This window comes from Bidens hawaiensis, unplaced genomic scaffold, assembly GCF_021521415.1.
Source record: "Bidens hawaiensis isolate Kalapana, Puna unplaced genomic scaffold, B.hawaiensis_p1.1 tig00020885_1, whole genome shotgun sequence".
NCBI classification, from domain to species: domain Eukaryota; kingdom Viridiplantae; phylum Streptophyta; class Magnoliopsida; order Asterales; family Asteraceae; genus Bidens; species Bidens hawaiensis.
Genome location: NW_027493212.1, coordinates 352,173 through 483,884, shown reverse-complemented (window position 1 = coordinate 483,884; position 131,712 = coordinate 352,173). Strand labels below are relative to the sequence as shown.

General features: G+C 36.2%; 7 protein-coding genes, 2 non-coding genes and 4 pseudogenes across 10 annotated transcripts; 7 read left to right on the top strand and 6 right to left on the bottom strand.

Annotated features, from left to right (window-relative positions):
• Positions 1-582: 582 nt before the first annotated feature.
• Positions 583-4,942, top strand: LOC143561897 (ACT domain-containing protein ACR9-like). The gene is made up of 6 exons (XM_077049864.1): positions 583-1,068; positions 2,262-2,480; positions 2,573-2,678; positions 2,946-3,267; positions 3,792-4,076; positions 4,469-4,942. Exons 1-6 carry the CDS (start codon positions 915-917, stop codon positions 4,613-4,615), a joined length of 1,233 nt encoding a protein of 410 aa, XP_076905979.1. The 5' UTR covers positions 583-914; the 3' UTR covers positions 4,616-4,942.
• A 675-nt stretch (positions 4,943-5,617) lies between these two features.
• LOC143561896 (uncharacterized) lies at positions 5,618-7,882 on the bottom strand. Its single transcript, XM_077049863.1, has 2 exons — positions 7,814-7,882; positions 5,618-6,288 (listed from the first exon to the last, which is right to left on the bottom strand). Exon 2 carries the CDS (start codon positions 6,286-6,288, stop codon positions 5,749-5,751), a length of 540 nt encoding a protein of 179 aa, XP_076905978.1. The 5' UTR covers positions 7,814-7,882; the 3' UTR covers positions 5,618-5,748.
• Positions 7,883-22,206: 14,324 nt separating this feature from the next.
• Positions 22,207-32,466, top strand: LOC143561914 (uncharacterized). The gene is made up of 17 exons (XM_077049876.1): positions 22,207-22,407; positions 24,288-24,367; positions 24,913-24,963; positions 25,136-25,648; positions 25,973-26,230; positions 26,338-26,403; positions 26,777-26,953; positions 27,069-27,120; positions 27,198-27,458; positions 27,550-27,660; positions 27,866-28,048; positions 28,142-28,417; positions 29,119-29,733; positions 30,666-31,168; positions 31,832-31,892; positions 31,977-32,045; positions 32,141-32,466. The coding sequence occupies exons 1-17, from the start codon at positions 22,207-22,209 to the stop codon at positions 32,222-32,224; spliced, it is 3,561 nt and encodes a 1,186-aa protein (XP_076905991.1). The 3' UTR covers positions 32,225-32,466.
• Positions 32,467-34,080: 1,614 nt separating this feature from the next.
• On the top strand, positions 34,081-34,152 carry TRNAC-GCA (transfer RNA cysteine (anticodon GCA)). The gene has a single exon. It is a non-coding gene; the product is annotated as a tRNA-Cys (tRNA).
• A 7,743-nt stretch (positions 34,153-41,895) lies between these two features.
• Positions 41,896-42,974, bottom strand: LOC143561895 (zinc finger protein ZAT11 pseudogene; annotated as a pseudogene).
• Positions 42,975-47,717: 4,743 nt separating this feature from the next.
• LOC143561900 (pentatricopeptide repeat-containing protein At4g20740 pseudogene) lies at positions 47,718-50,052 on the top strand (annotated as a pseudogene).
• Positions 50,053-51,344: 1,292 nt separating this feature from the next.
• Positions 51,345-85,936, bottom strand: LOC143561899 (receptor-like protein EIX2; annotated as a pseudogene).
• Positions 53,215-55,858, top strand: LOC143561911 (heat shock cognate 70 kDa protein 2-like; annotated as a pseudogene). Its single transcript, XR_013140390.1, has 2 exons — positions 53,215-53,455; positions 53,958-55,858. The product of XR_013140390.1 is annotated as a heat shock cognate 70 kDa protein 2-like (transcript).
• Positions 56,228-58,637, bottom strand: LOC143561912 (uncharacterized). The gene is made up of 2 exons (XM_077049874.1): positions 58,525-58,637; positions 56,228-58,043 (listed from the first exon to the last, which is right to left on the bottom strand). The coding sequence occupies exon 2, from the start codon at positions 58,002-58,004 to the stop codon at positions 56,436-56,438; it is 1,569 nt and encodes a 522-aa protein (XP_076905989.1). The 5' UTR covers positions 58,005-58,043; positions 58,525-58,637; the 3' UTR covers positions 56,228-56,435.
• LOC143561913 (receptor-like protein EIX2) lies at positions 79,737-80,538 on the bottom strand. Its single transcript, XM_077049875.1, has one exon. The coding sequence runs from the start codon at positions 80,395-80,397 to the stop codon at positions 79,786-79,788; it is 612 nt and encodes a 203-aa protein (XP_076905990.1). The 5' UTR covers positions 80,398-80,538; the 3' UTR covers positions 79,737-79,785.
• A 17,753-nt stretch (positions 85,937-103,689) lies between the features above and the next one.
• LOC143561894 (very-long-chain enoyl-CoA reductase-like) lies at positions 103,690-106,038 on the top strand. The gene is made up of 4 exons (XM_077049861.1): positions 103,690-103,893; positions 103,975-104,014; positions 104,915-105,669; positions 105,776-106,038. The coding sequence occupies exons 1-4, from the start codon at positions 103,819-103,821 to the stop codon at positions 105,842-105,844; spliced, it is 939 nt and encodes a 312-aa protein (XP_076905976.1). The 5' UTR covers positions 103,690-103,818; the 3' UTR covers positions 105,845-106,038.
• Positions 106,039-107,348: 1,310 nt separating this feature from the next.
• Positions 107,349-107,421, top strand: TRNAK-CUU (transfer RNA lysine (anticodon CUU)). The gene has a single exon. It is a non-coding gene; the product is annotated as a tRNA-Lys (tRNA).
• Positions 107,422-113,857: 6,436 nt separating this feature from the next.
• Positions 113,858-114,803, bottom strand: LOC143561893 (uncharacterized). The gene has a single exon (XM_077049860.1). The coding sequence runs from the start codon at positions 114,593-114,595 to the stop codon at positions 113,969-113,971; it is 627 nt and encodes a 208-aa protein (XP_076905975.1). The 5' UTR covers positions 114,596-114,803; the 3' UTR covers positions 113,858-113,968.
• Between the last annotated feature and the right edge of the window lie 16,909 nt (positions 114,804-131,712).

Sequence of the window (131,712 nt, the reverse complement as noted above, 5' to 3'; positions counted from 1 at the left end):
GAATGTGACGAAAACTGATCGAATACACATAGATTCAACGCCTCAACGTCCAAAATTGACAATGGTCAGGTTTTATCGACCGACGTCACTCCATTGATCCACCTCAATTTTTATATTTTTTTTGTTTTAGTTCCGATACAATAATACATGAAACCGAAACCGACCGAATTCTCTTAGACTACCGCCTTAATGCCTGGGACCGATAACGCTTGGGTTTTACCCCTGCCCGGCGCAACGCGCTGGGTAACACTAGTTTATAATGCTAGTAAAAGTATAAAACACGTATTCTCAAATTTTCAAAGGCTGGATGCTACAGTTCGTTATTAACGACACTAGATTAAAAATATAGACTCAACTTTACATGAAATTCATCCTATAGTATACTAATAATGAATTTAATACTAAACTAATGCTTGACTATTTACGACAATTCAGTTAAACTGATAATTGCACGGAATAACGAATAATAACACACTTTAAACTATTCATAGAATCTATATATCATGATATTTTAATGAGGTTAATACATCATAAATTATAAAATAATATTTCATATCGTAAATTGTAACTTGATATTTTTTTAGTTAATTTTAACGTAATTGTAAAAAGAATCCAACGTAGGCTTCCTTAACGACACAGCTACACACAGCTTTTCAGGTCTACACCACTTATCGTTTACAGAGCCCTGACACGTGTCACATGTCGGAGAGCTGACGTGGGTCCACCACACCGCCACACTACAAATGTACACCGAACCCATTCGTTTTTTTCTCCCGATTCTCACCGATAAATGAGACCCAATGAACTGAATTATTAATAATTTGCATAAACAATAACAATAATAATATTATAAGCTCACCAGAATATAATATTGTTTCCGGCTATATTCACCGGAATATAGTCGCCGGAGGAGGATGAGGATGTCGTGGGAAGACGTGGTATTGATTGAGGAAGGTAAAACTTCTGGCGACCCCACGGTGGTGACGGTGAACTGCCCTGATAAGGCCGGGCTCGGTTGTGACTTGTTAAGGATTGTACTCGAATTCGGGCTTTATGTTACCCGTGGAGGTCAGGTTTTTCTCAAGTTATCTTATCTGTCTCTTTATTGTAATTTGATTATTTTTATTTTTAACTCGAGTTATCGAAAGTTAGTTTTGTTAACAATGTTTTCAGAATCAGAACGAGTTGAACCGAAGTACTATGACTAGATTTTAATGTAACCGGTTAATATTTAAAATTTTCTTTTTACTTTTTAAGATGATGAATTGACCATGCATTGCATGTCATTTGGTGCAACAGATTTCTACCTGGCGCAGCAGACCAACCAGGATAAATTTCAGATTTATTTATGGAAAAACATCCGTATAGCATGTTAATATTTAAAGCATCCTTTTAACTTTTAAAAAAAGTTAAAATTACTGGTCAATCATTCGGTGCATCTCATATGGTGCGCCAGATTTCGATCTGTCAATATTTAAAACATCCTTTTAACTTTTCTAAAAAGTTAAAATTACTGATCAATCATTCGGTGCATGTCATTTGGTGCGTCGCCAGATTTCGATATGTCAATATTTAAAACATCCTTTTAACTTTTTAAAAAAGTTAAAAATACTGATCAATCATTCGGTGCATGTCATTTGGTGCGTCACACCAGACCAACCAGTTTAAAAGACGAACATGACTAAAATTCAAAATTATATATGAAAAATCATACATATAGCCTATCAGAATTCTAAATATCCTTTAATTTATAAAATTACCGATCAACCATGCGATGCATGTCGTTTGATGTAGATTTCAATTTGGCACAACAGATCAACTGGTTTTAAAGGAGAATCTAACTAAACTTTTATTTATGGAGAATATAATTTAAAATATCTTGTAATTTTTAAAATTATTGATCAACCATGCGTTGCATGTTATTCAACACGTAAGATTTTAATCTGGCACACCAACCAATTTGAAAGAACCAGACTAAATCAATTTCTTTATCTATGTAACCGGTCAATGTAATGTACATCCTTCTAACTTTCAAAATTACCGATCAACCAAGTATTGCGCAAGATTTCAATTTGGCGCAACATATCCGATTATTTTAACATGACAAATTTTACATGTGGCCACATATTTCTATGTAGAATGGTTCTTAGTTAGTCATGATTTGTCAAAATATTTGATACTTTTCCCTTAATATATCCACATCTAGCTATAATTCTATAAACAAGTACTAGTTCGATGATTAGTGTCGTTGTTGTCATCAGACTTCTCAACCGATGGAAAATGGTGCTACATAGTGTTGTGGGTAGTCCCGTGCCCAATTTCACTCAGAGTTGATTGGGAGAACTTGAACAAGCGACTTTTATCTTGTTGTCCTTCATTTTTGCCGACGTTTTATCTTAATCAGCTTACCATTGGTTCCAAACCACCTTCATTGTACCTACTAACAGTCTTCTCCCTGGATCGAAAAGGGTTGATACATGGTATGTAATAAGTAATAACCATCCTTTGGTTTTTGATTATATATATTTAAGTGGTATCATGTTATGATACACGGTAATGACTCGCTTTATAGATGTTACCGAAGTTCTTTGTGAGCTAGATCTATCAATTCAAAGAGTTAAGGTGACAACAACTCCAGATGGAAAGGTTTTGGACTTGTTCTTTATTACAGATGCCATGTAAGTCTTTCTAACCACACAACTTCCAGCATCGATATCTTATTGATCTTAGCTTTGTTTTGGACGCAATTTAGTTCGTTGCAAAACTATCACACGGTAGAAGCAGACCCAAAAATTGTTACTTATAAAAACATAAAAGAATATAATTATTTGAGTCTAAAGTTAGTGAAAAATATTTTTCACTAAAGTTTTGCAACATTTTTTTTTACTCCATGATATGAAGTATGAACTACTGACTAATGTGAAACGTTGCTCAATTAATAATAGGGACCAGCTTCACACAAAGATTAGATGCGAGGAAACACGTGAGCACCTTAGGGTCATATTAGGAGAGTGTTGTATCAGCTGTAAACTTCAGTTAGCAGGCCCTGAATACGACTCTCAACAAGGGCATTCTTGTATTTCTGAAGACGTTGCAGAAGAATTGTTCAGCAGTGTAGTTGTTGGAAAGGAAGAACAGCCGAACAAGGCTAGTATAACAGTTGATAACCAACTGAGTCCAACGCATACCTTGCTTCAAATAAAATGTCTTGATCAAAAGGGTCTCATTTATGACGCCTTAAAGATTTTTAAGGACTGTGATCTGCGGGTACATTTTATGACCATCTTATTTTGTATATTACACATTTATAGTTCTAAAAGTTGCGGGCTTACTTTTTATATTATAATAAAACCATGCCCTAACATTATTATCATTTATAACAAACTTTTTAGGGATAAAATGAAATTTAAAAAGAAAAAACAGTTTTTTCGGGGGCAAAACAATCCATGCATCACTGGCCATTCATACGGGTCATATACATTTTTGCCAAATCATACAGATTGTGTCATTGTGACCCTGTATGCATGTATGATGTGGTGAAAATGTTCGTATGGGCCCAAGTTTGTTTTATACGCGGCTTGTATGATGTGACAAATGTAACAGCTCTGTTGTTTGCAAAAGTCGTATGAGCCGTGTAACCTCATACGGTCCGTATGATGTGGCAAACATGCTTGCATGTTGATTTGGGGGTGGTGTGTGTATAGCATCACCCCGTTTTTAAGGCCTGCGGATGGTCATTGTCATTGAATTGATAAGAATTGAATTGACTTGAATTGTTTGATTACTTTCAGGTTCTGCATGGAAGATTTTATGTTAGTGTTAATGGATACCGAAATTTGGACCTGTTTATCCAAATGGAAGATGGAAAAGAGATTGCAGACAAGGATTCACAAGTTGCTTTATGTTCCCGACTAAAGGAAGAGATGCTGCATCCATTGAGAGTCATTATAACCAATCGAGGCCCCGATACAGAACTCCTGGTTGCTAATCGCGTTGAGCTATCTGGGAAGGGAAGGCCTCGCGTTTTTTATGACGTCACACTCGCGTTAAAGAGGCTCAGGATATGTGTCTTTTCGGTGAGTAGTTTCAACAATAAAGTGAACCCTTCAATATGAATTCAATTTCAAACAAAAAAAACCCAAATTTTAACATCGAGTGGCCATCTGTTTGGATTTCATGTTTCTAGGTTTGGTTTTGTAACGGTTAAATGTTTGATGAGCTTTACAGATAGAAAATTCAAAGCCCATAGCTCTAGATATGTAATTTGGGTACATTAGTTTTAACCTAACAGACTTTTCTAGAACCAGAAACCGGTTATCTAATTCGGTTCGGTCTAAACCAAATATAAAACTCAGTTTGGTTTAACACAGTTTCAGTTTAGTTTTTGTTCTAACCGGTTTGAAACCAAATATTGAACACTCAATACAGAAACTGAAACTTAGCAAAATGAGCCATTTGAATTTTGTAGGCTGAGATAGGAAGACACTCGGCATCAAATCACGAATGGGAGGTGTACAGGTTCCTTTTGAATGAAACTGGAGGACTCCTATCAACAAGCAATACAGCTAAACACGATATTGTTTACGAAGTGAGTCGAACACTGATGGGCTGGTAAGCAAAGGTTTCATACATCCAATATCCATAAAGGTCATCAAACACATGAATGAGAAGATTCTGAAAAGGCTGTCAAGACCAGTGAGGATTTATGGTGTAAAGATGGAAAAAAAATGTTGAAAAGTACTTGTACGTGTGATTGCAATTCTGGTACATGCTTGTTATGTTTTGTAACAGTAGTGTGTATTCTGATTAGGAACAACAACCGACGGACTAACCCGGGCACAAGTTTAAGTTTTGAGTAACCAAACTTAAACAAGCTATACAAGTAGTAAAATGAGACATTAAAATCGAATAGCCAAAAAGAACTGATAAGTGATTGAAAAACTGGTTTTTTATTACTAATTTTTGAAATTGGTTAGGTTAATTGGTTATAGATGTGTAAGTAATTAAATTAGTTGAACCCAACTCACATAACACATTTAGATCAACTTATAATCTTAACATATACAAAAGTATGTAGAAAAATGTTTTCCAATTACTTTTACTTATTTTTTTAATAATATTTATAAAAATATAGCATAAGAAAGATTTTTCTGTTATGTTTTTATTAGTCCTTTATTCTCTTCTATAAATTTAAGTATAATTGGTAATATTATTTGGCAGAAGATACAACTGAGTTTTTGTTGATTGCAATTAGCTTGCTAACTGGTTATAACTGTTAATTGCAATCAACAAAATTAATTGTTTATGAACAACATCAAGTACATGTTTAGTTATTGGTCAAAAATGTTCTGTTGTGACATTTTTTATAGATAAAGGACTGTCGTTTGTACTCTTCAATAAATTAATAGGTTTACAAAAACCAGAACAGCACTTTTGTGGATTTTATTTTAGCCATTAATCAAACCTTCAAATTTAAGAAGAGATTATGGTGGTTTTTACTTTCTAGCACCACCACAGTTTTGACCATTCTCTAGAATGCATGTGCCCATAAACTGAGGAATACAATCTACTTCAATAACTTCAAAACAGGAAACTAACGGTTTGACAAATTCAAACATCTCTCAAAATTCAGGCGTTTCAAATGCTAAATATTAAATAATTTGACAAAGTAGTACACGAATGAGTTCTGGAGTCCACAATAAAAATGCTAAATAGTTCATATCATAAGCTAAAAACCAGCAATAGGTTTCAGTAAAGGGGAGCACCTCCACCCGAAAACTCAACCTCGGGTGCAGGAGACAAAGACGAAACCCAATCAGATGCGTGAGTTGGAAGAAGACCAAGTGTGTTCAACTTCCAGACACCAAGCAACATACCCCCCAAATTCAAGGCAATATATACTAATTTAGGTGCAAGAAGGTCCACTTTATTATCTTTGTAAGGCTCAAAAACCTTACCAACACCTTGAAGGGCACTTAATGGCTGCCAAAGAGCTGAAAATGTAATGCCAATGCTGAACAAATGGACGGTGCTACCAGCCATCCACATCATGAACCCCATCATCATTAGATTCTTGAACGGTGCTTGTGCTACTTCCCACGCTTTCTGAGACTTCCAGTTTGCCTCTGCGTCTTTCTTTTGGCGGGCTAGAGATGAGTCATCTTGATCGAGTGACGCACGGGTGAAGCCGGGTGGGTCAGGAATGTTACGGGTGGACGGTGCGGTCGAGTTGTCGGTGAAATCAACGGCCCATTTTTGGCTTCCAATTACTCCTTTCCCCTTGTCCATCTATAGAAAGTTGAATTGAGATTAGCACGTGAGTTATTGTATTTATCACCTCCATTACAACAAACATATTGAGATGTAGGTTAAAACATATTGAGATGTAGGTTATATTTTACCTACGTATAATGGGCCAGATGGTCAAATGGCTTAAGTAAACAGAGTGACTGACTATCCACAATAAGTAGACCTAACTGTGCCTAGTTATCTGTCACATCATAAAAATACTCAATTTTAAGAGCACCCAAAACCCACCCACTAAGAAAACCTAAAAGCATTGCCACATCATCACCACCTTTATACCAATAGAAAATGGTGGCCGCCACCAACTTGTATTTGGTAGTTCTTGGCAAAGAACTAGATGCTAGGACCGGCCATCAAAACCAACCACCACAATAACAAATACAGATGGTGTGGCGTATTTGGGGCTAAAACCAAGCCGTTGGTGATGCTCTAACTAAAAAAGATACTGGTCAAATGGGTCGAATGGACAGCAACTCATCTGAAGTGTATTCAGTAATAATATGCCCAAAGTCATATTATTTAACATAAGTTAAATTATCCATGTTGTAATAATCTAGTTTTAGACTTTCTGTAACAACATTAACGTATAAATTATATATAAAACGCGAGAAATGGATGTAATAGTGGTTGGGGATTGACACAGCCTGACCCAACCCATTTTGACCCACAACAATTTAATTCCCATTTTAGCCTGACCTCCCAAGTCCCATCACAGCCATAAACTTTCTCTAGAACACGGAAAAACAGGCTGAACACGTTACTTGTGAAATATTCCGTTCATGCTATTAGCAATTAAATTTCGGTGCTCTAAGCTGATAAATCAATAGTCAATCACCTAAATAAGCAACTTGAAGAACAAGGAACTAGAGAATGGTTCTTAAGGCTTGCGAATCACACACTCAGCACACCATTAACAAGAGTTAGAGAAAGTAGAAGTAGGAGTAGTCGCCTTTCAATCTGGATGATATTATCTGTATTTATACCTCAACACTTACTTAATTGACTAACTTACATAGACACACAACAACTAACAGCAGAATCATGCTTCTTATCAGTATACATGCCCATAAATTAAACCCTAAATTTGACTAACATCTTATAACTGAACTAGTTAAATTCAACTTCGGACTCCTCCGATCCCGATCCCAGTGTTCGATATCATCTCTTATAAACACTTAATAATCAACTGCTTCACAAATCTAATTCAATTCAAACACTAAATCACACTTAAATAAATCCATAATTCTCAATAAACAACATACTCGTCTCAATTCATCGAATTAGATCCAGAATCGGCTTCTAAACGCCGTGAATCAGATAAAACAATACGATCCTAATTCCTATAGATTAAAAATTCAGTACTCAATACAGCAATAAACTGAATTCAATTGACGATCGAAAGCAATAGAATCCAAATTAGTTCTGAATTACAAATAATTAGATGTATTATTATAAAGCGAGGTTGAGATTAATCGAGAGAGAAAGAAAGAGGCATACCTTACCTTACCTTTAATAATTGGAGAGAGAGAGAGAGAAAGATATACGATCGGTTTAGGAAGAAAACGAGTGGTCGAGATCTATTCACTTCAAAAACCCAGCAATAACAACTTTTCAGCTAATCACAAAACTTTTTATAAATTTGTCCCCCCATACTTGTTGGTTTTTATATTCACCACTAAACTTATACAGTTATTGCATTTTCTCGTTTCATTATTTAAAGTTACATCAGAGCATTCACAATAAGGCGTTTTTAAAGTTTGTTTTTTAGATTTTTACACATCATACGTTTTTTCTCTATTTCGCGAGTTATTTTTAGGTAATGTTTTTCAATGAAGTTCTTTACCAATAATTATAAAAAGTGAGTTTGAATGGGCTCTTTTACATATGATGGGGTTAGGTAGTGGATAAAAATATAATGATAATTTTGTTAAATGTAAAAGATGTTGATGATATGACAATGTTTTTAAGTGTTTTTATGATTTTTAATTGGGTGAGGTTTTAGTGTTTTAAAGAATTGTGTTTTTATGACATGGAATTTGACTATGTATGTATTTTATTTTTATTTTTTTTTGTGTTTTTTCACCTCCTTATTGTGAATGCTCTTACATAGGGAGGGGTTATCCTAAAAAGATTGGTTTGTCTAAAAAGTGTAGGAAGCAATCTGAATGGTTAGATCTTGATGGTCAATGGTCAAGATTGAAAGATGGATTCAGATAAGGAGTGTTTTATTTTGAAGTGTTAATTTGGTGTGTTAAAGGGTAGTTTAGTCATATTATGTATGATAACTTACTTGTTGTCAAATGAATATGTTTAGAATGTGTTATTTTTAAGCAATATTTTCTCAGGTGCTGTTTGTTTTTGCAGACATAAACTGTCTGCAAGCTGATTTCATCTGTTTTCATGTCTGCAACTGAAGATGTGGTCTGAAGATCTGCAAGCTGAAAATATAAGACTGTTTGTTTTTATAAGCTGATACTGTCTGCATAACTGTCAAACTTATCTCACAAGATAGAAGTCATTTATTCAAGTTACATCTAGTTTTTAGTCTTTGCTTGCCATGCCGATTTGGTTTTGGTGGGTGGTGGAAGGTGGTGGTGGTGGATGGTGGTAGTGGCGGCGGACGGTGGGTAGTGGCGGTGGATGGTGGTGGTGGACAATGGGTGGTGGTGATGGATGGTTTTGGTTGGTGGTGGACGGTGGTGGTGATGGATGGTGGTGGTGGTGGGTGATGGATGGTGGTGGTGGCGGTGATGGATGGTGGTGGTGGTGATGGATGGTGGTGGTGATGGATGGTGGGTGGTGGACGGTGGTGGTGATGGATGGTGGTGGTGGTGGCGGACGGTGGTGGTGATGGATGGTGGGTGGTGGACGGTGGTGGTGATGGATGGTGGGTGGTGGACGGTGGTGGTGGCGGTGATGGATGGTGGTGGTGGTGGCGGTGATGGATGGTGGTGGTGGTGGGTGATGGATGGTGGTGGTGGCGGTGATGGATGGTGGTGGTGGTGGCGGACGGTGGTGGTGATGGATGGTGGGTGGTGGACGGTGGTGGTGATGGATGGTGGGTGGTGGACGGTGGTGGTGGCGGTGGATGGTGGTGGACGGTGGCGGCGGGGTACGGGGGTGGTGGTGGCGGCGTACGGTGGGTGGTGGTGTTGGCGGACGGTGGTAGGAGCAGTGGATGAGAGGGTGGCTGCAAAGGGAGAAGAGTAGGGTTTTTTTGTGAAGATGTTTTAAGCAAGATTTCCTTGCTTTTCTTTTAAAATGAAAGAAGATAACTTCAGATCTGTTTTAAGAAAAAAAACAAACAGTCTTCAAGGGTAATGTCTGCGCGCCTGCAGACATTAGCTCCCTTGAAGATGTTTGAAGAAAAAACAAACACCCCCTCAATCTACCAAAATATGATTAATAATATAATATATATTTTTTGAATCTCAATCTTCTCATTATTTTCCACTGTCACTTTATTATTAGAATTTTCCGTCACTTTATTATTAGAATTTTCCACCATCACTTTTTCTTTGAAGATTCCACACAACTTGTGTCAAAATAAATAATCAGATTTTTTTTTTGGGTTAACTATCGAAGTTTTATATAATTTACTATAAAACGATTACAATAAAGTGGCAGGCAAACGGGCAACAAGTTGCGCCGCAACCCCCTTTTGAACAGCAAAGCCAATCCTGCTAAAAACGAAGCTTTGGGACCTAGAAGCTGAAGAGGTTCCGTGTACGACGCGCTGAACCCTACTCAAAAATTTCACAGCCTCTGGAGCCAGAAAACCAAATGTATCAAAGGCAAATGGTAGAAAGACATGTTGATTATCTAAACAAGCTTTCTCGTGTTTAACAACTTTGCCCGATTCAGCCTTCAACGTAGCCTGACCCACAACAAACCCACGGTCCCTGAGCCCAACAAGAGGAGACACTCCTGTAAGATCCACACAGGCGTGTTTCCCCCCTGCCCACCCGAACACAAGAATATCAGCCGGTCGTAAGTAGACCTCCCTTCAATAGGATCCGTGAGAAAGTTAACAGGGGCCTCCTTTTTAGCAGAAATCCCTGCCCGTTTAAGAACATCACACAGAACATCCCTAACCAGATCATGTCTGTATTTAAAGCCAGGCAATTCTTTGCAATGCACCGCATGGTCACCAAAAGAATCCAAACAGACCTTACGACAAATTGGGCAAGGTTCATCCGTCGGGAACATAGGGATCATTAACCGGTACTTAAGGATAGCCCGATACTCCAAACCCGACATACGTTGGCCTAATCCTTCAATGGGGATGGCCGTTAGAAAATCCTGAGCCCGAATGCATTCAAACACCGCCTTTTGGCGAGGGGATAGATCAAACTTCACTTCTAAACTCTTAACGATTCCACTAAATAAGGCACTCGCCACAACATGTTGGGCTTTAGGGGGGCAGTGTCCTTATTAGAGAACCCGCTAAGATCAAAATCTGGAAGTGAAGTACGTAAACGATCCATCGCACACCCATAATCAGAGTCCAACCCATAAATATCACAACCCCGAAGAATATGGTCTTGCAAACACATGTGAGATTAAATAGAAATTTATTATGCACCCATGTGAGAGAAAACAATTGCATATCATAACACACTCAACTGCAAAAATCACCATCACCGTGAACCACCATCAGCAACCATCATTCTTCCTTCCTCCGGCCATCGCCTTGTTCTCCGGTAATATTTACTGATTTCTCGGCCTTGTGGGTATTTAAAAAAAAAACACTCTGCTCGTAAACCCATCAGATCTGAAAACTTGTTCAAAGCTCGCTACCACAAAATTGTATGAAGGATAGTGCATATCTTGATGATATTCAACCATGTGGGGATGTTATTGTTAAGGAAGGTGAGTTATTGGCTTCAATTTATTAAAAAATGGGTTGCAATTTGATAACCCTAAAATCAATTTGGGGCAACCATTGTCAAGCAAATTGAATGAGTGGCGGTGTTTGCCGGCAACTGTGGTGGCGGGTTTGGAGGCGTTAACTGGAAAACGGAACAGGGGAGTGTTGGCGAGAGATTGATGGTGGATTACAAATTGTTTTAGATTCAATTAAGATCACTGTGTTATATTTAATATTTAGTGTAGTGTGTTATTGGTATTTATTATGTAAGTGTTAACATAAACACAGTAATCAATTGAATGGTGTGTTGTTTCTAAGTTGAAAGTGATCTTGGTAATTTGATTAAAGTTATTTATTATTTTTTCATTTATGGTTGATTGAAAAAAATAATTGATCTTGGTAGTGTGTTTTTGGGTTTGATTAACAGAAACACTAAGCTTTGTATTGTGTGTTGTGTTATTGTTCAAATAGAATGCTTTTATTGGTTTTCGGTCCATTGATAAAAATAAACATAGTATAGTTAATCATGAATGATATTATAAAATTGGAAGTAGTTTAAATGATCAGGTAAGATCGGTGTTTTTTTTTTTAATTTGATTAATTTAAGCATAAAAATAGGAATTTCATTTAATGTGAATTTTAATACCATAATTATAATATTTGGTTGTTTACCATCATACCCCTATCAGTTTTATTTAATCTAATGGTTTAGATTTCTTCCTGCACTTTTTATGAAAGTTTATCTTTTTATTTTAATCTTCCTCTTATATATATATATATATATATATATATATAGATAAAGGATCCAATACAATAATCCCTAATCGTACATTACGTACGCGACTCGCATCCCCGTCGATTTCGAATAACACGCAGTGTCAATATTGTAATTTTCATCAAATCGTTGCTCCCGTCGATTTCGTCCACCTTCAACATGACCGTTCAGCAATCCGTCACCATCCAACGATCCTATCCACCGTCCACCATCCAATGATTCCGTCCACCGTACACCATCTTCCTCCGTCACGACCTGTTGATAAAAGTGACCAGTTGAAATTGAAATTGTTGAACTAACTGATCAATTAAACTTTGAAATTGGTCCCATTAATCATCAATTTGACGTAAACATTTAAAGTTTCAAGCGCCATTTGCGGAAACCCAGTTGTAGACGTTCATATTTTGTTCATATGATCGAATCGATGATCAAATTGATGGTCGATTGATAATTGTTTGATGATTACGAGATTATATGGAGTGAATTGAGTGTTCAATTTCATGTTACAAATGTTTAATTTTTTTTGTTAGTTTAGAAGTTCTGATAAAGTTTAAAAGTTCTGTTTAGATGTTCAGAACTTCTAAACTTTTTTGAACACCCAGAACTTCTTAGAACTTCTAAACTTTATTAGAACTTCTAAACTTTTTTTAACAACCTGAACTTCTTAGAAAGTATTAGAACGTTTAAAGATGTTCATTGTTTTTTGAACTCCCAGAACTTCATTGAACGTATTAGAACATTTAAATATACTCTTTTTGGTCAGAACGTTTAAAGGTCTACAGTTTTGTTTCATAACGTTTAAACATAATATTTTGAACCCTCTTTATCAAAACTTCTAAACTCTTTTTAACAACCTGAACTTCTTAGAAAGTATTAGAACGTTTAAAGATGTTCATTGTTTTTTGAACACCCAGAATTTCATTGAACGTATTAGACGTTTAAAGATACTCTTTTTTGGTCAAAACGTTTAAAGGTCTTCGGTTTTGTTCATAACGTTTAAACGTAATATTTTGAACCCTCTTTATCAGAACTTCTAAACTTTTTTTAACAACCTGAACTTCTTAGAAAGTATTAGAACGTTTAAAGATGTTTATTGTTTTTTGAACACCCAGAACTTCATTGAACGTATTAGAACGTTTAAAGATGCTCTTTTTTGGTCAGAACGTTTAAAGGTCTTCAGTTTTGTTTCAGAACGTTTAAACATAATATTTTGAACCCTAATCAAGCTCGATTGAGTGCGTTATTTCTGCAATTCCATAATCGATTGATGATTCTAAAGCCTCTTACACATCAATTCGATTGATTAAATCATCAATTATGGTGTTGATTTTGGTCAGAACGTTTAAACTTTAAGCAGAACGTTTAAACATGAACCCTAATCATAGCTCAATTAAGTGTATTAATTTGTATTTTCGTAATCGATTGATGATTCTAAAGCCACTTACACATCAATTCGATTGATTAAATCATCAATTGTTGATCAATTTGAAGATTTTTAATGTTCAGGGACGTTCTATTTCAATTTTGGTTTTTGACTTTAGAAATTTCATACTTTAAGTTGTGATTATAGTTTAGAAATTGGATTAGATTGAGCGACAAGTTCCGAATTTGGATAAGAGTTGATTTGTAATCGACGAATTTTGATCGCGAACTATTATTGGGTTATTTACGAAATTGCCACCGCACGTTTTTAATCAAACGCTCTGGAATGTCGCGTACCTAACGTATGATAAGCCCTTATTGTACGTTAACCCACCCCTATATATATATATATATGGGAGGGTTATTTTGAGAACCATGGTGAGTTTTAAGAACTTTAAGAACTCAATTTTGAACCACACATTTAATTAAATGATATGAAATATGTGGCTGAGATTAAATTCAATTAAAAAATGAAGTAGGAGAGAGAATAAGTATTTTTGTTAATTACACAAATTTAAACGTTAGTTACACACACATGTGTAAAAAGTCGATTCGGTGTGTAAAAAAATACCGTAATTTTTTGTACATCAATTACACTTACGTATTACACATGTGTAAAAAAAATTCGAAAAAAAATTTGTTACGTTGAGTTCTTTCGAGTTCTTAAAACTCAAAGTGGTTCTCAAAAGAAATCAATCATATATATATATATATATATATATATATATATATTGCAAGCAATTAACTTTTCTATTAAATACTTGTATTGCAAGAGATTAAAAAAAATTGTTAAAATATAAGATCAAGCAATGCAAAGGATGAGTAACTTCACATACAAGTTTTAAGTTTTATCGTATATCACGTTAATCACATGGTCAATTATCTAAATCGACAAAGATGTATAAAGCATTAACACTCTTTTGTTCCTTGGTGAGAGTTTTACCTTGCTACTTAAAACCCTACCTCACACAAATTTAGTGAAGATTTAAGCGGATACATGGAATGAATTTTAACAATTAAGGAATATAGTTTAAAATGAACAACAAACACATGATTATGTGTGTTTTCTTATCTGTGTATATCCAATTTAATTTGTTAAGAAAAACGCATGACTGTGTAAATATAAGTAACCAAACAAAACTAAATTTACGAACGAAACTAAGTTTCCTTGGTTCATTGAGACTTAAATACAAGCACAATGTAGCATATTTGTATATTTTTCATAAAACCTCTTTATGTATGTTTAATTTCAGGAAATTATTTGATCATAACCAGCTAATTGTATTGAATCATGGGGTAAAGTTAAAATACAAAGGACAACAAAAATGAGAGGGGTGAGAAGGAATCTAGTCCATTGATCTTGTATTTGAATGACTGAGATTAATTTAATAAATAAAATTTGATGGAAAAGGCATGAAGGTAATAACACACATTTGTTGACTTTCTCTCTCCACATGCAAGGCACATGCCAATTCCCCCATCATTTTAAAATGTCCACAACTTTTTCATACGACATTATTTTTTAAAAAAAAAATCACCATAATAATAAGCATTTTTTTATCTTTAATATGAGTATCATATTGTTATATAAAATAAAAAAATAATAGGTTTTTTAATTGTGTTTTTTTGTTGTTCATTGTGTCATTGTGTAATATGTTGTTTCCATTGTGTTTTACGTTTCAAGTCATTATATTCACCATCGTGTCTTACGTTTTAGGCCATTGTGTTATACGTATTCACCATTGTGTCTTACGTTTTAGGTCATTGCGTTATACGTATTCATCATTGTTTTTTACGTTTTAGGTCATTGTGTTATATGTATTCACCATTGTGTTTTACGTTTCAAGTTAAAGACATAATGGTGTGCGAAAAGACACAGTGACGAAAAAAGACATAATGATAAGCGAAAAGACACAATGGTGTGCGAAAAGACACAATGGCGAAAAAAGACACAATGATAAGCGAAAAGACACAACGGTGTGCGAAAAAACACAATGACGAAAAAAGACACAATGGTGTGCGAAAAGACACAATGACGAAAAAAGACACAATGATAAACGAAAAGACACAATGGTGTGCGGAAAGACACAATGGTTTGCGAAAAGACACAATGGCGAAAAAAGACACAATGATAAGCAAAAAGACACAATTGTGTGTGAAAAGACACAATGATAAGTGAAAAGACACAATGGTGTGCGAAAAAACACAATGACGAAAAAAGACACAATGATAAGCGAAAAGACACAATGGTGTGCGAAAAAACACAATGACGAAAAAAGACACAATGATAAACGAAAAGACACAATGGTGTGCGGAAAGACACAATGGTGTGCGAAAAGACACAATGGCGAAAAAAGACACAATGATAAGCGAAAAGACACAATGGTGTGCGAAAAGACACGATGACGAAAAAAGACACAATGGTGTGCGAAAAGACACAATGACGAAAAAAGACACAATTATAAGCGAAAAGACACAATGGTGTGCGAAAAGACACAATGACGAAAAAAGACACAATGATAAGCGAAAAGACAATGATAAGCTAAAAGACACAATGATGAAAAAAGACACAATGACGTGATTTTTGTTTTAAATTTTGTATAACAAAAATCATACTCATATTAAAGATAAAAAAACACTTGTTATTATGATAAACTTTTTTAAAAAAAAAAATATTATACGAAAAATTTATAAACGTTCTAAAATGATAGGGGTATTAACATGTGTCTTGCATGTGGAGAGAGAAAATGTGTACAATTACCTCTATACCCTTTTTCTTTTGGTCCCCACTTGACACATGTCAATTATTTATGGTTTCTTACACTTCTCATTTTTGTTACCCTTTGTAGAATAACTTAACCCTTGAATCATGTCTAGTGTTACAAAAGTATCAATGCACACACTAAGAATCAAGGTTGTGAAAGTGACCAGCTTGCTAGTTAGGTACACATGCTACTTTAATGCAACGTTTAAGGCTCTCTTTCTTTTTTTTCTTTTTTTAGTTGATTTTACGTATAGTTATTTGTTCAGATCGAGTTTGTTCTTAGTGAATGATAAACCCGATGCCTTGCCTAATCTACAAGGGATGATAAATATGTGGAACTTGACAACAGCATGGCATGCGTTAGTGTTGTAACAATTTATAGTGCAATTTAATGTTCTGAAACACGTGAACTTTATATATTGTTTTCGGCGTTCAATATAACAACTTGCTTTTGGGTTTGTAGTGAACAGCTCACTAATATAAAATGATAGATCAAGTTATATACCTTAAATTTGCATGGGTGGTGACAAGTTTGTAGTTATCGTTAGTGTCGAAGCTTGGACGAAAATGTCGTGGGGGGACTCAAATTGTATGAAATTTTTTGGTCGAAAACGGTTAAATTTACACTATGTATACAAATTTTATGGCGAAAAATGGGTTAATTTACACTACTACACAAAAAAACGGGGGGCGCCCCTCAATAAGATTCGCCCTTGGTTATCGTATTTTTCAATAATCATTGATAACTTTCTGAATCGTGTATAAATTCCTTATCATATTAAAGTATTTCATAAGGTTTTGTAAGAACGTTAATCTATTTTATTTGAAAATATAAGTTTTTATGTCGTGTATTAAACATACCAAAGATTTCCCTTTAACAAGTAGGGAGCTATCACAAATGTCATATTTAAATATTACAACATTTCACAAAATAGTATAACATTTGGCGACTTCAATGTCGGCAGTTGGGCGGTTATAGTAATGAAAATCTTAAATGAGATATATGTTATCATTGCTGATGATCATTATTGTTTACAATCACTAACACGTGTAGTTAATATCGCTTGCATTTACTGTCACGTGTGGTTACCAATTGAGAAAACTCCTACGAATACGGATGTTTATGAAAAGTCATTATTGTTTGTTAATAACCATCAACCAAAATCTCATAATCCTATCGTCATCAGATCTTGACAACCACAATCCTTAATGTTTAAAACTAACTCGACTACATGTGCTATGCAGAACCAACTGAAACGAGTGTCCAAACCAACATAACTCTTGAATCAAACCACACCATTGCCAAAAACACTTTATGGTTATCTTTTTACAAGTTGTATGTATTGTAATTAACTAGGTTAGCTACCAGTGTAGCACACATGTTAGAATAAAAAAATTAAAAATAATAACACAATGTGAAATACAAAAAATACGTGCAAGAGATATAAATATATATTACATGGTAGAATAAATTATACATTACACAATATGAAAATAAAAAGTTGTTCCAAAATTCATATATCTCTAATATTTATTTGTACACAATATTTGTATCTTTATTTATAACTTTGCTTTCTATATCAAAACCTAGAAGGTTTTACGTTGTTTATGCTTGAGTTAATGCAAATTGTCTCAACAACAAACAACCATCTATAATGATTGACTTTTTCTTTTATTAATATACATTGCAAAACAAAAATAAAGTGAAATTTCATTATTTGAAATTATCATTTTATCTAAAGGTATAGGATTTTTTTGTTATATTTTTTTCATGAATAAAAGTGTGAGTTCCAATATTACTTTTGGATATGATTTCGGCTTCTATAACACAGTTATCGTATTATATTCTCACATATAGTTTACTTTCATTACATAGACCAATTTTCTAGTTAATATTATAAACATCACTTTAACATCGGCTTTTAGGACTAACCTATGACTTAACAACCTTAGATTTTAAGACCATTTAAAACACCAGGAAACTAATATATATATATATATTTTTTTAATGCATCATTTTATGTCTAATAGATACCATATGAAGAATGATAATATTTTTCATCTCCCAAAAACTTGGATAACAAACGTTTGCTAATTTCTTGAACAAACTCATTTTTGGCGCAAGTATAATTCGCTCACAAAAGAAATCTATATTTTTGAAATCTTTAATTATAGAAGGATATACAAAGTCAATTTATCATATGATTAATAGTGTGCTAATGTCTAACATTTATATAGTTTTATATTTTTATGGATTTTTAAGATGACGAACTTAACATAGCTGAATGGTTGATTAAATAGTTAATTAAAAAAAGAAGTTGTAAAACCACTTTTTAAAACCAACATGTGGACCGAAACTCATTATAATCATAAACTGTTTTGACCCGAACAGTGTTTGATACTTTAACCGATTAAAAAACCCGCTCGTTTAAGTTAGCAAAAAAAATTAAAAATACATCATGTCACACCCTCACTTAGGGTCTAGACGTGTGACCAATAGTTGGTACCTGTTTTGAAATTTTATCAGAGTTTTAGCGGAAGTCTTTAGTTTATGATAAAATATTAATTTATGTTTTGAAACATTAGTTTATTTGTAAAATATAACAAAATATTTAATTTAATATAAAGCTTCTTGAATAATAAATATTCAAGAGTTTGATTTTCAAACATTTGTTTTATTTATAAAACTTTGTTTAAATATTGTTTGCAATATTTTAATAATTTAAAATATTGAGCCATCTCTACCTTGCGAGCATCTATCTCCATGAGTTGGCTATAATCTTGGTTTTAAAAAGCGAGAGGCGAACAAAAGCGATGGGGTCTAAAACTGAAGCGCAAAGCGCAAAAAGCGAAAGCTTTTCGTATATAAGACGTAAGGTTTTTATATAATTTTTTTAAATATATATCTTATGTTTTTAGCATCCCAACTCTAAATGTAGCAATAAATAGATGTTATATATGATTCAATATATAAATTATCTACATGTATAACCTAAAAAACATGTTTTACAACATTTTGATGCATAAAAACGACATCTGTACGAAAGGCGCTCGCTTCGGGTTCGCCTCGGCTTCACCTCAGGCCGCTTTTTGCCTAAAAATAGCGCCTCACTCTCGCCTTTTGAACATTGCTCGCCTTGAGTAGGCAAAAGCGATGAAGCTCTCGCCTTAGGTCGCCTCTCGCCTCGGCTCGCCTCAGGCGCGCTTTTTTAAACCAAGGCTATAATTCCATGCTACCTGTGCTAACTTTATTTCCTGTAATATTTGGGGGGGAAATACATCAACGATATGCTGGTGAATCTTTGACTCTAAAAATATTTTATAAATCTTTCTTTGACTGACAAGATAGTTTTCATGAAACAATCTCAGCAGAAACGTCTATTATTTCTGTGATTTGTACCACTGTCATACACACACAATTACGGTTCTCCGGGAGTTGACACCCATTGGAGAACTTTTACTATGACCTCTAGTCTGCGGCCACGTAGCCTTGACTGATAGACTAGATTGATTATGTTTGGATCCAGACACATGTGTACTCGGTCTAAGTTGTTTTTATTTTCTATCTTGTATTTTAATAAGGAACACGTAATCCCGTAAATCTTTATTTGACTGTCTTTGTTTAAGATAAGCAACCCATTTATCTTGACTGAAAAAGGTTTAACGTATTCACCTGTGATTGTCTGTTCTGAATGATGTGGTGATCTCGTTTGAAAACCTTTGTGAATGGAATGAATGATTGACTGATTGTATGATTGACCTATAATAAAATAGGTTTATGTAAATACCCGGATCGTCTCTTAATCCGGCTACGGACCTTTAGTCTAGTTTTGACAGCTTAAACCTTGATTGATCTTTTGTTTGAATAAAATATATTTGATATGAATTCCTTCTCTTTATTTGCTAACCATGTGCTACGTTTCTTCTTCAAGAAGAAATGTCTATGATATGTTTCTTCTTTAAGAAGAAACGTCATTTATCTATAACCTTTGTTTGTTAAGTCTTATGTCTCTTAAAAATAAAGACACATTATCTTAACTATAACCTTAAGTTTCTCAATCATGAAGAAACTATATATTTACTATAATCTTTGTTTAGACCATTTTGTATTTCTTAATTATAAAGAAATTTTATTTAGTTGTTATACTTTGATCAAGGTCTAGGCTATACCCCCGACTAGGGTCTAAGCCTTTGGAATAATAATATTTTATCTGGGCAGAACCCATACCTTGCTTAGGTTATTATTTTCTAGATTCTCGAGCAGCACTTCGACGCTTGCACGTACTTTGAGAATCTTGATCAACAACTCCTCAGCACGCAAATCGAGGCAACGTTCGGGAGTCGCCGGGTCGTGCACGTACTTCGAGGCAGAATGTTGGGTCGTCTCGGGTCGACACGGTTTACGAGGTCGTTCCGCGTTTCGAGGCACGCAAAACGAGGTGCGCCGGTCGTCGGGATTGTCGTTACGAACTTCGAGGTGTCGTCGGTATATGGTGCGGATTACGAGGTTATAGTTTTCGGGTCAGTGGCACGGAAATCGAGGTAGAGAGAGAAAGTTTATAGAGAGAGAGTGGGGTGGTGTGATGGAAATGAGCCATGGGACGTCCTATTTATAGCTGAAATTGGGTCCCATCGCGGTACGCGATGGAACCTTTCTTTTTGGTAATCGCGTACAGCGATGACACACGTTTCTCCGAGAGTGCCACGTGTCGCCACGTGGCGGACACGTGTCACCGTCTTAACCACCCTCTGCCACGTGTTGACACGTGGTCTGCCACGTGTCACGTCGTCTGCCACGTGTCACCTCCGGGTGACACTTGTTGATGTGTCATCAAGGACCATCGCGTACCGCGATGGCCTCTTTGGCTATGCCCATCGCGTACCGCGATGGGTCAAAAATCAGGATTATTATTTTTAATCTCCTTTAGTTTTGCTAACTTGCCATTTTTGGATCGACCTTTTGGGGATGTTACACATCAACAATAAATATGTCTTTTTAGGGTTTAAAAGAAAAAAAAACTTGTAATTTAGTGTGTGTGTGTATATATATATACAAGTTGAAGTTTATTGAAAATTTAATTTCAAAATAATCTTGCTTCTTTATCCACTAATATCATTTTTTGTAAAAGATTAATTAATATAATATATTTAAAACCTTAATTTTTGGAATTATTATTCAAAATCAACTTGATAATTAATTACTAATAAAAATATAATATTAATAACTAATACATCATATTTATATAAAACAAAATAACATATTTATGCTGGTATTAAATTTTTAAGTTAATAAAAAATTAAGGTATAAGTTCATTTTCATATTAAAGTATTTCAAAAGGTTCTGCAAGAACGTTAATTTATTTTATTTGAAAACGTAAGTTTTTATGTCGCGTATTAGACATACCAAAGATTTCCCTTAACAAGCAGGGAGCTATCACAAATGTCATATTTAAACGTTACAACTCTTCACAAAATAGTATAACATTTGGCGCCTTAAATATCAGTAGTTGGATGGTTACAGTAATGATGAAAATCTTAAAAGAGAGGTACGTTATCATTACTGATGATCATTATTGTTTACAATCACTAACACTTGTAGTCAATATCGCTCGCATTTACCGTCACGTGTGGTTACTAACTGACAAAACTCCTACGAGATCTCATAATTATATCATCATCAGATCTTGACAACCACAATCCTCAATAGTTATAACTAACTCGATAACGTGTGCTATACGAAAACAACCGAAGGAAGTGTCCAAACTCCAAACCAACATAACTCTTGAATCAAACCACACCATTGCCAAAAAAAACACCTACGATTATCTTTCTACAAGTCGTATTGTAGCTAATTAATAAAAATCCACGTGTCAACAACAACTCACATTATAATCTCTCTCTTAATCATAGACAAAATAATAAGAAAGAAAGTAAGTTTTCGATTGGCGAAAGAAAAGAAAATGCAAGTGAGAAACAACTGTTTTTTCTTCATCACATAGTTAGATACATTCACACACACATATATACACACACTGTCGCTATATCTATACACACACACATACGCAAACGATGTCGTCGAGCTTCAACAGTGGGCCACGGAGCCCTGCCACCAGCTCCAGACTCCAACTCGGTGGCGTCTCACGCGCCATGAGATCTTCCTTCTCCAAAAAACCGCCGGAGCCACTCCGCCGTGCAATCGCCGATTGTTTATCTTCGTCTCTTCTTTCCGTACACGCCAGCTCGTCATCCGAAGCTTCCAGGACTCTAAGGGTAATTACGTCACGTTAATTGATGATTTGTGTATCCAGATCCCGTGGATTTTTAAGTTGTTGAATCTAGGGTTATGTATTGACTCTGTGTGATTTGGTGTTAATTTGATTATTATACAGGATTTATATATCAGTTTGTGCATAAATAGGGATTGCAAGTTCAGTTAGGTTTGGGGATTTTTGTAGTTTGAGTAGGTGGAGTAAATTGTAGTTGTTATATTGCACGTGCGACGCTTAATTGTGGAAATCGGCTGGTTTAGATAGTGTTTTATTGTGCATCGTTGTGTATTATTGTGTGTAAGTAGGGGTTGGAACTTGAGTTTGGTTTTTATTAGGGTTGTGCGTGGTGCGGTTCGGTGCGGTTTTTGGTTAAAACCGAACCGAAAACCAAAACTTCGGTTTTTGGAGTATTTGAAACCGTTCGGTTTTGAGTTTTCGGTTTCTTTGTTTTCGGTTTTTACCATTTGATCTTGAAAATTTTTGGTCAAAAGAAAGTTTTCAAAAAATAATTAATTTAGGTATTAATAATTTTGTTAATTGTAAAATAATAGACTATTAAACATTTTACCAAAAATATTTGAGTTACATGTTTAATAAATTCTTATAAATTTCTTAATATAAAATATAAAATAACAAAAATTTAGAAATTCGGTTTGGTTTTTTCGGTTTTTATTATATGAAAAACCGAAACCGAACCGTTAGTTCGGATTTTACAAAAACATAAAACCAAACCGTCGGTTTTTGTTTTGGTTCGGTTTAAATTTTTCGGTTTCTTGCACACCCCTAGTTTTTATGATTAGGTATATCAAATTGTAGTTATGTTACGTGTACGTTGCTTAATTGTGGAAATTAGGTGGTTTAGTTATGGATTCGGGATGATTTTGTTTGATTGGGGATAATGTTAGGGTTTAAAGTTAAGAGAAGTTTACTTGATGGTTTGATTATAAATGTATGTAATTAGTCTTTTAGGTTATGTGCTTATGTGACGTTGAGTAGACTGAGATTTTGTATCAGATCATTAGATGCACTAACCTTGATTTTCTGATGTAGTTCCTTGCCAGTGTTGTACTTCTTTCTAGAGTTTGATTATGAGTCTTTACTGTTATTTTATCTCACTATTGCAAAACTAGTACCTTGGAGCAAAGTAAAAGACAAAATGTGACCTTTAGGATTTAAATTTTTATGGGGACTCGCTTGTAAACACATACTCAGACCCCAGCATACACTTATACAGATTTTTGCCGCCTTCACTGCCTAGTTTACATCTTTGTGACCAGGCTTTTCTTGTATGCATTGATAATATATCAGAGTTCCTGTTGTTACATGAATCTTATATCCTTAGTTGAGATCCTAAAGACAGTTGATCTACATTTGTAACCAAATTTATATATGGAGGAAAGGCAGGGTGGTATGGTGTAAGATTTAAAGTTTAGACCTAATTAAATGCAAGACTTCAGTTTCTTTGTTTTATCTAGATTAGAATCTTGAATCTTTAGAACTGTAGAAGTGAAGATTCTAGTTCTCTTGATTTAGATTAACTAATAGGTGTACTTATATGTATCTGGTGGTTAATTTCAGAACACAATACACATAACTTAATTCTGTCACATGGTGATGAAATGTGATGAATTGTAGAAGTGAAAATTTAAGTTTGCTTGATTCAGTTCAGTGATGGAAGTTTCACAACTGTCAGTTGGCAGTTTGTGGAAAGTGAAAACTATTCATAGCATTACTTCTGTTTGTAAGAAATGATATTGAACACTTACCAGGGTTATAACTATAATGTTAGCTGGTTTCCTGGTCCAAATAAAGAGTAATTTATCTATTAACATTATGAACACCTATTCTGACAAGTGATCCAATTTGCTTTCTTCTTGGCAGGATTATTTAGCGTCACATGCAACTACTGACCTGGCCTATGGTGTAATAATAGAGCACACACTTGCGGAGAGAGAGCGAAGGTACATTCTCTCATTCTTCCAATAATCCTTGGCATATACATATTTTATATATTATTATTACTATACTGGCAGCTTAGCATGAATTGCTATCAACCCTTTGGCTTCTAAAGTTTTACCTCTATTACAATGATAATGTACAGGTACAATAGTTTATAATAAGTTATCAAGGGCTTAACCTTCATTATGTTAAACACAATGGGGGGCCTGTGAGTTGTGATCAATAAATTTATGATAGTTATAACCACAATTCATATGGTTTTATTTTCGAAGACTGCTAAATACGTCAATAAGCATATGCTATTGTCTTATTAATGTGAGTAAGATTTTTATTCTGGCTTGATTTGTCTTATACTCGGCCTGAAGCAGTTATCATTGTTAGCTTTATTGTATCATAAGCAGTAAGAAAGATGAACTAGTCTTTATAATCATAGTCATTGTTCACCCAGATGCAATGTAAACAATAAATTATGCATTTGTTAAAAGCATGCCGAGAGGAACTTATACAGTCATTTTGTTTTCTGATACATATTTATATATTTTAACAGCCCTGCGGTGGTTGCAAGGTGTGTGGCGCTTCTGAAACGTTATCTTCTGCGGTTAGTGTTTCTTCTGGCAGCTTGTATCTGTTATATTAAGAATGATTGTATTCTTATTGATGTTTTTGGGATGAAAACATCCACATGGGCTATAATTGTATATAATATTATTTTAGTTGTATGTGCAAGGTATCATGAAAAAAACTGATGTAATATCTTCTATATGTTACAGATATAAACCAAGTGAAGAGACCCTGCTAGAAATTGATCGGTTTTGTTTAAATATAATTATGGAGTGTGACGTTAGCCCAAGCAGAAGACTAACATCTCGATCTTTGACCCCACAAACTGGTGGTTCATCAACTACTTTAAACGGATCACCTTTGCCTGTTGCAAGTTTTGCTTCAGGAGGACTAGTGAAATCCTTAAACTATATTCGTTCTTTAGTGGCTCAACATGTTCCAAGGAGGTCATTCCAACCTGCAGCTTTTGCTGGAGCTACTTCTGCTTCAAGACAATCACTTCCATCGTTGTCTTCCCTAATGAGCAAATCTTTTAATTCCCAAATTAGTCCTGGAATTAGTAAAGAAGCCTCTGAGATTAAAGAAGGTTCTGCTGTATCTGTTTTGGATTCACCAATTGCTGAAGATGTTAATGGAGCTGAGGGCGATGAATTCATCGCCAGTGATGTGTTTAAATGGAGATGGCATGGGGACCCACAATCATCTTTACTTTCATCCGATAGGTATTCCCATCTTTCTGCAATTGCATGCAATTTTTTATTTTGCTTTTATAGTGTTTCCAGGTAGCAAAATTGTGGGTCTGGGGAGTTAGTTAACGGGGTAATTGATTTATAAATAACTAATACAAGTTGGGTGACTTTTAACTAGTTTGATACAGTCTGTTTACAATAAACTTTTTTACTTACCCCATTTGCACCTGTTACATATAGAATAACCTAAGTGGACTCATTTTAAAGTAAATGAGTTAGAATAGGCACCTCTAATAAATTTAAATGGTTTTCCATCTGTTATGGCTTTTTGTAATCCTTGGAAATCCAAATGTGCAGTGATCGTCCTTTGAGTCACAAAGATATGAGTAAGCATAATTTCCTTGAAGTAGGTGCTGCGGCCCTTCTTTTAGGGGATATGGAAGCTAAAACAAAAGGTGAATTTTGGAAAAATTTTGGTAGCATTGATATGCCTTACCTTGATCAACTGTTACAGCCTTCCTTACTCACTACTGTAACCAATTCTGCCTCTGCTCGTGCTCACTTGAGAGCAATAACTGCTTCCAAACGCTCCAAGACAGATCCTCATCAGATTTGGTATGTTTGTATGTTAAACTTGATTGTACTGTTCTAAAATGCTTTATCATCATCGATGTTGTGAATTTGTTTGTGGAATTAGTTTTACATTTTACACTTGTTTTCAGGGAAGATTCTCCCATGACAACCTTTCGTCCTCGTTCTCGACCACTTTTTCAATATCGACATTACAGGTATAACTGCATGATAGACCTTTTTCTGTAAATTTATTTTTCAGTATCTCTGTTTGTAACATTAGAGGTGAACAGGTTGACCGTTGACCCATTGACTTATGACTAGCAGGTCAAACGAGTTAAATCAAAAGTTAGCTAGAAAGGAAATGAAACTAAAGTATATTTTTAATGCAAAAACACGGTCTATCTGTAGTGTTTCCTAAACTTTGAAATCAAGTTTTCTGGTAATAACTTTTGACCCTGGCTGACCAAAAAGGAAACCTGAATCAGTGGCTTCTGATGTGGCACGCTTATGTTTTTATACGCTAACATGGCATTTTGTGAATGCGGTTTAAATTTCTTGCTCTTACTCTCAGTGTGTTTGTTTTTTCAGTGAACAACAACCCTTGAAACTAAATCCTGTTGAGGTGGGAGAAGTTATAGCTGCAGTATGCTCAGAAAAACCTCCAATTCCTAATGTGATGACAGTCTCATCTAAACTAAGTAGCAGCAGTGGGAAGCCATCAATGGATGTGGCTGTGAGCGTTCTAATCAAACTTGTAATTGACATGTATGCTCCAAATTTGAATATTAGTCACTCTAATGATTTTAGCAATTATGTAGTGACTTGTGACATAAAATTAATGTTGTTGTACTAAGTAAATAATTTAACTTTTATTTTGTAGGTATGTGTTGGACTCTGGGGTTGCTGCTCCTCTTATGCTATCTATGCTTGAGGTTCTGCTTCTTTACATGTTTGTTTGATATATTTTTATTATTAGATACATCTTCTAATTACTTTTTTCAATTTTCAGGAAATGCTTAGTTCTTCACAGTTGACTTCAAAAGTTCGCGTGTTTGATGTAATTCTTAACCTTGGGGTTCATGGTCATTTATTGGAGCCGATTCTAGCTGATGATGCTTCCACCATTGAGGAAGAATACACTCAAGAACCACTGTCAATCCAGGGTACAAGAAAGCCAGATTACCTCAAGGCCCAAAGTTTATCAGCAATAAATAACTTTGAATCATGGATATTGTGCATTTTGTATGAAGTTCTCCTTCTTCTTGTGCAGGTAACGTTTTATATCTTTTACTTTCTTCTGTTCTTTTAGTATTTTATATTTTTATACTGAGTGTTTATTTAAGTGGATGTGTAACTTGCAGCGAGAGGAAAAGGAAGAATCTGTGTGGGCTTCTGCCCTCAGCTGTTTACTGTATTTTGTTTGTGATAGAGGCAAAATTTGGAGAAGCAGATTAAAAGGTCTTGACATAAGAGTGAGTTATTTTGTCCCAACTATTTTGCATCATTATATTTGAATGAAAACATATTCTTTATAACAAGAGCATAAGGTTGGGAAGAATTATAAATGTTTGGTCTCATAAACAATTGTAGATATAATCTTATAACTTTGCATCTTGTAAAAATCACAGCTATTGTATGATTTGACTTGAGGGGGTTATATATTATTACTATTTGCAGGTTATTAAGGTGCTTATACAAATTAGCAGGAGAAACTCATGGGCTGAGTTGGTTCACTGCAAGTTAATTAACATGTTAACAAACATGTTTTATGAAGTCCCTGAAGGCTCTACAACATCTACCCCAACTTTCCTTGTGGATCAGGTTGATCTGATTGGTGGAATTGAGTTTGTGTTCGTTGAGGTATTTTATGTAATATATATTTAGTAATGTTGTTTAATCAATGTTATTTTTACAAAATATTTAGAGCTGGTGTGTTTTTCTTTGCGTATACAGCTAGTGATATCAAACTCTAGAGAAGGAAGGAGAAATCTATACCTAGTACTATTCGACTATGTTGTGCATGAAATAAATGAGAGTTGCATAACTAGTGGAAATTCTGAGTATAGCAATGATGAGATTCAACCAATAGCTTCTTTACTCACCCTTGCTGATGCACCCGAAGCTTTACATATATCTGTCAAACTTGGCATAGAAGGCATTGGTGATATTTTAAAGAGGTCAATCTCGGCTGCATTACCCCGATACTCCAATAGTGACAGACTCAACACGGTAATCACAAAGCTTTCTGTTGTGATTCATTAGTTTTCAATGTTCATTATACAATTAGGACAAATACCAGAAACAACCAACATACTTTCTGTTTTTTCTTGTAAAAGTCCCTTAACGATCTTTTGCACATAAAAAACCAATGCACTTTTAGTTTCTTATTATAAAATAGTCCCTTAAACAAGTTAAATATGAAAATAAAATATCTCAGTTATGATTGGATGAAATCATGAAAACATTATTTGGCAAATTACATTATAATAGCGATACAAATAATCTGTTTATAACTTTTTAATGATTTTAAATTTATACAAACCATATTATATGTTTTTGGCTTTTATTTTATTTTGATTTGCGTCATCGACGCCATGCATTTTTATTATATTGTTTTAGAAAGATTATATGTTATTGTTAACTTATTGAATCAAATAAATAAAAAAGAAAAGATGATCATTAAACGGGCTTTCTCTTGCCACATGTCCAGTTCAAAAACATTAATTCATCTTAATTTTTTCATCACATGGTATAATAAGTCAAAAGGCCGCAACTTTGTTCAACTTTAGCATGGGAAGAAATTGAAAGCTTGCTGGTTTTTTATGTGAAACAAATTGTTAAAAGAGACTTTTATAAGAAAATACAGAGTATATTACTGATTTAAATGTTTTTTTTTGATTCATTGTGCATGTTTATGTTCATTTTTGCAGCTATTGGAGAAGATAATGGAGAAATTTGATGCACTTTTAAGATCACTGACTCACTTGGACAAAGAATTTAGTCATATGACAGAACTAACAAAATCCTACAAGTATTTAGAGAGCTTTGAAGATGGAGTTTTGAGAAATAGTTATGGTTTGAAGGTGAAACTTGCTTGGGCCGCCACTTTGCATTCTCTTCTTCATTCGGAACGAGCCGCGATTCGAGAAAACGGGTATGTGTGGTTGGGTGATCTGCTTATAGCAGAAATAAATGATGATGGGGATTCCATATGGTCGAACATAAAAAATTTACAGAAAAGAATTACACAAGCTTCGGTTAAAGATTATTCTCCCGAGTTAGATATTCCACTTCCCATTTGGCTTATGTGTGGGCTTCTCAAATCTAAAAATAATCTTATACGATGGGGCTTTCTTTTTGTTCTTGAGAGACTTCTCATGCGCTGCAAGTTTTTATTAGACGAGAATGAATTACAGCATTCGGTTGACAGCGAAACTCACGGGAAGACCCGTCTTGATAAGGCAAATGCTGTTATAGACATTATGAGCAGTGCTTTATCCTTGGTGGCTCAGATAAACGTGACAGATCGCATGAATATTTTGAAGGTAGTTTTTTTTGGTGATGGTGACACGCTTCTTTTTCGTTTGATGGTTTTGTCAAAAATATGCATTTTTTATTATCTGATGGTTTTATCTAGTGGCATATTTTCTTTTAAGACAGCTGCAAATGGGTTGGTTAGTTTCGAACGACTAACCAACGCTTTTTTGTGGATTTCGTTTTGAAATTTGCAAATAATTGATGTAGTAAATACGATTATTAACGATAGGGGTGTGCATGGATTGGTTTTGGGCTCAAAGCAAATAGAAAACCGAAAATCCAGTTTTTGAGTTATATAAAACTGTTTGGTTGGGTTTGGTTTGGTTTTTTCGGTTATACTATTTGGGCTTGAAATTTTTGAGGCCAAAAAAAGTTGGTCACTGTAATGAATCTGGGCCTCAAATTTTGGGACTAAATCTTTTTGTTAATTAATTTTTTTATTGATTATTATACATTTGGGCTAAAATATTTGGTTAACGCTGTTTATTAAATTTTTATAAATTGCTTAAAACCAAATAAAAAAATGAAAACCAGTAAATTTGATTTGGTTAGGTTTTTTCGGTTTTTATTACATGCAAAACTGAAACTGAACCAAAAGTTTGGTTCTTACGAAAACATAAAACTAAACTGTTGTTTCTCTTGGGCTTGGTTATTTCGGTTTCATGCACACCCCTGTATAATTATTAAAATTATAATTTTCTTTTGTTTAATAACATAATTTATGAAACTTTAAGCATTCGAAATTTTAAAACGTTATAATTTTATAGCTGTTTTGACCCACACAAGTGTTTCGCTTTACTTATTAGCTAAGTTTTGAACCATTTGACTTGTTGGATATAAAACACTAGCCAACTCCATCCAAACGATTCTCAATTTCCACCTCTATGACTAGTTTTTCTTACTATGTCTTACTGTATCTTTATACTTGTGTTTTAAACAGATGTGCGACATATTATTTTCTCAATTATGTCTAAAAGTTATACCTGGAAACAAGTCATCATCAACAGACATATTACGCAATTCTAAGAGTTTTAATTATTCAGTTTGGAATAAAAAGACAAATGTGATGGAAGATTTCCCTGTAAAAGAGAACTTAAGCTGGGATCCAGCAGTGGAAGCTTCTAAGGTTGGATTTGGAACTAACACAACTAATCCTACCAGTGAGACAGCGTCAATGGCAGCTTTACTTCTTCAAGGACAAGCTATTGTTCCAATGCAATTGGTTGCACGTGTGCCTGCAATTTTGTTTTACTGGCCTTTGATTCAGCTAGCAGCTGCAGCTACTGACAACATTGCACTTGGTGTTTCTGTTGGTAGTAAAGGTGGAGGCAATCTACCTGGCGCCACGTCAGATATTAGATCCACTCTTCTTTTATTGCTGATTGGTAAATGCACTGCTGATCCTGCTGCTTTCAAAGAAGTTGGCGGAGAAGATTTCTTCAGGTAAATTGATAGCTATTTTTGTTTATTTAAGTTGCACTTTTGGTGATTTTCGATTCATTTGACGGTTTTCTTTTTAAGCAACTTTTCTTTATTTTAACCTTTTTGACTTAAGAGGACACTTTGTTGTTAAAAGTTCTAATTTTTTTAAAAATAATTCTAAGATAGCCAAAAACTTCATCTTTTTAAATCATAGTGTATTTATTATATTAAAGTTTATTACAGAAATGGTTCCCGTGGATTGTTACAAGTCACACATTTGGGTATTAAGTTCCAAAAATTACGAGTCTGGGTTCCTTTGGTTTAATTTTGGGGTTTGTTTTATCTATTATGGGTTTTGCTAAATGACATAAATAGTCCTTTTGAAATAGTCTTTTGAGTTTATTACACAAATAGTTATCCAAACCACAGGGATTCTTAATGTAATTAAATCATTATATTATTTACATAAAATGATTTAGAAATTAGAACTTTTAATGCTTTAAGAATTAAGACACACTTTGGGCAACTTTCAACCCATTTGATCAGTTTCCTTTGAAGCTACTTTTATGTTTTACCCATTTGACACGTTGGATAAACTATAGCCCAAATCAACCCATTTAAGTAAACGGGTCGAAATTGCAGTCTTCTTCCGCACAGATTAATTTGCATTATGGTGTTTGACAGGGAGCTACTAGATGATACCGACTCCAGGGTGGCTTATTTCTCATCAACATTTCTTTTAAAGGTTAATTGATCTTTATCTTGATCAATAAATAAAGTAAGCAAACATCGTTAGCAATCTTGTTAATGCGAAATGTAATTTTTACAGAGGATGATGACTGAAGAAGCAGATAATTACCAGCGTGGACTTTCGTCTCTTGTTTCCAGAGCTCAGCAGGTTGCATCCTTATATGAGCTAAGCTAAACGTTATATATTTTCTATTATGCTTGCATAAAACTAATATACATTACATTTTGTTTTGTGATGTGCAGAGTAACAATGAGAAATTACTGGAAAATCCTTATCTTCAAATGCGTGGCCTCCTTCAATTATCGAGTGAAGGATTATGGAATTAACTTGCACTAATTTTTCGTCCTTTCAAGAGTCTTTTTTTAGTGACAAAAGCTGAGCGAACCAGAAATAGCAAAGTCAAAGATGCTTATTAATTCGGTCAGATACTCAGGGCGGGGAACACATGGACTTCATGCCAATTTGAGTGATTTTAATCTTATTCTTGTTGCGTTTTTGGGATGAAATTTTGAAAGTGCTGTTGTGGAAATAAATAAGCAGTTGTACACATTCATTTCAAGTATTAAGACAGACATTCTCTTCAGGTAAGCTTCTCTTTCTTAGCACTTAATACGTTATAATCATTAAAGAATCTTGCTAACACATGGATTGCCCTTTGAAAACAGTTGAAATTGTGCTCTGTTCGATCAGTGGAGGATTTGTGTTTATTTCTGTAGAAGACGAGATTTGAGAAGTGACCTTTTGTATTTAGGTTTGACTTGTTCAGAGGTTGTTAATTCAAGCATAATCACCGGGCAAAGATTGATTTGTGGATGCTGCAGTCACAGTATATAGACATTGGAACTAAATTTTGTGTGTTGGTAATGGCATGGTACATATCTAGTTATTTATGAAACTTTAGATGTGTAAAATGTATGCCTTTTTTTCAGTACATTTTGTTTTGGGAAGTTATTAATTCCCCTCCTCATTTTTGTAACATAGTTTTGACTCATCAAATGTATATACAGACAGTCCTTTATTTGTGCTTGGTTTAGTTGCATATTTTTACTATTATGACTTGTTAAATAAATGATTCAGTTTCTAGGCATTGCTTGAATATGACCCCTCCAAGTCGACATCCGGGTCATCAGCTGATATTTTCTGTGGACGATTTCGACGTCTTCTACCATGAAACTTTTCAAATTGTGTTAAAGCCTTAAAAGTTGTCATTAATCCGTCTGTGATGTGTGATGTAGCCATGATGATCCAGTGATTGTCTGTTGGTAATCATTGTGATGTCTCTACATAGTTGGCAGTCGGTAATCATTGAGAGATCACTGTGATCTCTCGACATAGTTGTTGGCAATCCGTGAGTGAAGTCTATACTGATGCCCGTTTTTCTCACTGATCTTTATACACAAGTACATAAGAAAAGATAATAACAATCATCTCGTCACTTAAACTCCGTTTAAAGGATACCCTCTCTGGCTCTGCTTCTCGTCCTACCTCTCTGATAGATAGTAAATAGTAGAGGGACTAAAGTGTAAATGTTCAATAGTGTAGGGTTATATTTGTAATAGATTAGTATACATATAGAGGAGTTGTGAACGAGAAAGATATCGATGATTTGAGAGTTAACTCCTTCTCTGTTCTTCTTCTTCTCTTAATTCGATCATACATTTGATTACCAAATTGATACGTAACACTCTCACATATTCACAATGGACGTCTTTTGATAAAGGACATTTATTGCTCTCTCCTACGTCTAGGAATCAATGAATTGTTGGGCTCAAGAATGCTTTCCCTTTCGCTGTGTTCCCGAGTTTATTTATGAAAAGAAAAGCAAGAAAAAGAAAGTTTGCTCTTCTTATCTTTTCTTTTGATATCTCCTCTTTCCCTTCACCTTATTTTCCTTCAAAATCTTTCCAATTTGGAAAGACACAAATTCTTTTATTTTACTCATCATTTTTTTTTCTCTCCCCTCCTTTTCTTTCTTTTAATGAAACTCGGGAACACCTCTTTTAATTTTTCCTTCATTTTCCTTTCTTAAATGAAACTCGGGAACACAACATATTTTTTCCATCTCTCCTTTTCTTTCCCTTCCCTCAGTTAATGAAACTCGGGAACACAGTGTTTGAGTTAACGTGAGATGGTGACTTGTTGATCAAATATCAGAAGCTAAATTACAAAGTGGATCAGACAAGGGTCCATAGCTCAGTGGTTGAGCATTTGACTGCAGATCAAGAGGTCACCGGTTCGAACCCGGTTGGGCCCTTTTTATTCTTATTTTTGATAACTTCGATTTTTCAACCGTTTTCTACCATTTTTAAAATTTGACACATTTCTCTTGTAACAAAGTGTCATTCTATTTGATTATTATTATCTAGTTTGCTTGTAAATCAAAAGAAAAAGAAAAGAGTACAATAACAATATAAAAACAAATATATGTTAAAATAAATATGTATTAAAACCTTTACTCCTTGTTCACACATATAACCAGATTAGTTTGACCAAAGTATTTGGAGTTCCTCTTCAATGATTGAATAGATATTTTTCTCTTTAACTTCAAACTTCTTAACCATCCATACGCAAACACCCTTCAGACCACTCTTTAAACCACTTTTATAATTATTACACCTGCAACAAATTCTAGAGCATGATCAAGTTTCCTATGTACACCATACCTTTCATTCAATGCTAATGATGACACTCAAGCATGGATTATTGATCCCTTAGTTTAAACACCGACCGTTGCTGCGGAGTTCTCGCCAACTGCCACCGTAGTTGCCACCGCCGAACCCCAACGACGCGTGCAGGTAGCCCGTAACTCCTCCATATATGTAAGAAACTCGGTACGTTAACTGGTTCGTAATTGAATATCGTTTGTTTTGCATTTTTTTTTAAAAAAAAACCGCTCTATCATCAGTAAAAGAAAAAAAAACATACCAGCTCATTAAAATAGGCTATCTAACTTTGTAAAGAATGGAACTGTTAATTTATTTTTAATAATCAATGTCATATGCTATTATGAATAAGCTCCTTGACTCTTGACTCATTTGTAAGCAACAACACACCTCTCACTTGTAGGTTACGGGTTCGAACATGGGCTGTCACACGACTCCTTACATTGTTATGCTAATGTATTTATTATTATTTATTTTTTTTGCTCATGTTGTAACTCACGTAGACAACATGGTTCAAGTAACCATGTGTTATCCATAAACTAATATGCTTAGAACTAGACTCACATAAATTATTTAGTTCTCAATAATTTAATAATACTAAGAAATAAAGGGTTGTTTTCTCTCCAAACATAACTAAATATGGTTTTGATATTATAACCCAGTTGTTATATTAAATATATTTATAAGGAAAAATTAATAAGACTTGTAACTAAACTTAGATTGCTATAATCTGTCAACTTATTTACTAATAACATCTACGAACCCAAGTTATCGGATGAATACCAACTGCAAAACGTTAAATCTCATCAAACGTAAAATTACTTGTAGGTCATAACCCCCTAAAAGAAATAAGTCCAACAAGGTTGTGAATTGCCATCCAATGTACGGATCCTAACCCCTTCCTTATTGTTATTATATTCGTTTGTTATAAACCCTGTTGATATTATATATATATACCTTTGGAACTCCTAGCATTCTTTGACAACTCGATTCATTTGGCCGTCCATTCGATTCATGTTCTAATTATGATTTGCTATATGACTTAATAGCATGCAATAGAATTATTATTATATTGTGCTCATTATTGCATGCTTCAATGATAATGATATTATTATATATTTGCTTTGACGCTTCGAGAGCGTACTTTGGATATTGTTGTAGTGTTGTTTCAGCTGATATAATCTGTTACCCTGAGCATGTTCCTACTTGTGGGGTGACCACAAGCACGACATTGCGGCATCGATGGCATGGCACCGGCCGTGACGGTGAGCCTAAATCACGGCGTCTCCTTAGTACTTGTGAGGTACATGAAGCCATTAGGAGGCGTATGGACTGGTCCTAGGATATATGTATATGATTATGGTGGATGGTGTGTGATGCCCACACTCCATTGCACGTTCGGCACATAGGGTTTGCAGCTCTATGTGCATGTTTGTAAGTAATAAGTTAAGAATTCGGCTCACGGGTACATCCATATGATACGATTTACTTTATTGGCTTGCTTCACTTTGTGTCGTATCATCTTATGTTATGTTATTGTTTGATATTTTTAAATTGTTATTATTATTACTTGTGCCATTTTATCCGTACTGGGCATTCGGCTCATTCCGTAAATCCTTTCTTTAGCAGGTCCACAGGTTACTCTGGGCAGGGTGTGAAGAAAGAAAAACTGAGCTCTAGAACTTTTGGATTGATAAAGTTAAGTCACTTTTGGTAACCTATGCTAGCTCATCTAGAATTGATGTTATGCAATAAATAATTAAACCTAGGGCTCTGTAATACTGTTTGACTTATGGAATTATGTCTTATGTTTTGATATCTATGATATTGACACGTCACCCTTCCGGGATGGGGTGTTACAGTTAATGCCTTGATAGACAAGTTTCTAGTTTTCTTTAAAACAGCCTCTAAAAATAGTTATTCACTATTCATATACATTATATATTATTACATACTGGCCCCTTATAAACCCCTTTTCTAGACTATACTATCAAGTATCAAGTATCAGAGTTTTTCTTTTTTACCTAAACCAAATTATTATATTCATATATTTACTTGGTCTATATATTTATACAATGCTCGTGACAAGACAAGATGGAGAAAGAAAAAGAAAAAAACGAGTGTCACACAAGGGGACGAGGAGTGGTGAGAGGATATAATGTTAAGTGGAAACGTGTCGGAGGGAGGTGCAAAGAGAAGAAAAGAAAGCAACAAGTTTGAGTGTCACACAAGAGGACGAGGAGTGGTGAAGAGACTAACGACCAACCAATATATTGTGCGGAAATGTGTTGGAGGGAGGTGCAAAACAAGAGATGGAAGAGAGGAAAGCAAGAAGTTTTAAGACTTTGATATAAAAAAAGAATAATAAGAGTTAAACATTATTGATTAGTTATATTTCCTATACATAGAATAACTCTTATATTTTTTTTTATTTGTATAGAGAGATTACATGACCAATATAATAATGAAAGTAAACATATAAAATATAATAAAGAAATCATATTATCCAAGTATGTATGCAATACGTTCACTTTGATGATTACATGGAACTACCATGACGCAACAAATATTAATAGTTATTTATAGCTATAAACAAAGGTTATATTTCATAACAATAACTAGCAAAGAAGCTTTATTTAAACAAAACGATACAAACATATATCCCCACATATTAAACAAGTGACAATGAGGAAAACATAACAAGCAAGATATAATAATATAATAAGAGAAATTACCACATTTCTTCTACAAATGTTGCATGATCTTAATATGGAAACCTCTTTATTAATAAAGTATTAATTAACACACTTTGCCAAAGGTCTTAGTTGCCCTAATGGTGTATTCCAACCATTAATGACCATCATTAACATACACTAGATCATCTCATCTTCACTCTTTTCTTCATCATTGCCGACACCTCCCTCCGATCCACCACCGCCTTCTTCCATGCCCATTTTATAGAGAGAGATAGAGAGGGAGAATGGAAAGTGTAAAGATGGATTTTGATTAGGTTTTGTTGGTGGCTTTTGAAGTGAGGTGGTGGTGGGTAAAGGTAATAATTAAGAGGATCTTCCCAAGCATATACCTTTGAACTTTAAACTTTCTGAATGAATATGCAAATTAAATTGTTTTTATTAGGACACCAATTGGTGGAGTCTACCTGTTCGTGCCCTTGCTTGCATGTTTGTCTCCTAAGCTTATATCAATTAGGCATGGACGATATTAATGAAAATGATGAACCAACCACTAAACCCTGGATTCAAAGTCTCGGACCAGGGGTGCAAACAAGTCGAGCCGCTAGCAAGCTATCTGAGATCAAACAAGTGGATCCCTTACCCAAGCCTTGTACGGGAAGATCGTTTATACTTCATGAGCCTGGTGTATTTTTATAATTCAACTCCTTTGAACTTCTGTGTATTAATTTCACACTGTAAAGCCTCTTACTGTTGGTCATAAAACGCGCAAACCAAATGTAAACAGCTTTTATATTTCAGACCGTTTTTGAAGGGTGTTTTGCCTTTTAATTACCAACATAAACAGTTACTTAAGTCATGACAAGATCAAGTGCCATAGGATATATGTAGCTCCACTCAACAGTCATTAGTCACTAGTCAATACGCATGACAATGTGTGGCTCTATATAACTATAACGTGATGTAAGGAAACTAAAAAGGTTTTGATAATTTCATTTTCATAAACACCACTTCTTATAATATATAGGTTACTATTTTTGTTATTTGAATCAATTTTTTTCCCTGTGTAAACCCTAAAGAAAAAGCAAATAAAAGTAACTTTAAGAATTTCATGGTACGTAAAAATTCAATAAACCTAACCGTTTATCGCCTACATATAAATTTGTTACAGAAATAACGTACCTTGTATATTAAAGTTTTGATGTGAAACATATTGAGAAGAAGAAGAAGACACTCAAATGACAAATTGACGACATTCCAAAAGGTTTCTGATAACTTATTTAGCTATATACATATTTTTAACCATCTAACGTCTAATGTTTCGGTGAAGACCATTCCAAAACCTCCGTGTTACATGTCTGAACATTTTCCGACTCAAACATCTTTAACCATAGACTTCTCCTTTCGTCTACAGACAATGCGTTTAAAACATTTTGATCGTTTATGAGGTAATATATATTTAAATAAATGGAAAGAGGTCCGGAAAATGAGCAGAAAAAGAAATTATCTAAAGAAATAGAATTACTAAGCATATGAGGCTATGAGCCAAACGAAACAAGGTAGTGGGCTTGGGTCGTGCTTAATGGGCCGGAAAAAGAAAATGGGGGGGGGGGGGGGGCATGGGGACCAGGCTTCTGTTCCTTGCTGGGCGGGTCAGGGCCCAAACCGTGTTTGTTGCAATCGTGGTATTAAAAACTTATTTTTTTTGTTTAGTTTTGTAAAATTACAGTTTAGTTCATGCGTTTATATTAAAATTTCTTAATAAAATGCATAATTAAGATGATCATACTTGTAAAACTTGTATTTTGATTTCGGGAAAATTCCTAAAATAAGCATTTATGAAAACGTTTTTCAGGTTTTAGGTGTCATTTGCAACAAAAATCAAAATAGGTATTATAAACTAGTCGTGACGAGCTGTTTATGATTACACACGAGTAATTTGTAGAACCAGTTAAAACTTGCCACGTGCTCTTAAACTAACTGTAACGAACAGGTTCACTAATCATTTACTCGTCACGACTAAATAAGTTTCATGCCTCGTAATCAACGCCCACGAGTAATTCATAAGTCCTTTAGTCGCGACGACTAGTTTACCTGGTTTACATTCCCTACACGAGTAGTTTATTAGTAGTTAGCTCGTCGCGACTAGTTTAATCTTACAATCTACTCGTCGCGACTAAAGAACTTATGAACTACTCGTGAGCGTTGATTACGACGCATAAAACTTATTTAGTCGTGACGAGTAATGGTTAGTAAATCTGCTCATTACGGTTAGTTTAAAGACACGTGTCAAGTTTTAACTGGTTATACAAACTACTCGTCACGACTAGATTATAATACCTATTTTGAGAATTTCTTACAAATGACACCTAAAATCTGAAAAACGTTTTCATAAACGCTTATTTTGAGAATTTTCTCTTTAATGTCCATTGAAAATCTGGCCATGTAAAGTTGTAAACAGTAAAGGCAAGACCATTTTGAATTCACCTTTAAAATGTGAACATTATTGCTATGTATACACACTTCTATTTGTAATAGATAACGTTTGTTTAATTATTATTGATGTGAATTTCACATGATATATAAATATCAAAAATATATTCTTCTCTCTTCTCCTGAATAACTAATTTATGTATAAAATTTCTTCAAATAAAAAAAACTACTTCCAGTGGTATGGTATCATCCCTCAAAAATATGAGGTTTCAGATTCAAATCCTTGCATGTATAACGTAAATGTGGAATTCGGGTGTTAATAAAATTGCGGTTCAAAAAAGAAATAACAATAGACTCTAAAGACGGTATAAAGTATATGTGTGGGACATAAATACTAAAAGATAAGGCTATGTGTTGTGGTTAAAGGCACCACCAAGATTCATCCTATCATATGCGTTACCTGACGTTGATTGAGCACTAGATAAAGCCTCATTGATAGTGTCCCCGCTAGCTTGAACGTGTTGTGGTATGGTGTGTGCGAGTGACGTGACAACGAGCATGAAAGCTAGCGCGCCCGATCACCTACCACAACATACAAACTAATAAATCATGAATATATATTTCTTCTTTGCGTCGTTCTCCATCTGGAGCCAGAAACAGACTGGATATAGTTGGCTAGAGTTGTCAAATCACCCCTAATCTCGCCACAAACATGCACACTCTTTTTTGCTTTTCTTAAAAACTCATTATTTACATAAAAATATATATTATATTGTTAAAACATTATTTACCAATACAGACATATTGTATTTGTGTTCATTTTAGACCTTTAGTCTCCAATTTAATTTTAATCCAATTCTCTTTATTATTTTAATCATTTTTATCTAGTTTTGAAAGCAAAATACTATTTTAACCACAATTTATTGAAGCACGAACTTAAACACGATATGAAATTATTAAGGATTTAGGTTATTTAATAAATATATAGGTCAGGTTTAAATTGACATGTCTAACCATTTTAGTTAAACTGGACATGTTCGAATCAAGTTGCTTATCCCGCTTAATTTAACAGGCAGGCCAACTAACTTGTTTAGTACATAGATAAAATAGAAAGTATTCTTATGTGGCCAAGTCAACCTGTTTTTGAGTTTCATCCAATTAATTCAAATTGCCAATTTTTAGTACATAGATAAAATAGAAAGTATTCTTATATGGCCAAGTCAACCTGTTTTTGAGTTTCATCCAATTAATTCAAATTGCCAATTTCTTTATGCTCATTTACAACTTGAATACAACTCATTTAGTCATTTATAACTTTCAACCTGTTAACCAAGGGTCATTTGTGTTCGCAAGTTCAGGTTAAAGTTGATATTTGTAACATGGGTCGATATATAGCCCGTTCTTAAGTTTATTTATCTGACATGTCGACCTATCAACCCGATACTATTAACACCTCTAAACTGCAAAGAACATGATACGCATGGGAAAAACTAAGATTTCAAGCGAAGCAAATAAGAATATTTCGGTCATTTTTCAAAACTTAGGTGTATGACATTCTTTTCTTATTTCAAATCCCAAATCTCCTACTTTTGTTTGCTCTTTGTTTGTTTTTTCCTTTTTCGGTTTTGTTTTTTTATTATTAAAAAAGGTTATAATACCCTTTATTAAAAGTTTGAGATTATTAGTGATAATCATTGAGTCAATAAAGATGATGCCAATTTTGTTTAGGGATATCACCTGTCAAAGAGTTTAAAGTTGAATGCAAACACAAGTTGACCCAAATAAGTTACGTTATATTTAGATACTTGGTAAAACAATGTATATATGAGGCTGTTTAAAATTTATATTTCTTTTAAAGCTTTTAGTAAATTAACCATATTATTATTACCATGAACTTAACACCCTGATTTAGAAGAAAATGAACGTTACTTTTATGAGTATATTCAAACCAAAACCAATTCATTAATCTGATTAAGACACCATAAATCACGCTTGACCCAGATTAAGTCCACTACAAAATTTTACTTGTGAACATATTTAATTTCATTTTTTTTTTAAATAATCAATATTTTAATAATCATACCCATGTAAGTTCAACCACCTTTTTTCTCTCTCTAAAGCAACGTGTTAACAAAACCAGTGAATTTTTTAATACAACCATTAAACAATGACATTTGTTGTTTAAGATTTATGCAATAAAAAAGAATATAAAGAATAGATTATAAGTCTTGTATAAGAGAATATTATTAATACTTACAATCAAAACATACACTCTAAACTCACAAAGTTTTGATCTACTCTAAAATCCAAAATGAATAAATAAAATAAATTCTCAACGGTAATGCATCAAGCTCCAATCATAAAAAAAAGTCAACCGTGACCGGTGTCACCTTCTCATCATCAACTCTAAATCCAAAATCATTCTCTACCGGTGTTAAGTTCAAATCCAAACTGAAAACCCGTCGACTATTCACTTTCTTCACCATCGGTGATGACAAATCAACGAACGGATGACAACGGTCCTCATTGGCTATAACCATCCTATGCCGCCTCATATGCCCGCCTAACGCCTGTCCTATGGCGAACTCAAGCCCACAAATAGAGCACTTGTGTAATTTGGGCTTAGATGGTAACATCTCATCATGATGACCTTCCATGTCACCAATCATAAGCCTAGTCTTTTTATGACTAGCCCTATGGCCCCCAAGTGCTTGGAAAGACGTGAACTGACGATTACATGTCTTGCACTCGAAAACTCTGTGACCTGAATCAACCAGATAAGATTCAGGGCTTGTCGTGCCTCTAGAAAGAAGCATTAGAAAATTCGCCGTGCTAGTTATGGTCGTGTCGAGTTCGTGTTCTCGTGACCGCTTCATCGGTATGCACACCATCTTTAACAATATATTTGATACAATCACAATAATGGGATTAGAATTTGGAAAGTGGTTTTTAAGCAAATGAAACTTGGAATGAATATTTGAATGTGAAGTGAAGAGTTGGTTAAGGAGGTGGTGGTATTTATAGGTTACAAAGTTTTGACTTATTTTAGTTTGACCACAGTGTGTGAATGACGAAAGTGACCTTGGACACGGCACTGGAGAGTTGAAGTTTGGACTTTGGAGACAAGTGGGTGGGAAAATGTCAAAAGAATACAAATAAAGAGGGTGAAAGTGAAAATATAAAGCAAGATGCCATTAACAACGTAAGGCTGACCGAGTGAGTGAGTCGTGTGTGGCGAGCCGCGAGTGAGACGTTTCGACACTTCCGAGAATGTTCTAAGTTCAAATGTTTCTGGAAAACTTCAACTTAAAATGACTCATCCACTTAGGTATGAAACATATGACTTGTCCCAAAAAGGTAACACACACAACTTTGAATTTTTATTTTCTTTACACACTGCAATATTGAATTTTTAAATTAACCAAAACTTAATGTCGCTTCAAATCATGATTGCTCTAGGTTAAAAAAGTGAACGTCAGAATAATCGTTGGTTAAACTGTAAGTGCAAATTATTATCGGTCAATATGTTATAAATTGAATTATTAAAATCCAATTTTCCTTAAATTAAAACCAAATGAACTAATTTTCTTTGAACGACGCATAATATTTTCGTATATTTAAAAAGCTTCTGGAAATAGGTAGAATAATATCGCAATAGATCATACACGTTGCATTATGAGACTCCCGATACTAAAATTCACATATACCACTCTAAACTTAATAATTTAGTTTTATTTTACCCCACTAGTAAAAAAAGATAATTTGTTATAAAAAATACATGTAAAAAAGGTGATGATGTGAAATATTAAAATGTTTAATGGAAAGATGTAGCATTGATGTTAACATGTGTTTATGAAGTTTATGAAAATTGAGCTAAAATATGATGTGCCAAATGATGCCAAGTTTCCCATTTTGGTGTATATATTTTAACAGCTAGCTAACTAACTGATCGTATATGTTGAATTGGATTATTTTTTATTTTTTGAAAAACAGCATATGCATTTGGAAAAAAAAGAAACAAAAGAAAAGAAAGATTTTGCTACAAGCCAGCTGTGGCAGCTGCACCAAACAAACAGAAACCAAAAGTAACTTAAACAACAAGTAACATTCACATTTGTGCATTATTCGGACTCCAAATATACACAAGAACTCAAAATCCCAAATATAACCGGATTAAGAAGATTTTTATGGGAGAAAGTAATGTGGGAAAATATCTATTTACATTTTAGATCACTTTTATCATTGAACCAACTCTAATAGCATTAACACATTTTGTACCTTTTTTCTGTTCTTTATGTTCAGTTTAACCGTAGCATACAATTATACATAATAATAATAATAATTATTATTATTATTTCTGACGTTAATCACTGGAACGGTTGTTAAAAGATTAAAATATTTAATCAAATCACTCTCTTATCCATTGCATTCTCTTTGAAATTGAAAACAGTGACACTTTAATTTAATTTTTTACACTTATAAAACTGACTACACAAGAAATTGTTAGAAAATAAATTAATTTATATTTTATTGAAAGTGAGGGTATACATGTATTAGTCTGCTATAACTATTTCTATGTCATCATCTAGAATAGAATGATTTAACGACACGTATTTGATTACGTTAGCATAAATTAAGATTATTCAGCACACTACTTGTATCTGCCGCAATTAGTGTCGGCTTATTTATGCTGGCCATCTACACTTTCAAGTTTCAAGTTTCCACCCTTAGACTGCGGGTTGTAACGTGTAGCACACGTGAGCTTAATTGATTTGATGGAATTTTAATTAAGATTTTACGGCTTATTTGTTGCCACATTTTAAGAGTATGACTTAGTAAACAGCAAACAAATATTGCTAATAGAATATTTAAAAATAAGGCATTGATGATCAGGTACTATAACTCAAAATTGGGCATCCAAATCTAAGGTTAAACAAGCGAGACCGTGTACCCGCAACGCCCGTCCCACCCTAATAAGAGCATTCCCGACATATCCTCCATCTTCATCTCTATAATTACATTAATTAAAAATTATTATTTTTTCTCTTTTATTTTCAATTAAATAATATTTTTATACATTTATCATTACATTTTCACTCTTCCTGTTGTTGCTACCCCTGCTGTTGCTTACCACTTATTGTTGTTGTTACTATCACCACGGGTGCTGCTACCACTATGGATGAGAAAATTTGGTACTGGTACCGATTTGGTACCAAAGTTTTGAGTTTCGGGATCGGTATGGTACGGTACCGGTATTTCCTAAAATTTGACCTTCAATACCGGGACCGTACCACGAATTGGTGATTTTCAGGATTGGTATTTTCGGTACGAGTACCGATATGGTATCGTGCTCATCCCTAACTAACACTCCACGGCTACTACCATTGCCGCTACTACAATTACCGCTACTACCACTACCCTACTCCTAAGACTATGTCGCTACTACTGCTCCTTCCAATTCCACTATGACAGCCACTACGACCACCATCACCACCACAATCACTACTACAACCACCATACTTAAGTATTTATAAAAATACCCTGGTTTTAAAAAAGTATGCACAAAAATAATATCACACAATTTTTTTTAATATAGATTTTATTTCTTTAATTTTTTTTATATAATCAACTAGATAAATTGCTACATACAGTGGCGCACCCATAAATCTTTTTCATCGTGGGTCAAATTTTACTTTTTATGCATTTTATGAGGGGAGGGGGGGGGGGTCGGAAGGTTAGCAAATATAAAGCGTGTAGTTTAAAAACTAATGCTTAATATTTAACCTTTAAAACATTTACAAAACATAAAGCAATTTTGAGGTGTGCCATCCCTCTAATGTCACGAGCACTTGATCACCACCCATCGTCTTACTTAGAGGTTTTAGCTAAGTCATTACAACACCACGGGTTAGTATTAATAATATATTAAATCATAAATGAACAAGGCATCCTAGACTCAACTTGAAAATATCAAAATCTCAAAGCCTAGTCAAACCCGATGCAGACTACTCTGATACAGTGTGGTCAACTATGGGTTAGTGTAAATCCTCAATGTAGATCTTATCATAGTACAAAGTCAATTCAATTGAGTGCAGAGACCACCAGCCCAGAGTTGGACTACGTAGACTATGCTGGAGTTATAATATTAGTATCAACACCGAGAAAGATATAAAATTGTTTATAGTTTATAGTAAAAGTATAAAAAAGAAGTTATGGCTATAAAAAATTTGAATTGAGTACTTATTTATAAGAATTGATTTGATTTTTTGTTTTTGCGTTAGATACCTTCAACACCATAAACAATAATCCACTAAAATGTTTATTTCACTTATATTCAACATTTCCCATTGTATATCCTCCAATAAAGATCCCCTTAAGACCATTCGTAGTCGAAAGGTCCACTGGCCTACCTCCAACTGAGATCCTCATTAAACTTCGCAATTAGAAGGTTCATCGAACTTTATCTTTTGTTGCCCTACGAACTAATGCCTTTCTCCCTTACACCGTATATAATGATGCCTTGCTTATCCCTCTTACAGAAACCATCCTGTACATGCTACTGACAGTCCATGGCTAATGATTTGCATATTGTAGAGGTAGGGTATCAAAAAGACCAAAATACCCTTAAGTACCACCCGCGGGTTACAGAAATCCTCTTATAAGCCACCCGCGGGACACATGGGCCACCCGCATATCACGAATGAGGAGGAACATCCTCATAATACACGCGGAAGCATCCTGGCATCCTCAAAAGCCATCCTCAGGACAGGATAACTGTCCGCCTAAATATCCGGAAGACAATGCCAGCGGACAACTGTCATCACTCAAATACTCTCTAGAAGGAGGTTCATGATTCTTACTTGGGGAATACGTGACTGAACAACCAATGAATAAAGGACATCTGGCCAGTTTGTTATAACCGTGCACATGGCCAGGGAGCAATCCATCCTATCATTGGGCGACGCGTGTTTAGGTTGTTTTACTCATGCACATGGGAAGTATAGCTCAACCTATCACAAGAGGACACGCGTCCAGGCAGTTATCAAAGATCTTCTAGAAGAGGACAGCTGGCCCAATCACTTTCCTACATCATTCGGCTATAAATACCTTGTCAAACGGTATGAAGTATTCATTCACTCACTTGCATTCTGACTACACTTAGTCTGTTTACTTCAGTACTTTCTCCATTTACGAACGTTACCGATTCTCACGCCGGAGAATGGTTACAGGAAGATCCCCTTCTTGTCCTTCCTGTAACGAGACTCACGGTGTATGTTTTGCAGGTTCCGGTCATTGGACTTTGGGAAGTCATACGCATATCATTGGTAGTAATTATCGTATCTTACCCAGTAAACTCATTGGATCCAGAACCCATACCCGGGGAGTGAATCCGTGTTTCTTCACATGTCTCCCTCTCATTTTCACGTCTGCTATGAGTCGATGACCCTCTCCCCTTTGCACTGCATTTATTTTAAGTTATTTTTTTTACAATGTCCTTTTTCCAATTACCTTGTCTTATTCAATGCTAGATTAAGTCTAGAATTTGCATAACAAGTCGGCACATAATACCCTGTTAAAGTAGCAAACACGGCATAAATAAGTTTAACACTACTAGTGAGATTAGTGAACACACACTACACATTTTATTAAATGTATCAAATTTGGTTAACACTAACACCAACAAGTTTAATAAGCTGATTACACTATATGACATGGTTAACACACTTACAGACAAATAATCTAACAACACGAAATAATAAAACACAATCAAGACTGATAATATAAAAGTTACAGAAAGTATAAAACTATAACGGCGTTCATCTCTGCGTGCGTCGTCGTCTTCTTCTTCATCTTCGTTAATTAGGGTTCAGGTACTTTTCCCAATTCAGACCTCTTCAATACATTAGAACATAACAAACAATAACCCTAATTTTGTTTTAATTTCATCATCCCCAAATGCTATAATACATTTCAAATTGAATATACAGATTTTGTGAATTTGCATTGCTATGATACCAATTCCAAATTAATCACAACCACCACCCACCACCGTACCTAAATACTTCAACTTTATCTCCGGCCACCGTAAACCCACCCACAACCGCCCCACCGTCCACGGCGGTTTGTTCTCCAATCGCAAAACCATAAACCCTAATCATCAAATACCCACCACCAATTTCAATCTCCAAAACTGGATTCCACAAGATTCTGTCACCGCCACGTCACCACCAAGACAACAACCCTCTTCATCACAACATTTCTTTACCGTTGGTCAAACCGTATCGCCCATCGCCCGTTACATCATCGATTCCTTCCGGAAACACAAGCACTGGGGCCCGCCGGTGGTCGCCGACCTCAACAAGCTTCGTCGGGTCACCCCGAAGCTCGTCGCGGAAGTGCTTAAAGTTCAGTCTGACCCGGTTATCTGTTCCAAGTTTTTTCATTGGGCGGGTAAGCAGAAAGGGTATAGACATGATTTCGGTAGTTATAATGCGTTTGCGTATTGCTTGAACCGGAACAATCAGTTTCGGGCGGCTGATCAGGTGCCTGAGTTGATGAGTATGCAGGGTAAGCCGCCGACCGAGAAGCAGTTTGAAATTTTGATTAGGATGCACGCAGATTCGAATAGGGGACTTAGGGTTTATTATGTGTATGAGAAGATGTTGAAGTTCGGGTTGAAGCCTCGGGTTTTTTTGTATAATAGAATCATGGACGCGCTTGTGAAAACGAGTCATATTGATTTGTGTATGTCGGTTTATAATAATTTCAAGAAAGATGGATTGGTGGAGGAAGGTGTCACTTTTATGATTTTGATAAAAGGGTTATGTAAGGCTGGTCGTGTCGATGAGGCTATCGGGCTTTGGGCCAAATGAGGAAGTTGTGTAAACCGGATATGTTTGCGTATACTGCAATGATAAGAATCTTGGTTTCGGAGGGAGATTTAGATGGTTGTTTGAAGGTATGGAAGGAAATTGAGGGTGATAAAGTCCAGCCCGATGTTATGGCGTATGCAACTCTGGTTACGGGTCTGTGTCATGGAAACCGAGTTGATAAAGGTTATGAGTTTTTTAAAGAGATGAAAGAGAAGCGGTATTTGATAGATCGGTCTATATATGCATCTTTGATAAAGTTGGAATGGCGTTTGAATTGCTAAAAGATTTAATAAACTCAGGTTACCGAGCTGATTTAGTGATATATAACCATCTTATAAAAGGGTTATGCAGTGTGAAACATGTCAGTAAGGCGCATAAACTTTTCAAGGTTACAGTCGAAGAAGATCTCAAACCGGATTTCGAGACGGTTAATCCGATGTTGGTTTGTTATGCTGAGTTGAGAAAGTTTGATGAGTTTTCTAAATTGATTGCACAGATGGCGAATTTGGGGTTCAATGTGATTGATGATCTAGAGAAGTTTTTCTCATTGATGGTCGGAGAGAAAGATAAGGTTGTTATGGCTTTAGAAGTGTTTGATAACTTAAAACCGAAAGGTTATTGCAGTGTTTCTATATATAATATTCTTATCAGGGCACTTTATGAAAGCGGAGAGGTGAAAAAGGCGTTAACCCTCTTTCAAGAATTGAAGGAATCGAAAATGGAACCTGATTTATATACTTATAGTAATGCGGTTTTATGTTTTGTTAAAGCTGGAGATATTCACGAGGCGTGTTCGTGCTACAATAAAATAAAAGAGATGTCGTTGATTATGTCTGTTGACGCATACGTGGCTCTAGTGAAAGGTCTTTGTAAAATTGGAGAAATTGATTCGGCTTTCGTGCTTGTTCGTGAATGTTTAGCTAACGTGGAAAGTGGGCCCAGGGAGTTTAAGTATTTTCTTAGAATTGTGCATACGTGTAGATCTAATGATGCCGATAAGGTTATGGTTGTTATAAACGAGATGGTAGAAGATGGGTGTCAGCCTGATGATGTTATATGTTGCGCGGTTATCTCTGGTATGTGCCAGTATGGAACCATTGAGGAGGGTAGAAAAGTCTTTTCAAGTTTGAGAGAGTGCAAGATGCTTACTGAGTCGGATTTGGTTGTTTATGATGACTTGTTGATTGACCACACGAAGAAGAAGACAGCTGACTTAGTGCTATCTGGCTTAAAGTTTTTTAGACTTGAGGCAAAGTTGAAAGCCAAGGGCTCTAATCTCTTGCCGACTTAAGAACGTGAAATCAGGCATGTAACTACTAATGGTCTAATATGTTATATAGATAGGTAGCTGAGTGACAGCTAATATGGTTGCAATCTTAGCATCATATACATGAAATAAAGTTGTTTATGATTACATCATTTTCCCAATATCGATTTTTAGATTTTGTTATTGAAAGGTTTTTATTTTAAAATTACATCTTAGTGAGTTCATGTTCAGGCGAAGAGAATATTAGATGGTAAAAACATTTTCAGACGAGGATGATCACGCTGATCGAGAGTCATTAAAGGTAAATGCTTGTTTTTTTTTAAAAATTGGCGTGTTGATACTTCACAACTTGGTAGCATGTGTTCCTGTTGATATCTAGTTGTATTTTCTATTGACTCATTTATTTGCTTTTAAGATATGTATCAGGTGAAACGAGCACACAAACAGTAGATAGGCGAGACGACAGTTCATGTGTATGGCAAGGTGCACACGTCTTCCTTTTTCTCTGATCACATACTCTCCTGATGTGTAGTATGAAAGCATGTATGGTGGGAAATGCCTCACTACCACATGTATCAAAATGCCATTGGATTGATATTGCGTTTTTTTTACGTCAACGAGTACAGTTCCTTAATAATATTTCTTTTATAATTTCTAAGCCCTAACGTTACATGTCTTATACCAGAGTAGAATACTTAATGACCCGCCCCTCTAGATACCCTCAAGATTTCTAAGCCCTAACATACTTAATATATTTTTTTTTTACGGCCGAATTCTCTAAATACCCTCAAGATTTCAGCCAGAGTTCTACTTTTATCTAAGGAAAGCTACTTTTTTACCTAACACACTAATATTTTATTAGAACTCTTGGTGCATTAGATGAAACTATATGTTATAGAGGAGCTTTTTTTTATTTTATTTGAAGAGCAATATATTTTACTAATACATAATATATATTTGTAACTTTTTCTTGTTCTTTTTCTTTTTCCTCAAGCCCGCTTATTAGGCTCCAGGTGGGGCCTATGCGCCTTGACTTCACCTAGCACCTTTGATAACTATGAAGTGTTTAGAACATTATAATATACTTTAAACACATAACTTACAAAAGCTAAACTCATCTTCGCAAATGATGGCATACCACTATGGTAACATTCTAGAGCATGGCATAACATCACTGGGTATGGGTAGGCCTTCTCTAGAAAACAGACTCCATAGCCCATATCTTTGGTCAATTCATTTCCTTTTATCAATGGACCAAGCATATTAATAAAGATATTGGCATGAAAAGATGAACAAGGTTTTGATTTCATGCAAACCCAACATCTAAATTCACGAATAGGCAATAAATGTCATGAATAGACAATTGTGAACTTTCTTATAAAACAGAAAATAACCTACTGATGGACTACCGACCAGAAGTTCTAAAAACACAATGACAATAATCATCCATGGTCACATGGGACTTAAATCATCTGCTTAACCAGTAGGAAACAATTTTGCAATGAATAGAACATACATTACCGTCTAAATTTGGTATGAAGCTTTTGGAAATGCACAACTGTTGTTACATATATCCAATCATGCATGCTATTTAAGGAAGCAAAAAAGAAGTATCTCCACCTGCGGATGAGAAATAAAGCACCACAAAGTCCCAAAAATCCAACAGCAGATCCAACACCCATACCCGTGTAATATGATTTCCGTAACTCGTCTCCCTCATCTTGAACATCTTCCTTTCCATCATCAGTAGCAGGCGGAGGTGGAGGCCCACATCTTTGTGTAAGTGGAAGTCCACAAAGCTGAGGGTTACCAAAGTAGGAGGTATTGTCGAAGCTTTGAAGTTGAGTCCCCGTTGGTATTCTTCCTGACAAGTTATTGTAAGAGAGGTTAAGATAACTTAAACGGTATATATTTGACAAGCTTGACGGAATCTTCCCAGATAACTCATTTCTTGACAAGTCAAGAACATCAAGAGAATTTAATTGACCTATATCTCTCGGGATTTCCCCATGCAATTTGTTGAAGGAAAATTTTAAGGAGACTAACTCTCGAAGATTAGTGATTTCAGAGGGAAGTTTTCCATATAAGTTGTTTGAAATATCGATGCTCTTTAGTAGGTGAAGACCTCTTCCAAATTCACGCTCTGTTCCCTTCCATGCAACCAATGCATTGTCAATGAAAATGGCCTCTTCATTCGGACCACAAGTCGAGTACCGCCCCCCTAGTCCTGTACACAGAATCCTAGCATCGCTTCTGTTCAGCGCATTATATGTAGTTAAGTTGTGTTGTCCAGGGAGAGTTGGCACATAAGTGGAGTAAAAATGGCTCATTATTTCATCTTGAAACTGTTTAGTAGCCATAGCTGTGAAGTTACCAAAGCACCTAGGAATGTTTCCCGATAATCCATTCTTAGACAGATCAAGGAATTGAAGATTTTTTAACAAACATATTGGAAACGGTAAACTGCCATTAAGTCTATTAGACTGTAAAACAAGAACAAGCAGCTCTGAAAGTGTTTCTCCCTTCCATGCTGGAATGTTACCAGACAACTTATTTTCCCCGAGATCTACAAACCTTAGTTTTGTGCAGTTGCTCAAGGACATTGGTATTTCACCAACAAAATTGTTCCTTCGCAAATACAATGCCTGAAGTTGAGAGAAGAATCCCAAAGAAGAAGGAATTTCTCCAGATAGACTGTTATTTGATAAACTAAAAACCACGATTTCTTGGGATTTCTTCAAACAATCAGGCAGACTCCCATATAATACATTGTTGGAGAGGTCAAGGAAGGTCAAAGTTGCGTCAATATGACACAAGAAAGAAAGTGTTCCTGAGAACCTGTTTCAGGAGAGGTTTAATGCTGCAAGTTTAGAAGGTAATAGTGGTATCGTACCTTCCAGTTGGTTGCTACTCAAATCCATTCCAGGATAGCGCTCAAAGTTTGAATTTATATCTGGCAGTGTACCTTTTATCTCATTTGAAGAAAAGTTAAGAAGTTTTAACCCACGTGGTAGGTCCCACAACCACCCAGGGACGCGATCTGATATTCCGTTATTGGAAATATCAAGATATGCAATAACGGTGAAATCCATTAGAGAAAGAACACGTGTCCAAAAACTTAAGCAAGAAACAAGAATCGTCCAGAAGGAACGAGAAAGGAAGGGATATAAAATAAAATCTTGGTCAAAGAGGTCAAGATCTTTCTCATCCGTTGGATTCCAAATTTAGCCGACAATCCGAGGGTCAGAAATCTAAGTAATGAAAATTCTAGAAATATCTTCCACAAACTATAAAAACCCGCCATATATCAACAACCTGCTCATCAGATAGCTAAACATTGCAATAATAATAATATTTTCACATAACACAAACACACACTCATCTTCGTATTATTATTATTATTATTAAGAATTATGGCTGGAAAAGGTGAAGGACCAGCAATTGGAATAGACCTAGGGACGACGTACTCGTGCGTGGGAGTCTGGCAGCACGACCGTGTCGAGATTATCGCTAATGACCAGGGGAATAGAACGACCGCCGTCTTATGTGGCCTTTACGGACACCGAACGTCTCATCGGTGACGCTGCCAAGAACCAGGTGGCCATGAATCCTATCAACACCGTCTTTGGTAAGCTTAATTACCTTCTCTTTCTCTTTCTATACTCTGTTGTTCTTGCTTATTTAATTTACAATCTGCATTGATAATGATATTATGATTACTGATATTAATAACCTAGCTAGGGCATGATTCTGAAGTTATTACAAATCCTATTTTCTGCATTGCTTTTCTCTGTAGTATTTTATATATTCCTGCTCGAATTATTATTATTATTAAACAATAATGCTGAAAATTTGAGGTTAGCTTAGGATACCACGTATATGCCTTAACTCTATAATCCTCTACTGCAACTCTCTTGTTTCCTGCTTTCTCTGTAAGCAGAGACCGACCTTGACTTGAGTCGTTTTTTCAAGCTCGGTTTCGGCTTGTTATTATTTGTTAACTAAATTTACATACGTTTTTATTTATTTTTATGTATTTCTGAGGAAAACTTTAAATGAGTGGCTCAGCTGTATTTACATTTGTTAAATGCTAGATTGTGTACCTAACAAAAGTTTTATTTGAATGGCAGATGCAAAACGGTTAATTGGCAGAAAGTTTAGTGATGCTTCTGTCCAGAGTGACATGAAGTTATGGCCATTCAAGGTCATACCTGGCCCTTCTGACAAACCGGTGATTGTCGTTACTTACAAAGGCGAAGAGAAACAGTTCTCAGCTGAAGAGATTTCCTCAATGGTTCTCATAAAGATGAGGGAGATTGCAGAGGCGTATCTTGGCACCTCAATCAAGAACGCTGTTGTGACTGTTCCTGCTTACTTCAATGACTCTCAAAGGCAAGCTACAAAAGACGCAGGTGCGATTGCAGGCCTCAATGTGATGCGTATTATTAACGAACCTACGGCTGCTGCTATTGCATACGGTCTTGACAAGAAGGCGACTTCTTCTGGAGAGAAAAACGTTCTTATTTTCGATCTTGGTGGTGGTACTTTTGATGTATCACTTCTCACCATTGAAGAGGGTATATTTGAGGTGAAAGCTACTGCTGGTGACACGCACTTGGGTGGTGAGGATTTTGACAACCGGATGGTGAATCACTTTGTTCAAGAATTCAAGAGGAAGAACAAGAAAGACATTAGTGGAAACCCGAGAGCTCTTAGACGCTTGAGAACCGCGTGTGAGAGAGCAAAGAGAACCCTCTCTTCTACTGCCCAAACCACTATCGAGATTGATTCGTTATTCGAGGGTATTGATTTCTACTCAACCATCACACGAGCAAGGTTCGAGGAGCTCAACATGGATCTGTTCAGAAAATGTATGGAGCCTGTGGAGAAGTGTTTGAGAGATGCTAAAATGGATAAAAGCTCGGTTCACGATGTGGTTCTTGTAGGCGGATCCACCAGAATCCCAAAGGTGCAACAGCTGTTGCAAGATTTCTTCAACGGGAAGGAGCTTTGCAAGAGCATTAACCCTGATGAAGCTGTTGCATACGGTGCTGCGGTTCAAGCTGCTATATTGAGTGGTGAAGGTAACCAGAAGGTGCAAGACCTCTTGCTGTTGGATGTCACTCCATTGTCTCTCGGTTTGGAGACTGCAGGTGGAGTGATGACTGTTTTGATCCCGAGAAACACCACGATTCCCACAAAAAAGGAGCAAGTTTTCTCGACCTACTCTGACAATCAACCCGGGGTTTTGATTCAAGTTTATGAAGGGGAGAGAGCAAGAACAAAGGACAATAACTTGTTGGGCAAGTTTGAGTCATCGGGAATTCCCCCTGCGCCACGTGGGGTGCCTCAAATCAATGTGTGCTTTGATATTGACGCCAACGGTATCTTGAACGTGTCGGCTGAAGACAAAGTTGGTGGTCAGAAGAATAAGATTACTATTACTAATGATAAGGGAAGGTTGTCAAAGGAGGACATCGAGAAGATGGTGCAGGAAGCTGAGAAATACAAGGCGGAAGATGAAGAACTTAAGAAGAAAGTGGAGGCAAAGAATGCTCTCGAGAATTATGCTTACAACATGAGGAATACAATTAAAGATGATAAGATTGGTTCAAAGCTTGCGGCTGATGATAAGAAGAAGGTGGAGGATGCTGTTGAGCAGACTATGCAGTGGCTGGACTCGAATCAGCTTGCAGAGGCAGAGGAGTTTGAAGACAAGATGAAGGAGTTGGAGGGTGTTTGTAACCCTATAATAGCTAAAATGTACCAAGGCTCTGGTGGTGTGCCTGATATGGATGCTGGTGGTCCAAGTCCACCTGCTAATGGGAATGGTGCCGGCCCCAAAATTGAAGAAGTTGATTAAGTCTAATTTTGAGAATGTTGTTCTTGGTTGAGACAACGCCTTTTCAGTAATTTTTTTCCTTCTTTTATAAATGTATGGAATGTTATGTTTTTAATGATATAGCATTTTGAAATTACAACCAACCCAATATTTCCATAATGCTGTGCAACACGGCAACCTAGGACATCAAATATTTCCACAATGCCAATAGTTAATAATTTGTTCCATCAGTTTGGCTGGTTTGGACAAAGCTATATCTGAATCACTGATTATACGATAATTACTAGTCGGGTTGAGCAGGCCAAACCGGACCAGTAACTTTTTAAATCATTAGCTATGTTGAAATTTTGAGAAATATGATTCATGACGGTTGTTCATTCCAAAATGAAAAGAATTTTGTTTTTGTGAGATCGAACAACTAAATTCCAAACCGCAAATTCTTGGACCTCAAAGCATTGACTTGCTTCATTCCAAAATTTTTAACCAAAATGGAAAAACAGTTCATTTCGAAACTGCAAAAACCTAAACACAAATAGCATATATATTATAGCAATAACCAATTTTCTTTACTAAACATTTAATAAGGTTCGACAAACAAAGATGCAAAAAAGGAAATCTACAGAATGCAACTTTCCCACCCTTCTGAGTTTCTACTGTTTTCTCTCATGAAGAATGCAAAAATACCCCAATTCTGATAAAAATAAACATGGTAAAAACACAACGAAACTGCTACATTTTCTTCTGTAAACGGCCCATTCACGAATCCTTAAATCAAAGTCTCCGTGAAGTCAACATACGGACGCTGATCACAGGCGCGAAGACAAACACGAACCTCATGTTCTTCCGGTCCTTCCCGATATTTAGGGACCACAATCTCGAGTATGGTCCCACTATCATCACCATAAGCTTCTATGTTAGCATCTTCAGGAATACGTGCAGGCAGAGATATTTCCCTAATAAACTCGCCAGGCGGACAATGCTCGGGTGCAGGATCAGTCAACTTAAAAGTCCTATCTTTTCGTTTCAAAACCGGCATACACCCGGCACTAACACCAAAGATCTTCACAACACCATGAGTAAGAGTGTTTTTCCATGTAACTTTCACCCTATTAAGATCACCACAAGGCAAGCTTACAACAATTAAGAATGATTCGTCATCTTCATAAATTGTCTTAGCGGCTGTCACGGGCCCACATGCGTTCCTCATAACCCATGAAAAATCATTGACCCAATGCGGCTCCACATGATTAACATCAAGAACTCCATCAAAGTTATCGTCATCGTTACCATTCGTGAAGAAATTTTTCTTCCGTTTATTGCTACAACCGACCGTAAGCTCAACCCCATTTAAACTTCCGTTTGACTCACCGACCACATGCTCTGATGCCTGAGTCGAAAGATTCAACCCTGAACCGTTTAACAATCTTTTCGGTTGATTAACGTTCTTGATTACCGGAGGACGTTCGATTTCAAAATCAGTAGTGGGCAGATTCCTCCAAGAACCAAAATCACTCGCATCAAGCGGGATTGAAAAGTTTAAATCCCGTCCCGTTAGCTCCACCCATCGTTTTCTATCTTCCTCATCCAACCCTGATAAATTCGGGGCCCGCACGACTTCAATCCCGTGAACACATTGCGGATTAGAAAGCCCGCGGTACTGTTTTCTTTGCATTCTGTGAGATCTCACAAACCCTTTATCCGCACTGAACGGAAACTGCTTTTCACCTTGACGGGAATGCCCGTTCATGTAACTTCTTAGCTGCATCTTTCCCAACGCATTCTCGGGCTGCTCTTTAAAAACCCACATGTACATATTCTCCATATCATGTTGAACAAGGAAAACATCCAACTTCAAATCTGACTTATCATACATGTTTTCCCGATTCACCTTATTCTTCGATTTCTCGTTTAAAGCCGGTTTGAAGTAGTAATTAAAGAAAAACCAAGCGCCCCACACGCTATCAAGCCGTTTAGCACACTTTTTACCAAGCTTTGTAACATTAATATTCGTTTCCACCTCATAATGTTGCGGACCTAATCCAACCTCCAACATGTCACACGCGTCATGGAACGGTGGAGGGCTCGGTTCTGCTGAAAACGGGAGGTTAATATCAGGCGGTAAGCTAAGAACCACCGCTCGGTTCAGCTCTCGTTCCATCTCATCATGTACCGATATACACGAATCCATGGATAACATTGTTGACAGATGATTATTATTATCCATAGATAAGTTAGTCAGCAAATCTCCATTAAGTTTCTCTTTTGCAGGCATTGTTGTGATCTTATCTTCTTCGGTGGAATCACTCGTCCCACCACAATCAACACTCAACAGCATGAGAAGATATGAAGAACCTCATACAATCATGCCCTTAACCTAAATCAAAGAAATCAATGTACACCTTTCTGTAACACACGTGAACCTGAACACGACCCGCATATTTGTGAGTTGACCAGATCGCAACCCGTTTGACCCGAAAGTTAATAACTTTTTAATCTTTTTCACATATAAATACTCTAAAATTACATTGATTACATAAATTACACTTTTAAAAAATTAAATATAAAATACACTGTTTAAACGGGTCAACCCGAGAACCCGTTGGTTCCACCATATCAATCATGCCCTAAACCTAAAGCAAAGAAATCAATTTACACCTTTCTATACAAAAATTCCTCAAATCACACACAATTCAGCTGAAATAATAAACAATTTCAATAATTTCAACAATTTAAGATGAATTTGGTTCGGAAATCAGACGAATTGATCGAAAAATACAAGCACTTTCATGATAAACAGAACGATATATGAAACCCTAAGCCTAGAAAAGTCAAAATTGAAAAGAAACTGGGGGTACCTGTAAAGATAACGCATTTGATCGACGGGTGCAATTGAAAACAAGATTTGGGGGAATTGGTGATGATAGAGACTTTAAGATTGAGATGTTAACGTAGGAGAACGAGACGATGTGTGTATGTGTGTTGGTTTGGTTTGGTTGTGTGAGGTGGGACCTACACCAAGTTTCATTAAAGGAACATGTGAGTTTAGTTATGCTAAATATTATTTTATTTATATTTATATTTAAGAGTACTGTATATTTGGTATGTGTTAAACCAAACCCGAACCTGATATAGATTGGGTTATGATTGACTTTTAGGTTGGAATAGCTTATGGGATTTTATGAGAGAGATCTAGTAAGAGTAAATGTAAGAACGCACAACTAAAGATGTAAAGGTTGTTATTTCATATCATATCGCATTGTTATATTTAGAGAGCGACTACATCTATCGATCGGTGGCCGGTATAGATGTGCAAGGAACACACACTTTAAAAATCACCAAGCATTTCTCTAATAAATAAGCAACCAGTTGTAAATGAAAACGATCAAGCATGAAATAAAGCAAATAATCAAACATTTGATACGTACGTGACACTTAGTTTGACTTCATTTCCGAATGCAATTGTAATTTGACTCTATTAATAACGACCTTTACGCATATATTAATTTACTTAAAATTCAAATAAAAAGTGCAAAGTAATTTGAGAATATGATAGTTTGTTGTTCAAAGAAAAAAAAATTCAATTCCAGATTTATTAGTTATATATTTACAAAACCTGAAACACAAATACGACTCCAGAATTTCCACGTTTACAATATCAAAATTAACAAAAAAAACCTATACAAACAAATTACAAATCTACATATATACATTCTCAAAAGCCATTCATAAAAAAAGTAAAAGAAAACACATACATTCTTACACGATGGTGCAACGCCCATTTGGATGATCATGACTACGAGTAGTAGAGAACCCATAAAAATCCAGTGGATACCCGTAAACCACTTGTTCTGCCACGGGCATCGCTGGTGCCGACGGTTTTGTGGCTACCCATGCGGGTGCTGGTGCTGGTGCAAACTCGACATCTGCATGATCTATATGTTGAACACCCATATTGCCACTTGGTTCGGGCCTAACAACCAGTGCGGTATCATGGTTGATGAAGTTGATCCTGATTATATTCCAATTTGTAATCTCCACACCATCATTGACCTGGGCCATTCTAAGCATAGCTTGGCCTAACCCTTGAAGATCTAGAGTTTGATTTACGGGTACTTGATTCGATACGATAGAATTAGGGATTTGGTTCGTAGGGACGAGGGCTCGTGATTGAACCAAAACTGATTTCTTAATTTGGCGCTCGAGAGCGTATTTGATTACTTCAGGATTTTCAGCACTCTCGATCGTGACATTACCACTTTCACGATCGAGTTCCAACAACTTAACACCAACTCTACCTAGTGCGATTCTAACTTTTCGTGAACAACCGTCGCAGTTATGAAATCCGATGATATGAAGAATTATTGTCATTTGAAATATAATTTGATTTGACTTGTCTGCTAAGGAAGAGGATCGAACGAGATAATGTAATGAAGAATATGAATGGTGATAATGGTTTATATAGGATGTGTGTTGATTGCGCCATGCATGATACTAATATTAATTAATTACATAACAACATTAGAAAAACAGTGCCTCTACATTTCCTAGAAATTATTTGATGTTTTCTCCCATAACTTTATCTTTGAATTTAGAGGACGTACCTACGTGTAGCGTGCTAGCTTCAATTAACAACATATGTATAGAACCATGACTTTATAGTATTATAACAATAAATTATGACTTTATAGTATTATAACAATAAAAATAGAACCATGATCATTTCCATCACTTTTGATCGGTGCAATTTATACACTGTCTGTTATATATTAAGTACTTTTAGTAAAAATATTGATTTTATACAAACTATATGAGTATATGACTTTGCCTTGTTTTTACATACATATATATATATATATATATATATATATATATATATATATATATATATATAATTTTAAAAAGAAAAATAGCTAAAAAACAACTAAAAAGTATAGTGTTACATTTAGACATTTATAATTGGGAATTACTACACTAAATTAATGATGCTCGATTAATATGTGGATTCATGTTAAATAATAGCATATATGCTAATATTTGGAAGCTGATTCATGTTAATTAATAGCATTAATATAGCATACATGTATTGGGACTTTAGACATTAATATGCTATATTAAATCCAAATCTAAAAGTATTACATGGTACAATTGGGTGGTTTTTTCTTTGACAATAGCACAAATCTATTGACCAGTTATTATTTTTCACTTCAAGAAGGTGTAAGCATAAAATAGAAGATGAAAGAGACTACACTGCGCTAAACCCACGAGTTTACCTACGCGTTTGTAGCCGACCAACGACTATTTGACGACTAAAAACGGCCGTTGGGCCCCATGGCTCATGTTGGTCATTAACTTATTGTATACATGAAGTAGCCGCTAATGTAGTAAATTGTTTATGAGTTGCCACATCTATGTTAATTATATGTATGTTTATATATGCATGAATATACATACATGCATATACACATCTATAAACATACCCCCCCTACACACATACACGTATTACGTGAATTGTTTTTTTATATTTGTCGTTTATATTATGATGAATATAATTTTTGGATTTTAGTTTAATTTATTGTAAAAGAGTTTGTTATATTAATTTAACTACTTGGACCTATTTGAGTCCATTTATATTAGTGAATATTTGTTTATGTTTGTTTTATATATGTTCAATTTTGGATGAACATTGAATGAATTGTTTACTTAATGTTTTTATGTGTTCGTCTGTGTTCAGTTATATTCATTTATGCTTGTTTTTGTTTAAATTTGTTCATATATGTTAGTTTACCTTTGTTCAAATAATAACCTTTAATAGGGATTTGAACAGTAGAGACAATAACTTTTTAAAACGTATAAAAATGAACCACCATTAGCCTTTAAGATTTCATGTGATAAAACAAAAATAACATATTCCAAGTACCATTTTAAATTCATTGTTATGATGTTCGAATCAGAGATTTAGAACTTCGACAGGAAGGCGAGTGACGCCGGGAAACTCTGGTTGTTTCGGTCTTCAAAGGTTAATTATCAACATCAATAAAATCATCATGAAAACTTCATTAAATGGTCAAGTAGACGAATACAAAGATAGCTTCTTTCAGACGTTTCATTGAAAATTGGAGTGCTAATATGAATCAAACAATAAATTTAACATGTATTGATTAATTAGACACCAAAAAAGCAAAATCATGTGGTACCAAACATTTCTGAATAAAAACAGATTAAATAAACTAAATGCCTGAAAGCAGCAATATTCGAGTAAGATAAAGAACGATATTTGTGACATTCGTCAAATTCGGGCCTCGATTTGTTTTCGTGTTGTAAGCTTTCATTTTGTAAAACCGACACAACATTTTTAGAACTTTATTTAAATTATTATACAATAATATTTTAGACCTCGATCATAGATAAAACGATGTTTGTCACATTTTAGGGTCGTTAAGAAAAACATAACGGGTCCAAACTAATTTCCGTAAAGTCGTTACAAATTATAAGAACCTTTAAACTCGTATTTAAACTTGACTGAAACTTGAGGGGCCATTTCTGAAAATATGTTATGCATATATAAACAAAAAAAACCCTAAACCTAACACAAGCAACACCACAGCCTGTCAGCCTCCCTCTTTCTCTTTCATTTTTTCGGCGCCAAATTCCGGCGGCCGGCGCATCTCCGGCGACCACCGACGCACGCCACCACCATCTCCATCTTCTTCCTCTTGTTTTCCGGTGAACACCTCCGACACCACCACTGAACACCACCCCTCCTACCCTCCCTCGCGTTTCCGGCAGCCCTTCCCCTTCCCCTCCGGATCGTATTTCCGGAAACCGGAAAGCCGGCCGCCGTGGTCCCGTGCCCTCCTTCTCCTGCCGTGTTCACCCTTTCTCGCCGTCACTCTTTCTCTCTCTCGCCGCCCTCTCTCTCTCTCTCACTGGCCCTCTCTCTATCTCTCTCTACTCTCTCCGTCGCCCTCTCTCTTCTCTCTTATGTTCCTTCATTTCCGGCGCACCTCAGGTGGCCGGAATCGGCCTCGGGGACTGTGTTTCTTCGTATCCAACGGGTTCGGCTCGGTTCCTTCTCGGTGTAGAACCACCAGCATAAACTCAAATAATAGGTAAATTTATTTTGGGTGTTGGTGTTATTAAATTTTCATATATCGATTATAAGTTTTGAACTTGTTAATAATCAGTTTTATCTTTCGGTCATATTCTTTGAAACGAGTTGGATGAGTTTTGGATTGTTTTGATTTGGGGAAAAGATGAATACCCGAGAAATGGATATGTTATTTTTATGAATTTAAATTTACAATTGTAATCTTGGTTTCATTTTGGGTGGTACGTTAGTTAATAAACTAGAGTTCTCGGATTCGAGTCTCATCCTAGACCGGTTTTGGTGTTATTTTTATACTTAACAAGTTTCGGTTATTATTAGTACTAATATTATTACATAAAAATTGTTATTAGTATTATTATGTTAAACTTACTAATATATGTATTCATTATTAATGTTATTATTATTATTATCATTATTATAAATATTAAAATAGTTATTAATATTATTAAAAGTCATATTATTATTATCTATTAAAAATCATATTTTATCATTAATTACTAGCAATAATGTTAATATAGTTATTTTTGTGAACTCGTTTTGAAATCGAACCAACATCGAGTATGATATCATTAATTACTATAAATATTACTTATTATTATTACTATTTTTATCAACAACACCTTAAGATTTAATACCAAGATTTTATTCTATAACTATTAATATTAGTACTATTAATAATAGTTATTGTTATTATTATTATCTTATATGTCTCATCATCATCATCATCATCATCGTACTCAGTATATCCCACCAATAGCAAAACTATGGTAGGGTCTGAGGAGGATAAGATGTAGGCAGCCTTACCTCTACCTCATAGGGATAGAGAGGCTGCTTCCGGTGAGACCCCCGGCTCGATAGTAGTTTTGCATCAAGCCTTAGACATAAGGCACATAGCACTCAATCATCAGGACACCGGCTGATCGGTGCATGTACCCTTATCTTTCAGCTATCAAAGCCACTACATGATGCCTGATTAACCGTCCGTCACTTTTAACGTTATTTTCATGAGATTAGTAAAATAACGTCAAAATTAGTGCAATTTCACTTTTGCCCACCCGAGGGTTCACACATATATACATCATATGTGCGCACCGCAAGCAGGGCTAATTATCTTATATGTCTATATATATATATAAGTATATATATATATAACACTAGTTTGATCCTCCCGTGTTACGGGAGTTTATTTAGGTTTTTGTTTTTAATCGTTTTGTTATTTTATGATAATTTATTTTATTTTTTAACGTAGTTTGTTTAATTTAATACATATATATTAGTTTGTTATTATATTTTTTTGCGTTTGAGTATTTTCAATTGAGATGTGTAGGTTTTTTAGATTTTTAACGAACAAAAAATACACGAACACGAACATGTTGATTTTTTTTAAATGAACAAACATGAACATAAATATTTGTCTAATGAAAAACGGGACGTTGACGTAGTTGACGATGGCGGGTAGTATCGGAAGTTAACCGGCGATGGAGATGATAGATCAACAACGGAGAACATGTAAAGAAGATAAATTAAATTAGGCTTTGAGGATTAAAGTATTACCAATAAATTAGATCTTATAACCCATTTGTGAGGTATTAGGGTTTGGTAAACCCATAACCCGTGAAAATTATTCTCTGATGATTAAAGGGTTATTTCACGAATAAATGAGATATTATGACTCGTTTAAAGGTTATCCGGGTTTGGTGAGGCTCTTGACCCGCGAAAATTATTGTTTGATTATGAAAGAGTTTCACAAATAAATGAGATGTTATAACCCATTTAAATACTATCTGGGTTTGGTAAGACCCATACCCGCGATTTCGGGTCAAATGCATGAGAAACCTTCATTTAGAAATCAAGCAATCTGGTGGCTCTAGAGAATGGGGGGAACAACCTGAGAGCGACACGTAGGATTTTATGGTGGGTAATTATATAGATAGTTAGATATCTTTTTAGAATTATTATTATCATTACTATCTTATCATTAATAATATTATTATAAACTTTATTATCTATTCATTTTTTTTAAAAAAATCGAACTCTTAAATTAAGCTCGTCTTGTTTCTATTTTTAATATTGGTTTAGTTATTTAAAAGCCCAATAAAATAATATTATTTTATTTTTAAATTGTCAATTAAGTACGAGTCCCTAATCATTAACAAATTAACCGGTAATCCGATTTACAACCGAACCTCATCGTTCAATGTTTCTAATATAGTTTCATTATGGTTTTCAAGTTCATTAATATATATTACATTATTTATTTTTAGCTAAGGTGTTTATCGTTTCAAGTCGGATTCGTTCGTTTTGTTCACAAGCTTTCTATATGTCGATCATTTATTATTTTCCCGATTCGTCAATCGAGGTGAGTACTTTCATACCCCTCTTTCCATCTTTCGTTTTGGGGTGACATTTCATACTTATCAAACAAAATGCTTTATTTACTTGAATCTTAAACCCACAAACGTGATTGTATACATTACTTAAATACTTGCTTGATTTGGTGTTCTATGCTATATGTCTATGTGTTTATCGCTTTCAGTCATGGGGGAGTCTATAAATCCGTGATCTATCTGATATTCTCTTATAGCACAGTTTCGTTAACGTAATGCAATTAACGATATTCTATTAAATCCTGAACCAATGGGTATTCTTTTATGGCAGGTGTCGCTAACGTAATTCTATTAGCGATTTTATCCAATTTATGGCTATTATTTATTGTTTTGTATACAAGTTTTGTGACCTTTTTATTACTATATACTTATATGCTCAAACTTATGAATTCCTCACCAACCTTTGTGTTGACAAACTTTATTTTATGAAATGTTACAGGTTTGACTTTTGTTGACTCAAGTACTTGACGAAAACGTTACCAAGACTATTAGGATATTAGTAAAACGAACAATATAATTGCTACTTGTATTCAACTTGTTTGTGTGGACGAGATGTGTTTATTGATTTTTTGAAATAAAATGAGTTGAATAAATATTGTCATTTTAAATAGTGTCTTGTGTATTTGGGCAATCAGTTGCACCCCGGCATGTTCCGCCGCCTTTGGTCGGGGTGTGACAATATTCGTTCGTTAGTCTTAGAATCCTTAATCATGATGACAAGAGTGTGACATTCGCCAATTGTCAAACTTGAACCTGGCCCGTTTTAAGATTTTGATATATTTCATATATGCATTTGTTAGTGAAAGAACTAGTTTTCATGTTCATTTATGATTTATTTGTGTATGATTCATGTTTATGTGATGTTACAAATCCGATCGCAAACTTCATTTCATGTAAGATATACTCTGATTGCATTTAATCAAAGTCCATGGGTCAAAAGTGTCAAAATCTAAACTTTCTGCCCAGTTTGGTCTGCCACGCATCGCGAAAGATTTCTTCTTCTCCTTTCGTGACATGCGACGATCTTAAGGTTCCGACCCTTCTCTTTTGGGTCGTGACATGTGAATAATCCTTTTAAAGATCTTCGTGACAAGCAACGGATTCAAGCATTCAGCGTGATCCACTTGGGTCGCGTGCTGCGAAATATATGGCCTTAGAGCATTCTCATTCCATTTTTCATCTTCATCTCTATAATTACAATAAAAATATCATCTTTTCTCTTACATTTTCAATTAAATAATAACTTTTTATACTTTTATCATTACCTTTTATCTCTCCTTCACTCACAACCACTTTCAAAAACATTAAAAAATTATAGAGGTGAACGTTTCTTCAAATTTAACCATGATAGTAACATTTTCTCTCTCCTTCTCTCATAACAACTTTTATCCATCTCTAAAAAATGGAGACTCCCCTCACATTATTTGAAGAATGAAATTGGAATGCTCTTAGCCGTTTGAGATTTATCAATGGTTTCATGTACATAAACGTGACTTGATCACAACCATGTAGTCAAACCCAAATGACAGAGGTAGTAGTTCATTAACTTCATTTCAACTCGTTAGGGTGTCTTATGTTCGGGTTTTGGCGTTTCATTGAACAAACTAAATAAAATATTACTTTTTAAACATTTATTATTTTTTTTCATTGCAAACTTGTTGGAGACAAGCCCGATGAACCCCGGGTTCGTGTCCGACCACCGAACTACTCGCTTAGCTATTCCCTTCTTTTATTTGAGAAATCGGATCGTTATTCTAAAACGAGCTGAACACTTTAATCTTGACTACAGATTTTTATAACCATTTCTTGTGTTTAAAAACCAAAACTTAACAAACTAGAACTACAACGACAAATATTATGAATTATTGTGTAATATATATTTTTCATCAAAACCACCAAAACTCTTAAACTATGAATCGAACTCTCGATTTCTTTACTCGCTTTTACATTTCATTCAAACTCTTTATTGAACCAAGAATCCTTTCATTTTCTACGATCACTCGTCAAACTGAACTTTTTCCGTTCATTCACTTAATTTGCTTTCATCATCTCATACACGCTTATTTTATCAAGTGAGTAAACATAACCCTTTACTAATTTTTAACGTTTTAGGGTGTGGCATGTACACATATTATATTACTTATAATTATCACAACTTTTATAACAACTCACGAAATATGACTTTGCTTGTTTTAATGCTTATATAATACATTATAATTATGATACATTCTATATGTTTATAATTTTTGGTTGTGGTGGTTGCTCATACTCACATGCGATGTGTTCACTCTCAATAAGAATGTGCACTTGTTCATTATCAATAATAAATATGTTTACACACTTATTCATTCTCAATAATGGACACGCTTTTTTGTTCTCAGTAACGAACACATTTAGTTACATTTATTTATGTTTGCATTATATATCAAACAACATATGAATTGTGTGACATCCTATATCGGTTGGGAAGGAAAACAAGTCTGCAATATAAGAAACATGTGAGTTTAGTTATGGTAAGTAATTTTTTTTTAATTTAATTAAAAGTGAAGTATATTTGGTATGTTTTCGAGTTTTGGATTGTATCCTTGATTGTAAGTTTGGGATGCGATGAAGATTTTTGATTTGTAACTAAAGAGCTTAAAATAGGTAAATAAATTAGTTGGCGTTGTCTTTGATGAAATGGCCCCAACATTAAGTGACAGCTGGTAATATGGTTTTCTGAGAGAACGTTTAAGTTAAACTCTGAAATAAGTGTGAACTCAGTTAAGACAACATAATCTGGCTTAAAGGAGACAACAACCAACAAGGCTCTCCAAAATTGAATAGTGTGACAACCTATCACACAAGAAAATCGTCGTTTAAAAAAAAAAGTGTCTTTGATGGATGAAGTCGATGATTTTAGAGGTTAACACAAACTTAAGCGGAAGAAGATTGTTATCGTTCTTATTGATGCGACTTACTAGCTTCTTTGAGATTTTATTGCTACAAACCTGAGTTTTATCCTCGCTACAAAGTCTTTGTTCTTGTAGCGCGGTAGGTTGAAACTGAAGTACGAAAACCAACTAAAACATAATCAAAGACTTGAGGAAACTGAAATTTCAAACACTCATCTATTCCAGGTTTATTAGTTTTGTACAACACCAGAAAACACAAACAAAACCACCAGAAACTCAAGTATATACAAGATCAAAACTACCAGGGACAAGACATTTAAAAACATAGTCAAAACAGATACTATATTACATTTGGCTTCAAAAGGCACATGTATATACATCCTCACATAATTCCGCAACACCCATTTGGGTGGTCATGCCCACAACTTTTAGACACTCCAGAATAATAATAACCCCGTGGATACCCATAAACCGCTTGTTCCGCCACGGGCATCATTGGTGCCGACGGTTCTGTGGACAGCCATGGCAGTGATCGTGGCGGTGGTCGTGGAAGCACATGCTCAACATAAGCATCTCTTATTTGAACACCGCCCGGTGGGGTTTCTCTATGGATGAAGTAAATCCTGGTCGTGTTCGTGTCCGTTCGTGTTATCTCCACACCATCCAAGACCTGGACCAGTCCAACAACAACTTGCGCCGCTACCTCTTGAATAGGACTAGGGTTTGGGTTTGCGGGGACGAGCTGTGACAAAACAATGACCGGTTTCTTTAGTCGGAGCTGGAGAGCGTGCCTGATTCTTTCGGGATTTTGATCCGGATTCGCATTAATCGTGACAGTCCCGCTTTCACGATCGAGTTCCACCAATTCAACACCAATTTCATGCAATGCATTTGTAACCTTTAGTGAACAACCATAGCAGTTATGAAACCTGATAATCCGAAGAAAGATCGTCATTTGAAATACAATTTTATATTTCGGCTAAGAAAGGTTATGTGAATCCTTAGTTTAAATAGGATCCATGCATACGTAACAACATTTGAAAATTTGTGTTTCTTCATTTCGGGGAAGTTCGTTGTTCTTTTCTACCTATTTTACTTCATGTCCATAATAACGTGTCGCGTGCTTAAGTTAACAACATATAAAATCATCAGTTATATGATAACAACCTAAGTAATTTATTTAGTGCATATTATAATTCAAATTGGTAGTTGTGTCTATATTTAATCATTCTCATCTCAACTTTTCACAATTAACTAATCAAATCAAATATGATGAAGTTCAGTTAGTCAATAAATTAAATAAGAAATTGAAGAACGGTACGTTGTATTCTTTTAACCGTCAAGCAGCTGCAACTACCACGTAATTAAGTCATGACACTTGAAGTCTTTTTTAATATAGAAATTATGTTAATGACATGTTTGTAATATTTTGATTGGTTTAAATCTAAACTGGCCGGTTAACTATAATACTCCGTATTTAATATGTTTTAAGCTATATTGTTTAATATAATTTAAAACTCAAACTCGTTAGTTTCCAAGAATTTTTTAAATACTTTTCGTAACCATTTTATACATTGAATGTTTATACAAATTTCTATAACATTTTTATACCAACGTCTACCACCCGTCGTCATTCATTGCTACCTACAACAACATCATAACCAACAACCTCCACAACAGTCCCCACCATTTTTCACCTTAAACGTTTCGAAAGATTCATGAAACACTACAAAATAAAGGGCTATCGCCTAGCGCTGTACCTGCCGGCCGATGTTTCATCAATAAAGGCGATTAACAACGAAAAGCTGTTAATAACAATCGTCAGATTTTTGCTAGTGAATTATTTCATATTCGTCACACTACCAACGTACGTAATAACAATGCAATTTTAGTGAGGGAGGATCTTCACCAAAATGATCTCTGTTGCTATTTCGTCTGAAATTACCGCCGAACTACTTAAAAATGAATCTTTATCCGTAATTAACAGTCATAGATGATTACTTTTTATGATAAAAAATAAGAAAATAAGAAAGTGACATATAACCATAATTAGAACATTTTACATATTATTATCTGTCACTATCCTCAAAATTTAACTGAAATTCATGATTATCTAAACTTATCTTTTATATATGAAAAATCTTTAGCATCTCAGTCTCCGTCTCTAATGACTGCAAGAAAATTGATCTGACCAGACCCGACGACCCGATACCAACGACATATATCGCCAAGATAGCACCTCTATATCAAAGACATGTCTTAGGTATAGACGGGCTTGACCAGATTTCATTATGATACCAACCCTATATATACGGGTGTCATGTTGTTGGGATAGGTTTAGCAGGAACTTTGGCACCTCGTGAAAACCTATCCCTGCAAGTTGTCGTACAGCACCATTATTTTTTGTTTTTGATATTCTTTTAATCTCAGTCGTGGGAAAATATATGTCACATAAGTACCCTGTATCGATGACATATTGCAGGGATAAGGTTTATTTATTTTAATTTTATTAGCATTTAAGCAAACAACGTTGTTGTGAACAACCCTATACCAACGACTAGTCGTTGGCCCAACCCTAATTAGAAGACGACCATTAGAGAGACGCTATTTCATTTCACAAATTGCTTTGGGTAATCGGAATGGTTGGGCGGCCATGTTGTAATCCAATCCGTTTTTTTATCCAGTTCATTTTGTGTCCACCCTAAAAGAATTTCTGGATCCGCCTCTGGTCATATGACACCTTAAAGCAATTTGCTGAATAGAAATGGGTAGACTATCTAAAATCATATATATTCTTTTATTAGATTAGGAAGATTATTATTATTATTATTTAGTGATGGGAGCATTTAACAAATAAAATATTGATGTAGATAGTGGTGATTCATATATGGGTATTGTTGCCGTTAAAATTTGTTCATTGGATTTGGCCTGAGCTGAAACAAATATTGTTACGTCTCTTTAAAAAAGAAAAAAGAAAGAAAAAAAAAGAACCTTCTGTATTTATTCCATTATATATAGACTTGGCCGAATTTTGGTGAACGCAAAAGGTAACGCAGATGGGCCAACTGCTGTTTCTACAAAAGGTAGATTGGAAGAAAATTATTTCCATCGGAGCCCAATAATAGAGTCAATTTTATAATGTTTTGACAATTAGCACTATAGTTGGGCCTATTTTTTATATAACTATACTAGCATTTGAATCCGTATATTAAACAGAATTCATCAAACGTAAAAAAATTAATAAAGTCAATTATTTGAAACAAACACACAAAGTTAAAGGTAAAAAGAAATTAAACATATAGTACAAGCAATAAAAAGTCTAATATCTTATATTTAAATTCACATGAAAAACATAGACACGTTAAATATTGCTATGATTATGTTTAGAAAATTAGATTAAAAATTCAAAATTAAATAATCACATTAACTGAAAATTTAATTAAATAGCACAATTAAAACTTTATATAAATGAAGTGAGAAGTTTTGCATAATTCAGATTGAATTCACGAGTACTTAATTATTGTAACAAAATGTTGACTTCTTTAATAAAAAGTAAGGTATACATCAAACATAATTATATTTTAGGTATTAAATTGTTGTAAAGCTATGTCTTGGAACTAGCTTTTGAACCCGTGTATTACACATGATTTGTCAAATGACAAGAATTTAGGTATTTAATCATACGTGATTTAGGAACATATTTTGAATTTGTAGATTAATTTTAATATAATCACACACACTTCAAATGTTACGTATTTAAATTTTACAGTTTCTTAAGATTGACATAATGTTTTAAGATGACATAAAATCTTATTGGTACCTAAACATATTAAAGATATTTTATATGATCGATACGAATGTAAGTTAAATAATGTTATACAAATTGTAAGATTATAAATATGGTATTTATTTAACTAAATTTGAAGATATCTTACTACACTAATAAATATAAATGTTGAAGCTTAATTGTTAAGCCTACATTCTCTTATTTCCTAATCTCGCATCTCATTCATTCTAGCTATCTATGGGTCATAGTCAAAACCATTTTGTCAAGTGAGTTATAACATAGTATGGATTTTATTCATTATTGAATCAAGTGTCATTTTCATACTTGAGGTTTAACCAACTATGCAACTTTAGTACCTTTTTAAATTTCTTGCAAATCAACACCTGACGTTTCCATTAAAATCATGCTATTTTAGTACTTTTTGTTAACCTGTTTGTTTGTTCCATTAAATCTACATTAAATTAATCTATAAGTATTTTGAGAATAACAATTGAAATAATGAATCTTATTTATTTTATAATTTAACAAATCACTTGAAATACACGTGTTCAAAAGCTAGTATAACAATCTATACTATTTAATAAATAAAGCTTTCTAAATGCCATATGTCATCACTATGTTGATCCTTATAAAATTTTCCTTCATCTCTCTCATATTAAATACATTTCTCTTTTTAATATTTCATTTTCAATTTTTAATAACTCCATCCTAATTTAATAGAATTAATACCATCATAAATATGTTAATTTATTTAATATAAAATATATTGCATTAGTTATTAATATTATATTTTTATAAGTAACGAATACGAAACGGGTGGGTTTCTTTAACCGGTTAAAGTATCAAACATTGTTCATGTCAAAACAATTTAAGATATAGAATGAATTTTGGTACACGAGTTGGTTTAAAAAAGTAGCCATTTACAACTAAATTTTTGATATAGAAAATAATAAAGAAATAATTTATGATTTAAGAATTTTCTTATAACTTTTTATTTCCAAATTACGTATTGTGTAATTTTTTACCGTATAATATATCTTTATATATGTTATACATTTTTTTATTTTTTATTTTTTGTATTTCACATTATGTTATTATTTAAAACAAATTACTTATTCTAACCTGTGTGCTACACGGGTGACTAACCTAGTAAACAAATATAATGATGAAGATGTATCCTAACCACATTCAATCTTAACTTTAATTTTCCTCATATTTTCTAATCTTTACTCTTTAATCCATGTTATCCATGGGTCATGAGTTTAATTAGTGTGACCCATTAGTTGTAACTCATATGAAAAAAAAAAGTATTTAATGTAATTTAAATCACAATAATTTTTAATAACACATTACATCTAATTTTACTATTAGATATAGAAAGTTTGAACATAATTTAAAAAAAAAACATATATATAATAAGTTTAGAATCAACGGCAGTTGGCCCAAATCAACGTAAATTTGGTATTTTTGTTTATTAAATTAGTTAAATAATGATTTACAAAGCATTATCGTATAATTATTAGTGACATATGTTTATAATTAGTGACTAGTTTAATAACTAAGCTTAGGAATTAGTAGAAATGTAGGCTTAACAACTAAGCTTCAACATTTTTAGGCTATATGTGGTGGATGGGCTACAAAATGAGCAATTAGCGTCATGTGGCGCCTAGTCAGAAAAGGGTAGGTTTTTGTTTTGGGGGTGTAATGGTGTTATAGCCCCATATATATATATATATATCACACACATATATAATAATAATATATACACACACAAAGCATCATTATTTTATGTTAGGAATTGAATGTGTTAGGACAACTAAGCATTATTATTTTTGTTTATTGGTGAGTAAAATAAGATAATTATATATATTAATATGACCTTGATACAACTGGGACCAACTTCATCAGGAGAGAAACCAAAGTGATCATTAAGCCGGAAACCCGTGGCAATAGTGGTGATCGTGATTCACAGAAACACCACCATGGTTGTCACGGGCAGCCAAAGAATCAGGAAACCCGAGTGGTTGTTAGGCAAGAAACCCATGGACATAATATTAATCATCCAGAGAGAAAACACCACCATGGGCAGACATCGAACTGAGAAACCCAAGTGGTTGTTAGGCAGGAAACCCATGGCAATAATAGTCATCCACAAAGACACCGCCATAATAGCCACCACGAGCAGCCACAGAATCGCAGTCGACACCATTGATGTCTGCCAAATCGCGGCCATGATCATCAAATATGGCCATTTACTAGCCATGCCTTTTTGGAGATTTTGATATTGTATGATTGGATTTTCTAGTGGTTGTATTTGTGTTTTAAGTGTTGTAAAACAAATATTTTAAGGGTGTGTTGGTTTTACAGAATTTATGAAAATTCAAATGAATTGGAATTAAAATCCCATAACATGGCGTGTTCGTTTCGTTGGAATTGGAATCTTAATTCCATTTTTGGTGTGTTCGGTTCAAAGAATTGAAATTGGAATCGGAGTTGGAATTCAATTCCTTCAAATTCCTCTAAATATAAGGATTTCAAATCCTTCCAAAATGTGGAGGAATTCAAGGAAATTCATTGGAATCTTATCTCGAATTTTTTTCTTTCTTTTTTTTTTAACGAGGACAACGAACAAAACATTTTAGCTTTTTTACTTTTTTTTTGTTTTTAATATATATTTTGAGTTATGAATTTTTTTATTATTATTTTTAAATATTTTTTTGAGGGGTTTTTAATCTCAATAGAAAACCCATATAATTCAACAAAAAATAATAAAAAATTCATAACGCAAAATATAAATAAAAAACAAAAAATATAAAAAAAACTAAAATGTTTTCGCCGTTGGCATTGTAAAAAAAACCTCATTGATTCGTATCTATTTGTCAAACGAACACATTAAGAATGTATTTGGATTTCAATTCCCCCCAATTCTAATTCCTATTGGAATGTTCAGATTTCAAATCCAATTCCTTCAAATTCCAAATCCTATGCAAATTTCAGTTCCAATTCTATTTTATTCCGTGAAATGAACGCGCCCTAAGGTTGTTTATGATTTATGTGTGATGTTTCAGGAGTGAATAAAAGAATCAAATAAATGGAATTAGCATTTGTCTTGTTTTATTCCATTTTTTATGATTTGTCATTAGCACTAGTTCTGGACAAAATTCCTTTTTCATGTTTGTTCATTTGTTAAATGGATAAACATAAATGAACTTTTCCCACAGTTAGCACGTTCATTTAATTTGTATTTGATCCAACCCTTATTCTTTAAATGAGGATAAGTTTTGGAAATATATCTCCATTAGGAAGGGAAAAAGAAAATAAAAGAATAATAAAAAGAAAGTAACATGCTATTATGGAGCTAGTTTTACACTCGCCCGGTGGTGAGAGCGAAGTATAAGAGGGACTGGGGGTGGCCCCGTGTCCATGTCACTGTCGTTTTCTCACTTAGTAAAGTAAATTTTCGCGATTTGTTCGAAATATTTATAAGTATTGAGCACGGTCATCCTGAGGTATTGGGTCCGTGACTTCAGTCACGGTTGTGACTAAGCCCAAGCCTCGCCACTACCCGGTGGCCGGGTAGTTAAATGTCATAACGACAAAACTATATTTCTTTGCATTATAAATGGAAACATTACTAGCTCGTTTAATACAAAAGTACGTACAACCCATTTAGTATCAGCAAAAATTTAAGGAAATGGGTTAAATTGTAAACTATAAAAAAATCTGTAAACTTTGATACTAACTTTATATGGGCTAGCCGGTTATGCGTGTTTACTATCAGTAGTTATGGCGCATTCCAGTCCCGGTTGGTTGGTGCATGACTGTTTCGGCGCTAGGGAGATTTAGATGCTTACGTTAGATACGAAGTCGTTATATATCCCTTTCTCTCACTACTAGAAAACTGATAGTGTTGTGACGCCAAATTGCGTCGGAAAAGCGTCACAAATGAGTGATTCTGACGCATTTCCGACGCATTTAGGGTGTCAGAAAAACCCTCGTCGGAAATTCCTTTGTGACGCATTTCCGACACAAATTAAGACAAATTTCTGACGCATAATTTTGTCGCAATTTTCTGACACTTTTCCGACACATTTTAACAACTTTTAATAATTATAATTATCGAATTAATATTACCGTATATGTATAAATACGGTATTAATTTTTCGGTTTTCAGACGCAATTCTGACACATATATAAATGGTTTTCCGACGCAATTCCGACACGTTTATAATTTTTTTTTGACACAGCTCCGACGCATATTTGATTTGTTTTCCGACACAAATGTTACGCATATATGAATTATTTTCCGACGCGATTCCATCGCATATATGAATTATTTTTTACGAAATTCTGACGCATTTATATTTCTAATATATTTTTATTTTCAAATTCAGAATAATCCAGATTTTTTTAATTTTTTTTATTAGAAATACTCAATAAAGCCACAAAACCTGTTATACCATAAAAAACCACAAATTCACCCACAAAACAACTTTTGCCAATTGAAACTCAAATATAATCAAAATCATCACAAATCCATTACAAACCAACATGTCTAAAATTGAACATAAAAAACTACTAGAATCGCGAAGAAAAAATTACAGCCACTTCTACACCTTTTTGTGTCGCTTTGTCCCATATTATTGCATTCCATGCTCTCATTTCAACTTCCATTTGAACTTGAATCTACAAATTTGTTAAACATGTACGATAATTAGTAAACAAACAACACATGATAAATATAATTAAGAATAACATATAACCGGTTCCATAGGCCTATTAACTGTAAGAGAAGTAATTGCATCTAAGTTTGCTACCTTTACACCTTCTAAAGGAGTTTTTGTATCCAAATCATAGAATAGAGACATCTACCAACCAATCAATTAACAAAGATGCATCAAAGTTACAAAGTTGTATGCAAGTGTTCTTTCATAAATTCAATAAATCAAGTTGAAAACTAAAACATATACTGTATAAACAAATGGAACAATAATTAGCTTCTAACTAAATTTAATTCACAAATAGCATCATTTTATCCACTTATAATAAACAATATACCCTAAACTTATAACTTGTCTACATACTAGGAGACCATAATTTGATATCATATGCAGCCTTAAATCCGTTACAGAGATACAAATTTAAAGTCATAGTTCTATCAAAGATACCTGGGATGTCCTTCGGCATGAGACTCAAACTTGAATGGCGAACATAACGAAAATTCTGAATGAAAACTGCAAATAAATTCACTATCAAAAGTAACTGTCCAAGAGTGATGCAAGCTATCAAACCAGTCAACACCTTACAGCCTTCCACGCATACGTAACTGGACTCCAATAAAACCTTCCACTTCCATCCCCTTTCAGACACTTACATACATCCACACACTCTTAACAACACTGCAAGAAAGAAATATAGTTATAACTTACACTAATAATGAAAACTTAATAAAAAAAGGTTATTATTTCATATAGTACTCCAGTCAACTATATTTTGTAAAAGCAATAATAATAATAAGCTAACAAAATCATATACTCGCAGACTTTGGAGGCATGTCTCCTTTTAAATGTGTAAAAATTGAAGAGAAACCTAATTCTGTTTAATAACAGTAAGGTTTTCAAAAAAGAATGAATATTGGTATTATAAAGGGGTGACAAAATATCTTCACTAATGAAATTCAAACCCTAAAGTTCAACACATGATTCGGAAGAGGAATTGAATACAAATTGCATACCTCTGGTGTAGGGTTTAGGCCGTCGGTGAGAAGAAATCGATCCGCAAGCCGATGAACAACGTGTCGATTTGAAGCGTCGCCAACAGTAGATCCCTTTCTGCTATGTGTAGAAATAAAACAAAAGTAAAAGAGAGCGAAGAATGGATGTGGTAGACATGATGATACCTTGCGACCCTTAGCCGGCGACCGCCGTTGTGAGAACAGACACCGGCGAAAACTGACGGTGAGAAAGGAAGGGGCGTCGAGCGTTGGGAGAGGCAGAGAGGAGAAGCCATGTGTTTGTTTTGAACCTAGGGTTTGGTTTTTCTTTTAAAAGCTAAGTATTAAATAGGAAAGCTAAACATCAAATTCTATTGTTAATTTGATTGTTTATTTAAGTGATCGATCTGGGTTCAAGTCTAAGTAGAAATCATTTTTTTTCTTGATAAAAGAGTTTCAAGTAAATCCGACGCATTTCTGACGCAAATTATGCTTGTGTCAGAATTGTGTCGGAAATTCTGACACCTTTCCTACGCAATACAATTTTGTTTACGTTTCTTGAGGTTCGAACGTTGTTTTTCCTACTTCATTTTTTGCACAACTTCATTATACATGAAACACTATCACTTCCCAAACTTACACATACAATATATCTACATACATACGTGTGTACCATTAGAACCTATAAGTTACAACAGTCTGTATAAGTAGTCTAATATTTTTATTTGTTTCTCGAGGTTCAGACGTTTTTCCTTATTCCATCTTTTACACCAACTTCATTAAACATGAAATACTTTTCCTTCACAAAGTTCTACATATTATAATGTTTGTGTACGTATGTGCCATTAGAACTCGAACTAATAACGACCTTTTACAATATGATAATGTTACTCATGTATGTACGCAATTGTATAATATGTATAACTTAGGGAAATGAAAGTAATCCCCATATAGTGAAGACATACAAATTATGGATGAAAAAATAAATGTTGGAGTCTAATTAAACGAAAAACATACTTAGGCCGTCAGAATTGCGTAGCAAGTTACTACACATTTGCTATGCATTTTCAACAAAATAAAGGTTGCGTCGGAAATGTGTCAAAACTTATATTATTACTTTTATAAATATATTGATAAAGTACAAAATTAAGATTTTGCATTTAAAATTAGTCAGACATTCCGACACAATTCCGACGCAATTTTAATTTTTCTTTACCTTACTGTATTAACAAAAACAATACACAAAATTGAAATTTGGCATTGGAAATGCGTCAGAAATTCCGACACCTTTCCGACGCAGTTTGTATTATCATTTCGATTAACATGTTAAAAAACTAAAATTAGAAAATAAAATTGTTGTGTCGAAATTGCGTCGGAAATTCCGACACGTTTATGATGCTTTTTGTATTATGATTTAATTTAACTTGTTAAAAAAACAAAATTACGAAATTAAAATTTTGTGTCATAAATGAGTTGGAATTTCCGACGCATTCCCGACACAAGTTGTATTATCATGTAAATATAAGAAATAAAATACACTATTAAAATGATGCGTTGGAATTGCGTCTGAAATTCCAACGCATTTCCGACGCAATTTAGTTTTTGTCAGAAATGTGTCATAACGTACAGCATAAAATTAGGATTTCACTTTTTGTCAAAAATGTGTTGGAAATGTGTGGCGAATTCCGACGCAAAAAATTGCGTGACAAATTTCTGTAGCAATGATACCCTTTTTCTAGTAGTGTCTATTTGTAGAATCTCTCATCATTCTATTAAGCAATTGTAGTTTGTATTCCTCAAGTTGTCAAAATTTTTGTATGAATATCTCATTATTATGCACAACATGATTTGGAAGAATCAAGTAGGGCAATATTTTATGAAAAGGATCTTTCAAACAATGAACCGATATAAGCCAATATTCTTACACATATACGATCTCAAACAAGCCACAACAATCTTTGATAGAGTCTCATCGAGCATTTGGAGCATTTGTATGAGTTGAGAGAGTTAAATAATGAATTATATATTTGTATTAATAAATTGTTGCATTTTAATAAAATACTTTTTTATTTTGTTGTTATTTTAAATAATAAAGATAAACACAAACATGTTTAGTATTTTCTTTTTTCAAAAATGAATCAAAACGGGGAAAACTATGACAAAACGAGATGACACCATGCTAACTTTTCTTTTTAAGATTGCAAATTAAAACGCGCTACCACGTGAATCAATATATACAAAAGAAAAATATCTGCAACCGTGCACAGTTTAAAGTTAAAGCACCACATATTCCCAAAAATCCAAATGCAAATCCAACGTACATACCTGTGTAATATGATTTCAAAGAGCCGTCTTCATCTTCTTCGGCGTCTTTCTTTCCTGGTGGAGGTGGAAACTCGCATCTTGGTGTAAGTGGAGGTCCACAAAGTTGGGGGTTACCACTGTAGGAGGTATAATTGAAACGTTGGAGTTGAGACCCAGTTGGTATACTTCCCGACAAGTTATTGTAAGAGAGATCAAGGTAACTTAGAAAATTTAACTGTGCCAAACTCCAAGGAATATGTCCAGTGAACTCATTTCTTGACAAGTCAAGAGATTCCAGAGATTTTAACTGACCCATATCTTTCGGGACTTCTCCATGTAGTTTGTTAAAGGAAAGATTTAGTGAAATCAATTCATAAAGACTAGTGATCGCATACGGAACTTCACCGGATAAATTGTTTCTTGAAAGATCAATGCTCTTCAATAGTTGTAGACTACTTCTTCCAAACGACCGTTGTGTTCCTTTCCATGTTACCAACGCACTGTCTAAAAATAGGGCTTCTTCAGGGGGCGGCATGTTCCCATTTCAATAAGACATGGGATACCTATTCTTCCAAATCCTTGGGGCATATATCCAATATAATAAGAATAAGAATGGCTAATCACATCATCTCCAAAGCTTTTTCTAGCCATATATGTGAAGTTATCTAAGCACCTAGGAATATCACCTGACCACATTATTGGACACATCAAGGACTCAGGGCCGGCCCGTTAGCATTACCAAGTAAGGCTAGGGCTTTGGGCCTCCAAAAATTTTGAGGCCCCAATTAAAAAATATAAATCTCCTAACGTTTACATAAAAAACGAAAATTTAATTCTAAGAACAAACAAGCGTGTAATGTTTTGCTGATATTGTGATATGCCAAATGCTTTTAATTGTTCTGGCGCATCAGGGATCGAGCCCCATCATCTCCAGTATTTTGTTTTTTGGATCTTAAAAAAGAAATTGATTTAGTGGAAACAACGGTCCATGATTCCAAATAAAAAATCCAATATTTTCCTTTTTTTTTTCTTTTCTTTTTCCATAATAAACATCAGCTTAATACTTTCTAGTACTTTTAAGTTTTAACTACATTTATTAAAATAAAATTTATTTATTTTTTATAAAGTTCAATTTCATATATTAAAAAAATGGATCCAAATACAATATAGAGGTGGATAAGCGGGCAACAAGCTGCGCCGCCACCCCATTTTGAATAGCTTCGGAGACAAATGACCCAAATGTATATTGTAGATCCCAACAGCCAAAACAATTTCAAGTTAAAATTATATGTCAAGTAGAGTGAATAAAGTTCAAAAAAATGTGGAGTGAATAAAAATTTGAAAAGTCCTAAACTCGATTTAAAAAGGAAAAAGAGAGGCCCCGAACTTTTGTTCGCTTTAGGCCACTAAAAAGGTTGAGCCGGCAATGCAAGGACTTGAAGATTATCAACCAGCATAGGTTAGAAGGTAACATCCCAAAAAATCTATTGGATTCTAATACAAGAACATATAAAATTGAAAGTTCTTCGAATCCATTCTGGTATAACGCCAGATAACTTATTCTCCCCAAGATCCACAAACCTTAGTCTTGTGCAATTTTTCAAGGACACCGTGTTAGGATTAAACGCACACACGAAACCGAACACGACACGAAAGCAATAAACGAACACGAGGATTTAACGTGGTTCGGTCTAAACTGACCTACGTCCACGGGTGGCAACTAGGTATATCTTTATTGAGTGACCAAATATTACAAGTACATAATGTTGTTTATATAGAGACTGAACTAGGGTTAGTAAATTATTATGCAAGAAATCTAAACCGGGCCGGGCTTGGGCCCGACCGCCCACACCCGTCTCCTCTTTTGACTTCATATAATAAACCGGGCCAACAAGGCCTACGAACCCAACAATCTCCCACTCGGAGGCCTTGAGTACTCTCGTCTGCACTCCTGATTGTACTTTTGTAATCTGAACATTAAACTTCTTCTAGTTGCCACCGCCTTCTCATCAATTAACCTGAAAGCCCGTTGAAGCTCCCCGGAGCTCCAACACGTCAGTCATGGCTGAAACTGCCCCTGACCCGTTCTCTGTCCCTACCGGCTCCCACTGTAACGAACTACCGGATCCTGAGATAACCTGAGAACAAACACTCTCCATATTCAGCAAGTAATTCATTGGAGAGACTTTTACAGCTGGAATACTGGTTTTCTTAATCCACTGTCGACCTGGAACTGTAACTGAAACACGACCTGTGCTCCCACTGTCACGATGTCCCCCAACTGATTTAACCTTCCTAGCTCGTTCATCCCGAATCTTTAATTTGGCTCTGGGTTTGTTACTTGCAAAACGAACCTTCTTCTGCCCACGAGATTCTGTGAACCGGATTTTGTCTTTCACCAAAACTGGATCCACTCCTTTCGATGACATATCGACCATATACAACGAACCCATTTTCTTGCCACGAGCAACCACGAGATTCCCTTTGACTACTTTCCACTGCCCATTCCCGAACTTAACATCGTGCCCCTGGTCATCCAACTGCCCAACTGAAATCAAACGTTTCTTCAAACTTGGAATAACCCTCACGTCTTTCAAAGTCCAAGAAGTACCGGCTGAAGTTATCAAATCAACGTCTCCCATACCCGTAACCTCTAAAATATCATCATTCGCTAGTCGAACCTTTCCAAAATCCCCAAATTTAAGATTCTTCATCGTTTCACTACAGTGAGTGGCATGAAACGATGCACCAGAATCCATCACCCAAGCATCAACGCTACTCTCAACACTACAAACCAAAGCCTCATCACTACTGACCCCGTCATCTGTGTCGTCTTCTGTAACGTTCACCTCTTTCTTACCATTCGGACACTGATTCCTGAAGTGTCCTTTCTCTTTACAACCCCAACATTCAATATCCTTACGAGTCTTAGACTGACTCCTCTTCCTGCTCCCACTGCCTCGCTGTTTTCCCCTACCTCTACCTTCTGTGACTAGCATATTGCCTGATGATTCACCTGAACTTCTGCGTCTTGAATCTTCTCCCAGAATCAGATCTCGAATCCCATCAAAAGTAATATTTGTAGACGAACTACAAACTGCAGTCACTGTTTGCGACCAACTGTCGGGCAAAGAGGATAATAACAAGAGGCCTTGAACTTCATCATCAAACTTAATGTCAACTGACACTAAGCGGGACAAGATCGAATTAAGATTATTGATATGAGTTGTAACTGACCCACCCTCTTTCATTCTTGTTGTCACTAGCTCTCGGATAAGATAGACTTTATTCGCTGCCTAAGGCTTCTCATACATGTTGGATAGCGCCTCCATCATACCACGTGCTGTGGTTTCTTTCATGATGTTAAACGCCACATCTTCCGACAACGACAAAGTAATACAAGCCCTAGCTTTCTTGTCTAACTTCTTCCAATCTGCTTCTGACAACTTTTCTGGTTTTTCATCCTCAAGCACTACATCCAAGTCTTTCTGACAAAGTAGTGCCTCAATCTGCATCTTCCACCAACCGAACTTCTGTCCGTCAAACTTCTGTATCGAAAACTTTCCGTCTTCTGCCATAACAATGACTAAAACGAAAAACTAGATAAAAAACAGAGACAGACACAGCAACACGAGCCTGAACTTAACGATTGTTCTACTGAACTCTGTTAAACAATCAACCTATTTAACCCGCAGCGGAATAACGAACTGTAAATCAGAAACCGAAACTTTAAACTGAAACGATAAACCTGACAAACGCGGTTGGCACTGGTTCTAAGTTTCTTTAAATTTCTTCTGACTTGAAACTGTTCTTCAACGAAAATAGGATCTTGATATAATCGTTATTGGCTCGTACTTTGCAAAAATAGGATCTCAACCCAAAAAAATAATTCAACTTAATTCCTTTGCTTTTTGTTTTACTGCCCAAGTAAAAAAAAACAAGAAAAAGGAGACTATTCTGCCAAAGTATGGGCCACCTACTACCTTTGTCAAACCAAAAACAAATTTGGTCAAAACTACTTTTCTTCTTCAACGTGAACAACGGAAACTCTAAACAAAAGAATTAACCCTATTCTTCGCAACTCAAAACAACAAGCGTTGGCTTACGGTGGTCAATAAAGCTTTCGAATAAATCACAGGACCTGAACACATCAATCGTCGACGTCTAGGGAGCAAAGCCTCAGTCGGCGATCGATTTTTCTTACTTGCGCGGACCTAGCGGCGGACTAGCGGTGGTGCGACAGCAAAACCGTAATCGGCGGCTTCTGGCGGCGATGGTAAGTGGCAGCAACAACAATCTACTATGGCGGCGAGAAATTTCTTTCGACGGCGGTGGAACCCTAGCAACTGCCAGCGGTGACACAACGGCGTAAGAAACGGTTCAACGTGTTCTTCGTGTGATCCGAACCTAAGCTCTAGATACCACTTGTTAGGATTAAACGCACACACGAAACCGAACACGACACGAAAGCAATAAACGAACACGAGGATTTAACGTGGTTCGGTCTAAACTGACCTACGTCCACGGGTGGCAACTAGGTATATCTTTATTGAGTGACCAAATATTACAAGTACATAATGTTGTTTATATAGAGACTGAACTAGGGTTAGTAAATTATTATGCAAGAAATCTAAACCGGGCCGGGCTTGGGCCCGACCGCCCACACCCGTCTCCTCTTTTGACTTCATATAATAAACCGGGCCAACAAGGCCTACGAACCCAACACACCGGCACTTCACCAACAAATGCATTTTTTCACAAATACAATGCCTCCAGGCTAGACAAGATTCCCAAAGAAAAAGGAATCTCTCCAGACAGATTGTTATTTGATAAATTAAGAATGACTAGCTTTTCTTGGAATCTCATCCAACAATTAGGTAGGCTCCCTGAGAATGAATTGCTGGAAAGGTCAAGAAAAGTTAAAGCGCCCTCAAAGCTGCACAAGAAAGAAAGTGTTCCGAGAACTTGTTTCTAGAGAGGTTTAATGCCGCTAGCTTAGAAGGCAACGGCGGTACCTGTCCTTCGAAATGGTTATTACTCAAATCTATTCCTGGATACCCAAGAAAGGAAGACACCATATTGGGTAGCACACCTTCTATTTGATTTGAAGAGACGTTTAGGAACTTCAATCCAGTTGGTAAGTCCCAAAACCACTCGGGGACACTATCTGATATTCCAGCATTGGAAATATCAAGATGTGTGAAATTTTTTTGGTATTTAATCCACATTGGGAACCTAGGTCCGAGCTTGCAGGATTGCAGTTTTATTGTTGATAATTGGAAAGGGACTATCCCATGAAATCTTAAGTCTAATGTTAAATAATTGAAAGACAAGTCCAAATAATTTAGTCGGGTGAGATTTAAAAAATGAACCTCAGAGATAACACCTTCAAGAGAGTTGGATGAAAAGTCGAGAAATCTAAGACTTGAAACCTGACCCAAACTGTCCGGTACATTACCAAACAAATTATTATTAGAGAGGTCTAAAAACGAAAGGGAATGGCATCCTATGAAGTTGGGAATGTTTCCATATAAAGAATTTTGACCAACAATAAGATGTTCCAGATTTGAAAGTTGGCCCACACTGTTTGGCATGTTTCCACTTAAAAAGTTATTAGAAAGGTCTAAGTACTTCAAGGATGTGCATTGTGTGAAGTCAGGCATGCTTCCATTCAACATATTGTGAGCAAGAGACATGCTAGTCAAGGAAGAACATCCACCAAAGCTGGGCAATGACCCGCTAAGGAGGTTTTGTGACAAATCTAGTTTAACTAAAGATAAAGAAGTCCCAAAGGACTTTGGAATTAGACCTTCTAGCTGATTCTGTGAGAGGTCTAAATAGGTAAGAGAAGCCAAATCTCCTAAGGAAAAAGGGATGGATCCACCCAAAAAGTTATGGCTAAGATCAAGATGAAGCAAGTTGGAGAGATTTACAAGCTGGTGAAGAATAGGTCCGCTGAGATTAGCGCTAGAAATATCCAAATATTGTAAGCTGGACATGGAACTCAAAAGGCTTGGTAAATGATTGGTTTGGAAATCAACACGACTTAAATTAAGGTACCGTAGATGAGTTAGCACTTGTAATGACACACTAATTTTACCTGTGAAACCTTAAAAATATAAGGCAAGATCAAGTTTAATCACATGGCCAGTGTGGTTGTTACAAGTGACACCCGTCCATTTGCAGCAATCCGTTTTTTCTCCTTCGCTCCCCCCAATCATCTAGATATCCAAAAACGTCAGTTAGGTTGGCTTTAACATCGAGTAGAGCTTGCCTCTCCTTCTCAATGCACGAGTTCATGTTGAGGCCCAGACCACCACTCATAAATAATAATATGCATAGCAGCAAACTAGAAACAAGAACATGCATCATATTATCTATGAATTGAAATGGGAAAGTTAAAGAGAACATATACTTATATAGCTTGTTTTGTTATCAAGAAGAGGTTTTTATAACAATAACCGTAAGTAAAAAACAAAAAAACAAAAAGAACACTCTTATAGTATTTTTTTTAGACAATAACGACATTAAACGGGAACAGACAATTGCCGGCATCGGCCGGCCTCAACACCCTGCCCACAGTATACAATGTACATTTCATATATGTAAAATTTAGTGCAAGTGAAATCATTAAAATACTCAGTTACTCACATGATCTTTCCGGGTAAATTTCCTTAACCACTGTTTGATGTCATCAACAAAGAAGACAGTCAAATTATATAACTTCCATTTCTAGAAAACGTTTACAATAAAGTGGCAGACAAACGGGCAACAAGCTGCGCCGCTAACCCCTTTTGAATAGCAAATCCAATCCTACTATAAACGAAGCTTTGAGACCTAGGAGTTGAAGAGGTTCCGTGTACGACACCCTGAACCCTACTAAAAAAATTTACAGCCTCTGGGGCCAGGAAACCAAATGTATCAAAAGCAAATGGGAGAAAGACATATTGATTCTCTAAACAAGCAGTACATTAATAATAACTTGCCAAGCGGAGAAAACTGCCATGGATGTGAACCCAAATAAAAAGAAACAGTTTCCTAAGCATCTTATGCAAAACGCTAACTGAAGATAAGAAATAGACATTTGGTGCTGTCAAATTGCTATGGCATCATCCGATCACTAATTAGAATGACACTCTTTATAATTAGGATTAGGGATGAGCTTTTTTTCCTAAATACATGTACCCGTACCTGTTCAGTACCCGAACCTGTACCTGTACTTGTACGTGTCTATTGGGTACGAGTATGGGTAAGCAAATTTTCTGATTATAGGTACGAGTACAGGTACGAGTATTACGGGTACTGTTACCCGTTTAAAATATGTAGGGGCTTTTATTAAGTTTCCAACACTTATGACTTAACTTTTAAGCGAGATTTTTAAAACATAATATATATTAGTTGAATAAGTTCGTTCTCAATTTATACGTGTGTATTCATATATTGTGTATACGTATATTTTTATTTCATATATGTGTAATTGTGTATATAATTAAATAGCATGTATTAACTCTCTCTCTTGTTTTTCTATATAGATTAAGGGAGCAATAAACTAAGAAAAGAAAAGGGAATGAATTTTATATTATGACTGATTTGTTTCATTTTTAGTTTTGGTATTATGTTTTGGTCGCGATATTACGGTTTTGCTATTATAGATTGGTATTATAGATAATTGATTGTCAGTATCGTATCGTTACCGATACCTAGTTTAGTAGAGATTTTTTTTTAAGAACAAATGGGTACCAAAACGAGTACCGTACCCAAAGTACCTGTACTCGTACCCGTACCGTGACCCGTACCCGTACCATATAATTCGGGTTACTGGTTTGGGTACCAAGATTTACTGATTTTAGGTATGGGTACTGGTACGGGTATAGGTACGGGTACGGTCCCGATCTCATCCCTAATTAGGATAGTTTCCAAGAGTATGTAAAATGGGCTTTATATAACTTTTCATAAAGATTGACGATAATTCCATTATTTTGTTTATATTTGGATTTTTTTTCAATAATTTTTAGGCCCTTTATTTTTACTCAGTCCTTATATAAACATAATTTTTTTTATTTTTATATATATGTATATTTATTTTTTATGAAACCTTTTGCCCTCGCCGGAAACATGCCTTAGACGCAAGTCGAGCCTTACATGAGGTTAGGGTCGGGGCTGCATACGCCTTTAGTCAAGATCTAACCCCTTTCTTCATCTTCTTCGAAACACATTTCTTCATAACAAACGGATGAATATCAACTAACCAAGCCCCATGCTTCGTTCGATTTTTCTTAATTCGGTTCGATTTTGGTCTAATTTTGGTTAAAAGTAGGTAAGAAAGTTCCCCTTGACTGGTTTTGTCTAATTTTGATCTGTTTTGATTCAATTTTTACCATGAAGGTCCGATTTTGACCATTACGGTGGTGCAAGAAGAGGATGAATATGGAGATTGTGGTGGCTGCCAACTGTTCTTTATCAAAATGTGAGCCATCACCAACGTTATGTAGAAAACGCTCATCCGGAAACCACCACCCAAAACGTCGGGAGGTGTAACATCCCGAATTCTGTAACGATAAATAAAAGAAGCCTATGATTTAAAACGAGCGTTAATATTTAATTAATACTAAATGAAGAAAGATCATGGACTTGGATTAACTATGGTGGATTAAAGGGTAATGGGCCTTAGGTCCATGGGCTTTAAGGGATATAAATATCCTCTTAAACCATCCTAAAACCCTAACTATCATTTCATCTTTCATAAATCTCTACACACTCAAAACACACACACACATCCTACACCACTATATACGGCCGAGAGAGAGAGGCGAGATCTGAGCCAAACGAACGTCGATTCTTGATAGATCCTCATAGTGCAAGATAGATACAAGACCTAAAGTTCGTAACCAAGCTAAACCGTAAAACACGTAAAGGTATGTTCTTGACCTTAAAGTTCACGTTCTTATGAACGGCTAGCCTTGAAACCCGAACCTAGGATAGATCGGGTATAAACGAATATTAAAGTAGCGAACTTGATGTTAGAAACGAACTTAAAGAACTCGCGGCTGCGTATGACTCGTTTAAAATAAACCCTAGACCTATTATCGAACGTTTTAATCTTAAAGGCTCAAACTTTATACTTTTCCGAGCCGTGTGTTACCCGAAAACGACCATAGGAACAGTTGCGGGTTAGTTAGATACCATATCCATGGATTTCGCGTTAAACGGAGATGATTATAGGGGGGATTAGAGTGAGCAGTGGCTGCGGCTGGGCAACTTCGCATGCAGCTAAGCTCGCTGCACAAGTTCGTCAAGCCAAGTTCGTTAAGCCAAGTTCGCTAAGTAAGTTTTCCAAGCTATAACATCGCCTGGTGATAAGTTCATTCAATGCTAACTTCGCCTGAGCTAAGTTCACTGTATGCTTAAATTCGCTGGAGATTAAGTTCGCTTAAATGATAAGTTCGCTAAGATAATAAGTTCGCTTAATGTTAAATTCGCTTAATATTAAGTTCGCCAAAAGTTAAGCTCGCTGAGAAATAACTTAAAATTCTAGTGAAAAATGTGTTAAGGCAGCTTAACCCCAGCCAGGGGCTCTGCCCCTTGGACCCCGCTAGGGGCTGCCGCCCCTAGAACCCCGCTGCCAGGGGCGCTGCCCCCGGACCCCCGTTCGTTGTGGGTAATAATTGAACTAGAAAGACGATATGGGTAGTGATAGTTAATTGATACGTGTAATTGTTATACAATTAGTCGTGCACTACTCAAGGAAGAAGTAACCATTAACTGAAGAAGTAACCGGGTTCAGGTGAGTTTCTAGCCCCACTTCTTGTTATGTTTTTGGGGCTGTGTGCATACTCGATGTGTTTAGTTAATACACTTACCTTAAGTGGTAAGTGTATGCCGTATATAATATATGTGATAGATATGAATGATTGACTGTCGGTATGCGAACGATCTTCGGATATTGCGCGTACTATCAGTGTAACATCCCCAAAATTTTGATCCAAATTTGACAACTTAGGAAAGTTGAGGGATCAAAAATAATCTCAAAGATAAGTAATGAGAAAATATTAAATAAGGAAATATAAGAAAAATAAGGAAATAAAAATATTTCCTAAGTTAAGTTTACTTACATGAAAGAAATTTCATCCCACATGGAAAGATGTGAGAAAGTGGAAGCCTTACACCAAGGTATAAATAAGGAAAATGGAATTCATCCCACATTGGAAGTGGTAAAGAAATGGAAGCTCTTTATAAGAGATAGAATTTCCACAGTTATATTCTTTTATGAATATCATACACCAAGTGGTCCTAGCGGAGGGTGCGTAACACCCGACGCGCACGCGCACGGGCTCGGGCGAGGACGAGGACGAGGACGATGGCGACGGGCGACGGGCGTTGGGCGCTTTGAGGGCGCACTTCGCACGCTCGCATCGCCAAGAGCCACCTTAGTATTTTTGGACAACGAGAATTAGCCTAGAAATTACAAGCTATCAAAGACGAGGGGCTAAAAGTGAAAAATAATATTCAGGAACCCATCGCGCTACGCGATGAGTCCAAGAAGACGGCCATCGCGTATCGCGATGGGCCGTGATGACGCATCAACACGTGTCACACTCTGGTGACACGTGTCAGCATGACAGGACACGTGGCAGACCACGTGGCAGACGTGTTAGGCCACGTGGCGACACGTGGCAACGCCTGATGACATGTGTCATCGCGATACGCGATGAACATGAGAAAGGAGCCTATCGCGTATCGCAATAGGATCCAATTTTGGCTATAAATAGGGAGGCTCACGACATTTCTCACACACACACTCCACTCTCTCTCTAAAACAACTTTCTCTCTCTACCTTGGTTTGCGTGCCGAACATCGTTTTGCGTGCCACCGACCCGACAAATAACACATCGTAATCCGTACCATAAACCCGGCGTTTTCCTCGAATTTCGTGCCACCCGAAAGTAACCCGACATTCCGTCTCGAAGTACGTTCACGACCCGGCGACCGAACATTGCCTCTATTTGCGTGCCAAGGAAGGTGGATCAAGAACACCCCGAGAAACGTGTAGATAGAGTAGAAGTGCTGCCCGTATAAACTTAGGAAATCTAACTCCGAATACCCGTGCGAGGTAAGGGGTTCTGCCTAAGTTATTATTATATTATAATAAATGGCTTAAACCATAGTCGAGGGTATAGCCCGAACCTTGATTACGATTAAGAATAAAATAACTTTTCTTAAGCAAAGGTTATAGTCAAAATAGTATTTTTTTATGACTAAGAAATATAATACAAGAGATTGTAATTATGAAATTAAAATTTCTTCTTGAAGAAGAAACTCAGTATAGACGTTTCTTCCTGAAAAAGAAACGTAGCATATAATCGATAAAATAAAGAAGAGGACTAAAGGTCTAAATGTTTTATAAACAAATGATTTTATCAAGGTTGAAGTTATACCAAAATAGACTAAAGGTCTAAAGCTAGATCGTTGATCTAGTTATTATATAAATGTTATTCTTGTACTATAGGTCCGAGGTAACAAAACAAGAAGAAGAGAACAGAAAACAGGAATCAGTATCAGAAACTGATTATAAACTGAAAAGGTGAATACGCCCCAAACCTTTTATAATGAGTCAGAATGTTTGCATAGGATTTACGAATCCTTAAAAACTTTGTGTACAATAATAAGAAACGGACACTCTGATTAAGAGTATACATGTGTCTGGATCCAAACATACATGGTGACTCGGCATTTCCCCGAGGCCATGCATATCATCAACATGCCTCTGAAGGTCTACGGGACTGTTCAGAGAAATGATATTGTGTATATAATTAATTGTACAAGGTACTTAGGTAATTTGATCCCAATTTAGTTGGGAGCCTAACGAGTAGTCACAAAGGTATTATTGTTGGTTTCACAAAGGTATTGAAAAGATATTTTAGAGTCAGCGTTATTCACGAGCTTTGTGCTGACGTATTCTCCCACCCATGTTACAGGGAAACAAGAAAGGTTAGAATAGACAAGCAAGAAGGAATAGAAGATTGGAGTTATTGTCATTAGATGCTATCTGGTGACTCAGATATTTTATTTGGAAATATTATAAAAGAGTTATGTTTTCCAAAGAAATGTAATTGAAATATCAAACGGGTAATTAAACCCGAGATTTTAATAATTTTTCAATATAATAATATTTTTTTAAAGACTTCCGTTAAAACAAACCCGCAACTCTGATTTATTTACAAAACAGGTACCAACTTGTGGTCACACGCCTAGGCCCTAAAGTGGGGTGTGACAGTCAGGTTGTAAATGAAGATACGAATGTTATATATGGATGATGTATGATCGTTATAAATGAATACGTGTCGGGGCGTGAACGATCTTCGAATATTGCACGTACCGACAAGGAGCATGATTGTTAATTGAATGATGTGAGGAACGCCTAGAGTGTTCTTATGCTATGATGTGTTTATTGTATATGCGAAGTAAGTGTATGCAGGTACAGAAATGGTACGTGAGTTCTACGTTTGACGTAGTAAGTTAGGATGGCAAATCCCTCTAACTTCTGTTGGACATCGACTTGGCAGGTAATGGCGTAGTTAAGGACTGTGGGCCTTATACGTGATATAGATGATAGATGTCAACGTAGATAGGGACAGTGGGTCTTATACGTGTTGTAGGAATGGAAGTCAACGTAGATAAGGACTGCAGACCTTATACGTATTGTAGATAGGCGTCAGCACAGGAAAGGACTGTGGACCTTATACGTGCTATATTTGTGTTGTGGTAGCACAGGGGAGGACTGTGGACCTCGTACGTGCTATGGTTTAGGTTGCAACATAGAGAAGGACTGAGAACCTTGTACGTGTTGTTATAATAGGATGGTACAGGGAAGGACTGCAGACCTTGCACGTACCAAAACTTGTGAACATAGGTAAGGACTGCGGACCTTTTACGTGTTCACGACCTTGAGTACAGGTATAGACGGCGGACTATGAACATACTCTCGGTAGTCTGAGGTTAGTGATTGTAGATATGTAGGTATGTATGGTAGTAGGGTAATTGACTAAGTATGGATATGTATCTTCGGGTATGTATGTATGTATGATATACGTGTGTATTGTGTGTCGCCTGATTAACTAGAACTCACTCAGCGTAGCTGACTTTTAGTATGCACGCAGGTATACATGTTCATCGAGATAGCATGAGGATGACACGTGGCATGGATTGAACGGCTGGCATCTGAAGATAGAAGAAATGATGTTTTAAATATGATGTTTTATGTTATGGTTTTAAAATAAAGATTAAATATTTTGTAACAAATGGTTGATGTTTTATATTCCGCGAAAGTTTTAATAAACTCTGATTTGTAGAACTGTGTTTATGAGTAAATCCGACGCTAAAGTAGGGCTACCGAGACGGGGCCTTACAAGAGGGACGGTATTCCCCTGCGTTTTGGCTTCAAAACACTGCACTATGCTCGGTCTAATATACACCAAAAAAAACAAGGGAATATGTCATAAAAAACTACCACGTAATTTGATCCATGAAATCTTAAAGTCTCGGTATTATTAAAATCAAAAGAGCATTTTGAAGACGTGTATTTTGGAATTGGAATCTAACAATATGAATTTTAGAACGCACTACTTCGTTTCATGATTAAAATATTTATTTTTTTATTAAAACACTAAAAAATTATGGCTTTCTAGGAATTTTCGAGTAAGTCTACTAATTTTTTCTGATTAAAAATACGTTTCACTATAATATCATGCGTAATTGGCATCATACCCATCTAAAATGCCCCCAAAGTGTTAGGAAACACTGCCCTCAAGCGCCTTGAATGGAAGTGGGAGCGCCAGATGATGGGTAGAAGCTGATCAATAATTGATGGGTTGGCTTTAATTATTTTATTTTTAATGAAAATAATAAATATTGAGGTAATGATTGGAATTGCTCTATCCACGACACTATTTTGTTGCAAAATGTCGTGATGTAACGTCGCATGCCGTATAACGTATCCATAAAGGCTTGATCATCCAATATACATTGTCTAAATCTTTATCATATTTTTTCTAATGATATATTTAAGGTTTATTGGATTTTAATAATCTTTATTGAACAGTATCGGCCGATACTAATCCATATTTATTAGATTGCCACTATGGGTTTCAAATTTAGAAAAGTTGACCCCCAGTGGTCTCCCGTTAAAAAAGACTTAACGGTGTTATACTTTTTTCCGAGTTTAAACTATTGTTTTAGGGCTTCTAATCGGAAGGAGGATACGAATCGATTGATGTAAAACTTAGTTCGAAACGGTGATTCAAACGGCTTGATTTTTGCTAATTGTAAGTTCGAACACTTAAATTGAAACATTATTTCGTCGTTTTGGAGCACCGTTTCGAACTATGTTTACATTAGTCAACTTCTATTCTCATTCTGATCAAAAGCCCTAAAACATTAGTTTGAAAATCGGAAAAAAGTATAACGGCGTTAAGTCCTTTTTAACGGGGGACCATTGGGGGCCAACTTTATTAAATTTGGGATCGCTGGTGGCGATAAAATGAATATGGATTATTATCAGCCAATATCATTTAATAGAGATTATTAAAACTCAATAAACATATATCTAATACCATAAAAGTAACCTTTGTCTTCCGTATTTATTAACATCTCAAAACTTAAACACATGGCCAATGCATTCGGGACTGGATGGAAAAAAAACAAGCTTGATGGGAATACTTACAACCCGAAACATTTGGCACTGTTTTAGAAAGCCCAGCCCTCCGCCAAACTTCCTTAATTCGTTAAGCAAATTTGTTCTGACTTTGCAAATTCAATTATTAGGTAATACTTTAATTTTTTTAATTACCAATATTATAAAATAACAAATTAATTAAACCACGTAAACAAGAGACCATCTATAAAGGAATATTCTCAATTCTCTCATTCCAAGCCCGATCTTTTGTTGCTATGCTTGAATCATAGGAACGAGGGTGCTTTGATGTTGTTAACCAACATATCCATCGACATATGTTTATTTTTGAAGATCCTATTATTCCTTGATTTTGATATCATCTAACATGTAACCATCAAGATTGGTTGGATTGCTATACACTTGTAAAGAAATAGTACCTATAACCTAAGTTTTTCGCACTTCTCTAGCCCAACACTCCAACGGGTTAGCAAAATGAATTCTTTCATAATATTATGTTCCATTAATTTTTTCATGTTCGGCTGCTCATTATACATGTATTGCATCTATTATATATGTTTATATTCGTTTTAGGTTGCTCAATTGTAGAGAATTTGTTCCAAAAGTATTAAAGACTGTAAAAATTTAAAACACTAAGCAAAATAAACTCTATAACACCCAAATTTAAAATTAAAAAGGAAGTTGATATAAAGATGGGGATGTTAGGGACGGGGAACGGGCTGGGAATGCTTGAGATGAATATGTAGTCCACATCTCCTCCTTACACATAAATATTTATTATAATTTCATATTTGGTCTACAATTAAACCGCGATTGCCTAAAGTAACCTTATAATACTAAAGTCACCAACATTCATCACAAGAATCATACGAATAGTTAAATATGAATAAACTTGTGCTAATAACATGTTATAAACAAAACAACAAGAGAGAAAACAAGACAAAAAGTAATTCCAACTCACTCATTGTGAAACATCAACACATAAATCATACATATATATATGGGAACAATCACGTACATTTATAGAGTTATTATTTTCTTTACAAATTACATCACCTGAAACACAAATACAACCACTCGAAATTCCAATCACACAATTAACAAAAGAGAAAAAAAAAAGTATGGCTAGTACGTAAACGCACATTAGTTATTCGAATGAGTATCGAGTTGCGGAGGCTCCATAAACCACTTATCCTACCATGGACATCAGTGGTGGCGGCGATGGTTCTGTGACTGGCCGTGGTGCTGGAGACTATGGTGGTTTCCATGTGCATGAATATTATTGCCACGGGTTTCCTGTGACCTCCCGTTGTGGCTATTGTGGTGGATCCTGTGCGGATGATTATTATTGCCATGGGATTGGTTCTGTGGCTGCCCATGGTGGTGGTGATTGTGGTGGTATCTATGTGGATCATGAACACTATTGCCACGGGGTGCCGGGTTAAAAACCAGTCTGGTTTCTCTTCGGAGGAAGTTGTGCCCGATTGTATCCGTATTTGTGATCACCACACCACAATACGGGGCCAGTCTACGCGCAAGCTGGCCGAACGCTTGAAGATCTGGAGTTCCACTTACACGTGTGTGGTGTGATACAACAAGACGAGTGTTTTGGTTTGCGGGGACGACTACTCCTCGAGAGCGTGATCTGATCACTTCGTGGTTTCTAGCACTTGACATATTGTTATGTTTTGGTGTTATGAATGGTCGATGAGACTAATTAATTTATATAGGCTAATTGGCCCATTTATTACGCAACTTATAACCTAACATTTAATAAAAAAAAATGTTTGTAAATTTCCGGGAAGTTCTTTGATCGATTCCCTCCATTTACAGGTATCTTTAATTAATTTATATGAATATATATATGACTTTTACTTGTATTTGACAACAAATATATTTATCAACTATGTACTATAATAATTATATATTTAATTGTGTATTATTGTAGGTTAGGAGGTCTCTTTCTAGGGTGTGGATCATGACGGATGACTTCAATGATGTGTGAGGTTACCGTTACCCCCCTTAAGTCTCAAAAGATGAACTCGGAATTTAAAGCTTCTCATGTCAGGTTTTGCAATATTGTTGGGTTTGAATCAAATACAAATGAAATTAACGTGCTAAACGTGATAATCAAGTAATAATCAGGTTTTGCATATGTAATTACTCTACTTGATTATCACGTTTAGCACGTTAATTTCATTTGTACGTTAACCTTCCCCGTTATTGTTTTGGTATGAATTATAAAAGTTGATTTAAATAAAATGATCAATGTACGTAATTTGAATAGGTCGTGATTTGATCGATATAAAAGAATATTGTCCCTGCTTATAAATCCATGTTATCCTTACTCATCTAATAACACTGGTGCGTTTTCATTTATCGTTAGCACGCATGTCTTTGGTCTTTGGATGATTATCTGCAAATTAAATGATCAATCACTTGGATGGAACGCCAAGCTACGCTCGAGGAGATCTAGCGTATGTCTCAATTCCAAATTCCACTCCAAATTGAGTTAAGCAAATTACCAGATGAGGTGCAATTCTCTCACTGATTAGGTGTGCATGATCTGACACCATTTTTGCCCCGATTTACTGGTGTATATCCAAATAAATGGCTCACACATGCTGAAAGGTATTTCACGTATTGACGGATTCATAGCATGGATCGGTTTCCTTATCTGCCTAATTATTTTTATAATGAAGCAACAATGTAGCTAAGAACCATGTAGGTTTTTTTTTGTTTATTGTTTTGTTTTTCAAAGAAATCATGCAGTCTTAAAATAATATCAAACTAACTATAAAATTATTGTTTGTATTTACAATTTTGTAAATGTGTGATGACTTTGTATTAATAGTTTAGGTAGGATATGCATATCGTTAAATTTGTATTTTAATTATTTATTAAATATTTAATTTTAATTAGTTACCCGTGTACTACATATTTCAAGTAAACAAACACAATTAATAATCTAAAGAAAATTATATTAGTTGGCTGCTTTCTAAGTGGGGCCCTTTCCCATTAGACCATAAGGCAATACATTCATAAAGGATTAGACCATCCGTAGTGAGGGGGGGGCCTCCTTCTTCTCCATTGGCTTCTCCTTCTTCTTGACCCTTTCTCCATCCAAATTCAACATTTTCTCCATAACGCTGGGAGACATTTTGGGGCTCCAAAACGCTGGTTTGGGGGGGGGGGGGGGGGGGGGGGGGGGAGGGGTGATTCAGGCGTTTTGGATGCGTTTTTTCCTCAAAAACGCTCCACTACGGATGGTCTTACTAATGTAGATGTATTTAGGTGTTTTCAAACATCCATTCAAATTTCTTGTAAGTACGATTTCTAATCGCAAAAAAGACTAGACACAAGTAAAAAGAAGAACGTTTATGCTTGAAAACATATAAAGGAACTTGTAAGACATATAATCTTCTATTATATTCAATAAACTACGTTTTTTTTAATGTATTTTGGTTGTGCTTGACATATACTACATCAACCAGCAACCCCCTCGCCGTGAAGGTCCGACATCCAAAACAGTAGTCTTCAAACAACAACCCACGGCATCAATGTACCGACCGCTACGACCATAAAACCCATTAAACAAACCTGTGCCCCATGATCCTGAAAAACGATTACTGGCCTCGTGATTGAAAGGACCATACTTACCCTTGTTTGTCACAAAACACAACGATGTGACTAATTCATAGGTATGGTTATATTCTCCGACACTTCCGGACAATCCGATTATTTCTTCATCAGCATCAAGTTCAATCTGTGAAGACCAATAATCATTAAAACCTACTTCAAATAATGTGCGGTGTTGTAATTGGACATGTCATGATATTTCGTTAAGTAAATATATATATAAACCGATGCATATATTAAATAGGATTTTTAAAATGCTATGAACAATCACAAAAACTATAGTAGATAAAGTCAAAAGTCCGAATGGGGAAATAAATATATATACTTAACATGTGTGACTATAATCAAAATGATTAGATGTCACTAGAATTACCAACAGATAAGAGTTGTTCACCTCAAACACTTGAGCGTTGATGAGTCCGGTGTAGGGGTCAGGGGTGCCGCCGGTACCATATCGTTTAGAGAGCAACAAACCATTGGAATCTTCAGCAGTAAAAATGAGTGAATGAATCCAAATGTTATGATATATGGTTATCTTCCTCAACTTTTGATTGGTCTCGAGCTGGAATAAAAATGGAGTTCCACCCGTCTTTGATCCCCATAACTTGGTTCGTCTACCCTAGCACGCATCAAATAACACAAACTTGGCGATTATTAGTTCACATACACCGGAGTCCCTTTGGCATAACAATACCAAGGTGTCGGATATCATGTTTCGTCTTTTCAAATTGTGAAGGTTCAAGTTCCTTGAATGTCAATAAGGGTGTAATTTTATAGTAGAGTTAGAGAGCGTGTGAGTTGACGCCCCAAATAAAAAGTTAGCTTGCCTTTAAATACGAAGAACTAATATTACAGTCTAATTACAAGACAATTAAGGTTATCGATAGCTTACGGTTTGAATTTCTGGCTCAGTAATTTGTTTACCCTGGTATCATATAGCACAAAGTGTGTGAGTTTAAGTTTGATCAGTTTGAATAAAAAAAATAACATATATAATAAAATCTATTTAAGTTCAAAAAAGTAATAACTTACAAGTTGATGTTCCAATGCGCTTTCTAGTTCTTCAACAACAGATCTCATTGTTGGTCGCCCCTTTCGATTTTCATTCAGGCATTTGAAAGCAATTTTAGAGAATACTTCTAACGAGTCTGGCTTCATTTGCTCAACGAGACTGGGGAAGATGATGTCGTTTAACTTTCCCTTTCCGTAATAAATATTAACCAATCTAGAGAGAGGCATATGCTTGCCATCATAATTCCCAATTATCGCGAGCCTCCCACACAATACTTCAAATAGTACAACGCCAAAAGAATACACATCAGATTCTTTTGTTAACACTTGAGTACTTGCATATAGCGGATCCACATAACCATGTGTGCCACAAGCCAATGTGTATAGAAAAGTATATGGCTGATTTTTTAGACCTATTTTGGACAATCCAAAATCTGAAATCTTAGCTTTCCAGTTAGCATCTAACAATATGTTAGAACTTTTTACATCACGATGTAGCACGCGATGTCCCATACCCACACTGCTGTGAAGGAACTCAAGTCCACGAGCCGCACCAAGACATATTTGAAGACGTTGCTCCCACGTGAGCTGTGTGGAGTCCAGATGTTTGTCCAGGCTTCCATTTTCTTCAAACTTGTAAACAAGAATTTTTTCGTGACCTTCGTCAACGAATCCAATGAGAGAAACAAGGTTGTCATGTTCGTAACTAGCAAGCATAACGATCTCCATAAAGAATTCACGATCACCTTGACCGCTTTTCACATCTAACCTCTTTACAGCCACGGTGGTACCTGGCTCACTGGAATGATGAGTCCGAGGGAGTTGACCTTTGTACACACTCCCAAACCCTCCACGACCGATGAAATTTTGTGGACCGAAGTTGTCAGTGGCTGAAATGATGTGATCAAGTGGGATCTTTAGGTGGGCTAATTCTTCAAGGTCAGACATGATATGTAAATTTGTAATAAACTTATGAACAAGAATCTGAAGATGAAAGAAAATGGCAACTGCGATCCCATGTGATTACTTTAAAAAATGATTGACTATGTATATAATACTAGGAATAATTGGGGACAAAAGCATAATTAAATAATTATTTATTATATATAATTTTAATATTGGTTGTATAATTTTCGTGCAATGAACATTGACAAGTTCCAATTTCAACTCTTACTCTTGTTTATAGAATGTGTAGTATAAAATATAAAATGATCACTTAGGTGACACAAGCAGTGAAGTTTTATTAGTTGAAACTAAGCTTATGTGTGAAAAGATGATTTTGCCCCTAGACTCACATTTACTTGACAGAAGCTAACAGAGATAGGGGTTGTTTGGTTCATTCAGATCTGAATGAACCTTTGTCCCATTCGGCAACAACAATAAGTCTGAATGATTCATACATAATTTTAACCATTCAGATGTTTTATTGTTTGGAACCAAACAGTCTGAGTCTGAATGAATCAGATGTTTACATCTGAATGGTTCCATTCAGATGTAAACAAACAGCTCCTTAGTCGGTTAGGCTCAAAGTGCATCACATCAACAACGTAAGAGTTGCATGTGACTTAAATTCGATAGTGAGGTTGCAAAATACATCCGTCTGTTAACAACATGGGTGCCAAAGGTACTTAATTCTTAAAGCTTTAAGAAATCAAAATGACTAAAAATAAGAAAAGCAAATGATTGTTTCTCTATCCTGATATATCTTAAGAAGGTTGCAAATCATAGTTGGAGGTAGGGTTGTAAACGAACCAAACGTTCGGTGAACTGTTTGTGAAACGTTCGACGGGAAGTTCGTTTATGTTCGTTTATTTATTAAACGAACGAACACCGACAAAAAATTTGTGTTCGTTTAATTAAACGAACGAACATGAACACATGTTCCGTTCATTCATTTATGTTTATGAACGTTTGTTTATGTATTAATATAAAATAATTAATTATTATCTGGATGAGTTATCTAATTAAAGGATTTATATTTTTTTTATTTGTGTTCATTGAAGTGTTGTTCGTTTATGTTTGTTGTGTTCACTTACATTTGTGCATCTATATTCATTTATGTTCGATTTGTTTACAGACTTTCATTATTCACATTGATTAATACGTCGTTCTCAATCTCTAGGCTCTGTTGATTTTATTTGTGTTCGCTTGTGTTCGTGAACCGTTCGTGAACACATTTATTTCCTTAATGAACGAACACGAACATAAAATCTCGTTCGGTAAGTGCTCGTGAACCGTTCGTGAACACATTATTTCCTTAACAAACGAACACGAACAAGACCTTGTTCGTGTTCGTTCGGTTCGTTTATAGCCCTAGTTGGAGGGTGTTTGGGATTCCTTATTTTGCCTCCTTATAATTTTTCATTAAGTTAATAAGTTACAAAAGTGTAACTTATGGAACTTTTCCTCTCGCAATATAAGCAATTCCAAACACCTTATTACTTTTCAATAAGTTTATAAGTTAGTGAAAATAAGCAATCCCAAACACTCCCGAAGTGATGAACAAACGGATTGTTTGGGCCATTGATTTTGAGCCTGCACAAGCACAACTAGGTAGCGTCATCTTGGGCCGATGGGCTTGTTATTCAAGAATCCAGGATCGTATCGTAATGCAATTCAATGCGACAAACAATTATACAAATCCACAATTTGTTACAACATATGAGTATTTCGTGATTTTCCTTTTATCACATCTTTCTAAAGTATAAAACTACCATAGTCCTATGATATCCTATGTATGAAAATCAACCAAATCAAGCTACCATAGTCCATAGATACAGCTACCGGCCTACCGCCTACGACCCCACGTGCCTACTTCAAACCCCACACTTCACTTATTTTTTTTCATTTATTAGCGTTTGCAACCACCTCACCCAATATCTGTGTAAATTTTCTCGAGAATGAAGTCAACCGTCTATATTGATAATTTGACGTTGCTGCAAACAAGAAACCCACCATTTTTCAAACTGAGACCATAAAATATCAAGCCTTAAGCATCACTTGTATGTCATTTGTAACTTGCAACAGAAACTAGGGGTGTTTACGGTTTGGTTCGAAACCGTCAAACTGGTCATTGATTTGGTTTCACGGTTGTTTTTTTCAAGTTTCAGTCAGTCGGTTTCAACATTTTCAAATTGTAGTGAATGATTGGGTTTACGATTTCTATAAAAAGCCAACCGTATAAAACCGGGTCGTATAAATTATATTATGTATACCAATAACTAGGTAGATTCCCGGCGCGTTGCGCCAGGTTGATGTTATTAACAGTTGTACAACTTATCAAACTGTGTGGTGCGAATGCGAGTTTAGATGAATTCGATCGGTGTCAGGCTACGAAAGTGGAAACTAAAAAAAACTTTGTTAAGACCCAAATACAACAAATTAACATTACAAAACCACGTATTAAAGCAAAACATAAAATCATCCACACCTAAATATACAACAATTTAATAAATTTATGATATAAAAAATGCGGCAAACAAAAAAATAAGCACGTTGCAGTTGCGAATTAATACGAATTCGTTTATTCCGAAATCAACAGACAAAAAAACCCCGGTAAAAAGATCGCGTGCTGCATTCGCAAACTGACGTGAATTTGGTCGGAATCAACGTTGTCTACACTAAATCATACAAAGAAAACCACGCATTGTGGTGGTTAACTGACACGTGTTCGGTCGGGTATCAGATTACGACATCGAAATTAAAGTAATAAGTTAATTCGTCCAAAACCCAAAATACAACAAATTAACATATTTAAACAAAAAAAGGCTGTGAACACCAAAAATATACGCGTGTTGCGGCTACGAACTAACGCGAATTCCCCCATAATACGACATACAAAAAAAATCGCATTGAAAGAACCGCATTGCGACCACGAGTTGATACAAATTCAGCCAGAATCATTTGACAGTGTTAACATTAAATAAAACTCACGTTTTATGACAACATACTGACGCAAATTCAAAACAAAAACACATAAAAAGCAAAAAAAAAGGTCGACCAACCACATGATTACGTCGCCAAACTTCTCTTTTATTATATATAATAATTGTGTCAAATATATAAACAGGTAATGCAACAAATATATTAATTTATATTGATCTATTTTCGCCTACTATGTCACTAATTATTTTGAAAACTAGTTATCTTGATGAATTTAGTTATAGTTATCTTGATGTGTTTTCATATTTCTCGACAACTTGTGTTTAACGTGACAGTGGGAAAATTGTATTTTAATATGATAATATCTTAAACTTTTGCAAATTATTCACAACCCAACAGGTCCTAAGCATGAAACTAAACCAGAATCAAACAGTAACTTACAGTTTGACATGGTTCAATTTAAGAGTTTAACGGTTTAGTTTTGGTTACAAGAATTAAAAGCCGTTACTAATTGTTTGTTTCACAATTTAACCCCAAAATCATGAAAACCGAACCGTAAACACCTCACCCTAAAACCTAAAACCCAGATACTCATACGCTGACGCCTTTAAAATTCATGAAATCACACTTTGCACCCTTAATTAATTCTTCCATCAGATCACCTATACATACAACAAGACCTTATTAATAATACCCATTAACCGCTCCAACCAGATCTCAACCATTATCCGAAACATGAAGATCACCGTTACTGTTACTACCCGGAGCGGCAGAGAATTAATCAACGGTGGCCTTGTTCTCGACAACTCTGTAAGTTCAATTTCATTTCAATTACTCTGTATTATATTATTTTAAGGTTTTGATATTTAGTATTTACTATGGACTTTCCAGGCTACTGTTGCTGATTTGCAGGAAGCAATTCATAACCAAAGTAAGTTTTACTCATTAACTTTATCAAATACAATCCAAATTATACACGATTGACCCATTATGGATCTAATACAATCGAGGGAATTCAGTTATCGATCGAAAACCATAAAAACGAATACGGGTGAACAAACCTGTGTATTTAGTTATTTTTATAAAATCAATAATAAAAAATTAAAAACCTTGTGGCTAAACTTTAAAGTACAAAAAATGTGTGGTCTATTTATAAAAACGAAAGCTTTACTAATTTTAGTTCTTAAAAAATCTTTGTGGCCATAACTGTAAAAAACAAAACATTTGTGGTCAATTTAAAAAATATAAAAATGGTTTACTGTTCATTGCACAGATCTACGAACACCAATAATAATATAGATATTGTTAAGTTTATAAAGTTTGTACACAAAACATATTAAGGAAAGATAGAATTGATAATTAGTAGATAGTTGGGAACCAAATGAATCACCTTTAAGCCGTTGAATCATATGTCAATGGATTGTAGAGGACAAAGGCCAAAAGTGGTTCCTTTCGTTCATAATTATCAGGGCCGTCTCCGAGAATTTAAATACCTCGGCCGAGCCAAAATAAAAGGCCCGTAGGCCTTAACGAAAAATTTTTATTTGCTAACGTACATGGATAAAACTTTTATCAATCGATTTATTATAAACAGAAACCATTTTGAACATTTAATTATCTCATAAAATTTTGCAAATAACCTTATTTTTAACACCAAAAAACATATATATGTAACGTGTATAAAAAAAGTTTGTGCCATGGCCGATGGTGCGGCTTGCACACCCTCCGAGCCTCCCCTGATAATTATTAAGCAGTACTCATTTCATGTATTTGTTTAAGGACTTTTATATAGTCAAAACGTATATTTTCTTACGCGTATTTTTTTAAACAGTCAAGAAATACTATCCTTCTCGACAACGTCTGACCCTGCCCCTAGAACTGGGCTCAAAGAAGCCCGTTGTTCTTCAATCCAAAAAAAGCCTTAAAGACTACACGAATGGAAATAATGACACCATAACCGTAGTGTTCAAGGATTTGGGCCCGCAAGTTTCATATCGCACACTTTTCTTTTTCGAGTACTTGGGCCCATTAATCCTCTACCCCGTCTTCTACTACTACCCAGTGGTGTACCAATTTTTCGGGTACAAAGGTGAACGGGTCATCCATCCGGTTCAAACATACGCGCTATATTATTGGTCTTTACACTACTTCAAGCGGATCATGGAGACGTTTTTCGTGCACCGGTTCAGTCACGCAACTTCACCACTTTCAAATGTGTTTAGAAACTGTGCTTATTATTGGACTTTCGGGTGTTACATTGCTTATTATGTTAATCATCCGTTTTACACGCCTGTAAGTGATCTTCAAATGAAAGTTGGATTTGGGTTCGGGTTGGTTATGCAAGTTGCAAACTTGTATTGCCACATCATACTAAGGAATCTTAGGAGCCCGAGTGGGAATGAAGGATACCAGATTCCACGTGGGTTTTTGTTTAATATTGTGACGTGTGCGAATTACACTACCGAGATTTATCAGTGGTTGGGGTTTAATATTGCAACACAAACTGTTGCGGGTTATGTGTTTCTTGTGGTTGCTGCTTCCATTATGACTAACTGGGCGTTGGCTAAACATCGGCGGCTCAGAAGGGTAATTTTCTTGACCTTTTTAGTTGTGTTTTAATTTAAACTAGTCAAATTTGGTTTAATTATAAATACTGGCTCTGATACATGTTATGGTGTTTCTGTTGTGGCAGCTATTCGATGGGAAGGAAAGAAGACCGAAGTACCCTCGTCGATGGGTAATACTGCCCCCATTTCTGTAAGCGAGTACGAACATGGGTTGTGTGTCGTTTTCAATGGCTCGGATTTATTGGCTAGATTTGTATCATGAGTTTGTTTTTAGTCAACATATGTTTTACTTGTTTAGCACTTTTGTTCCTTTTGAATTGTGAATCATACCATGTGTACTTCATGCATAAGACTTTTGAAAATTTAGATGATTTGTATTTGCTAGTTTGAGTCTTTCTTTTGTGTTTACTTCCACAAACTATGAAATCTTCCAACTACACCAAGTTGGTAAATACTTTTTCCAACTACACCCTTTTGGTAAAAAAATATAATAAAAAAATATATAAAAAATACATAAAAACTTGTTTAATACACATCTTTATAATCAGATTTAAATATAAATCTGAATTTAAAAAATTCGTTCAAATATAAATTTAGACTTTATACCTTAAAGTAATTAGATCTCTGTGAAGACATTCAAAGAGTGAAAGAGGCAGAAACACAAGTTCAAAGCCAAAAGTTTAACACAGGCAGAATAGATTAGCACATTAGTATAACTATATCACTCAGTGTCTCCAAGACCAAATAGTCTCCTTGTATACAGTTTTCCATGAGATTTCTTCAAATACAAAACACCGGGTCTAGTTAAAGTGACTACATGACTAACGTTTGAATCAAGACTTTAGTGATTGTATTCTGAAAACCAGCCATCATGAACTAGTTTTTCGAGTTGAATTTCGAGTCCTTATTTAAACACTGAACACCCATAGTTGACAAACCGCTCTAGAAATCAAAATCAAAAAACAAACAACTAAACAAAGAGACAAACTAAGAACTAGAAATCATATACAGAAACTTATAACCGAATTTTACACGTTTATTGATATAGGGTAATCGTTTCTTGGGTTGAATATTAAATGTCAAAATTTGAAGTCTTATTAGAAACTCTTTTTTAATTGTGCTTCTCTCTCTAAGTCTCTATATGTATATACATGCAGTGTTTGTGTAGATATGTAATTATGTGTGTGTGTGTGTATAACACAAAATAAAATGCATAACTTGAACTCGAACATCGACTCGAAAATCAAAAATTCGTATTCAATTCAAACTTAAGAGTTTTTCGAGTCCGACTCGAATACTAAACACCCCTAAATCAAACGATCAAGTACAATCAAAACCACAATTATTATGTTTTAAAGAATTTGGATATTCAAAGATCGGGTGAGCTTCAGATGACTGTGAAAAGAACATACAACAAATAAACACGAAATTAAAACATAATATCAGAGTAACGACAATAGGGTTTTAAAAGACAATAACATTACTTGTGATTAGATCTTCTTTTGAATGTGTTTCTATAACAATAGCAACTGCTAAAGCTAATCCAAATATTAAAGCTATAATAACAACTGTTAATTCAAGCATCGTCAACCATCCCATCTCTCCCTCCAAAACTAAACTCCTAAATATGGATAGTGTAGGCAAACTTGTTACTACGGTCAAGAATAGATATCTTTTTTCTGTAACAAGGAATATACAGCCCGTCTAGCTCAGTTGGTAGAGCGCAAGGCTCTTAACCTTGTGGTCGTGGGTTCGAGCCCCACGGTGGGCGAAGTTTTTTAATTTGAGATTTCGAGAAATGATTTACGCGAACGTAGCGTACTATTCATGAATCGCTCAGCATAAGGTTCGTTTATTTAATAGTAATACACACCCTGTTTTTACCCCAGATTTGAAACTTTTGGCTTAATTACATTTAGGTCTCTCATAGGTATTCAAATTTGACCCGAAATTTAACGTGTGTTACAAAATATGTTTAAGGTTACCAACATGCCAAAGAATTTATCAATTATATAGAGAACAAACCCAGTAAACGTGGTCAAGAACTTGGATACATGAAAGGATCATATTTTCAAACTGTGTTATATTTTAACTGTGTTTGTAAAATCAACATAAAGTTCAAAATGGCAAGTTATAATTTAAAGATCATACTTTCACACAAGACTTAAACAAAGCCATTTATTCAAATTTCAAACTTCAAAGTTCCCGATTCGTTGTTGACCCAACTTAAACCAGAAACCGATCCGATCCTTAGTTTGGTTTACTTCTAACAATTAACATGATAGCCTATAATTACATTTGAAGAAATCAATCCACCAAAGCAGTAGTCTTCAAACAGCAGCCAATGGCATCGATGTACTCGCCCGCACGACCATAAAACCCATCAAACAACCCCACGTCCCATGATCCTGAAAAACGATTGGCTTCGTGAGTGTAAGGTCCATACTTCTTTTTGTTTGTCGTAACACACAAACTAGTGACCAAACCGGGTGTTTTTAGGAACCAGAACTGGGTAGGAACGGGTTTCGGGTATGGTCAACAAAAGTCAAAACCGGGTCAGATAGGAACCATTTCCTGGTATTTGACCGGGTTTACCAGGTAGGATAGGGTCGGGTTTTTCCGGTTCCGGTTCCGCCGGGTCCAGGTCGATTCCGGTACCGGGTACATTTCCGGGGAGAAACTCAAAACCCGGTCTGTACCCACGGGTAGGGTCGGGTCGGGTCTAGTTCCGGGTAGGAACCGCCAGGTCGGGCCTGGAACCGGTTTTGGGCAATTGGGTCTATTCATAATAAACCTGATTGTCCAAAGGCCCAAGACAAAGTAAACCACCCCAGAAATTTTAAAACCCGGACCAAAAAAAGAGCTAGGAATTATGGTCTCTAGTCTCTACGAACTCCTTGGGCTGGACAGGAACTTAGTGGGTCTGGGTCTGTCTCATAAGAACTGGGGGAAACCCGCGATGCCTAAGGGAAAAAAAAAATAGTGTCGAGGCTTCTAGTTGGCACTTAATCATATTCATTGTCTTATTGAACAAAGTATAAAAGACATAAATGTATAATGATTCTTAATATTTTTTGTGTTCTTGACTTTTTAAAATGTAAAACATATCCTTTGGTTTTATTTGAAATCCACATTTTCCTTCCAATTTGTTCGGGTACCATAACCCGAAATTGCTTGCCGAATCAGGGTAGTTGCTAGGTTGTTGGTGAGTCATTATATGAACAGGAATGGCTGAAGATCGAAAAATCATAATCACAGTTTTCATCCGTCATGAATCTTTCTTGTTTTTTTCAAAGTATTCAGAATCTCTCGTTTTGTTTCTCTTGATCGCTGTAGTTGGCTGTTTATTTTCAATTTTTCTTTCGGTTTATTAAGAACTGATCGATTCATCATAGATTGTAGCGATCCGTTGTTTGAGAGATTTCTAAATCCAAAATCGAAATTCAAAAAGTCAGAGGTTGCTTTTTAAACATAAAATTTGTTATACATTATTGACTTTTGTTGCAATATATACGTGTCTTGAAATATTAATAGATAAGTTGCATATTACTTCTCAAATTGTATAAAGTTTTCAGAGTGATTGATATCGTAATTCAAACGGTTGGAGTTGACTTCTCAAACATATAATTTTAATTTGTGTACGACTTTGTTGCAATGACTTTGTTGCGATATTTATAACATAACGGACTTACAGTACCGAATCAATAACATTACAACATGTATTTACGTTGCATGAACAGATTATCAAAAACATTACAATATGTCTAATAAGCAAGGAGCTAAAAATTAATAACCTGCTCATACAACGTAAAAACATATCGTAATGTTTTTGGTTTGGTAATGAAAGTCCGTTAGTGGGTTAAAAAACATCTTTGTTTTTAGACTTCAATTCACCTTTATTTAACATGGTTGGAAGAAATGATTTCTTTAAATATGTGAGAAAGAAAAAACAGTTTGTTATACATAATTAAAATTTATGTGACATAGCATGAGAATTGTATAAATATTTCAGATAAGCAAAAAAAATTAAATAAAGATATATGTTTTTTACTTTAATTATAGAGGTAGAAATGAATGCTCTAAGGCTGTGTGTAATGGGGCGTTGGATTGGGTGAAATGGGGCGAAGAGGGGCGAGAACCCCCCCCCCCCCCCCCCGCGATATGTGGGCGAAAAGGGGCGGGGGCGGGGTTAGTTTGCCGCCTGGTTTGTGTTAAAAATAATAATATTTTATTATTCTTACCGTTGTCAAACGGTCAAATATAAAAAAAATTATTTAATTTAAACAATATATATATATACACATACACCCTACTTCTCCATTTTATATCCATTTTATACACAAATCATACCCAAATTCTTACAAAAAATTAACAAAATGAATCCTAGAAACAACCCCAACCAACCGAACTACCAATTCCTTGGTTTCGGTCAAACGTATGGTTCGCAATCGAGCCAACCGAACCAACCGAACTTACAATGGAACCCGATGAATCCGTATCAAATTTCCGACCCGAACCTAAACATGTACGCCAACTATCTCAGCCCCCAAAACACAATGCCGGCGTTCGGGTCTACACCACCGGAGTCGGAGCCGGTGACAGTACCGGATACGCAAACGTCACAGGCCTCCGGTTCAAGCAAAAAGCCGACCCGTAAACACAAAAAAAAAAACAACCGGGGGAGTTGATGGCGCAACGTGATCCATATAAGCATTGGAGCGAGGAGGAGGGGGTGGCCCTTGCAAAGGCTTGGATCGTCATTTCGAAGGATCCCGACGTCGGTAAGCTTTTTAATATTAAGTATTTATTAAAAATGTATTTAGTTTTTATTAAAATATATACTAATTGTGACAAATAATTTAAATTTGTAGCTAACTTTCAAGCCACCGGGGTATTTTGGAAGAAAATATTTGAAGCTTGGCTCGAGATAACCAATAAACTCGAAGACTACCGGGGAAAAGAAGCGGTTCAAGCCCACTGGAAGGGGCTTAACGCCGATTGTCAAAAATTTGCCGGCATAATTAATCGGTTGCAGGGGGCCCGGCTAGCGTAGCGGGCATAACGACGGCGACATTATAACTCAAGCCTTGAGCGACTTCGAGCTCAGGGCCAAACTTTTGAGTGGCCCGGTAAACCGTTCAAGTATTTGAATTGTTGGAAAAAACTATGCGGTTGCGCGAAATGGGCCGGGGAACCAACCGTTCATGTCGCCCGACGAGCCAGCTCATCCCGACAATCAAAAAGGTCGAAGACATCGTCGTCGACAAATCCAAGCACACCAAACACACCCTCCAATGCTCGTAGCTTCTTCCTGGACGACACGGTAAACTTGTACTTATATGCAATACCGAAATAAGTCGGGTAGTGCCCGCATCTCTTGCCTTAAAGGTTTCACTGCTCTAACTAGGGTATCCCGCAGAAAGAAGTCAACTAGAATGCAAAATCCACCTCGTCAAAATGGCAGTTACGGACTAATGTACTTGAGCCTATTTTCTCGATCGAGAAATGGCATTCTTTTATGCGCTTTATCGCTAACAAGCAAGCAGTCCCTAGCTGGCTATCCGTCATGAACTCGAAGAAGTGCAACAAGACCAGTACCGAACTGGGATTGCCTCTCTTTCAATCTTCGGAAGTTACTTTGTATCCCTTTTTAATGCAATATCCTCAATCAGATCTGTACGATGCCATCTGCTCTGTCCCAATCTCCGGTCAATGATTGAGTCCGAACTCACCTAAAACGGCATAGAAGGGCAAATCTACCTAGTCAAAACTCTTGTTTAGGAGCCCCTGAATTCAAGCTTCCTCGCCTTCACTCTATGAGTTCGGTTGCTTTCCTGGCTCGCCTTCACTCATATCATAGGGTTGTGTTCAGTACGATCTTTAGCCTTTCTTCGTAAGATCCTGAGAACTGAAATGCCTAAAGGCGGTGTTCAAGTCAGAAACGCGATCTTCTAGGGCAGGAATTCTTATATGCTAATTGCCTGAAATCCCTCTCATTTTATCAATAAGGGAGAGGTTAGGAGATAGCTCTTAGCCTGTTGGTTGCTTGCCTGTGACTTGACTTCCTCGTACTCCTTCTCCTAGAAAGCGACTTCTTTCATTCCTCGACAGCTAGGTCTTTGCCGACTCTTAGCTTTCTAGGCGGGTTGGTGTTCAACCTTCATTCAATAGGGCTATCTATCCGAAAGGTCTTAATAAAAGAATCCCTGTAATAGAAGTTCATTCCTTAAATACCTTCCTAATCAGTAAGAAGATTTTAATATACCCGACGACGATGAGGTAGAGGAGTTGCCTCGACCACGCGGGAGATCGAGGAAAAATAAGGGGGAAGGTTCGTCGTCAACACGATTCAATACGGAGCCCGTTGAAATAAACGAGTTGGTCGGTCGTTTGGAAACAAATGCCATCGTAATTGGAGCCGACCTTCGAGCATCCAACAAACAACAAGAAAAGCTGAACCAGACGTTGGAATTAAAACAAATGAAAGACGACTACGAATCCCTCAAAGCGGAGGGGTTTCACGAGGATGCCGCATTATTGTTTCAACGCCGACGTGAAAAAATGCGCGAATATTACGGATATTAGTTTCTTTTTTTTTTATTTTTTTCTTTAGTTATGTTTTTTAATATTTTTAGTTATGTATTTTTTTTAGTTATGTTTTTTTTGTATTTCTTTTTATTTTTAATGCATTTTTATTTAATTATTTAAATAAATTAGTTTTTAATTAATTAGTTTAATTATAAAAAGAAAATAATAAAAAAGACACTATGAGCCCAACTTGTAGCCCCTACACCATTACACCCCAAAAACAAATTTCTACTCCATGCTGACTGGGCGCCACGTATCACAATTCGCTCCCTAATTGTAGCTCCTCCACTACACATGGCCTAAATATAGTTATATAAATATTTTAGACTGTGAAGAGAAACACATGATTTAGTTAATGTTTTATTGCTATGCATGCCCCTATTTATCACATGTTACTCATTAAAGTTACCCACCAATAAAACCTTGTGTTTTCTCACGTTATAATGTCAATTGTTAAGTCGTTTTCATCCCATACATGGTAAGTAGAAAGTTAATCTTACCATGAATAGATCAAAATAGATGTTGCACTATAATATTTAAGCAAACACAATATTGTTAGTATTCACAGCTCCATTTTCTTTGGAAAACTATTGTTTGTGGCACTCTATTTTTATTCCCTTAGATTTCATTTTTAAAGGAATCTCATCACCTTTATTTCCTTTATCAAGAAAATCAAGATAGTCATTTCAATCGGAGACCCAAAGTGGACTAGCGCATTCTGCCTTTTTCATAGGCACTAAGTCGCGATTAAACAAACCGCTTAAAGAACTTTAGTCTTTTCTTTGGTAAATGATGAGAACTTATACAAGTCCAACACATCACAAAAGCTAAATAAGATGAAAAAGGACAACTTAAACCATTCAGCGATAACACTCCAAATTTTAATATTATCCTATTGTTGTGAAAACTACATCATTAATTTTTTTTTATTTGAGTGGGAAGAGTAAAGTCGTTACATACCGATCACATATTCACATGTTCCCTGAAAATCTCATTTTAACATTTTGAGAACAAAACTTTGATTGAGGCTTGCATGATTGAATACACGTCAGAGAGAGCTGTTGTCCTGCCTCAGTGCCTTGGGAGTTGGGATTCTACCGACGTCTTTTAAAATATTCAAATACTTAATAAAAAGTTATTAAAAATATATAAAATTTTAACTATCAACGTCTTTTCAAATAACCAGCAGGCTTGTCCTCATGGCCAGAAACATGATAGTTGACCCGAATGTCCCGGATTCGAATCCTGATTCAGATCAGATTTTACCAGAGCATTAAAACATGTCGTGCATTCGGCCGGGGTGAGCCAACTGGGTTTTACCGAGAACGCCAAGCCAAACTAGGTTGCCAACGTGGATCCCGATCATGTTAACATAGCTGGCCTGACTGGGGTGACGGGGCGCGACGTGTTTGCGCAGTGAGATAACTTAACTGTGAAAGCCGCCGTTCAGAAAAAAAACTTCTTTTCAAATATTAACATGCCTTTCATAGTTTCACTATTCTTAATTAATACTATTAAATTGCTATTAATGTATTTACTTAAATGACCTGTAAAACAAGTCAACAAAAAAAACAAATTAAAGTTATTTACAGACTATATACGTTCTGTTTTCTAAAAAAAATCAATCAAAAAATTTTAAAAAATCCCCCAAGATACAACAAAATATTACTATTTATATTAAAAAAAAATTAAAGAACAAAAGAAAAGGGCAATACAGTAATTTCCCATCGCTAATGAGCCATAGCAGCAGCCGGAGCAAAATTAATACTTCTTTGATTAGGCAAAGCAAGCATCGCCGTATGATCCATAAAATCATTCAGCGCCACAACATATTCCAAAATTACCCTCAAATCATCCGCACACTTGAACCCAAGTGATCCGGTTCGCCTAACCGCATAAACATAAAAAGTAATGCACCCTTTTCTAAACTTGAACCGGGCCATTTCGCACCCGGTCAAGTTTTTAATAAGTTTCCGGTTCACATCCCCTAAGGGAATCTCCGTGGGCCACAGGGGGTCCAAGGAGGATTTTAAATTTTCGGATTCAAATACGAATATAATAATCTTGGAGTTTTTGGTGCCGAGGCCGAGGGTGAGGGTGTGCCATGCATGGTGGGCCAGGATGGTGAAGTTGGTGGGGATGAATGCGGTGGTGGAAGGGAATAATATTGTGGGTTGGAGGGATAAGAGGCGTGGCAGTTCGTGGTGGCGGGCGCGGCGGACGGTGAAGGATTTGATCAAGAGTTGACCGCCGAAACGGAGGCCTTTGACTTCTGATGAGGGTTTGAAGGTGTAATCATTTGATGGGTGTTTGTGTTTTGGTTTCTTTTTTTTGGATTTTGGTGATTTTTCATCCATCGGTTGGTGGTGGTTGACGGTGGTTGTGGTGGTGGTGATGAGAGAGAGGTTGGTGGAATGGGTGTTTTTGTTTTGTTGAATTTGAATAATGATTTGTGATTATGAATGAATGGCTTTTTTTTTTCTGGCTTATTTTTGAAGGAAAAAAGTACGCTTTTTAATTAATTTTAATTTTAATGGTTTGTTGAATTTTTGAATGTATTTTGGTGTAAGTATTAAATGAAGGGAAACATATCTGTCATAACTTCCAATCATTTAAATATTATGATACATTGATAGTTTGATACTCGGTATATATTTTTTTTTTTGAAAATTGACTTTCATTAAAAACAAACACAACCAACGACTATTAACAAGACGGAGAAAGACGCTGAAATCCAAAAACCAAAAACAACAATCACGTTACATCAAATAAACACCATCTTTTCCAATCCACTACCCCTATCTTAAATCTATTTTTGTACCAAAGAAAACAATCACGTTACATCAAATAAACACCATCTTTTCCAATCCACTACCCCTATCTTAAATCTATTTTTGTACCAAAGAAAACCCAAAGATTTTATATCCGCAACCATTTCTACCACCTTAGTGTTCTTGCCCGAAAAAATCTTTTCATTCCTAGCCCGCCAAATCCTCCAACAAGTAATGACGACAATTCCATGAATAATCAATCTCTTGTTCCCCGTCGCACCACAAACCTTATGCACTTCCACCAAATCATTGACATGAAAAACAAAAGATGGATGTTGCACCATGAACCAATCGCATTCCAAACGGCCATAGAAATGAAACACCCGGTTAACAAGTGCTCGAGCGATTCCTCATTACTCTCACATAAAGCGCAACTATGATCATCACAATGCAAATGACGTCTAGCTAAAGCCTGCTTGGTTGGAAGACTATCCAGAACGGCCCTCCACATAAAAATATTACATTTTTTCGGGACCCAATCGCTCCATTGGAAACCGAAACTCCCAGCATCCACAACGGACCGCACCATCCATCTTTTAATCGCCGAAACCTCGAACTCTTTGCAGCTACCAACCGCCCAAGACCATGAATCTTCACGGTCAACCATCACCACCCCTTGAAGGAGATCTTCCAACTCTTGCTTCTCGATCACCTCCTGTTGGGAGCAAGGAGCTCTAAGCCAATCCCACACAATGCGACGAGAAGATCCAGTGACCACCAACCGATCTGCTAACAAGACATTTTTATGTTTTTCTACCGCATATAAGGACGGATACTTGTCCATAATCGGCGCCGAACCCAACCACAAATCCATCCAAAACCGAACTTGGCAACCATTCCCAACTGTGGCCCGGATCACTCTATTAAAACCCACACCATCAACCTTAAATTTGTTCCAAAACATAACACAATTCTTCCAAACCCCGGGAACCCCATTATTAACCGGAGCAAGCCCCCAACAGCGCGAGGACCTGTGAATAGACAACACTACTCTTCTCCACATCGCGTGATGATCATTTAGAAATCTCCCAAGCCATTTAGTAATCAGCGCTTGATTATTAACCTCTAAACGAGCGATACCTAAACCCCCTTCTTTTATAGGTTTGGTGACTACCTCCCAAGCCACCCATGACATCTTCCTCACATCATCCGAACCACCCTATAAGAACCTTCTCATCAAAGCTTCTAAATCATTGGTAACCTTCTTGGGTGCTTTAAAAAGCGAAAAATAATAAGTGGGAAGACTATCCAGCACCGATTTAATAAGGGTTAACCGACCGGCAATAGATAACGAATTAACTTTCCATTTAGATAGCCTCTTCTTGAACTTGGACACAACCGGTTCCCAATTAACCACCCTATTCATGTTAGCGCCAACCATAATCCCTAGATAAGAAAACGGGATTCTACCCGGCTTACAACCCATGAAACCAGCTTGGATATCGATCTCACCGTCTTCTACACCTACTCCAAATAACACTGATTTATGGAGATTAATCTTTAGCCCCGAACACAAGTAAAATATGCGAAGAATACGTTTCAAGTTATCAAAATTAAAAGAAGACCACTCTCCCATAATCATAGCATCATCCGCATAAAAAAGATGGGATAAAGTAGGACCTTCATTAGGAAGAGTAATACCATGAAACGCACCTATATCACAGGCTTGTTTCAACATACCTGAAAAAGCCTCCATCAGAATAATAAAAAGAAAAGGCGATAGCGGGTCACCTTGACGAATGCCTTTATGACACCCAAATTCGAATGTAGGAGATCCATTAACAAGAACAGATGATCTGGTCGCCAACAAGATACCACTAATCCAATCGCACCAGACCGAAGGAAAACCCATCTGAGAAAGAACCGACAACAAGAACTCCCAATTCACATTATCAAAGGCTTTATCGAAGTCAATCTTGAACATAAAAATTCTTCTCTCCCTCTTCTTAGCCCAAGCAATAACCTCATTAGCCACCAAAGGGCCATCAAGAATATATCTCCCGGATAAGAAAGCCGACTGATGCTCTGAGACAATCTTATTCATAACCGTTTTGAGTCGATTCACTAACACCTTCGACACAGTCTTTAAAATACAACCAGTGAGACTTATCGGTCTAAAATCCCCCAAAGAAGACGGATTGTTTACCTTAGGAATTAAGGTGATAAAAGACGAACCAACCCCCGAGCAAAAACTTTTAACCCTATGAAAATGATCAAGAATATCCGCAAAATCCTTCTCGAACAACTCCCAAAAAACCGAATGAACCTAAAATTAAAACCATCCGGCCCAGGAGCTTTGTCACCACCGTCTTCAAAAACCGCCTTCTTGATCTCATGCACGGAAAAATCACTGATCAAAAAATCCGCCTCCACCGAAGACAAGTCCGAAAACCCATATCCAATCAACCGAGGCCGATGTGTAATAGATTCTTTAAACTTACCAGCAAAGAAACGCAAAACTTCCTTTTTAATGAGAACCGGGTTTGTTTCCCACGCCCCATTCACTTCCAAACCCGGAAAATAATTTGAAGCTTTACGTTTATTAATAAAACCGTGAAAAAATCGAGAATTTTCGTCTCCATGAATCGCCCAATTACACCGAGCCTTTTGCTTCAAATCCCGGTAATAATGATTATCCAACTCGCCTAGCCGTCTTTTAATTTCGCTTAAAGACCATGTCTCTTCTTCCAACAAATCCCGGACCTCCATGGTTTGGTCCAAATCACGCAACTCTTGCTCCAATAAAACCCTTTCCTCCTTTTCTTTGGCTTTACAATCGATCGCCCATCTAGTGATAGCATCACGCAAAGCTTTAAATTTATACAATATATATACGTTTATATTGGACGTATATATATAACTATATACAGTACAGTATAAGATCTTTTAACACTTCAAAACGTTTACAATTTTACAATAAATTATGGCAGGTAAACAGACAACATGCTTCGTCAGAATTTTTTTGAATAGCAAAACTGATATAGCTAAAAATAAAGTTTTGGTTTTAGGGCCGAATAAATTATTATGCACAAGTCGTTGAACCTGTTTTGAAATTCAACAGCTTCTGGGACTAAAATCAAATGTATCAAAAGCGAAATAGATAAATACATGTTGATTCTCTAAACAAATTTTATTTATTGTTAGCAACTTTGTATGTTCTTGCCTTCAATGTTGCATGGCTCGCAACATACTCATTGTCCATGAGTCTAGCAACTTTGCCCCATAAGCGTGTTCGCTCAATGCCCATTCAAACAAAAGCATATAAGCTGATCGAAAGGTAGATCTTCCTTCGAGTAGATCCATCAGAAAGTTCACGGAAGCATACTTTTTAGTAGAAATCCCTGCATGTTTAAAAGCAATACTGAAAAACCAATGTATTTTAACAAGGCAAAGTGTTAACAAGTTTTGTGCTGTCTTGGTCTATCTTTCAGCCAGTGTCTAGGAAGTACGCTAATAGTGGATTTATAAAAATGTTTATGTATGTATAACTAGAAAGGTTTTCTATGTAACACAATCTTTCATTTAAAAAAAATAAGATAAACAATTAAACCGGTAGCTTTGATAGTTATTGATCTAGCGTGTCAACTACATTCAAAAGTATCGCCGCCTAACAAAATAAGGAAACAAACATCAGTAGCTTTGATTGGTTTTGTTATGTTATTATTGATTGTGCTTGGTTAGAAATGAATGGGCTTCATTTTTACTCGTTTCATGCCAAATCAACAACACCAATTGTTTATGATTTAACTTGTAGATATGGTGTGATTTTCTAAAACGTAATTGTAGGATAAAAGTAGTTAATTTTGTTGTTAAGTTGATGTTATCACATTTATTATACAATGAGAAACCTTTGGTTTCTAATATATAATACTTTTGTATCACACAAATAGCGACAATGAGCATTCAAGGCATAGACAATTGTAAATCAAAAGCAACTTGAGTTATACGATTATCATATTAAAAAAGAATGCATATACTTATTGTTTTAATTGTGATATTACGTTTTTTTATAATCTCCGCTATATATTTATATGTTATACGCTACATACAAGTGCTTATCAAGTTATCTTCATGATTGCCCATTGGATACATGCATTCTTCTATACTAAACAAACCTTATATTACTGATTTGGTGGTGGCTTTTCGTTAATAATTGCATCTACGTATTTATACTGATGAAGCAACTTGAGTTATATATGACAATCATCATAATTACATAAACAATGACATCTTAATTTGTTTTTGTTATATATTTATACAAAAGGGATATATTGTGCAGCCCACCTGGTTATCAAAGTTATTTCCGATTATATATCTAACTGAAAAAAGACAATACTTAATTTTTCTTCAATCATAGCTCGAATATAATATGGATACGGCTTGGCACTCAATACATTTCTGTCTACATGCATGAATGTGTACCGTATCCTTACATCATCATACATCTCTATCTATATGCATGAATCATTTAAAACCGATACGTAAAATAAAATCAATAAATTATATGAAAATATTGGCATCCAAAAAGTTAGTTGATTCTTGTTTGACCATCTACACAGAGACATAAACGTAAAACAAGTATAATTTGAATTGTGCGTGGAGTTACGAGACCCATAGGCAGTGAACAGACGTGTCTTTAGCGAGACATATCAGCTATTAGACCCGAATTCCATCTGTTAGGGTTTTAATTTCATTACTGGAAAAAAATACCTCAAATTTTAGCGATTATCAGTTCTTTTCTTTTTAGTGTAAATGTGTATATCATTATTTATGTCTTTAATTTCAATATTTATTTGAGAGTTTGTCAATTCGATTGTAAATTCGAAAATTTGTCTACACTTGCCAAAATTTTGAAATTCATGACCATCATGTATTGTTTTCGTCATTCAACTATATACCAATTTTTTTGAGAATTCTTTCTATGATGTTTTCGTGTGTCAGTGTTGCATCAGTAGACACATTTTTACGAGTTTACACTAAAACGTGGTGAAATACTAGCCTAAACATTCATGACTACGTGTGTGTCATGTTCGTGTGTATAACAAAGTATATTTGTGTGCATAACGAAGTAGATTTTCATTGTGTACATATACGTGTGTTGTTATGTATCATTATTATTTCGCCACACATGCACCTTGTTTAATTTGAAGCATTAAACCATTATTATAAACCTATTATTATTTTTTTATTGTTGGTAATTTTCCCTATTTTTTATCAACAAATAAGTCATAATAGCAATGAGAATTATGAGAAAAAAAAGGTAATAAAATAGGGTCACAAAAGCAATAAATTGAATAAGCGCATAACATGCACATCTTTTGCCTTTTGGGAATGGGTATACAAGTTGAAACAATCATTGATGTCACCCAGACTATATCTTTACCAAATTTATATTGATTTGGAATGACTCACAAAAAGTATTTGTTAACCTTTATGTCAACTATACCTATCCAGCTGTTATTACCGTTATATATGCACTTTACTATAACTAAACTTAGAAAACGGACATCTTTAGTCTTTACTTATTATTAAACAAAAAATTCTAACCTTACTTTATTAAACAAAAGACTAATCGAACCGCCTAACAACTGATTTCCTCGGAAGTTACACTCAGGATAGTTGGAGCTCGGGTGTGAGTTCTATCAAGTAAAAAGTGGATTATAAGAGGCATGCGTGTTGACCCGAAAACATTAAGTCATGATTCCAAACAACTTTACCTAATCCCGCAAACAACCATGTAAAGTTTCGTGGTACTCTTCAACCATTATAGACATCATTTTGTTCAAATCAACCCAAATTAGGTTTGTTCAAATCGATTAAAATTTCTGATTCGAATATTTTCTCTAATTCCGATTCAAACGCATTTTAAATATGAATCTCCTTTCCAAAGTCTCAATTCATAAACCGAAAACTGATTCGATGAACATGATGTCCAGATTATAAAAACCATTAAGGGTTTTTAAAGAAACATTAGATATGATATTAAGGTTGGCACACCAAAAATTATGGAAACATAGAATAAAGTTGCTTTCTTTATGCTGGTAATATTGACCTTATAATCATTTCACAAGAAGAAAAAGAAACCTCCCATGTTCCTAAGTAGACCCACCTCTTGATGACATGCAGGCCCTACAAATAACATATTTTTGCTTCTTTTTTTCCTTTTCTCACAATGAAGAAACACTAAGTGAACCCACGGGCAGATTATAAATAATCTGGGAGTTAAGTAATGTTTTCCACGGAAGAGGTCTAGCAGAGAAGGTTGTTCTTCTGGAGACCTGCAAAACAGACACCGTAAGCTCGTCACTGAGAAGGGGGGGTTCCTCCTTGTGACCACCCTCCGGCGTGAGAATCAGACTAGATTGCTCTGAATATAAGTGTATATTAAGAGATTGCTAGATAAGATTGAGATATCAGATGATGTCCTTACCATTCCAAGGTGTTGGAGTATTTATAGCCGAAGGTAGGTTTCCAAGCAGGTACAGCCGGCTGAATAGTGTTCCTGTTCTACCAACAGTGGACTGCGCACAGGCCATGCTGGTTGGTGGATAGGTTACGGCCAACAGTAGTAAGGTCGGCTGTATACTGTTCCTTTACTGCCGGCTACGCACTGTTCCACCAACTGTAGGCTGCGCACGTCCCATTGTAAGGGTTGGTGAGTAGGCAACGGCTAATAGTGAAACAGTACTAGAGGGTGCTCCGCCTCGTATTGTTGTCGGTGAGCTGTCACCCTGTGATTAGTTCATGGGCTGCTCTGGTCAAATTGTCTGTTCCGCCCATACCTTAGTAGGTATAGTACGAAAGACCTTCCAGAAGCATATGGACTGGCTCATTTAGGCGGGAGTGTTCCCGCCTTGCTCATTCCTTCATGTGACTACTGAACGAATGCCTTGTGCGTGTAGCCTTGCTGTTAGTGCGGGTAGCCTTCCCTGATGGCTTGTATCCGCAGCTGCGGGAACAGGCGGGGTACTTCACCATTGGGAGGCTTTCCCTGCGGGTACAGCTGGCGTACTGCGCGTAAGGTTCTTTGAGCATGGTGGGTCCTGCTGGAGCAGTTGGTCATTGCGCAGACGTCCCTGTTCAAGGTGAGTCTTGCGGGTCCAACTGGGCTCTGCTGGGACCTTCCTCTTCAAGTCCCCCCAGTCCAATGTTCTTCTCATGAATTATTAATAAGTGAGGTGAACTTTTGGACTTAGCAAGGGGTTTTGAAAAGGGTATAGTTTTTCGGTTTTCCGTGGTGATTCATCCCGCGGTTTTCCTGATGTCACGCAGAAATTCCCGACTTTTCTGCTTGATCTTTGGGTGTGAAGCGGGTAGGTTTGTAACCTCCTCGCACGTCAGGAGCGTTGAGTCCCACTTGTTTGGATTCTCCATGGGGTCTTGGTAGTTTTCAACATAGTGATCAATTATGCTAAAACCACCAATTCCATCTTGGAGTTTCAAACAATATAGTTCTCGACGTTCCCGTCGTGCGGGGATGTTATTCCCGTTTCCGCAAGCATGGCCCAGAAGATCCTTCTTGGTTTGAATTCCCTGCAGAGTGCTAAGTACGTGAAGGGTTTTGCCTTGACACTGTACCCGCACTCGTCTTACGGTTACTTTACTTCCAAGGTATTCCTGGCGTCAATTCCCTGCGGGTGCTAGGTATGTGAAGGGTTTTGCCTTAACACTGTACCCGCATCCGTCTGACGGTTACTTGGTTGCCAAGTTATTCATGGCTTCAATTCCCTGTGGGTGCTAGGTATGTGAAGGGTTTTGCCTTAACACTGTACCCGCATCCGTCTTACGGTTACTTGGTTGCCAAGGTAAGGGGTATTTTCCCGCTTACTTTTGAATCTTTTTGAATTTTGAATTTTGAAATTCGAAGAGTTGGTGAAAGGATAAGAACAGTCCAAACCTCTGAAACGTCGTGCGACGGTTTCTTCTGACTGTGTCAGGACGTGCAGGAAGTTATGGTGACGTGACAGTACATGGTCATTCCAGTCGCTTTTTCAGGCGCGTGGGCGCGATTTTTCGGGCGCGTGGCCGCGAAATTAATGGTATGCGTCCTGTCAACAGCTGTTGCCAGCTTGCTTTTTGCCACGTGTCATAGTTTCATTGCACCTTCGTTTTCTCTCTCTTCCGCATTAATTTCATCGCATTAATTGCGATTAGTATATAAAGGGGGAGAGGGTTCTTTGTAATCCACACTTTCACTCTTCTCTTCATCTTTTAAGCGATTTCCGGCGAATACTCATCCTTTTCAGGCAAGCATTCTCCCGAAATCGTTTTCTTCTTCTTTCCTTCATAAGATGTCGTCTCGTGATGCTGAATCCACAGCCGATGACAAGAGTACCGCTGGTGAGTGCCAGTGTGCTCTGCCTGGCGATCTGTACCGGTATGTTGTCAGGAAGTTCATGCTCGAGTCTCTCGAGCCTGAGTTTCCTGAACCCCATCAGACCATGTACGATGCCCCCCGAGGCAAGATCGGGGTTTATGCAGCATTCTTTGTCTATGGGAATCTTAGGTTCCCATTGACAAAGTTTGTTTACCGTGTCCTTGAGAGGCATGGTGTTCATTTGACCGAGTTGCACCCCATGGCGATCGCCAAGATTCGCCACTTTGAGTGGGTGTGCCGGATACTGGGCGTTGAGCCCTATGTTGACCGCGTGATGACCTTCTACACTTGGAGGTGCATCCAGGGGTGGTACACGTTGACAACCCGGATTAAGGGTTTAAAGATCTGTGCGACCGAGCGCAGTCTTCGCGCGTGGAAGAGGGAGTTTTTCTTCATATCCGCTCGCGCCATCCCCATTGCCATGAAATTCAAGAACGGGCAAGCACTTCCCAGCCTTCACGCCTCCAGCTACCAGGAGGCGGAATGGTTTGCGAAGATATCTCGGGTCCAATCTCCGGTTTACCGGTTTGCGGAGTCCGGGATGGTGATGCTGGGGATGAGCCGGGTGTGGAAGGAGGCTGATGCGCGCAAGATTCCGATCGTCCTCGAATACGGTTCGAACTCTGTTCCTTACGGTATGCCTTTTTCCTTTTTGTTGATTTTGAATTTCTTCTAACTTGTTTCTTGTTTATTTCAGAGGGGAACGACTTGCAGTCGCTCCTGAACCCGCGGGAGGCTGACGGTCCCGCACGGATGGGTACTCGCGCTCTAGATGAGAACGAGTTGCCCATCCTAGAACAAACGGCGGATCGGTTAGTGGAGGTCTACCCGCTAGGCCATGAGATCCTTAGCGCCCGTCGGCCAGGTAAGGCGCTCTTCGACCCTCGACCCCTCAATGTTGAAACCTCTGCTGGAATTCCTCTAATCGTATGTTCTGATGAGGAATCCGCAGATGGTCCTCCGTTGGTGCGGAAGAAGAAGGCTGCCGGCGGGAAGGGGAAAGAGAAGGCCTCCACTGCCGATCCAGCGCCTCGGTCTGATTCGGAGACCGAGAGCGAAGAGGTGGCGGGGAATCCCGGTGGTGATAAGACCACCGCTCCGGAGGTTGCAACTGTCACCTCCGGAGAGCCAAAGAAGACGACGGTGACCGGCGCAAAGAGGCCGGCTCCATCGGGTCCGTCCCCGCTTCTCCGTACCTTTAGGCTCAAGAAAACCCGTAAGTACAACTTTCCTTTAGCTTTTATCTTCATAGCTTAATCCTTAGTCTTTTAACACTTTTCTTCTTTACGCAGGCGTGGATGTTGGCGCATTCCAGGGTGAAGGGCCGAGTAGTATCTCTCCGCCAATGACGGTAGGCTTGGTCAGCCTACCTGAGGCGACGACCCAGGCGGCTGCGCCTGCGTCCGCTGGTTCAGTTGCTCACTCCTTTGAGCCGACTGTTCCAGCCGAGTTGACGTCACCGCCGGCAGTGAGTGCGATTTTTACAGCATCTTTCACTGAGCCGGCGGTTACAATTGCTGCGGATTCCGCGGCGGCGACTGCGGCGGCCACCGCGGCGGCTGCTACGATGCCCCCGCCATCGGCAACGACTGCCGATCCATCAGGTACGCATGGGGCTTCTCGCCAATCTTTGCCACCTTCCCATCTGTCTGACCTCTTGGATGGATTTCCTTTGGGTTCAGGTGATGGGTTCGGCGGCTATCGGCCTGTTATTGACCCTACAGGTGCGTAGGGTTCCTTTGGCCCTTTTATAAATATTTTCTTTATCATCTTTTCCTAACTGCTTTATGTTTTTTGCAGTGTCGGATTCCAATGAAGTGTATGTTCCACGATGGAACATTCGCCGAGGGACAACCCTTCGCACCCCTGTGGAGTGCGTGGAATGGGCTCGTCACGCTGCTCCTAGTGGTGCGTTGGGGGAAGCCATGGCTAGCTACCAGGAGGGTAGGCTAACCAATGAGCTTCGGGTTCTCCTAGCTCGGATGCAGCCGCGCGTCGAGCTGCTTTGTCGTGAAAACGACAAGTTAAAAGAAGCTCGCCTTAAAGAAGTTGCTCAGGCGCGGGCCATCCGGGAGGAGAACCAAAGGCTTTCCGCTGTAGCTGCGGAAAAGGAGAAGGCCTTCAAGGCCTTTGAGGTTGAAGTTCAGGCACGACTCGAGGCCCGTTCCAAGGCTGCCCAAGCTGTTAATGAACAGCTTCGGCTGGCTAAGGAGACTGCGAGGAACGCAACCGAGAGGGCCACCAAGGCTGAAGCTGTTGCCGAGCCTCTACGCGTGGAGAATGAAGAGCTTAAAGCCAAATTAGAGGCTCTCCAGCAGGCTCATGATGCCTTGGCGATGGAGGACGCGAAGAAGCTTCAAGAGATCCTGGACCAGAGGGGCGTGCTTGACCATACTGAGCGGAAGCTAAAGGGCGTCGAAGAGGCTGCTGCAAAGGAAGTGTTGCTTGCCAACCTTAATAAAAGCGAAGCCGAACGCGCCTGTACCCAAGCTCAAGCCGCCCTCCAAGAAGCTCTGGTTGCCAAGGAATGGCTTCTTCGAGAAGCGTTGTCTCAGGTAAGTCTAACTTCATGTCTTCACGCTTTTCCTTATAAATAGAAAAGGTCCTGACACTTGTATTTTTCTTTGTAGGTTGTGCATCGGGTCTTCTCAGAGACATCTTACGACGATGCTATGAGCGCAGCCCTCAACGCTTCTCACGAGGATGGGGAAAAGGCCGGCTTCCTGCTTGGTCTAGGGTTCGTTGAGAAAGGCATCCCGCCTTCCAACTTCCCTTTATTCGATGTAGATACTGAAGCCATATATGACCAAGCAGTAAATCAATACGCCGCCTTCCCGCATCCGGTAGTGGAGAAGGTAAACGAAGTTGCTGCTGCTGATGATGGGCTAGCTATCCTCAAAGCTTTCCTTGAACTGCCACGCTCTACCGATGGGGCTGGTCCAAGTGGAAGTGGCCCTGAAGCCTGATCCTGAAGATCCCTTCCCGCTGCTAGGATAGATTTAGTTTGTATAGATTCTCTTGTAGGCGGGTAGTTACCCGGCCATTCTTGTAACGAATATTTATGAAATATAAATCTGTGCGGCTAAGACCGCTTCTTTCATTGGATTCCTTGCTTTATAAACGTTATGACTTGCATATTTTAGTTTAAAGTAGCAATTTTCCAAGTGTTTAGAATAAGTTAACCTTTGAACGTGGTAGATAGGTGTGAAGTTTTGCTTCCTCTTCCGTGATTGTGCGGGTAGGACCGTCACTTGCACGTAGTAGGATGGCTAAACTTTACCATCTGACCTGCGTGTAGGTTTTCCTCATCCTTTGAGGATAAGTTAACCTTTGAACGTGGTAGATGATAGGTGTGAAGTTTTGCTTCCTCTTTCGTGATTGTGCGGGTATGACCGTCACTTGCACTTAGTAGGATGGCTAAACTTTACCCATATCTGACCTGCGTGTAGGTTTTCCTCATCCTTTTTTAGGATAACCTTTGAACGTGGTAGATGATAGGTTGAAGTTTTGCTTCCTTGTTCGTGATTGTGCGGGTAAGACCTGTTGGGTTTTAAACAAGAATATCAAAGTTCAAGTTAACCATATTTAACTAGAAAACGCAACGGAAGCTAAGATTTTAAAACTTGTTATGAACATACCATTATGTTAAAACTAAAACCCAAAGAACAAGGATCAATATTACAAGAACAAAATGCTCACAAAATGTAAAATGTACCTCTTCTACCTTTAGAAGAAGATGTAGGTGGATGAAGATGATGATGTCTTCAAATGGCAAGGTTGCAAAGGAGAAACCCTCAAGCTTTGTATACCCCAAGCTTTGTAGCAACAACACCAACTTTATGCTAGGAATTGAACACTATATGAAGCTCACAAAACTCCCCAAAATTGGCCAAAGTGGCCGTGAGTTTAGAGGGAGAAAGAGAGGATGTTTTTGATTACTTGAAATTCAAAAATGAGACAAGAACCAAAATGCATGTCTTGTGAATGGTTATTAATAAAAGGTGGTCAACACAAAAGGACAAAAGTTTGGATGGGACCAAACCCTCCACCCACATGGGGTGGCCGGTTTTGTTTTTTTTTTTTTTTTTTTGTGTTTTGTTTTAACCATTTAAAACACCTCCATTTATTTTATAAAACTCACTTTTATAAAATTGTACATACATTTATGTAATTATTTAACCAATTAAATAATTTATTTATATAAACAAATTATCCAGATAATTTATTTAAATCCTCAAGTGTGTTTGTTTAGAAAACCAATTTTCTAAACACGTAGTGTTCGGTATTCGTTTAAATGATCAAATCACTAAAAGAATACATTTGGTGTTGTCTAGCTTGTTATTGGGTATGACCCGACTTGGATCAAACACAGTTAGCCACATTAGTTTAAGTATGTGTCTCGGGCATACGTAATTCCAACAATCTCCCACTTGCATGAGATACATAGAAAATTAATGCAAGTGGTGAATACCGCCTAACAACAGTTCACCACCCCTAATGTGTTTGACGAAGTGCCATTCAATAACATCATCCCTTCAAGTCCCTTACTTGATATGATTTAGGTGAATCTATCATTATATCCCTTTGTTACTAGATGTCATGTTGGATCTAAGAGACATAGGTGATCATTCTCTTTACAATTCAACTTAATCAGGCCTTAGACATCTAAACTCTCAACACATAAGAGGAACAAATTCCATCTTGACTGTATACGCCTCTCACTATCACTTTATACTCCACCTGAGCTCATCCTTATGTACCATCTTTTACGAATAGCGAAGGGGAGAGTCAAAGTGTAATACTTGGTGAAAATCAAGACCCAGTATACATCTCAGGTCTAAGGATAATATGAAATTCTCCTTTACTCAAAATTACTAATGATCAGGTCCATTGACTCCATGTAGTAATATTGAGAGCGGGTCAGTCCAATATTCGTATCCCACAAATATCTATGAACCTTGGCAGCAAACCTATGCTCCATATTCATTCCTTATGAATATCCACCAATCCTAGTTCATAATAGTCTTGCTTCATATTTGTTCCCACAAATGTGATCGACTACGGACTTTTAGAATAAGATAACTTATTCATGGATTAAACATGCAAAATTAGAATTTAACTCAAGATTCCATAATCATATAAAAGAGTTAAATTACAAAAGTCTTTTAAACGTAAATACAAAATAGATCAAATCCAATTACTAGAATATCGAAGTCCTAAGCCACTCGCATGACGCTCATGTTTCGGTCTTTCTAGGAGCTTCGTGAATGGATCCGCAAGATTTTGATCAGTTCCAACTTTGCGAATACATATCTTTCCTTTTTCAACTTCATCCCTTATGTAGTTGAATCTCCGCTCTATGTGCCTTGTCTTTTGGTGCGAACGAGGTTCCTTGATTTGTGCAATCGCACCCTCGTTGTCACAAAAGATTTCTAGGGGGTCCTGAGTGGAAGAGACCACCCCTAGATCAGTAATGAATTTCTTCAGCCATGCAGCTTCCTGAGCTGCCAATGAAGCGGCGATGTATTCTGATTCTGTAGTGGACAATGCTACCACTTCCTGTTTTGAGCTCTTCCAAGAGACAGCTCCTCCATTAAGAGTGAACACATACCCAGATTGTGATCGAGAATCATCTCGATCAGTTTGGAAGCTCGCATCCGTGTAACCTTTTATAGCGAGTTCCTCCTCACCAGATCCATATATCAGAAACATATCCTTAGTTCTTCTAAGGTATTTCAATATGCTCTTAACAGCCATCCAATGACTGTTTCCTGGATTCTGTTGGTATCTGCTTGTCATGCTCAAAGCGCATGACACATCCGGTCTAGTACATATCATCGCATACATGATGGATCCTATAGCAGAAGCATATGGGATTTGTTTCATCATCTCTTGCTCACCCTTTGAGCTTGGACATTGAGCTGAACTCAATATGGTCCCTCTTTGAATAGGTACAAAACCTTTCTTGGAGTTTTCCATCTTGAACCTTTTCAAGATCTTATCAATGTATGTACTTTGGTTCAAACCTATCAAGCGCCTTGACCTATCCCTATAGATCTTTATTCCCAAAATATAGGCAGCTTCACCAAGATCCTTGATGGAAAATCTACTTCCAAGCCAAGCCTTAACGCTTTCCATGGTTGGAATGTCATTTCCAAATAGTAGAATGTCATCGACATACAATACTAAGAAGGTAATTATACTCCCACTAGCCTTTTTATACACACAAGCCTCATCAGCGTTCTTGATGAATCCAAAATTTTTGATTTCTTCATCAAAACGATGATTCCAAGTTCTAGATGCTTGTTTCAATCCATAGATTGATTTCTTTAACTTGCATACTTTATTAGGATGTTTCGGATCGACAAAACCATCAGGCTGAACCATATAGACATCTTCCTCAAGATATCCATTTAGGAAAGCGGTCTTGACATCCATTTGCCAAATTTCATAATCATAATGTGCAGCTATGGCAAATAATATCCTAATAGACTTTAGCATTGCCACAGGCGAAAAAGTTTCATCATAATCAACCCCTTGAGTTTGAGTGAAACCCTTAGCTACAAGTCTTGCTTTATAAGTATCCAAGTTTCCATGCATATCAGTTTTTCTTTTGAAAACCCACTTACTTCCAACAGCTTTGGAGTTGAGTGGTGGTTCAACCAATTCCCAAACTTGGTTGTCATACATGGATTGCATCTCAACGTTCATGGCTTCAAGCCATTTGTCACAATCATTCTTGGACATTGCATCACGGTATGTGGTTGGTTCATCCGAATCTACCACGTAGCAACCTTCTACAAAAAATCCATATCTTTCGGGTGGATTGCTAACTCTACCAGATCTGCGAACGTTTTGTGTGTTTTGATCAACCACTTGATCACTTTCAACAACCTCTTGTTGAGTGCTAGTATCAACCAATTGTGTATCATCTTGTGATTCTTGATCCTCATCAAATTTCACTGTTCTATTATTAGTTCCTTCCTCAAGGAACTTAGTTTCCAAGAACTTACCCTTTCGAGCAATAATAACATTTTGCTCACTAGGATCGTAAAAGTAATATCCTAAATCATCTTTAGGATAACCTATAAAGATACACTTAGTGGATCGGACTTCTAATTTGTTTGGGGTGTATTGCTTTACATAAGCTTCACAACCCCAAACTTTTAAGAATGATAGCGATGGAGCCTTTCCATGCCATGTTTCAAAAGGTGTCTTCTCCACTTTCTTGGTTGGAGCCATATTCAATATGCGAACAGCGGAAAGTAAAGCATAGCCCCAAAATGATAGAGGTAAAGTGCTTCTAGCCATCATCGATCGAACCATATCTAATAGGGTACGATTTCTCCTTTCAGACACACCATTATGTTGTGGTGTTCCAGGTGGAGTAAGTTGTGAAATAATTCCACAACTCTTAAGATGATCTTGAAAAACACCACTTAGGTATTCACCTCCTCTATCACTACGAAGTACTTTGATTGTGGTCTTGAGTTGTCTTTCTACTTCAGCTTTGAAGTCTTTGAACATTTCAAAAGCTTCATCTTTGTGTTTCATTAAGTACACATAACCATATCGACTATAATCGTCAATAAAGGTAATGAAGTATCTTTCACCATTCCTAGTCATTGGTCTAAAAGGACCACATACATCCGAATGTATGATACCCAATAATTTTTTTGACCTTTCAAAAGTTTTATTAAAGGGTTGCTTTGTCATTTTGCCTTGTAAACAAGATTCACATACATCAAATGAATCATACTCATTTGTTTCTAGAATACCATTCTTGCGAAGAGTTTGCATGCGATTCTTGCTTATATGTCCAAGGCGACAATGCCAAAGATAGGAATCACCCAAGTCCTTCTTGAGTTTCTTGGTGTTGACATTGTACATTGAACTACTATGTGACGCACCAATTTGATCTATTTCATATATACCATTTATGGGTATAGCTTTAAAATAAAATATGCCATTCATCAAAACATGAATATCATAATCAATAAACTTAAGATCAAAGCCACATTGTTTTAAAAGAGACACGGAAATAATGTTTCTCCTTAACTTAGGAGCATACAAAACATTCTTCAAAATTACTTCCAAACCACTTGGAAGCTTTAACAAGTAGTCTCCTTGGGCTTGGACTTCAACTCTTGCTCCATTGCCCATAAAGAGACTAATGTCCCCTTTGTTGAGTTGCTTACTTCTTTTGAACCCCTGCAACAAATTGCAAATGTGAGTTCCACATCCGGTATCAAGTACCCATGTATTT

Bases quoted from the DNA above. Each gene is read 5' to 3' on its own strand.
- LOC143561912 (XM_077049874.1), bottom strand. From the start codon at position 58,004: ATGCTGTTGAGTGTTGATTGTGGTGGGACGAGTGATTCCACCGAAGAA.
- LOC143561894 (XM_077049861.1), top strand. From the start codon at position 103,819: ATGAAGATCACCGTTACTGTTACTACCCGGAGCGGCAGAGAATTAATC. The intron at 104,015-104,914 runs GTAAGTTTTACT...TTTTTTAAACAG, and splicing joins GGAAGCAATTCATAACCAAA to TCAAGAAATACTATCCTTCT. The intron at 105,670-105,775 runs GTAATTTTCTTG...CTGTTGTGGCAG, and splicing joins AACATCGGCGGCTCAGAAGG to CTATTCGATGGGAAGGAAAG.
- LOC143561896 (XM_077049863.1), bottom strand. From the start codon at position 6,288: ATGGACAAGGGGAAAGGAGTAATTGGAAGCCAAAAATGGGCCGTTGAT.
- LOC143561913 (XM_077049875.1), bottom strand. From the start codon at position 80,397: ATGCCGCCCCCTGAAGAAGCCCTATTTTTAGACAGTGCGTTGGTAACA.
- LOC143561893 (XM_077049860.1), bottom strand. From the start codon at position 114,595: ATGGATGAAAAATCACCAAAATCCAAAAAAAAGAAACCAAAACACAAA.
- LOC143561897 (XM_077049864.1), top strand. From the start codon at position 915: ATGAGGATGTCGTGGGAAGACGTGGTATTGATTGAGGAAGGTAAAACT. The intron at 2,679-2,945 runs GTAAGTCTTTCT...AATTAATAATAG, and splicing joins TTCTTTATTACAGATGCCAT to GGACCAGCTTCACACAAAGA. The intron at 4,077-4,468 runs GTGAGTAGTTTC...TGAATTTTGTAG, and splicing joins TCAGGATATGTGTCTTTTCG to GCTGAGATAGGAAGACACTC.
- LOC143561914 (XM_077049876.1), top strand. From the start codon at position 22,207: ATGTCGTCGAGCTTCAACAGTGGGCCACGGAGCCCTGCCACCAGCTCC. The intron at 28,418-29,118 runs GTAATCACAAAG...TCATTTTTGCAG, and splicing joins ATAGTGACAGACTCAACACG to CTATTGGAGAAGATAATGGA. The intron at 32,046-32,140 runs GTTGCATCCTTA...TGTGATGTGCAG, and splicing joins TTGTTTCCAGAGCTCAGCAG to AGTAACAATGAGAAATTACT.